This window comes from Falco biarmicus, chromosome 7 (assembly GCF_023638135.1).
Source record: "Falco biarmicus isolate bFalBia1 chromosome 7, bFalBia1.pri, whole genome shotgun sequence".
Lineage (NCBI taxonomy): Eukaryota > Metazoa > Chordata > Aves > Falconiformes > Falconidae > Falco > Falco biarmicus.
The window spans coordinates 15,884,007-16,028,185 of NC_079294.1; positions in this window are offsets into that span (position 1 = coordinate 15,884,007).

Below are 144,179 nucleotides of genomic sequence, written 5' to 3' on the forward strand. Positions count from 1 at the left end.
AAATATCATAACTCTGACAGATGAGGTGGACTTTGGCAGTCTTTAGAGAAGGAGATATCAACTGCACTATAGAACCTCTGTTTAAAAGCATGGATGAATGTACTGGTTTTGCTGAGAGGTCTTGTCAGCCTGGGATGTTGTGTTCTGGAAGTATGTATGAGTCCTGGTAGGGCTAATGGGATTTGAAAAATGGTGTTTATTAAGCCCTGATTGATCTCCAGCTATATCTTTACTTATGAAAGCCTGCTAACATTCTTTGAATATATTCAGCTCACTTTGGTGCTTGTCAGTGCAGTGCAGGGGACTGAGTGTTTATATTGCTGTACAAAAGAAAATAACTTCAAATTATAATAGAGTTTGTCACTAACAATAAACAGGCTGATGAAAATTCTGAGCTACGAGACACCTCCAAGAAGACAGCTTGGTGAAAGGAGTCAAAGACAAAGTGATCCTGTTTAAACTTCTGGCTCTGGGACCAGCCACCAGAGAACAAAGTGCTCCAGCCAAATCCTGACAGACAACTGGTTTCCTGAAAACCAGGGGGATTTTTTTTCTCCGGGGCAGATCAATAGCTTTTAGCCTTTTATGGCATAGGAACCAGTTCTGAACTGGGTGAAAAGGAGGTTTTGGTTTATTCTACCATTTGAAAATTCAAATGTAGCCGAGGAAAGAGGTGACACCAATAGATTAAAAGCAAAATGAGCCTTTCAGTCTCCACTGTGTATTATTGCCACTGTCACGCTTAAGGAAAGGGAACTTCTCCCATCCCTTCTTTCCCCAAACATATCACCTGTTCCAAGAAAGGATAGCAGTGAAATACCAAGACTTTGATGAAACTGCATATATATTGCTGTGAAAAGTGAATAAAACCTGATTCTGGGGTAAGGTGTAATGAACTGCATTGAAAAGAATTCTTCTATGGCTTTGAGGTTCATTGCCAACTGAAGACATGAACCTAAGATAAATCAAACAAAGAAAATGATGATAATACTCTGCAAGACCAAGATATTATTATGCTTTAGGAATAAAATGAAGAAGTTCTAAGATGGGTCAAAAAAATTGTTTTTCCATGGCAAAAGGAAGAAAATTGGAGAAACCACAATAGCGCTGTACAAATCATAATAGGAAGGATAATACCTCCTTAGGTTATTTTCTCTGCTTTAGCACAAAAGATCAGAGAACGTATGAATGGATGTTGAAGAAAAATGGGTTTGGAAGAGACATACAAGGGCTTTCTTGCACTCAGTGTAATCAATGTTACTAATGGCCCTCCTGGCAGGTTGTTTTGAAGCAGTATTAGTCAAGAAGGTGATACTGTCCTATCTGTCAGAAGTATATTAACAAGACGCAGGCATATTTTCTCATCTTCTGGTATTATGGGGTCCAGTTGAATATAAGAAATATTTTGGAGGCTGGATTCTTGGTTATACTTCCTCTTTATTCATTCTGATTGTGCACTACCAGAAATGAGTTAGAACTTCTTATCTGCCAAAGGGTATTCGACCTGCATCTAAACTAGCTAGGGAGAGAAATTACCCTTTAGTATTTGTGAAAATTACAAGTTTTAGAGTTATTTGTAAGTTTCCTATTTCAGTGTGTGTGCGTGTACAGTGTTCTGATTTTTTTTTAATAAAGGGACATTAAAGAAATTGTTAGTGTCTAAAATATTATAATGTGTAATAACTGATAATGCAGTATAGACTAATATGTTGACAACCTAATATGATGTTTGTTTGCTTTTTGTTTACGTTTTTTGTCATCACATAACCTTCTGTAGTCACTTGATTTCAATAGCTGCAAAATCTGTGGTCTTCATTTGCAGAAGCTTGAATATTTTCTTTGGCCTTAGCCTCTATGGAAATCTGTCTGAATCTAAGTTCAAGCTTGCTGAAAAAGAAAATACATGGGTTGAAGTAAATATCAGTTAAATAACTGTTTCAATCATGTTTTATCTTTCTGCAATATGTTGAGTGTCATATGTGTGACAGGACTCTGAGACTGAGGTGATAGTTGTAAGTCCTTTGCATTTAATCTGTAGAACTTTTTTTTTTTTCATTTATACATAGACTTTGTACAAGTTCTTAGGAAGCAAAAATGTATACAACTTAATGACAATGTTTCTTCTTTAATGTAATGCTCCCTAGTAACATGAAGTTCCACTAAGTTACAAAGGAAAACGAGTATGTTAACAGGAAGGGTGGAGGACAAATTTTCTGTTTCAAGGCATTTTAATAGCTATTTCTAACGATAAGAGTAAGAAAGGTGCAGATGAAGGGCAGTAATACTTAAAGTATGGAGAATGTGGCGAGTAATTAGTCAACTTTCTAAGTTAGGTAATGCACTGGAACATCAAGGTCTTCTACAGTGTAGTCTTTTTTTTTTTTTTCTGTTCCTTTTATTGCTGATCTTCACTCGTTTTTTTTTGCAAATCTATACAAGAAACTCAGCTGCACCTTGAGTATCTAGATATGAGCTTGTTGAGTTAGTCTCGTTCCTTCCAGATAACGAATTTACTCTTGGAGTTGGCTCCTCATTTCAACTTTACATTGATTTCTTTTTTTCAGGTTTATACGTCTGTCTTCATCCAGTTAACAAAAGTGTAGCAGGGGCTAGTCATTTTGTGGCACATTTGATCAACTTTTGAATGAAAAAGAGTGCACTTAGATGTATAGCTAATAAGTGATCCAATAATTTCACTTCTGAAGGCAGATATTCAATTTGCATGTTTATCAAGATTGTGTATATATGTGTGTTCAGATTCCTGCAGATATTGAAGTGATGCTGTGTATAAATGGCTAATCTGTATTATCCCTATGTTAGGGTATATGAACATGGTGCATGCAGGCTTGTGGGTGTACATGCAAAATGGTCTCCTTTTCAAAACCATGCTCACTTTATAACAGGAAAAATACCCTTTACCTAATATACTTTTTGTTCTCTCTCACTGTAATAAACTCATTCTTTCTGTGTTGCTTATCTCACTTTATCTAACTAGATGTTTAAATATGTAGGTTGTAGCTTTGGTGTTGCAGGTTTTTATTCCTTGCTTTTGTAAAGTATGAGCTTGCTTTTCTTTTCTCTGCTAAGGTCGGGCACTGGATTACACCGTGATACAGACCATGTTTCTACTTTTCTGTTGCTCTCTGAGCAATTTCTCATCTGGCAAACCTTCAAAAACTTGCCACATCAGGCACTGATACCAACCAGACCAAGAATGTAAGTGTGTCAGTACAGCCAAAGAGTACAAAATGTCAGCACATTAATGTATCAAGTATGGTTGAGGGGATTTGTACCCATTCAAATGGGGAAAAAAATTATTTGCTATGATTCTCAGCTGTCTCCAGGGCACTCATCTGTTATAAAACTTATTTCAGTACAAAAATGAATTGCGAGAAGTCTTCATGCTGCACTGATATTGTACCCAGCCTGTTTGCAAAACACTCTAGCAGTAGACATTTTTATAGGACTCAGCTAACATAACAGCACCTCATATGCAAAAGTTAACCAGACGCATAATATTCTGTTAAGAAAAAGAAATAATTCTGACCTGCAAAAGTGAGTTTAATCTCCAATTTTTATTTCATTAAATAAAGAAACTCATTCCAATTTGCTGTTGAGTTGCTGGTCAGAAACTATGATGATGGCCTCAAAGCGCTGTGGAGAATTTCACAATTTGTCATGGAGTGATAACTTTACCCAAAAGTGAAAGAAAAAAATTCCTCATTTATTCTATTTACTATTAAACTTCTCCAAGACGAAATCTAAAGATAGGTGTAGATTGTTTCAATTGGTTATGTGGCTCTTTAATACGATTCAGATAGCAGTAATACCTAATTACTGTACTGGATCCATAAACTGGATTTGATGGCAAAGAAGGAATTACTTGGGTGCTCCGGTGATCTGTGACATGATGCTCTTTTGCCTTCTCTGATTAGGGTAATAGGCTACTGTTATTACATGGTAGTAATTAGATATTACTAAGATATAAAAATATATAAATATATAGATATTACATGTTAACATCCATATTAGCCAAATACCCATAATATGCTTACAGTACATGTAACTTTTTCTATATCCCCCCCAAACTAAAACTCAAGTAGTATATAAAGATGCATCATTAATATCTCTTGCTCTAAGAGGATGAGATTTGAATGAGTATGGTTTAGACAGGACAGACCAGTAAGTGCTATCCAATAAAGAAAAGGAAGTGAAAATACTGCACAAAAATTAACAAACTTAAAAACGGGAGTATGCAGAAGTTTATCACATAGCTGATTCTTGTATTGTAAGAATGCATAATTTGACATTATTTTGATTTATTATCTAGTTGACAATTCTACTGTGTCCTTCCTTATTAAATTCTGGTCTACTTGGAACAATAGTTTCCTCTTTGACCTATAATGACATTTCAATGGCTGAATACTAATTATTGAAATAAAAGCCTCATAATGACAACCTAACACCTTCCAACACAAAATCTTTTCTTCTTCAGAGAATGCTTCCCACCTTTGGTGGCTTCATTGTATTATTGTTTGGATTTACTCCCCACCCCCCACCCTTTAAATGCCTGGATGTGAAAATGACATGCACTGCCACAAGTTCTCTAACTGTATCATATGATAGGACTATTAGTAGATAGAAGTTGCAAACTCAGTTACATTTTTACAGTCAAATAGGTGAACGTTCAAGTCAAAGTTTTTCAAAAGTACGAAGAAAAGGGGGGGGGGGAGGGGAAGAGTACTCTTTGTACCCCATTCTTTAATTGCACATATTTGTGTGTAATGTAAAATAAAAACCAAACAAGTCTATTCAATCTGAACTGAGTTACATTTACTAAGAAAACTGGTGAAGGGTCTAGAGAACTGGTCATGAGGAGCAGCTGAGGGAACTGACATTGCTTAGTTTGGAGAAGAGGAGGCTGGGGGAGATCATATTGCTCTCTACAACTACCTGAGAGGGGGTTTGTAGGCCAGTGGGGTAGGTCTTTTCTCCCAGGTAACAAACAACAGGAGAGGTTGTGCCAGGGGAGGTTCAGATTGGCTATTAGGAAAAATCTCTTCACAGAAAGGGTGGTCAAGCACTAAAACAGGCTGTGCGGAGAGGTGGTGGGATCACCATCTCTGGGGGTGTTTAGAAAAACACATAGGTGCAGTGCTTAGGGACCTGGTTTAGTGATAAATGGACCTGGCAGTCCTGGGTTAATGGTTGGACTTGATGATCATAACGTTCTTTTCTAACCTAATTGATTCTTTTCAGAGCTCCAGCTAATAATAATTCAATGTCAAGAGAAAGGTTTTACTTTGGTCCCTTTCAGGACATTATGTAAAAATATGGAGAAGCTAGAGGAGAAAAAACATAGGATCTCAACATTTTCCTTTAGAAATATGTTAAATATTTCATAATATAAACCAATATAATCTGCATTTTGAAATTGATAGTCATTACTAATTTGTACTATTATGTTTCTTACTCACTGAAACAATGCAGCACTCTCCTTCCTTTCAGGTCTGGAGATCATATTCCACATATTTGAGGAGTTGTTACCATACCTATAAAATCAGAGCATAAGCAAGTAACTTTCTCAAATTTGTTCAAATTAAAATCTTCAACTTCTAATATATAAACCTCTCTTTGCCTTAAAAAGAAATAAACTAAAAATATATATTTCTGTACAACTTTAATAACAGAAAAATGAGAAAATATGATTCCATATACACCTTAAAAATTCGACTATAGGTTTAGAAAAATAGATTTTAGAAGTATTTATTGTTTCTTTGGATATTTGTTACAATTGGCGAGATTGCAAAACTGTGATGTCTGTATACGTATGCTTGAATATTTTTGTTGGTCCCTCTGGATTTGAGCAAATTATGAGAAAGCTTAATAGCAATAAGTTTTTAATCATTAACCAAATATTAACTCAAAACTTATCCTCTCATAAAAGCAGCACAGGAAGATTAGTATTTTGATTAATTTCAGGTATTCCCCGATTTGGAAGTTGACTGGATTCTGTAAAGCTGGTGACTGACCTGTAAAGCTAACCAAGAAAGGAAGAGTTCCTGAGTGTCTATGTCTCTGTATACCAAAATAGTAACATTAGTGTGCCTGTGCAGAGATCGTCAAAAAAGGCAAAGGGAAATAATCCACCCTTACATGCATTATACAATCTTTTTTAAAAAATTATGCAGGAAGTTACATGTTCCCCAAATTCAAGTACTATTCAGAGAATAGCAATATAGGATTCTTGTCTTAGTTTCCCAAACTTTTTGTTCTGTTTATGCTAGTGGAGTCAACGCTAAGGGTGAAACTTACTTGCAGCCTTCCACTTTCTAAAGGGGGTGGCTACTGAGAAAATAGCACCAGATCCTTCTCTCTTATTCAGATATGCACAGGGGAAAGAGAAGCATGGCAGTAAGAGAAATTCTTGTTGCACCTACATAAAATTATTCATAAAAAGAGTGGTTAGGGACCGGTATAGGTTGCCCAGAGGTGTTGCAGTAGTCTCATGTTCAAAGCTTTTCAAGACTCTGTTGAAGAAGCCCCTTAGCAACCTGACCAAACTTTGAAGTTAGTCCTTTTTTGAGAAGGAGATTAGATAAAAAGATTACCAAAGGTCCCTTCTGGTCCCTTCCAAACCAGATTTCTTCATGATCGTCTACAGGACATGAAAAACACTTCAATCCTTCGCAATCATCAACTAAGGCTCTGGACCACTAAAAAGCCCCTAGTTCTTGATATAAGCTAACTACTATAACAGTAAAGTAGATTTACACAGTGATGAAGTGGAGGTAAAATGTCCCTTTGGGTAAGACTATCTGTAGTACCCCTGGATCCAAAGACAAATTATATTGTTCACCTCTTAGAAAAAGATCTATCTTTTCTGGAGCAGTAACTTTTTGCATTTCTCAGCAACTGAGAACTCTCATATCAAAACATTTTCTTACAGCTTTTTTATTGATTAAGGATGACTAGAACATCATGATCCTTTAATATTCTTCGAGGTGTTTTTATTTGCTTTTTACCAGCATTACCAGCTAAATATAGTTTTATTGTGTCCACCTACAGCTGTAAAAAACCTACTAAACCACAGTAAACCGAAAAACTATTGCTTATTCTGGGGCTGGGGATTAGAATTAGATATCTAGCTGCTCCTGTCGGAACACATCTGTCTGAGGAAACACTGGGTGAAAACAGGGATTTTCTTTGATGGAAGCTGCAGGGGGTGAACGTGTCATCATATGAATGGGGATGAAATGATATATGGTTAGACAGGTACAAATAATGCTGCTGATCTGGTTGAAAAAAATATTCTTGGTATCACCTACATTTTTTAAAACATCTGCAAGGATCTGGAGGTTTGATGTTCAGTTTATCCAAGTTTGTGGTCTAAATAAATAAAGCTTTGTCCATTTTTGAGATACATGTTTACTATAGTTTTCAATTAGTCTGATAGTTTTTCTTGGTTGCATTCAAATTCAAACAGTTTTCATGGTAGCTAACATATTTTTCCTGTTCTGAACTTCATTAAAATATTTCCTTTTGGACATGTCTAAGCAATTTATTACCTTCCAACGCTCCAACCCACTCACATACCCTTTAATTCTATATGCAGCTGGACATTCTATGAGCTCCACAGGGCACAGTATCTCTCACCTGCCCAGGAGCATCATACACTAATCACAACTGTCATCTACATGTACACTTCTAATATTAAATAGAATCAAATTAATGCATTATGGTGTTCCAAAAACTTAAAATTAAACCAAGAACACAGGACACCTCAGGAGCATCCCTTATATTTCTGTGTAGGATGAAAAATAAAGGTATGCACAGAGTTGCATACTAACTATACAATAGAAAGTGTATAAATACTGGAGGAAATGGTCCTCAAGTTTTCCCTTCAGATTCAGGGATCACAATTGCTGTTACAGAGTGGTATTTTTCAGCTCAATGAATATGTTATTCTTTGAGGTTAATCTTTAATCTTCATATGGAAGTTGGGTTTCACAAGGCTCTAAGGGATTAGAGATCACTGGATCCAAGTATTTTTAAGCTTGTTCTACTGACGCTGTTTAAAACACTTGTAAGTCTGTGTTTCCAAGTAAAGCAGAGAGATACTTGAAGAGTATCTCTTCATACTTGATACTTGAAACTGAAGAGGTACCTGCCTTAGTAAAAACTGTAAACTCTGGGAACAGGTGGCTTAAGGAAATAAAAACTGAATATTGAGAGGAATGACCCTGCCCACCCAAATCTTCGTTACATAACTTTACAGACAATTTTGAATTCATCCTATCCCGTTAATAGTCTAAGCTATGCTACATGTATTGTCCTTTCCAGGATCTCCTGAATGACTGTGAAGGGTCAGAACTGTTTCCACTTCTCATCAAATCAGCGATAAATACCCATGAGGTGTAGTACCTCTTGAATCAGTATAATGTAGGTATTTAATTATTTTACATGTCATCTTCCATCCTCCAGAAAGACTGGACAAAGTAACTTAATTTCTGTTTTTGAACGTCACTTCTGCAATATAAATAAAGAAAAAATGATCTTGGGAGTTCTTTTTAAAAAAATCATTCTTACTGGAGTTCCCCCTTCTGTGTTTGTGTTTCTGCTGGTCTTGGAATAAATAAAAGGGGTTAGTTATTGAGCTTTTTCTGTACGTGCTTTAATATAATAAAGCATAATCACACTTAATTATGTGTCACTGAATAAAGCTCTTAACTGGAGTAACTCCAAATATAAGGCTTCCTATATTTGGATTGTTTAGTCCATTTTGAAGTCCACTGAGTTCAAAAGATATTGAATCCATTTGTGTCAGATAGTCAGACAAAAGTCAACCTTTAAGTGTCATACTTTGTGATACTGTTGCATCTCTTAAAACTCACCTAAGATTTTCACAAAACAGCTGTAAAAAAAAAAAAAAAAAAAAAAAAAGAAAAAGAAAAAAAAAAAAAAGAGGTTTTGCAATCTGAAGAAAAAGTTGATCCAGAATTTCAAACTTTTATTGTTGCAACTAAAACTTAGGACTATGGGGACCAGATTTGAATGCCAAGATTCAATAGCTTCATTGGCTTAAATACTTGTTCATATGTTAACATTGCTTTAAGACCATGAGCGTACTATATGCTTTTTAGACCACAGTGACATTCACATACCATTAGTATAGTTTTCTTTTTTACTACTTATTTACATCTATACACTTTTGTCGTAAATATGCACAAATAGAACCATCTCATCATAGAAAATAATATTCAAAATATAAGTTACTATTTTACCCTTTCTGAATTACTTATTCTAAACAGCAATTACGTTATACTCACTTATAGCAGATAAGTCCATACAATTCTAAAATTTGTTAGTACAGAAGGTAAAATTTTCTTACATAAAAGGTGCAAGTATACTGGTTTATATTGTTTAGTAAAAAAAATATTGTATGCATAACCCCCTCAAGAACTGTTTGTTAGAAGCAAAGCTCCAAGGTTTGATCAGTCATAATCCTAAAGTAGTAAGAGAATGAGAAGGTGGCTTTGCAGAACTAGAAATACATATTTTAAATGTTTTAAATACATCTACAAGTCAGGAAGGGTACTCTGAGCAGTAACAGATGTAATAAATGTATTGGGGGTAGGAGGAAGGATGATTCGAGTGACTACAGACCAATTACCTGATCAATAACACACACAATTCTGAATACATTTTAAGGGGTAATAACTAGACTTGCACAGTAAGTCAGCCAATATAGCATAGGTTTACCAACAATTGAGGTTAACCTGATATTTATATTTGCCACTCACTTTCTACACAAATTAAATATGGTATAACCCCTTCGAGTTTCCATAAAACTTCCATTTTCATTGTTACATGGATGTTTAATGAAGAATCAAAACTGGAAGGATGCTAGCTAAAAAAGAAACCCTTTTATGTTCTGTAACAGTAAATAACAGCATGAACGCTGGCCTGGAAGAAGGGTGATAATAAAGTTCTTTAAGTTGGTTTTGGATGGCTTTTATTACAAACAAAACTGTAATTTGTTAAAATGTCAACATACTTCATGAAAAAATTCATCCTTTGCTTGGCCAATAAAAACAAGTAACATACACGCTGTCTACAAATTAATGATTTGTTCTCCCTAGGTAGTGGAAAGTAGTAGTAGAACAAGCAGGTCTAAGTTGGTTTGAAATTAGAAGCTGCATTTGCAGAACAGCCAGATTTATAAGTATACCTTCATTATATTAACATTCCTGAAATCCATAGAAAGATCTGCATGATGTTTACCATCACAAGAGGGAGCGGTGAACTCTTCCAGCTACAAAGAATCAATTATTCAAGGTGCATCTAAGGAAGCAACATTCCATCATTAGAAGATAATGTTATTATCTTATTACTTATACTTATTACTTATAAATATATATAAGATATAAATGTAAGTAGAAACATATTCCTGTCATCAGTAATCAGTCACAGTTTTTGCCACACATTTGCATTTCAAGGGATAAGCAGGCTGTATGAATGACTACAGGATGATTGTTGGCTTCAGTCTGTGTTGTGTGTGACGTGTATACTTTTAAATAGAAATTTTTATTTTAATACCTGAGATTTTCTTAAAATTCTGACTATTATCTTTAAAAGAATAAGACTTTTATTCGTTCGCTAGTTGTTTTCGTCTACAGAGATTTGGTTTTGGGACACTGTGACATTGAAATAACACAACATTATTACAATAGTTTTGTTACAGAGTTCAGTGGATCCAGGTCAAAACCTGATGCTGGCAGGTGTGGCCATCACTTCTGCTAGGTATGGAAGTCTGTAGTGACCTTCAGCAACTGCCCAGGTGTTGGTAGTGTGGATCTTTACTAAGCTTTCCATTTCAGGTTTTTAACTTCAGAAAGGATGTCCTCAAGTTAAAATAGAATTGACAAGACTTGGGTGAATGTCTAGAAAGAATTTAGGCAGTTTTGCTCCCTGATTCATCTTACGAATGTCACTCAAAATGAGAACCTATCATACACTAAATACAGTAGCCATACGAATTGTTATGTAAAGATTCCCACAAGTACAGGATATCATTATGCCAGCTTATTCTCTGTCCATGACCCATTTCAATTCATTTCATCATGCCAACATCTAAATCACATCCCAGCTTTCTGGAAAACCCATAATTACAGTTGAGACTGGCAGTTACCACTCTTGGAACAGGCAGCTTGCAGCATTTTTCTTGGCGATAGACATCACAAACAGATGACAAAGGACAATCTCCTGACATCAGTGCAAAGTAGTTTGCTACAGGGTTAGCTAGTGGAACATGCTTTGTTGCGCTTTATTAATTTCCTAGTATCCTTCAACAGCTACCGCAGCTGAAGAGAGCTGGTAGATCCTGCTCTTCCCTCAAGTCACCTACCATTTGGGCCAATGCTTGTTTTATTTGTGGAACTGTGTCTCCTGATAACAAGTTTTCTGTGTGCTTGAGATCCACACTGGGGTTTCTTTAGTAGACGTGTTTATTGAAGCCTTTACTGGTGGCTAATGAGCAGAGCTTTCTCAAAGAGGATTTTTCAAGGTGGCATACCCACTCTAAGTTTTTCCTAAGACCAGGATGTCAGATCCTCAGGAGTGTAATGCACCCTGGGCCCCCACAACTTTCTTCTGCATTTCACAATTCTGAGTAAAAGAAATTCTTCCTCATCAGAACGATTCTGCCTCTGTTCCCCTTTTGTAACTAGGAAGGGACTTTGGCAAAAAGCCTGGATCTGTGGGTAAGGTGTGCTCATGTACTAGGACTGTATTTTACCTAAGGTATAAGAAAATGAAGTGTACAGAAATCTATTCATAATAGCTCAAATAGTCTTCTAGCTCATTTTTTATGTTACAGAGTTTCTTAGTGATTGCATTTTTCCAGTTCCATCAACAGTCCTAAAATCAGTGTGATCCAAAGTCTCTGCCACTGTTTTCTGCAGTTAGGATACAGCTATGTAGCAAGTTGCTAGAAAGGGCCTGGACATGCTCCTGCTACAGGCAAAAAAGGCAGGGTCTGCCCTGGGATGCAGCCAGAGGATATCTGCAGCTGAGTCTGAAGTGTTTGGTTTTGCCTATTTGAGGCTTTCCAATTAGAACTTAAGAAGTCAGATAAGAACTGTGATGTGGCTGCTCTCCAAGGAGAGGTAGGACACTTACCCTGGCATCTGTTCACCTTAAAATACAGTTCTGTTCCATGGGCACACCTCACCCACTGAAGCTTACTGACCCTGGCCTTTGCAGCCCTCTGGTCCCCGAGGACTTGTTCCTACGTGTATATTATTTCACGTCCATGAAAACATCAGTGTGATGTTTGTCAGTTGATATTGTAATAGTCCTGCTACTCTGGAAAGAACTAAGCAGATTATTTTGTTTGTTCCTGGGCTTCAAATGGAGAGAGTACTTGGAATAAATGTAACATCTAGCCATGAGCAACATTTTTTATTTATTTTTTTTTTTAATTAGGTAGAGAGTCCAGAAGCCTTATTTTACACTACAGCTTGATAGGACTAGTCTATGCTTCCTCTGCACTACTTTTTCCCAGGTAATCCTTGATATTAAGGAGGAAAGTGAATGGACAGAGAGCAGCTGTTCATTCAAGGTGTTGATAAAAGGGAGTGTCATGGTTATAATGACTGAGTAAGGCTTTGTGGCAAAACAGGGGAAAAAGATACTTGGTCTGATTGGAGGTGTTAGTTTCAAGCCCCCTCTGGAATGCCAAGGGAAAAACGAGATTGTCTTTAAAGCTGAGGCACTAGCTGGCTAAAGTATTGCCATCTGCATGTCAAGAGGCTTAGTTGGGCAGAACTGCATTCTGGCTAAAATGCAGTTAGTTAATTTATGTTCTTTAGCTGGTTAAGTCAGGAGACATGAATCTTAGAGTTAGAGCTTTACAGCACTATTGAACACAGATTAAAATCCCAAGTGTATTTATCTCACACAACTGTAATTTCTGAAGTTGGAGGTTGCTATTTTTCCAGATAGCATCTTTCATCTCTTAAAATACTAAAAAATATTGGGAGATCAAAGATGATGTCATCTGCCTACGGGATACAAATATCATCAACTAATTTCAAAGGCCACTTGCTGTTTAAAAAATACAAACCTAAGAAGGGGGTCATAGTCACCCTGATCCATGTTTGAACTGATGACCAACAGCTAAAGCTGTACCTCTTTCCTACCCTCAAAGTTACATATGACGCTTGAAGGCTGTTGGTTAGAAAGTGTCATATGGAGGTGAAAGAGGGGAGTGCTGTAGGGGTTTCTCTTGGATTTCTTCTTGAAAGAAGAATAGGAGACAGAGATTTTTCAGTGAATAGTATAAAACAAATTAAATTCTTTAAGCCCTTCTTTTGTCATGATACTGATTCTCAACAATTTCCTTTTTTTCCTGATAGCATCTTTAAAACAGAAAATATTTTTCTTCCTTTGAAATCAGAGTATTGTATTTCCCGCCTCTACCCACATGCACATACACACCACCCTCCCTTTTATCCATTAGTCTTCAGGGTTTTGTTGTCTATGAAATTTTAAACTCAATAAATGTGGATTTCACTATAGAAGGTAAGAATTGAGTATTAGTTGGTTTTGGCATCCCTTTATTTAAAATTATTTTACTATCTGAATTTCTCTTTCCTCTTAAATAATGGATATTCTTATCTTCCAGGCATGATTTTTTTACCAGAAAGGTACCATTCCCATTTCTTATTCATGACAATATTCTACTTCTGTGAAAACTGATAGGAAGAAGTAGTGTAATGCTGAAGAACAGGCCACAATCTTTGAATTGTGTTGGAGAAAGAGAGGACAGTTAATACTGACAGATTTCGGTTAAGGTGAGATTTGGATTTCAGTTTTGAAATGTTTGAAGAGCAAGAAATATAAATTTTTACAATCAACATTATTGACATCAGACAAAAATGTATTGTTTTATATATCACCAAACTTACTATTCTTCCTTTGTTATCATGTAAATGTGCCTTTGTATAATCTTGCCATAGAAAGCTGAACTGGATTCTCCTGAGCTGCTTACCAAAAAGTTCCCAGGAGGAACCATTTGTAGTCCTGAAATACATATAGATTTTTCTACATTACAATACAGCAACTGAGATCTTTTTTTTTTTTTTTTTTTTTTTTTTGGGGGGGGGGGGTATACCTGCATAACCTGTTTGCATTACAGCAGAAGGCATTTGTGTTGTTCCACTCTAGGTGACTTCCATATAAAACAAAAGTCCTCACCGCTCCTTATCTCAATGCTGTTAATAGCAATCTGCCTTTCAAAAATTGTCACAAATGCAGCAACTGTCTCACCCATGTATTTTCTAAATCATAAAAAGGCAAAGTTGTTCTCAGAGATATATAAGTGTAAAAAAAAATCAGATTAATATATTTTCCTTCCTTTCTACTACCTAGGAGATTTCATTATAGAAAGGACTTTTCCTATAAAAAATATAATTTGCTTGGTAGTTCTGGTATGACCCAAATAACCCCATTCATTTCACAGAAACAGTTTTAGAGGCAATGTTGCATTATTCATTAATGTTGTGGATAACAACTTCAACCTCAGGACTGTTGAGCCAGCACTTTCATGAGCAGTAAATTCCCTGAGGGGGGAAACGAGAAAAAGTGTCCCTACCCTGAGGTTTGAAAAATAGTCTTCACTACAGGAAGAGTTTGAGAAGGAGTTGTGTCTAATGAGAGGAAATTCTCTGAGACAGTAATCATCTCTTGGAACATTTTTGGAAACCTGAGGCTCTCTAGAAGACAGTTATAAAGAATTTTTTGTTAATCCTCCCATCCCATGACATGTATATGCTCAGTCCTTTGGACCCCCTGAAAAGGGGAATTCATGCTGTGGAGGTAGTATTTATTTTATTTATGTCTTTTTCTACGTGGTGTGCCAATTGGAGGGCAAGAAATGGTGTCTTCCCTACAGAGGATATTGTATACATCAGGGGTCCTCAGACTTTTTACACAGGGGGCCGGCATGTGGATGAAGTGGCAGGCAGTCATCTGCGGCTGCCTGGTTTCCCCTCCAACCGCCGGCAAGGGGGGGGGGGGGGGGGGGGAGGGGTGCGGTGGGTGGGGTCTTTAAATACCAGAGGCCAGATTGAGGACCCTGGGGGGCCATATCTGGCCCATGGGCTGTAGTTTGAGGACCCCTGGTATACATGAACCAGAACACGTCATCTGAAATGAGTATATTTAGGGAGAGGCAGTGAGGACTCTATCTGTCTTTCCCACACCAACAGATGGGATTAAATGATTCTAAAATCCCCCATTAAACTGACGTCTTCACTCCATACTGATTCCAGTGGTGGTGTTCCTTTGGTTTGTGTGGGGCAGCAGCTGGATTTAAGCAAACGTTGACCTGGCCCAGTCATTAGTCCATAAGAATACATCCTTAAGTGTTCCATCCTCTCAGTCTTGCAAAAGTTCTGCTCTTGAAAGGTAGCAATACCGTATTCTTCCATGTTAGTTTTTTTGACTGCACATGGGTGATTTGGCCATAATATCCTCAGAAGTTACTTGCATTGATATTCTTGTTAAAAACTCATGGTTATTTTGTGAAAAACATAACATCATCCAATAGCTCCTGTGAAATTCTCACTTAATACAAAATAAAAAAAAAAAAAAAAAGTCAGTCACTTCAAGGCTAGAGATTTATATTTCTTTTCTCCCATGTCACTATGATCTACAAATAATAAGAGTTTGATTCTGATGTCCTTTCAACAATATAAATGAAAACTTCTCCCTTGTAATCAAAGGGAAAAATCAGGATAGGAAATAGAATCAGTAGTTACGTATTTGTTTTTTTGAACAGCAGTGAAACAGAAACACACAGACAGATTGACACAAATGTGTGCCTGCCTTTACTTTTTCGCAAGCATGAATTATTCAAGGAGTATCACAGCATGTATTAGAAATAATTAAAATGTAAGCAGCATTGGAACTATGTCTAGCATGCTTCATTAGTTCTAAATATTTGCAAATAGAAAATATAAGACCTTTCTGATCCTGTTTCACAAGTGTTCCACACCATCTCTAAACTTCCATCCATACAGATTAGGACAGACCTTTAAGGACAGCATCAAGCATCATGTTCAACATCCTGCTCAAGCAGGACCAATGTTAAACATATTAACTGGTGTAATACTGAAAGGCTGGATGTTATGAAACACTAAATTATACATCACTGGGAAAAAGAACAGGTCAAATGGGCCCTTCTGCTGCTGTGTGACATTTAGAACCATCTGCAGGTCCAAAACCCAGCAACATAAGAAGTGCTGTGGGGGCAAATGCTGGACAAATGCGGGTGGTGTTGCTGCCAGTAAGCGAACATCTTCAGCAAAGACAGTAAGTTTCTGTTATTTCCATTCTTCAGTTTAAGAATGGGGGGTCAGAGGGATGATCAGACTGACATTTTGAAAAACTAACAGGATGATTTAATTTACTGGACTGTGGCAGTATATCAAATGCCTACGGATCGGTGTGCCAACTTATATAGCTCAGGTGAATTTTTCCTTAAAACACAGGTCATAACAGCTGTGGCACATCACAGAACATACAAGTTTGTGTTAGTTCACCATATAATTCTTAGTGAAACTGTCTAGGATGAGGAAGACAGGCAGTAAAGTAGTAGTAGCTCTTTAATAGTTGAAAAATAAAACAACTTGGGATAAAAGCAGAGTTTAGTTGAGTAATGAAGTGAAAAGATTTCTGTGAAGAACACACAAATGATCCAGGAACTTGAAAATAGGGTTGACATTACGTGGTTACATTTGGAATTTAAAAACCCCAAACAACAACAACTACTACTTGCTCTTTCTATATAGCTATTTACACATGGGAAATACAGTAATAATTATGGCTTTTTATCTTTCTAACAAAAAATTATTTAGTGTTTGGAAGTTTAGGTCATGAAGCTTGACTTCGATTTTTTGGAAACATAAGGGATTAGAAATTTAAGAATCATAGCTTTAGAAGAACTTAGATTAAATTCATCAACATTCAATATAAACAAGAGATGAAGAATGGCCTTTGTAAACAATACTTTCTACATACCTGTAAAGTAAACAGGAAAAAAATCTTATTAGTAAATCAAATCCATATGAAACGTAAACAGGTATTCAACAATTTAAATGAGATCTATTCCTCTGCTCCTTCTGGAGCATAAATTCTGAAGTCCTTCAGGTCTGTGCAGTGGGAACTTCCTCAGGAATACTAATTCAGTAGAAGAGGAACACTGCCTCTTCTTTTGCTGATATTCAAAATGCCTAAATCTGCTATGTTTTACTCAAGGTAACAAGGTAATCCACAAAAATGGGAAATCTCTTAAAGGAACTTTTTTTTTATTACTTTGTTATTTCATGCTGACTTAGACGATATACTTGCAAAGTTTTCCTGAGGTTTACCTCTAGAACAAAGCAGTCCAGAACTTCAGAGAGGTACAGCCTTACCCCATTCACAGAATAAACATTGTTTCCAGAATAAAAGAATATTCAGTTTCCTCTAATCCACAAATTTTGTGTCCGTGTCGTGTCCCACCACCACCCCACTCCCCACCCCCCAGTTTTTAATTGAATGTTATGCAGATTAAGTCAGAGTTTAGGACTCACACTTGATGTGTAGTTTTATAGTTCTCTCATTCCTTTGCATTCAGATCTGCTTCATATTGCTTCAGTACCAGAAAGTGAGAGCTGACAACCCAGGGGAGGAAGATTTTAATTTTGTTTCTATGCTTTTAGTCCTCACCACTTCTCAGGTTTTTAGAGGGAAGGTGTAAGGGAAAGATTTGCCCTCAATGTAAAACATGCAAAGTTTTTTTCTGCAGATGCATGTCAGCAGATTGATGACATGGCTCGGTACGGAAGGGAAATCTATTGTGCAAGTAGAAGCTGAACTGCATTTAGAATCTAGATCTGGCCAGTGTGCCCCACCAAGTTGGCACAAAAGCAATAAAAACTGTGGGTTGTTGGTTGTGGGGTTTTTTTGTTTGTTTGTTTTTGTGGTTAAGTTTGGGGTTTGGGGGGTTGTTTGGGGTTATTTTCTCTTTTGGAGGGAATGTGACTTAGTATGAAAACAAAGAAAATAGTGTCAGGAAAAAAGCTCCTGCACAGCATTGTTTACTGAGGGTGGGAAATTGGGTGTCAGTTAAAGGCGTGCAGATCATAGTCAGCTAATGCTGGCACTGTGGTAGCTAACTAAAGCAAATCCATTTGCCTTGGATCAATTTAGATCTATTTGACCCATCTATTGGGTTCAACTCAGTAGCCACCTCTCAGCTTCTCCATTTTACTGTCTTTTTCTAAAGTGCTCAACAACTTTTTGACTCTTGTTTGTTCCTGTTTTCCTCTTTCCTGCAGTGTTATGGAGGTGAATGTCTCATTTCACGCTGACTGCTCCTCTTTTCTACTTCTCAGTGATCATCTGGAGAGAATGACTACATATTGAGAAGTAACTATTATTTCTTGCTCTTTTAGGATCTGTCACAGAACATGAACACTGCCAAATAGAAAAAGTCAACCCAGTCCCTGTCCTCTCCATTTCAGTGCAACTTTAGGAGGGAGGCTGGAATCCTACCTGTGAGAGAATCCTACCTTCCTTCCACATTCAAAACTTGAGAAGGATTTTGGAGCAGCTTCCGCTTTCATTGGAACAATTTAATATTATGTATTTGGGCTTATTTTTAAAATGAAATGTTGGTCATCCATTGTATTTCAGAGATCGTTTTGATTTCACAATTTATCTTGGAATGCTAACATCAGTGAAGTGTAAAGCTGTTTCTGTTGGAAGGTGCTTCCTCCCTCTTACTTTAATCCTAAATTTTCATTTCAAATTGTCATTCCAACACTTTCTAAAACAATCATCCCCCAGATAACCCATACAAGCATTCTTCGCACTCAGACTACCAAAGAACATTTTGTAGGTGTTTACCCCTCTTTGTGATTCAACCACTTTATTTAGCCTTTGTGATTTTTTTTTAGTTTTCATCTTTCCTCAGTGTTTTACAAATACAAACTCTTTGTAGGCATTAATCATTAATAAGATAACTTACCCAATGGTACCTTAAAATAATAGATATTTCTAACAGGTACATTTTTCTGTTCTTCAGGTAATGCTGTCTTAGAGCTAGATTCAGTAGTATCTGCCTGAACTGAATTTACTGTTACTTCCACTTAGTACTATTATGATTTGGATAAACAGGAAGACAAAACACAAAGTCTGTAATAAAGTGATGTATTTGCTGATACTCATTGAATATTTAAAACACAAGGATGCAACTTAAATGTTTCATTTCGTGTGTATGTGGGTGGTGGGATTCTTGTGCTTATTATAACAATCTAGGAAATAATTACTGAGTATTAAGTTGGCCAGGGCTGAATTATTACCAAAAAGAAGCAAAATACAAACAATACAAAGGATAGAAGAGTGACAAACAGGATCTATCTTATCTCTTTCCAGAAGTAATAAATACTTTCAAGATCAAATGAGGTCTGCTTTATGAAGCTAAATTAATACACAGCAGACAACCAACCAGTCTAATATGTTTACAAAAATACAGCCATCTAAAAGGTAAGACCTTACTGCAATAAGGTTTAATAATAGACTTTTAAAGGAAGAATAACTTTTACACAATGGTGTTTAAAATCTGGTGGTCCTGCAAACAGCTACGGATTGGAAGCAGCCTATTTCTGCAGGACTATGATATTCTTATGTATCTTACCCTTCATTGGAAAGTGGAGTGGGATTTAACCTATAAAAAGAAAATAAACTACTGTAACACCAGGTGTGGAATCTGCTTATAGAGTATGTACATTGACTGTTGTTGTGGGTTAATCCCAGCCGGCAGCTCAGACCCACGCAGCAGCTTGTTCTCTCTCCTGCAGTCAGATGAAGGAGAGAATCAGAAGTGTAAAGGTGAAAAAAATCATGGGTTGAGATAAAGACAGTTTAATAGGGATGGCAAAAGCTGCGCATGGAAACAAAGCAAAATATAGAATTTATTCACTACTTCTTGTTGTCAGGCAGGTCTTTAGTCATCTCCAAGGAAGCAGGGCTCCATCACACATAATGGTTACTTGGGAAGACAAGCTCTGTAACTCCTAATACCTCTCCTTCCTCCTCCTCCTCTCAGTTTTAGCACTGCTGAGCACAGCACCGAGCGGTACAGGATAGCTGTTTGGTCAGCTGGGGCTGTCCTGGCTCTATCCCCTCTGCACTTCGTGTGCGCTCCCGGCCCGCTTGCTGGCAGGGCAGTGTGAGAAACAAAGACCTTGATGCTATGCTGTGCAAGCACTGCTTGGCAACAGCTATAGCATCCCTATAGGATCAGCGCTGTTTCTATCACAAACCCAAAACACTGCACCATATAAGTCGCTATGAAGAAGATTGACTCCATCCTGGCCAAAACCAGTACAATTTTACATGAAAAAACCCTCAATATTCTGCACTGTTATAGTGATAACTTTAAAAACAGATCCTAAAACATGATCGCAATGTGTGATCTGTTTGTTATGTGACTACCATTTCATCTCAGATGAATGAGCACACCTGTTAACTGGCCAGACAACATGGTAGGAAGTCTAGGTTCCTAAATGTAAAACCGGTAAAGCAAAACCAGAGACAAGTATATATCCCTTTTCCTATGGCACCTACAGTATAATGGGAATCATAGCTAATGATCTGAATCCAAAGGCCAGCCTTGTTTTATGGAATGCTAACTCCTTGTTAAGCAAAGCTGTTTGGGCAAAAGAGCATACTATTGATTTCAAAATTGATTTTGGGTTTTTTTGGGTGCATGTAAAGGTTGGCTCACATATCACAAGGTTTTGTTGAATTTTTTTTATGTTGTGTTTTGTTTTGCTGCAGTACAGCCAGTGTTTTCTATGATAGAGTTAAGTTTTAACAGTTTTGCGTCTGTTCCTCCAAATCAGTTATTTTCATATCTATTGGTTTGGACTAAGTCTGTCTGTTTATTTTTAGCTATTTGTATATTTGCTATTATTAAGAAAAAGCTCAAATAAATGAAAGATAAAAGAAAACTTATGAAGTACAGTAGCACAAAACATGATACATTTTCTAGTTCATTTAACAATTTATATTTCAGTCCTTATATAGTTATTATAATCATCATTAATCACCAACTTCGAGATCAAATTGAAACACAGAAGAATGAAAAGGTCAAAGCAATGGAGAATGCTACAATCTTTCAGAGACAATATGTGGTATTAACATTCTACTGCCTTATGTGACAAAACCAGAAAATGGCAAAAGATTAATATGTTCTTGTGATGAGAATTGTTATGGGAAACACACCAGACAAATTAACCCGTTCTTTTTTTGGTCATAGAAGTAACAATATTGTATGTTTTAGCTCCAGAACCTCAGCTTGACTAGTAGAGAGACCATATGAAATAAAGTTAAGAAACCCAGCTGACTTTAAAAAACACTTTAAAGATGTATTTTTAAAAGTATTCATAGTTTAGAGCATTAAAGTTAGATTGGTCCCAACTGTACAACATTCATACTGTCTTCATTTTTTTATGGAATTGCTGTTAAAGTCAGAAAGAACGAGGTGCTGTAAATTCCTTGTACCTTGAGGTTTCTCAAAAATCTAGTTCCACGCTCAACTCAGTAATAACATTGCTTTTAGGTCCCTAAATTATCATCCAGAAATTCAATCTAGACCACAGTATCCTCAGTAAAAATGTGCTTCACCAAAGCACAATCTCACTAAGCCAAATTTACATGAACAATAAAAGAGAAAAATGCTGAATAAATAAAAATCGATCACTAGTTTATTAATCCATACCCTGACAGAAGGTAAAGGAGTACTGAGTAAAACGGGTACATGGCAAAATTTAGCACCTGGTAGTTAGTTACCCAAAATGCTATGCTATACGTTATTATCAAAAAAAGAGGGGGAAAAAAACACCCACCTGTCCTCTAAAAATATCCACTAATGTCAGAAAGTAAGGAGGAGAAAGTAAGTGAAGAGACTGGGTTTGTGTTTTTCTCTTCCAAGAAAAAAGAATTGAGACCTAGATCCTGAATGCCGGAAGTTCTGCTAGAAACTGGAACTTAAAGGAACCATCCAGTATCAGTATGGAACAGACACGGAGATGCCTGTCAGTACCTGTGTTGATACTGAACTGCCTGCAAAACGGTCAGGTATCATGACATCCTAGGTGAAAACACAAGGAGTTGTAGCAGGGGAGGTAGTTTGTATATTTGTTTGCATTTTTCAGTTTGGACATAATGACATATATGCCTATTTACTGTTCTTGGCCTGAAGTTTGTATATACTTGAAATTGATTAAAATGCCTTTAGAAAACACAGTATCATTAAACACATTTTTTTTATGAGACCAGGACTAGCACTTAACTATCCTAGTTTAAATGTCCAGACAACTAGAACAGATTATGCTTATCTGATACACGGGAAGGACAAATATCTTGTTACTAGAGCTCCAAAGCTAGTAGGATTTGGTAATCAGTATTAATTGTCCATCACAACTGAGATTTGGGACAAAAAATGTGAAAGTTAACAAACACATGCGTCTTTTATCTTATTGAATGTGTGAAAACATAACTTTTGTAGTGTTGTCATATATATAAAATATACCTTCAAAAACAGCTCTGCTCATCCTGTTCCACTTCATATGGTAGTACAAGTATTCATACTGTGAGAAATGCATCTCACAATGTGTTCTATAAACTCGGAGATGCATTGGAATTCATACTTACAAAACCACACTGAAGAACTGAATTGGTTATGGTAATATTTAGCTCAAATGCACCCATTTTATTCAAAAAAAAAGCACAAACATAACAAGTTTTGGATACATTTAAAGTTTATTCTAGGATAAGAGACATCCTTTATATGTGACTTTTTGTATCTAAGGCAAGAAAGTGCAATTTCAGTATAAAATGTATAAATAGTTTTGAAGTTCAGCAATAACAAAGGTTTAGATTAAATAACCAATACTGGGTATATTATTTTATTGTATTAATTTCTGTAAAGTGGAATCTATGAAACAAATAGTAAAATTCTGTATGTGAGACACTTTATGAGCAATACCTGTCAGCTGACCTGGAGGGTTTAGACTTGTTATCTGTAAGTCTTGTCAGTATGTGAAAGAGCAATGGGAAGGCTAAAAGCTTTATGACAGTTGTGTATATAGGCATATGAGGAAAATTCTTACATCTGAGGTACAAGCCACAACAGTTCCAAAAGATATCACAAATGTAACACACCAGCTGTATTCTGGCTTTACAGGTTATCTATGGCCTGTAGATATATTTACAGTTCATCCTTGATCTCTGGCTAACAACTTGTTTACTTTGGCTACACAGCAGGGAAAGGAATTGGCCCTCCAAGCTGAAGTAACTTCGGTTATAGTGCCACAACTAATTTTTACCGAGCACAAAAGAAATGCATAATTATACTATTCTTCCCATTTAATCTGCTTTAGTATGCAAAACCCAAACACAACCAAAAAAAAAACCCCTTCACTTCCCACACTTGTAATGAAGTCCAGCAGCGTGCGTTACAGCAGAAAAAACAAGCACATTACTTCAGGCAGTGATCTGCTTTGGCTTTTTCAATCATATTTTAGATCACTTTTACTGGAGTGTGTTAATTGGTGTTCCTGTAGTCCTTTTAACAGGATTTGATTGTTCAAATATGGAAAAGCTGTCTTCACATTGTCAGGCAGTGTGAAAGGATTGCCTTAACCTTGTAGTCTGCTAAGAAATGGAATTGGAGATAAATAAAGTGGAGCTTGAACCAGATTACTTCTGCTCTTAATAGCAAGGGCCAATTAGCTGTATCACCCACCTGCAGACAGTTCTGTTCTTTTGCCCAGTCAGTAAATGACTTTTTCCAGGACACTGACAACTGTTAGGAATAGCCACCTCCAATTTTAGGCTTGCTAAGAACTTTTTAATTTGACTCCTTTTTGGATTGTTTTAACAGAAATAAAGGATTTTTGCATCAAATTCTGTGAGGGTTTCCTGCATTTCATATACCAACCCTCTTTATTTTTTTGTCTCCCTGGTAATAAAAACACTGTGCTGTTTTTCTTCTTTATAAAACCTGGATACCAAATGTATTCATTTGCATGAGAAGGACTGTTTCAACAGCAATAAGTCTTAGTGTCCTTGGAGAGAAGGGCCTTATTCAGCATTCAGCAGAGGAACTTGAACTGCCTGAATCTGTCTCATTATATAGGCCATATGCAGTAAGCCACGGTGCCTAACAGCTGCTGGTGTTAGGATTAAGGGGAAAATATTTAATTTGATGCAAAAGCACGTGTGTCATGATTTCTGCTGTAGATTCTACCTGCTCCCTAGGGTGCATGCTAGATATATGGCACAGCGCTGAAATCATTTAATTGTGTCAACAAAATATGTTGATGTTTGTTTAAAATAAAAATTAGTTTTGCAATAAAATCGATTAGTTGATGGTTACTTCACTGTCACTGTGGCAGATACAAAGACAAAATTGTTTTGTTTAATCTCGGGGGAGGGTGGAGAATTCTGGTGAGACCAGAGCAAATATACAGAACATAAACTTGAATTAGTCTTTCTATTTAGTAAATCAATAAAACAACAGGGAAATGTGAAGAATAATCTGGATCATCTATCAAAATGGGTTTGCGTTCCAGTTCTCACTGCCACGTAAAAAATGCTTTTAGCATTCTAGTGCCCAGAAGCATCCAAGACAAAAGGGCAGAAACAGTTTTCAGTTTGCAGATGTACTGCCAATGATAAAAAACAAGGGAAGATGAGAACTGAGCAAGCTGCTTCCTAGAAACTCTAAACTAGACCATCCTAAAATTCCCAAGTGACAGCTCGTGTATATGAAGATAAATCTTTGCTATCTGCAGTAATGAAGAGTGTATTATATGCAGAGTGCTAATAAAATGACATGAGGAAGAAGGTATATCTTAGATTTGGAAAAGGTGGCAATTAAAATCAGGTAAGAAAACATAATGATGTCAATAACGGTAGGTATCCAGAAAGCCTGCTTCTCTCGATCAGGAATTGGATCACGATTGCAGGCATAGTATTTATGAGAAAATCTGATCATAATACTGAATGAGTGGATTTGTAATATTTTCAAATTCATAAGTGATGAGTTGCAATTAGTTAGATAAAGTGGATTCTGAAAAAGTAATTAATCTACTGAAACAACTCAAATTAGTATCACTTTTTACTCCTTTGGGAGTAAAGTGTGCACTAGTTCCACTTCACGCAACACACTAACAGTAAAAAGAAACTGTAACAAGGGTGGGAAAAAAAGCTTATAAGAGCAAGAGGAACAGCAAGTGCAACACTGATAAGAAAATGCTGCTCAGGAGCATAAATTGCTTCTATTGCTTCCTTGAAGAGGCAAGCCTCTACGTGACTCTAGATTCCTCCTTGCTACAGATTAGGTAATGTACACTTTACACACAATCCCTTTTTTGGTCTTGAGGATGTGCGCTATTTTTCATGGCAATGCCCTGATAAAGAGTCACAGATGATGGTATTGCATGTGACAATGAAGAGTGAACGTGTGACAATGCAGCTGTTAGGGGGTAAAGGTACACTCAAGAAATGAATGACCCATTGGCTTTATGTGGGGAAGTCATCAGGTGCTCCATTTCTGCTTTTAATTCAGCAAGGCTGACAAGGACCAAGAATAACTGCCAGATTAAGATGTTCAGTAGCCTGCATATACTGAATTACTGTTTTAATTCCAATTCCTCGGGCTGATTACCCATATCATGTCTTTTACCCTTCCTACTAGATTACCACTATCCTGCCAAACTGCTGTATTTAAAGTATGTAACTGATGCATTTTAAGGAAAACTGCAAAGATAACATGCAAAAACACTTTGGTCCAGAGCATATGAAAATGTCATGAAGAGACGTGCTTTCTTATCGTGGTGATCAGGAACATATTGTATGTAATTTCCCCCCACTTCTGCTTCCCCCCTTCTCTCCCATCTATGAAATCAAATCAGGCACTTCCTGTGCAAACTGCCAAGAGATCTCAAAGTAGAAAATGGGCTCAGAACTGTGTTATTATACTGTATATGTGTTGCCAACAGACACACAGGAAAACTTTTCAACTGCTCCTTTTCCAGTGCTTTGTTTAAGCTTCAATTTTGCTTAAAGTTGATTCAAAAAATGCAGTTGCTACAGTAATTATAATAAAAAAGGGGAGGGAATAAAGTAAATATAAATGTTAAATGGGAGAGGGAAAGACAGAAAGCTTCTTGCTACTGAAGCAGAGATTATAAATTAGTGCTGCTGTGCTGCAGAACAAAACAGTTTGGTGGACGATCATTTTTGCCAGAAATGAAAACCTAGCAGAGCAATATTTTGAAACATGTCATTACCCTCAGGGTGGAGTCTGGCAAAAGAGTGAGGTTGTTTTGCATGTTACCTTTGAAACTGTGTGGTTTTAAATCTTAGCTTGTGCTTTATTGAGATGCAATTTCAAACACACATAAAGGCATACTGTTAAAATAACCATAAATGTTTATTTTATTTACTGTTTGATCACCTCCCCTGTAACCACTGACTTCTTTCTAACTATTATAACTGTAGTTCCTTGCATTCAAAGTGGTTCCCCAAGGACAACAAAGAGAGCCAATAAATTCAAAGGCAATAGTGTGAAATGAAATATAAGTTTGGCCTTTTATGTGCAGCAACCAGCTATACAAAATTTATGCTTTAAGCTGTCAATTAAATAAGCAGCCAGAACTTTTTCTTAGTGACTAAATAACATCCTAATACTGTCCAATATTAGGTGACACAGCTTTAATAGGCCACAGTGGTGCAATAAGGATGACTAACAACTGATTGTGGGTTATCTGATTACCGCGTAAGCAATGTAGTCTAAGCCCTACATGTGAATGAAACAACCACAATGGCAATTTGTAAAACTCACACAAGAAAATTATTTTAGCATTATTTATTAACACTTCAGAAGAGAAAGTAGGATTAGGATAGTCTTCACATGTTACTTACTGTTTGCTTGTGCTTCTCTTGCCCTCCTCCATTTCCTTTGTTCCTACAAAAAATGCATCAAATTTCTTGTGTAGAGTATTACACTAGCAGGTGATCTTTCTGAACATGTATTTTACCACTGCAGCCACGCATTCATCCCAGCCTATAGTCTTGTGATGGACATTGTCCTAACATGGACCAATTGATGGTTCTTGCCCAAAAGAGATTCATCTTGATAATATGAGGATTTTAGAAGAAGGTCTCATTTTTAATTTTAAATAAATGACCTGTTATTCAAAGATAGTTGAATTGGTATTGTCTATAAACATAAAGTGTTAGTGGAATGGCTGAAGTCTTCAAAGTTGCCAAATAATCATTTTATAACACCAGACCCCCGAGATGACAAACTTCATGATAAGCATATGTGAGAGTTTGGGATACAAATCATTTTAGAAAATTAAGATATTGATGTGTGTTAAAATGAATGAAAGCCTACAGTATTTAATTGCCTGAAACAGTAATGTAATATGAAAATCATAAGATATATTATACATGTCCTACCTTAATTATGGTTACTTATTCTGATTTTCATCAGCATTCTAGCAGGCTGAAGCAAAAAAAAATTCTGCAGCACATAACCCTTTATGAGCAAAGTTCTAACAAAGGAACTCAACACGATGCTTGTGGAAAGAGATGTACATAGTGCTCATGAGTAAGATAAAAAAGTCAGAGAGATCACACCAGCGTAGTTAAACTAGTAGGATTTCTGAACACAAATACATCAAGCAGTACAGGGACTGTGTATGCAGTAACACTGATAACAGAGATGCTAGTTTCTGTAAGAAAGAGGGGGAAAGACTGTATTAATGATTACTGCATGAACTGTTTTACTAGTAGAGCTTGCTTCCTTTATTACATGGAAATACTGATATCATTTTAAAGTACTCTTACTCCAACCTAAGAGTTTTCCAGTAAATTATTCAGATTTTAGTCATATCATTTAACGGTTAAGGAGCAGGATCAGCAAATGGCACAGCCACTGAGTAATTTTTTAAGGTGTCAGTAAAATTGCCCCTTAACATTTCAGTACTGAATCAGTGCTGTGCCTTAGAAAGTGAAACATTTACTGTCCTTGACAACATTATCCCCACTAAATAATTTATTTTTACCCATATCAGTCCATAAAATGTTTCTTAGAACTACTGGTACCTAATTTTAAAGGAGGCATTTTTTTCGTCAATTGAAATGTTAAAATTTCGCTTCTTATTATAGGTGGAAGCCCCTTATAATACATATAGCATACACCTGACTAAATCAGTTATTTATAAAAAAATGAGCATGGGAGACACACACACACACACACACCTCAAAATGCATATTGCAGGAAAAGCATCACTTTAGCTTCCAAATAGAACTGGGTCAAAATGATACAAAGCAGAAGCAGCAGACACTATATTTTGTCCAAAAATTTATTAGCCTTTGAGATTTTCTAAATGTTTGAGCTTTTTGGAGTCTCAACCTCTTCAGTGAATGACCACAGCAAATTACATTAGGCATTGCGCTAACGAGGTTCTGGTATCCCTATGTTCTGAAATGTATGATGAGCGTTTTTGCAAAACATTTGTTTCAAATGCTTTCATGTGCTTTAAGGAAAGTAAAATAAAAGTACAGCATTTCTGAAGTGTTCCTTTCTCCTCCCATCCCCTCATGGACATATTTCAAAGTATGATTTTTTGACATAGGTATAAATTACAGTTTGACTAAGAAGTACCGAGTCCTGCTTTGATTAGCATTTATGGAACTTGTTTCTGGATGTGACAGCCTTTCCTATTCAGGAAATCTTGACCTGGATAATCAAAAAGAGGTTGTATGCTACAGCACTGCAAAATGACTGGTGTAGCACTTCAGCACAGACCCTGTCCGTGTTTCAGAGTGAGCCACAGAGTAACTCTCAGACTTTCACCAGCTTGGGCCATCTTCCTTTTACTAAAATAGGCTTTTCCACCCTACCAAGGTGTACTCAGTATCTGCTTTTTTTCATCCACTCTCCAGGCTGAAAGCAACATTAGATGGTATTAAAAACAAATAGCTCTAAGCCCTGGGGGGAAGGGAACAGAACAGGGCTAAGGTGGTTCCTTAGTAACATTTCTCTGCATCAGTGACTATAATAAAGATTTCCTTTTGACTTTCTAGCTCCAAAAGTTACATATTACTGGCTGATGCAGAGCCTCAGCTAATGTTTAAAAAGAAGAGGCTGTTGAGTAATTTGCAACAACAAAAATATATTCCTAATGAACCTTGAAATGAGCCTTCTTACTGAAGCTGTTCCTATACCTGAAAAGAAGCTCCAGTAGTTCACACATCACTGCCTACTGTATATGGAACATAAACCACTAAAATCCCTGACTAATATATCTTAGAAGCCTAGAGTAAATGGATTTTCAAAATGAGATTGTAAAGTTGATCTTAATCATAATATCTAGGTGAAGTTATTATTGTGTTGTGGGCTTTTAAGATACCATTCCGCATATTGTATGTACGTCATTCTTTATCATGGAGAAAGCCATAAGCATCTTAGATTTAGCCCAATTCACTACCTTTAGCTACCTTCAATAACATGCTGTTATAAATTCATATAATTTATAAATCCATATAATTTCAAATAACTAATAGTTTTAAGCATAGTAATCAGGTTCTGGAACGTCTTTCTAGTAGTATTAGTGGGGCAAGACATTAGCTATGATGGAACTAGATAAGTTAAAGAAAGGGATCGGATGATGCAGTTGCTTATGATAGCAGAGGCCTGGACTTGATAACCAAAGAGATTGTTTCTAGTCCTATCTGCTGGAGAAAAAGAAAGATACTGATCACTCAGATTAGTGAAGCAACCTTATCTTAGCAAAAAGCTGAGCTAGATTCTATCTCAAAGTCATAGCAGGTATGGTACAGGGAGACTGATAGAAAAGAAGTACCTAAGCAATAGTATAGAGGATGCTTTCCCATCTTTAAACAGTACAATATTGCCCATGTGCCTGAATGTTTTTCTGACCCCCCCTTCCTCACCCAAAATGAAGCAAGAAACAGCCAACAAAATCAGACTGATTTTTCCTTAGTAAAATCGTAATTTGAGTTTGAAGAACCCAAAGAACAAAGAAACTTACGTCTGTCTACCACTGTGTCAAAAGACTGAAGTATTAGATTGATCTATCTCATGATTTTTTCCCATTGAGCTGCTATAACACTGGAAAGGACAGAACATCTGCTTGCACAGTGGGGTGGGAACACAGAGGAGCCACCCAGAACGGTGCTCAGCTGGCCTAGGCAAACCACTGCTGCTTCCTGGTGTACTACTACGTAATGGAATTGTTGGTGACCGGAATTGGTACATCTTCTGTGATAAACATAAGTTACTAAAAATAATACAATGCTTTGATGTGGGTGGCATGTTAATTACTTCTGATAAAAGCACCAACTGCCTTTGTGTCCCATGTCTGAAGAAAAGTTGGATATTTTATTCAAAAATCAGCAATAAAATCATATTTTAATTGCCATTGGAATCTCTGTAGCTTTTTTACAAAATATGGGCCAGAAATTAAGTTACCTCAAGAGTGCTAAGAGAGAGTGCTAACACAGAATGAGAGTGTGCAGTATATTGCCAAAACAAAGGGATTTGGTGTCTGCAATAAATGCTTCTCTATAGCCATCATTAATAATAGAAACAGATTTGGTTTCAGTTTTTCCTCTGGTACAGTCACAGCCAAACCTGGGCTGTATGGTGATTATAGAGCTAAGCTTCAAATGTGCCAGAGCTGGTTGCCCTCCAAGCTAGTGGTTCAAAGGCTTTTTGTAAGCTTTGAGGATTACTTTTTGCATGTTTACCCAGTGTATGTATTTATACCATGATATCTTTGGAGGTGATGGTTCTGGTTTGTCTTAGGACTGTGTCCGTTTTTCCTCTCAGCTACTTAAAGTGGTTCAAGCAGCCTTTCTAGAGTTTCTTTGCAAGATGCCAGGTTTAAAAAGCCCTGCTTGGTCAGACCAATCATCCATGTGGACCAGCATTCGGACTCCTCCACAAGCAAAACCTGAGCTTGATCACTTTCTGTCAGCCTTTACCCTGCCCTTCTGAAATCCCTGTATCTAGCTTGCTGTGTGAGGAACTGCAGAGGGTACGTCTCCATCTGGAACAGCATTCTGTTTTGAAGCAGAATGCCTGAATTTGCCTCGTCCCCTTTTGAACCTGTAGATACTGTCTGCTTCCGCAGCTTCCTGTTACACAAGTTTCAGAAGTTCACTTGTAATTGCCTGCTTTCCAAAAAAGTGTCTTCCTTTATCTCTTTTGCCTCCTACTATTTTCACTGAGTGACCCAAGGGTCTTGTTTCGTGTGATCTCATGAACACCCTCTTCATGCATTTTGTGAACCTCAATAATATCTTGTCTCAACCTTCTCCTCACCAAACTGAAGATTTCCAGCCTTTCAGCAAATTGCATCCAATCTTATTGATTTATTGACAAGACTTTCAGCAAATGCCATCTAGTTCTGGTGACTTATTGACATCTAATGTGGTTATTTATTCTAAAACTTGCTATATACTTGCATCAATTTTTTCTAGCCCTTCTGACTTACCTGACACAAATAACACTAACATTTTTCCAAACACCTTCAGCAGCAGAAACTAATACAAAACAGTTTATTTTGCTTCTTTACTTTATCTGTCACCTCTAAGTGCCCCTTTCACACTGTTCTCATCAGATAGTCCCCCTGATTCCCTAGCTGGCTTTCTGCTTTTGATATGAAAGGTTTTTAAAACCAGTTTGAGCATTCTTTGTTTACATTTCAAATTCTTTTTCAGCCCTTCTGATTTTCTTTCCTGTTCTCATTGAAACAAACCTTCCAATTTCTAGAAGTCACCCTTTCTCCAGACAGTTTCCTTAACTTTTTCAATGGGTTGTGATTGTTAGGGGTAGGGTGTTTGGACCATTTTTTTTTTCTTCTTGAATTGTAGCACAGATTTTACCTGGACTTTGATAGGAAAAATTTTAACAGCCTTCAATCTGTTAGTAAATGTCACACTTTTGGGGCTGTTCTTTTAATGTACGTACGTCATCATCCCACACACACCCCTCACCCCCCCACACACACACAGACACCCTTTCCCATCTTTCTATATTTCCCTTTCACAAATGTGGATATTCACATGCTAGATTTAGTTGCCTAATTATTGCAGTAACTTTTACTACACCCTTCCTGTCCCTGTTCCTCTCCCCAGAGGCAGGACACAAGCCACTTCCAACCTGCAGTTGTGTCACTCTGAGCCAGCTGCCCTTTTGCAAGTCTTTGGTTTCTCTCAGATTCTCCCTTCTCATTGTTCAAAATATTAATCTACAACACTGGTTGTTTTCTTCATCTGGCTCCATTATGATTAATTTTCAGGCCATGCTACCTGTGCAGATTCCTCCTTTAGAGAAATACTCCTGACATACCTATATCGCTTCATGCACACTTTTAGGCTTCGAATCTCTATCTACTCCTCGGGCCCTGAACAAAAAGCTGGGAGGATTTTAAAGAATGCTGTCATTGGGGTGTTAGTCTTTGCTCTCCTGCCTAGCAGCCAGCATTTACCTTCCAATAGCTAAGGCTCGAGAAAGCACTTCATTTTTCCATGCTTATTCACTCCTTGATCTCCCAGTTGAATCTACTAGTAGACATCAGTTGCCTGCATCAAACACATACAGTTTAGAGCAGTAAGTTTTACTATGTTGAACATTTCACGTAGGAACCATGAATCAAAGGAAAGGCAACCACTAATGAGCCACATAGTGAGTTCCAGCTAAGTCAGATCTTCAGTTCAAGTTGACATAGACCATTAGCTCTTATTTTGGTTGGAGTACAAGCTGTTGAGATAGAGAGATGACTTGCTATTTGACTTTATATGGCCCTTATTATGTAGGATATTAGACTGACTGATCATAAAGGTCACTTCTGACTTCAAGAGCTACAGTTCCAGGAATTATTGTAGGTGATAACAACATATAGCAATTGTCATTTCAGATCACAAAGATCAACAATGCTGAAAATAAGGGGTCTGATATTGCATTGCAAGTGAGTAATCCAACATAGCATAACATCTGGATGTAAATGAGTAACAATTAATTGAAAGCAACAATAAATCTGCCATGTTTTGTAAAGATCACATAGTAGCTTTTCATTTTCTTTACCTCAGTCTGTTCTTCTCCCACTCCATCTCCCTTTTACACAGTACATTAACCCATCTCGGACTGAAAGTAGACACACTGAGTAGAGGTTAGCACTGGTATGGAGGAAAGAAGTAACTTCTTAGCAAAGTCTTAAACTTCACAGGTGCTTAGGAAAAAATATTACCCTATGAAAACTGGGAAACAGGTCCATAGAAAGAGTTAATGAAGGTGAGATCAGCTGTGTCTATATACTCAATTAAAAGTAGGTCAATTTTGTCTACTCATTGGGCATAGATTGGCAAAAGAGAAGCAAGAAAATCACATGAAACTGTGCAGATGTACATCTCAGAAATGTTTGATACATTTGTAAATGTTTAATCAGTGTTGACAATTTTGACATTTACCATCTGATTGTGTTCAATAGTCTTCAAACTCCTGGAAATAGTAGGCAAATGGATTTTATATGACCTCTGCAGTTTTAGAACATAAGTGAACATATATTGAAGGGCTATGGACTCAGAGGAGAAAGAGATGAATCCTTTTATTTCTAGCTCACTCATCATGCATTGCCACTGTTTTCTGCTAGTTTTGAAAATAAAGCAGTGGAAAAAAAGAAATAATGTGTCTTCCTAACCTTAAATAAAGCCAATGCATACTATAAAAACACCAAAGCAGTCAGTGTTGGAGATATCATGTCCAGCCACACAGAGCAGTAGGTGGTTGATACTTCTCATTTCCTTGTATGTTACAGGTGTGATTTTATACTAAATCCACACACACCACATACCAATAAAGCTGCTTGCTGAAGGCAAATTCAGGATTTAAACAGCATTTACTGTCATAAGCTGTAAAGAAAAATGTCAATTTAAAAAACCCTTTTTAACTCAAAACTATGCTTTGACTTACCTGTCTGTTGCCTTTCTCCATACATGTAGATTCACTGATGGCTTCTTAATGCTTTGATGTTTTTTCTTATGCATCAGCAGCATAGTTTGTATTCCATAAAGCTCCAGGCTACTATGAGTTCATTCAGCTATTATTTAAAGACAGTGGAATGAATCCTGGACATAATCACATCTGATATCAACTGCATTGGCGTTTAGTTGTACGTCTGGGCTCTGTAGCTCCAGCACCTAATTTATATCATAAGGTGAAGAAGATCTCACCCTATAAAAATAAGACAAGAGCAAATTCTTGAGCACAAAGTAAGGAGCAGCTACATATAGCTGGTAGGCTGGGGCTTACTGAAACAAAATTGCTCCAATTTCTATTTGTGTGTTAATTATTCAGTATTTATAAGTGTTTACTGTGACAGATGGGGAAATGTGTCTGTGTCAAACTGGTTTTGGCACATTTTGCTTTGTGAATGTGTTTTTGTAATTGCCTTCAGAGATTATGTATTCTATTCTATTTGATACTGGAGACTGTTGATATATATATAACTGTGTCAGATGGTAGACTTAGTTTAGAATTTGGTGTCTTTGTCCCTTATTTTAAATAAAGTAAAAATTTATAGTCCTATAATCACCTTTCAAGAGTCATTCAGAACTTGTTCTCCAAAAAAAAGATGGCTAGCTTTTTTTTAAGAAATTATCTTTTGCATAACTCTCAACTTTCTTGACCAGTCAAGATTATGATCTCACTAATCTTTTTCCTGTCCACCAATATAACATCTTTACCTGTCATTTTTTAAGAACCCTATCAAATAAAAGATTAAATCCTGATTAGCTTTAGTAACAAGTATTCCTTCACTTTTATAATTTTTTTCTATTTTGCAAATATTACCTAGTCAAAATATGTCCTTGAGGACACAGGGGTTATGTTCAAATAATAAAATTTCCACTTCCTTCCCTGTTAAGCTGTCTTGGGCAACAATATGGGTTTATGCCCATGTTGTTCTCAACTGTTTCCATCAATGATCTTTAAATGTGTTTCTTGTAGCAGCACAACAGTAAATTTGTCTTCTTCATCACTTGTAAGACAGTGACAGGTCCATTCATCCCTTTAACATTTACAGAAATCATTATTGTTGGCTGCCACATACCAACATAGTTTGCCAGACTTTGTTTTGTTTTCAGGACATAATTCCACACCTGTCAGCATAAACCTGGTTGATTTTTTTTATTAACTGTGAACATCTCTGGATGACATTACAAAAATATTAATTTAAATGACCTTTATGGTAAAGTCCAGATTATTTCTAATGTTTCTTAAAATGACTGAAAAACATTTTTGGTTCTCTTGTCTTCCTTTTTTTTCCCACTCCAGACCCAAAGTTTTTCCATGAACTTTACAGATTTTATTATTTGAAGTCTGCATTTGTTTCTGCCTCACTTACCAAATTTAATCCTTTCAAGAAATCTTTCTTTCCTGAACATTGAACTCCATTTGGGGACTCTCAAATGCAGCAGAAGGCACTAAACCTTCTTCATCAGAGATAGGTAACTGAGATATAGCGGTTCAGCTGTATAGCTGAGACATAGCCATGCATCAGTACCTCACCATCCATTTCTCAGTTTTACACAGTACTTTCTTTCCCCTCTAATTTCGTTCTTAAACCTAGAACATGTAATTTCTTCCTTGTTATAATTCCTGACACTTTTATTTCTTTCAGGGTTTATTTTCCCATCTTCCCCACCCCTTAAATTTTGTTCTGATACGGAAATTTGCTGACAAGAAATATGCAAAATTAATATAAACTACAGAAACATTTTCAGAGTTGATAGTAATGAATAAACTACCAAAACAAATATTCTCATATTTCACAAACAGGTACATACGGTTCCAGCTTCTCGTACAAAAGTATATATAATCATTCTCTTTTAACTTATTAGATAAGTCATTAGGAAATACTCCACACAGTTGAATCAATTTCCAGTATGGGTCTCAATTACCTAATTTTCTCTTTCTAAGAGCTGACCATTCTATTTTATCTATCCATTGAGACTTTTCCACAGTAAATGGAGAGAGTCCAGTCCCTCCAGGGGACAATTCATCTCAATAAATATAAACATCTAGGGCAGACGGAACAATTCTTTCACTGAAGCGCTTCCTGTGTCCTTGAATCACTATAATAATCAGATTGAAATTTTTCCCAATTGTTGTGACATTTTGATCTAAAAGAATAATATCCAAATAGTGTTGACCAATGCCATAATGTCACTTTCTTATTTGTTTTTCTTTGTCTACTGCCTCTAGATCTTGGTATTTTACAAAACTACTTCTAAGGGCATGTTCCATATCACAACACTTCAGAGAGTTTCAGGTTTACAATTAAAAGAGCTATCCTATTATTTATAGGGTATGTCTCCTGAACTTTGAAAAACCTTTTTTTGAAAAATCACACACTCAATGAAATGTTTCTTTCAGTACCATAGCAGTGAGCTGAAGTCCATAGGTGAACCAATATTTCTGGGAGCAGAGAAAGAGTTCCATGTAAGCTATGTATATTTGTATAACCTTTTCTTTTCAAGTAGAGTCCTGAGAATGTTATAGTAAGACAATTAACATGAAAAATGAATGTTTTATACATTAAGAAGTGAGACCCTTTTTGAATATCAGCCTCATTAAATTCTTGTTATTTACAAATTAAGCAGTTTGAATTACCCTTGGATTTTTTTTCTGCTTTTCTGTTTCTTCTATTATTCTTATCAGCAACATTTTTGTCAGTTTAAGTGCCTAAATTTATATTGAGTATTTAATTATCTTTACAGCTGATAACAAAATGTGTTAAATAGGAAGTAGGTTGAGTTATTTCAATGATTTCCTGAATTGCAACAGGAAAAGAATTAAAGTTAAACAAAACTCTCTAAATGAAATTAGGGAAGTAGAATTCCAAAGAGAGAAATATATTGCTTTTCAATCCAGTCACAACAGAACTGAAGTCTGATCCAAAGCCACTGAGATCAATAGGAGCATTTTCACGGAGCTGGCCTTGGATCAAGCTCCTGATGCAGAAAGCAAGAAGTCAAAGCTCTTTTATCTGTACTCATTGGACATGCGAAAATAAAGGAGCACCATCCTGTACTCGAGTGAAGACAAAGAATCTTGATCTTGAATAAGTTGCTGTAAGTTCTACTCACATAGAATCTCACTAGGTCTCATAAAGAAGTTTGAAAAATTTATTTTCAAACTTTGTACTCCTAACAGTTTAGAAAGCAATCTTCTTAACATACTTTTAATCCATTTTCCACTAACAACAGAACTATTAGTCACTCAATTCAGACTCTCCTTTATACAAGTACATTTTAAATGTATATATTGCCTAGTACTAGAAGCCAAGAAAGCCACAAAGTTACCACAATAAAACAATGTTATACTCCACATATGGAAAAAATAATATGTCTGAAATATTAGAAAATAAGCATAATTTAAAAATTTAATTTGGTGAACAATTAATGCAATCCATGATTGCAATATGGTAACAAAGAAACCACAACGGCCTAAAGGCCAGGACCAATTTAGCACAGCAATGACACCAGTGACGTATTTTGATACTCAGTGTGGCATATGTGCATGTTACAGAATCCTTCACACTGCTTTTTTTACTATATTAACATTTCCACAAATCCACAAACAAGGTTAAATGTTGAGTCTGTTGGCAGTTGTAACAACAAATATTGTCTCTCCTCATTAGTGCTACATACTTTATGTCCTATCAATACAAACCCAAATTCTTCACTAAGCCCAGAGTCTTCAAAGGCTTAATTTTTGGTGACTAGTATATAATTTCTGATAAATTCAATTCTAAAATTTCTTCTGGAATTTTTAAAAACAATTATTGGTCCAGTGATAAGTCATTTAAACCTCACTGTATTGTGCCCCCGACACAAAAATCACAGGAAGAGAGCACTGGGTAGGAAAGAATTAATTGCTTGAGCTTTTAATGTCGTTTTATTTTCCAGACCTGTTTTATCTTCCAAGCCACAAAAGCTATGATGCACAGTCCTAAATAACATTTCCTCAAGTGATTCAGAGTGGTACCATACCATGTTCACAAATTTAACCTCAGCCTGGTGCGACTACATTCCCTAATTTCCCTCTTTGGTTTGTGAAAGTAGAGAAGTTACTTTGGTAGCATATTAAGACCTGCCTAGGCCAACGAGCCTGGGTCTATCTTTGTGCCAAAAATGCTCCAATGAAGTTTCTTCTTGATAAATATGAAATCTTGCATAGTCACTGCCACTCTTTCCTCTTCCTCTCTCAGTTTAGGAAAAAAAAAGTAGAGGGTGTGCTACAGATTGCAGGGACAATTTCTGAGGCGGTAAGCATATAGTGCTCTGTTAACAAAATTCATGTATTGGACTAGAAACTAATGGCACATTTTAAAGCTGATGGGCCAATTTTTAAGTCAAGTTAATTCATTTGGTTACTGAATAATGTAAGTGTGGGCATAAATTTTCTTCTTCCAGATACCTGAGTGGTGAAACTTCACTGAAATGCATGTGAAAAAAAATTATAAATTTTGCAGCACAGCAAATCAAAGAACATACAGTCAGATCAAAGACATTTTGCAATTCTAAAAATCATTGTGAAACACTTTCTAGCTGTATCCTCCAGAAATCACATCTCAAAGATACAGGTGGACTATCTCCAGAAGTGGAAATACTATTTGATAGAAAAATAAGTTTTTGTGGTTAAGAATTTGTTAAGAATATTTTAACAGCAATGGTCTTAAAAAGCTTTAGCCTTTCACTTTCTATTTTAGCTGTTTCCCAATTGATCACTAACCCTACCTGGAATATTGCACGTGCTAAAGGGCAAAGATTTTAAGAGGGTATTTGATAGCTGGAGAGTTCAGGAACAGAAGAAAATGACTTTATAGCTAGACAAACTTCTTCCAAAAGATGAATGAGGCGTTTCTTCATCAGAAAAGCTGAGAAAAAACTTAATTACAGTGTGTACAAGGGAGAATAAGCACAAATAGTTAGCAGGTCTTCACTTAAAGACATAAGCAGGAGATATAACTGGAAGCAGAATCTGAGTACAAATTAGAAGGAAGGAACTGGGTGGTGGGAGGAGGAGAACTTAACAGGATACTTATGAAGCTAGGTAGGAAGTGACAGATTCTCAGTCTCATAATAGATTTGGATAAAACTTGGAGGATTTTAGGAAGTACTGCCTGAACAAAATCCAATTAAGAGAGGTCTATTCTAGGTAAAATAGGTGAAATGAAGTTGCTTCTTATACGAGTGAGACTACAATCAAGTGTTTTCTTTCTTAGCTCTGTGACTTAATTAAATAACCCTTATTTTGATAATTTATTTGACAAACTACTACAATGACATTGAGAATTATGGCTTTGGAGAAGAATCGCACAGCAAAACAATAAAACTCCACTTTGCAACTGCTCAGCACTACAGAGACAATGGAAAAATTTGAATAGAATATAGGTAAGATACACTGTATTTTTATATATATATATATACACAGAAGTATTTTCTAAATCAATTGTGTGCCCAGAGCTTTGTCAGTTCTTTAAATACAGACATTATTAATGTAACATTCTGTACTGCTCAATAAACGCTGTCATAGGCTAGCATGTCCAGGCCTGCTTGGAGCGGGCTTAATCTGCAGATCACAAGCTACACAAGCTTTCATATCTCCTTTGGAAATTTTTTTCATTTATAAATCCTTCTTGGAGAAGTTCAGTTAGGTTTTGGAGTCAGACTTTTAGAGCAATTTAGTTAGATTTTGGAGGCAAAACGATTTACAAAAGGCTATAATTAAAATATTTGTGACACAGTTGATTTAAATTGTTCCCTATAACATTCAAGGGCTATCACTCCTGTCCATCACGTTAACGAAAGTGAATGTTACAAAGTGCAGAATAGTGACCTAGTTTAAAATGAAACCAATATTTATTTTATATATTTTCTAAACATACATTGTTTCAATAGCATGAAAATATACTGATTAAACCATTTAAATCATATCTGAACATGAGAAAATTACAACTAAATCATATATTGCTGTTCTGAAGTACCAAGATCAGCTGAAATCTGCAACACTTTTTTTATTAGAGAGGAGAACACGGCTGGAATAAATTCATTTGTGGTAATCCATCATTGTATACACAGATTAAAACACAGATGAGCAGCTGTATTTAAGACAAGGAAGTTTATGCTCTTTGATTAGACATTTTTTTTCTCTATAGGCCTAGTAGGAATAGTATGCTTTAGTCCTAGGTAAGGACAGAGCTTACACATTTGTAACCTCTAATAGAAACTGAAAAATATGCACTAGCACCTATCAGTTCTAACAAGGTCTTCTAAAGTATTAAACTGTGGATTCAGAAAAATATGTTGGCTAAAAAGGAAATGACTTACAAAATATAGCAATTTTCAGCTTAAAGTGCTATTGAAGTGATTCTTATTTATGCACCTATAGCTGAATCCTGAAAGGTGTGACAAAACCCAGTATCTTTCATTGCCTCACACAGTAAATTCTGGCACCATTCACAGAGTTGCAGAATCACTGATCAGTTGGAAGGGACCTCTAGAGATAATTTTGTGTACCCCCCATGCTGATAGCATCACCTAGAGCAGGTTGCCCAGGTCTAGGTCCTGTGTAGGCTTTGAGTATCTCCATGGATGGACACCCCACATCTCTCTGGACAGCCTGTTCTGGTGTTTTACCACTCAGGCCATAAAGAAAGGTTTTTCTTATATTTAGATGGAATATACTGTATTTCAGTTTGTGAAACTGAAATACAGCCCACTGCCCCTTGTCCTTTCCTTGGTCACCACAGAACTAGGCTTTTGCACACATTGGTAAGATTTCTCCCAAGCCTGAATAAACAATGCCTTCCTTATTCATGTGAACAGAAGGACAAAACTTTCTAAGGAGCCAGAAGTGCGGGAAGACGGAGCTGTATCTATAGCAAATGCAACAAAATATATCCAAAGGAAACTTTTTTTTAAGAGTCTGACTGTTTTTCCCATCCCATCACTCAAATTTGCATTATGTAGAAGCCAAGTGTTGGAGATGCCTCAGGATATGGCAACATTGATTTACTTGCCCCTTACCTCTGATGCCCAGGATGGCCATGAATACAACATTGGTTGTCATTGCCGCCTTGATTTGAACTTGCTGTTAAACATCAGAATTGTCAATATGTTCCTAAATATAAATCTGACCCAAGATTTGGAAGTGTTATTCAAATCTGTGTGAGGAAAGTGGAACTGCTGGTGCAGAGCGAAGGTCACCAAACACTACAGCATCCTGTATAAAGCAAGGTAAGAGTGAATATGCCTGTGTCAACAAAGCATTTTCTCCCTTCTTGGCTGCAGTGGAACTTGTGTGTTCCTGGATTCTCCCCAGGTTTTTCAAAGAAGCCCACAGCCTGGAGGATATAGAATCAACAGCATGCCCACTAACAATAGTGCCAAAAGAAAGGAGCCAATTTTTCAGAAACATTAGGATGCAAGAATGAGAAATTGAGAGGTTTGGCAGTGGTGATTATGCTTTCGATGTGGCATTCTCTTAAGTGATACCCAGGTTTAGCATGGCTTTTGACCTTTAGTCATAAAATTGAAATAAAATATTTTTCTCATGCCTTAGTATAAGCACAAAGAATGTTTTTCTAATACCACGTTGTTGTAAGTTCAAATATCAGATTGTCTCTATTCTATATTTTGTGTATGGTAGACATTTGTGTACAATGGTTTCAATAAAAAATATTTTAATCAGGTATTTATACCTGTAAATAAAGAGCAGAACTTTCATAAATGTGTAATTACATGTTACCATGGATTAGTGTCATGTTAAGTGGGTGGAATTATAGAGCTCTTCTATTTCTGCAAGCATAATAGAGTGAAGCCTTAGAGTTACTCTGTCTGGACATGATTAAACATAACATTTTTTTTTTACTTTTTACACTAAACTTCAAGCCTGTTTTTAACCTCAGTTCAATAGGGAAAGCAGAGAAAAGTCCCAAATTTGGGAAAAAAATTGCTAAGAGTGTTTAATAAGTCTGTTGAAAAAATGGCTGGACAACACAGAATAACAGACTCACAGAATGGTTGGGGCTGGAAGGGACCTCTGGAGATCATCTAGTCCAACCCCCTGCTAAAGCAGGTTCACCGAGAGCAGGTTGCAGAGTCACATTCAGGTGGGTTTTGAATGTCCCCAGAGCAGGAGACCCCACAGCCTCTCTGGCCAGCCTGTCCCAGGGCTCTGTCACCCTCAAAGTAAAGAAGTTTTTCCTCACATTCAGGTGGAAGTTCCTGTGTGGCAGTTTGTGCCCGTTGCCACTTGTCCTGTCACTGGGCACCACCGAAAAGAGCCTGGCCTCGTCCTCCTTGCACTTGCCCTCAAGGTATTTGTAGCCATTGATAAGATCCCCTTTCAGTCTTTTCTTCTCCAGGCTACACAGGCCCAGCTCTCTCAGCCTTCCCTCATCAGGGAGATGCTCCAGTCCCCTCAGCATCTTCACAGCCTCCACTGGACCCTCCCCAGCAGTTCCCTGTCCCTCTTGGGACCCTCCCAGCACTGGGCCCAGCACTCCAGATGTGGCCTCCCCAGGGCAGAGCAGAGGGGCAGGATCACCTCCCTCGACCTGCTGGCCACGCTGCCCCTAATGCCCCCCAGGGTCCCACTGGCCGCCTTGGCCACCAGGCCACACTGCTGGGTCATGGGCAACTTGCTGCCCACCAGAACTCCCAGGTCCTTCTCCGCAGAGCTGCCCCCCAGCAGGTCCCCCCCAGCCCGTACTGGTGCACGGGGCTGTCCCTCCCCAGGGGCAGGACCCTGCACTGGCCTTTGTTGAACTCCATCAGGTCCCTCTCTGCCCAGCCCTCCAGCCTGTCCTGGTCTCACTGAATGGCAGCGCAGCCTGCTGGGGTATCAGCCGCTCCTCCCAGTTTTGTACCATCAGCAAACTGGCTGAGGGAACCCTCTGCCCCTTCATCCATATCAATGATGAATAAGTTGAATGAGATTGGACCCAGCACTGGACCCCTGGGGAACATTGCCAGCTACAGGCCTCCTGCTAGACTCTGCGCCACTGATCACAAACCTCTGAGCTCTGCCATCCAGCATGTTCTCAATGCACCTCAGTGTCCACCCATGTAGCCCACAGTTCCTGAGCCCACCTATGAGGGTGTTACAGGAGACAGTGTCAAAAGCCTTGCTGAGGTCAAGGTAGACAACATCCACTGCACTCCCTTCATCCACCCAGCCAGCCATTCCATCACAGAAGGCTATTAGATTGGTCAGGCATGATTTCCCCTTGGGAGATCCATGTTGACTGTCCCTGATGACACATCTCATGGAGTTATAATCACCCATTCTCTCTCTCTCTGTGCTATTGTCTCATTATTCACTTGAAATTTGAGCTCGTCTTGTTGAAGGTATCCTCCTGAACTTGGATTAGATTTTGATGCAACCAGAGATGGGTTTATGTGTCTGAACCACACCAGCCTGTAGTTCTGGCTATATTTTTCTTTGGTCTTGTTTTAATCCAAAATATGATTTACAATTTTCCTCTAAACAAGAGAAATCTGAGAACTCAAATACTGTAGCTCTTATGTCATGTGCCTATAACTTCTAGTATCATTACAGAGGAGTAATGCCAATATACTAAGTATTTATAACTGTGTACAGTATTTAAACAGAACTTGATTAGATGGGATTAAGAATGCATGCTTCCAAATTGATATGGTCCAGTTGCAAGGACAGGGAGCACTTCCTGGCCTCTATCGTGTTTCTTGTTCCCTGCAGCTAACAGTTTGGCCTTCTGCCGCTGTGCTGTATCTTAATCCATGCTGGAACTTCACTTCTTGTTGTACATACGTAATTCACTTTCTTTAGCAACCTTCTGTAAGAAAGTCTTTACCAAAGACTTATTTTAAAAGCCAACTAATAAAATCCAATTTGCCTTTACAAGCTTCAATTTGTCCATATGCTCTAAACTTTTTCTTAAAATGCAGAAGCTTCAGGTATTTTTTTGTTATTTTCTCTATCATGCTCTATGTACTTACATCTGCAATACTCTTCAGTTATTGTTTTAAGCAATTCTGTTTTACTGCAAGGTTTACTGAACTGTTCTGCTGAGGATCTAGCATTTCCCTTAATCTAAATTATGTACTCACCACCTTCCAGTTTTCCTGTATAAATTAGGAATATACAGAAATATAGAACATTACAGCATTTTGCAACCTGTTAACCAATTTTATTGTTTCATTTATTAAGAAAGCTTCAATATATGCGGCTGGGTACTGGTACTATCTCCCTCTCTGTCTTTCTGAAATGTCCTTTTAAGCCCTTATCTTGGAATAAAGAGGCAATAAGTTCCTTGAGCATCTCTGGAATTACCATGAGTTCTCTTTTACTCAATGGTAAACCAACAGGTACTGGAATACATGGTGAACAGACTTGCTCCTAAAAGACCTAATTAATCATCAAATTAATTATCAATCATCTACAGGACATGTTTGTTTTAAAGTAAGATGACAATTTTGTAGATTGCATTTGAGAAAAATTACAGCAGTTGATTGAACAAGGGTGGGCACTGTCATGAAGAACAAAATGCTCTTGTATGTGGGCAGGAAATGAACTAGATTGAAAAAATGGTGTTATTATGCTTCTTAGTGATTCATATCCTTCTTTATAATAAGAAATAAATAAAGTAGAAGATAGCATAATATGATCAACAGGCAAATAAAAATAAAAACTTTAATAAATGCTCCTACCCTTTTTTGCTTCACCACAAGCTTGTGATGACTAAGTACATGTACTTTTTTTTATTTCTCCATAAACTTGTTATGATCTAAACCCCACCATTTCCATAAATATGAGCACATACTTGCAAACTGCCTTGCTAGTTTCCAAAAATCATCGTTTTGAGACAGCAGTTTTTCCACTTACAAATAACGGAGGCACAATTGTGTGTTGCTGTAATTTATTGTTTTCCAAGTGAGCCCAAGGATTTGGTATTTAGTCCAGGGGTCACACATACTCACAGACAGCTCAAAGCCCTTTCTTAGTTTGATATGTTGCAGGAGTCCTAAAGTCAATTACAATTTTATTTTCTGTCTGCCCACTAGCTTTTATAATTATTGTTTGTGGGTTTAGTGCATATTGTTTCAGTGGTTCTCTACTATGATATAAAGCATATAGTTAAGCAGCTTTATGGACTCTGATGTCCCAAATAAAAATATAGATGCAGTGCCCCATGCCAACTAAAAAGCAGTAAAGTGTTTTCTAAGTTCTAAAATCTAAAATTGCATACACAACTTAGAGAAAAAATTTTAAATATGCACCACTTGTCATGTATCCATATGACATTTTCTATTAAAGATGCCACTTCCGCTATTTTTTATTTTAACTGAGTGGTGATCTTCAGTTCAAGTACCCTGTCTCTGATTATAATGGATGGTATTACTTTAAGTGAAAATTTGCTCCTGTCATACAGAAATCTACTATTATTACATTGAATTGAAATAATTTATTAACATCAAATATATTAAATGAAGACACAGTGGGTATGGGAAACCTTTTTTTTATTAGAGTAATTTTTTTTTTTCTCTCGTTATTCAGAAGTGTCACTACTATGCTGGAAAACAGTTTGCTGCTCAAAGCTTCCATAAAAACCCAAAAAGAAACTATTTTATATCTATGTGAATGCTTCACTAAGGCTTCTTTCAAATTTGTTTTATTTTGGATTGCTATTGACTTCTTAGAAATGAAAATTAGATGTTCCAAATTGTTAACAAACTGAGCACTCCCTAGACACTAAAACTACCGACAAATCAGCAAAGATTTACAGTGCAATAGTTTAGTAAACAATTTTCTATGCATTATGTTAGACAAACCATACGGTACAAGTTCATTGGTTTCACATTAGGATTCTCCTAATGGAAGTAAATTCTGCATAAATCCAGCCTCCTGCTCAGTCTCATCCTCAGATGTTTTGGCAAGCTGCTCAGGTCCATCCCAAGCCACTTTTCCAGCTAAGCAAGCCCAGTTTCCTCAGCCTCTCCTCACAGGGTAAGTGTTTCAGAGCCCAATGACATTGGTGGTCCTCTGGAGCTTAGGAGTTTACCAGTGTTTTTTTCCTGTAAACAGTAGCCAAATTTTCTTGTAAACTGAGACCCAAACTGCACACAGTACCCAAGTGTGGGCTAAGGAATGCTATGGATAGGGGGATAATAACTTTTTCCAACTCACTAGCTCTGCTCCAGTGAATAGTCTCAGATGCTGATGACCTCTGTTGCCAGGAAACACTGTTGGCTTGTGTTCAGGTCACTTGCCTTCCTAAAGGCCCCAAGATCTTTGCCACAGAGCTGTGCCCCAACTAGTCAGTTCCTTGTCTCTGTTATTTCAAGGGGATCTTCTTTCCTAAGTACAGGACTCTGCATTTGCCCTCATTAAATTTCATAAGTTTGCTGTCAGCCCATTAGTCCACCCTGAGGTCCCTCTGAACAGCAGCCCTGCACTGGTCCCTGTCCCCCCACAAGCCTGGTGTCACTTGCAGACTTAATACATTAACTTCATGACACTCCAAATGTAGATGGGTTATAACAATAAAAAAAAGTTTCATTCCTCTTCTAAATAGTATGGAGTTTTCCTATGTGAGCAAAGCATGTATTGTGGATTATGGATGCATTAGCCTATCCTGAGGATGTTCCATAAGCTCTGCTCCCAGCATTTATGTTCTTTTGTTCATCTTGTAGCTTTTATAGTCCCATATCATTTGAGGAAGCAAGTACAATTTTGTTTTTTGACATTTCCACACAGAAGCGGAGCCTTTGGTTGTTAAACTAAGCTCTTCCAGAAAAATTTGCTACTGATTGAAAACAGCCAAGTAAAAAGAAAAGTTACTGACACCTTTATTTAAGAACTAAAGCATTCATCAGAATTCAACCACTCCAGGAGAATGGCTCATACAAGAATCTGCTCCAGAATGAACAGTCATGGGAGCCTATAAAGAACTTTGATTTTCTACTTGAAAATTCAGAAGACAAAATATAACAAATTTCAGATCAATATTTACAGTTAATTTCTATGCTATCCTTGCTGAATTGTGCAAGGAAAATGAATGTGACTAAGTATCATTTCTATTAATGTAAATTAGAAGTAACTCCACAGAAATCTAGTTATGACAATGTTGAAAAAGTGCTCCTGAGTCTAATTCCTCACAGTTATAAGTTTTCACAGCTGATGTGTTACGTTCAGAATTCAGTGTAAAGCAGAGCTAAGCAGTGTACCTAATAACATTTAGCAGTAATAACAAACAGATCTCTTATAAAATATTTATGGATTTTAATAATTACTATGTATCAAACTATAATGTTGATTTCAAAGTAGAGAAAGAAATGTAATAAACGATCTTGAAGTAAAATCATATCAAATGAGAAACTGTTAGCTCTTCATATCAAGTTACACAGCAGAGGAGGAAAAAAAATCTCATTACGCAGCCACTGTTAAACAAAACATATTTCTTGTCTCAGACTATATCTACATGAAAAATCATTATCCTCATAGTGCCCTGCAGAAATAAGAACTTGAAAAAAGTAAAATCGCTACCAATAAAAAATTTGTCCTTCAGCAGTCAATTTGAAAATTCCAGGAGGACTAAACTGAGTTTACATAATAACCTAATGAAACTTCCCTGTATTTTTAAACAAAAAAAACAGGGTTTTTTTCTGTAGGCAAGCTCTGGTATCATAGTCAATTTCTTAAACTTCATTTTTTAAGCAGGGGTGGGAGGAAGGAGAAACTGGTGACATTACGATATTTAAAAATATATATAAATTTCTACTGCTCTGTAAGAAGCAGGAAATAAAAATCTGTATTCACTGTATGCAATATTTTTCATTCGTTTCTCTTAAACTGGGCTCATTTTTTATCATGAATAAAAGAAAAACATAACAATTAGAGTAGAACATCTGCTCTCAGGAATTAGGAAAGATACCAGACAGAGGAATCTTGAATCCTTAAAAGAAAGACTTTTGACTGAGACACCAAATAAAATCAAATGGAAGTTTTCAAATCAGTCATCCTCATTCTTTCCCAGTTCCTAATAACCTCTTCAGCTTACAGGTTTGTAACACCACAACCAATCTTCCAGTGTCTTACATTTTCTCAGCAAGAAACAAAAATACTGTTTTCTGCCTTTTTTAAAAAACAAACTTGATAGCTGAAACCAATCTAATATCACAATAAACTTCCAGCTGGGGAGAGCACAACACCTGAGCTGGGATGTTTTCAAAGTATCCTTTCATTGTGTTTTTCTTTCCAAAATCCCAGGACCATAGTTTCATTTCAACTAACAGAGATGTATGTATGATATTGATTAAAAAATACTTCTCTGGTACATGTTCAGCTTCATCCTAAATCAGGACTTGCGGACATGTATAATGCCATATCTATCAACCAGCAGATAGTTTTGAGATTAAATACTGTGGATTTTTTTTTTTTTTTCCTTTTTCCTCACTGCTAATTGAAGTCCTTTTTTGTTGGGAAGTCTGTTTCTTAACTATAGCATCGGTGAAAAAGAAGGTTCCCTAGAATCTCACTAGTGACAAAAGTTTTTGTGATACAACCACATACTGCAAAGTTATGCAGACAGGCTGAATATCTTACAAGAGGTTGCAAAGGACAATTAAAAAGCATGACATTCCATGAGTTTAATGATTATTAACAATAAACCCTAGAGGCCTGCATATCACATCTGAGTTCCAGGTCAACAGCATGATATGGACCAATATCAATAACAATAAAGTTACATTAGTCAGATTTTTTTTGGCTACTCTAATAACATTCTTTTGTTCCTCTTCTATTTCATTCTAAATTTTGACCTTCCATATTAAAAAAAATTCAAATGTACAGTGCTAGACAATTCTCCAAAATAAGACATGAAAGTTTTGTTGTTATTGATACAAATGGTTTCATTCCAAATTTAATGGAACACCAAATTAATCAGAGATGAACAAAAGATGGGCAAGGTATGATGGCGTTGTTTTAATTTAAGTTGGGGTGATGGGAAAAATGTTTCTTTAATTATATGTGTACAATTTTTAATCTTTTACACATAGCTAGTTTGTTCCTTTTTCCACACAAGTCCTTGGGGAAAAAAAACAAAACACAACACAACTTGACAGGGAAGACCAGATTAGATACTGGGTTTTGTTACTCTTGTTGGGAAAAGTACTCAGAATTTTGAGTGTGAAAGGAAATGTCAGCTAATTTCACCTAAAATTACCTCTATTTTCTACAGGCTAATGAAAAAATAAATTTGTCTCCCTAAGGCTGGAATTTTTTGCAGTACTGTGGTCAATAAAATAAGTATATTATTCCCCAAACTCATTTGCCACAGATTACTGATTTGCAGCATCAAGCTTTTTTTGAGGTTGATAATGAACTATATTAGAAGAAAGGTATGAACTGAAAGTGCTCAGCAAAGTTCCTCCCATAATCTTTGCCACAGGAATTCTCTTGAGAAAAAAGAAAATCACCCAGAAAGTAAACACTGGATAATGTAAAATACTAAACAGCAGCATCATTTGGCAATTACATGACCAAACTTCTAATTCCTCCTCTGTTTGAGTCTGACAATGCATGCAGTTATGTTGTATTTTTCACAACAGAGGTAAACTAGTTGACTTGAACCCAGTCAGGATAGTTCCTATGTCAACCACTTTGCATTATGGGGATAGCATTGACCATTGCAACTAGGGAAATGAAGGGAAATTCTTTTTGTTTAGGTAACTCAACTAGCTCACAGCTCCTTTAATCAGATTTCAAGTTAAGGTTTGCATCCTTTACTGCAATGCAGTGTGGAGCTAGATACCACTGACACTGAAAATGTGCCAGCTTGAGTGCTGGAGCAATTTAGCTGCTGTACACTCCACAGCATTTAATTGACCCTTCTGAAAAGCAAAATGTCTCATCCGAAGCTTCACTACACTGCAGTTATACTGTTCCTAGCACTTAGAGCCAGTCATTCAGGATCAATTCAGAGATTTCTCCTCAATCTCTGCATTCAGCAGAGACACACAGTGCCCAGATTTACAGTAGTTCAAGGGCTTCCTGAAAATCTACTCTTTGATATTTTCCAATATATTCATTAATAGCAAGAATATGTAAGAATGAGAAATAATCTGCCTTATGTACCCCACATAAGCTTTTTTGGGGAAAAAGACAGAAAAAAGCCTTTAAAAACACAGACTGCACTGGTACAAACAAACAAGAGACCTCTACAGTTTAAAGCAATTTTTTAAACTGGCTTCTAGAATTTTATTGTTTTGATTTTTTTATTTCTACATCCTACTCAGTATTAATCAAGACCTTTTCCCCTTTCATGAAGTGCAGATACATAATTCATCTGCTATGTATATTACTCTTCAATATCAAACAGACTTACCTAAGCAAGTGAGAAAGTGGAGTGAAGCAATGGCACCTTATCTTCTCGTAATGGAATGGAGATTGCTTGGAGTATCCTCATTACTTTGCCTATCCTGTTTCCACATCAGGATGCAGCCACTTAAATCCTCAATAGATAAGATCCTGGATTCTGTTCATTTTATCAAAAATAGGTTTCAGTATTAGGTGAGAAATAATAGATGCCACATGGTTTAATTTCACTAGATAGAGCAATATTAAAAAAACATATAGTAAGCACACTGTCAACATAGGCATTTCCTGGTGGTGGTCCAGTTCAGCAGGCCTTGATTGTTACAACAGAAGACATTCAAATTAAAACTGAATTAAGTATTCAAAGCTTTTCATTTTAATATATTATGATACCTTGTAACTTCATAGTCCTTTCTCATTTTCTTCATTAATATTATCCTATTTACTATTTCAGTTTGTCAATTCATCTTCTCATAATAGTGATCTGAATTCCTGTGTAAAAATTAGTATACTTGAGTTATTGTGAGAGTTCATCCCACTCCTCAGATACATTAGTCTACATTGCCACTTGCCTTTTGTCATCTGCTACTGCATTTGACATAACATGCATGAGATCCACAGTGCAGTGTGCTTGTGCCTTCAAAGCCAAGAGCAGGTTCTCAGACTACACCAGTATGTCAAAGAGATTATCAGAAGCTTATTTAGGCAGGACTGGACAGGAGTAGAAGATGAAACATCTTAAACTTTTTCTCCTTCCATCTTGCTTTCTCTATTAATTTGCAATAATTGAAAAGAGCATGTTTTTTTAAAACTTATTTTAGAAATGATTAAAACTGCTAGAATGCTTTGCAATATTCAAAAGCTGATTGCCTCAGTTCTTCACTTTATGAAGAAGGTGCTGCTGACTCCCTCATATCACATATTAAGTTCAGATTAACTGAAAGTAGATCATGTTTTATGCTGAAATGGTGCATCAAGCCCTAGCAGCTAGCACACAGCTATGTGAATTCCTTTTTGTTTGCTTAGGACTTCAAGCTGAAGCAAGTGAACTTAATTCATACACAAAAATGAAAATCACTGTTTTCTGAGACACTGAATCATATCTATGGTATTGTACAATAGTAGAGAAAAAACCCAACAAGTTCTCTCAGCAGCAGGAATATTATTTTTACCAAGTAACAGAAGTTAGTCCTATTGTGTAGTAATTTCCTGGAAGATACTAAGTCCAATATTGCTAAGTGTAAAAAAACCTAATCTGAATAGAAAATTCATGTAAAAACTTGTCACAGCACTCTCAAAACTAGCCAGCTACAACAAGGTCTTTTTCCATCACATGCAAAGTTAACTTCAATAAGTAGTTAGCACACCTTGCCCCAGCACAGCCACCAATCCCCCACAAGGCCTTAAGGTCCATCTGTTTTTCATGTCATTTCTTCATACTCTTCTGGCCAGTCCCTCTGCTGTCTTTTCCTTGTCTCTCCTCATCCAGTACACTCACTCTCTCTTTCCCAATCTCCCTTCATTGGTTGCTCCTCTTCTATACCACTTAGAGCTATTTAACCACTTAGCAGGAACCAGCCACACCTGCACCTTATCTACATCAGCCAACCCAAGGCCCCTGAAGTCAGCCCACAGCTGTATATTGTCAATGATAATTAACCTGCCTTCATGCCTGTACAAAAGCTCATACTTCATTGACTTGTAAAGAAAGCTCTTTTCTGGGCCCATCTTTCATGGTATAATAAGGTTTCACCAAGAAGGACTGGACTGTAATATCATTTTGCTTTTCCTATCAAAATTCCTGGATAATCTGTTTAGGAAGGACTAGTTGAAGCTAATTGTAGCCCTGAAGGATTTGAGTGTTAGTAGTCAGCTCTAATATTGATATCAATGATTTAAAATGAGATTGAATGATTCACTCTACTTCTTTATCTGACCTAGATAAAAACACTCCGAAAACTCCTATAGAGACACCAGTCCCGCTTCCAGCAGACTGACTCAAGTAAATGGTAAGACATTATAAAGAGCATACTGTCTTTCCTTTCAGTTAGCTCAGGCTTTTTGAAGGATAAACTTGTTCTGCAAACAGAATGGAAATTTTGGTAAGTGGTGTCAATATCTTGTCAGATTCACAGATTGGTGAAAGTGATAATGTGTTGGTCATCTTCAGGTATTTAGCAAGCCATATCTTCTTATGAATATGTTTAGTAATAAACATATTTTAAAACTCAGAAAAAAACTGGATGAGTTTAAGACATTGTCATGGGATGGTTGTAGCTTCTTGTTGAAAAAAACATACAAGCAGAGATGCCAAACACCTAATGAAAGTAAATGCTGAAGCTGAAACGTTGCTCCAAAGAGTGTTCTACTGCTGGGATTTCATTTCTGTTGCATCAAATAACGCATGTAGATTTAATAGTTTTCTCTAATGGATCTTTGTTCGGTAGAAATGAATTGCTTATTGTAACAGCGTTAAAAAACCAGCATTCAGTTTTGTTAAGGAAACAATCTTCTTGTATTGTCCAATCAATTGGATTGTATCGTCCAACCAATCGGAGAATAAGCTCATAGGAAAGGATATGTCATTGCTGATCAAAGAAATACTGTTATCAATAAGTAAAATGCAGTTCCTGTTGAGTCAATACCTGATTTAAATTTAATTCTTATCTGCTTTTAATCTGAACAGCTCTCATCACACAAGGCTCACGCTGAAATTTCATTTCTGCATCAGTGCCTCATAGATGCTGTCTTGATACTTCACATGTGTAGTTGTCCAAGGCATATAAGACTCCAGACCACAAAAGAAGTCATGTTCAATCCACCAGTCATTAAAACTATGTTAAACTCAAACTATCAGCTATAAAGACTTCTGAATTTACAGTTTAGACCTTTTTTTCTTTTTATTCCATACCCATTTTAACCTATTTTTTAAAATAATTGCATGCAAACTCCTGTAGAAAGTTTATATGTAACCTAGGTATTAAAATATGAAATCAAACCAGTCTGGGCCAACCATGTTCTGCCAGTTGGTTGGTTGATTGTTGAATTTTACTTGATTTAAAAATTACATAAATAACGCAGGTAAAATGCGTTACTTCCATTTAAAAAAAAAAGACACATGGAACAAAAGGAAATTCACTTTTCAAAAGATTCAGTAAGTTGTTTACAATTTGTATTGGGGTTTTTTTGTTTGTTTGTTTACTTTTAATTGCCTAAACATGTTTTAATCTTGGCTTTGATAACACTTTAGTATGTGTACTCTTCTATCCTTCTACCAAGGAGTAGAGAGCTGTTGAGGTAGATTAAATGAGCACAGACCATAAAGAAACTTCTTTTTAGTATTGACAATTACTTACTGAAAAAGCAGGTCCTTTGTTCTGATACGGATAAGAAAGATCATTACTGAAAGGGAATGGGGAAGGAAAAGTCTCCTGCGTACTTTTGGTTGAAAGTTTGACAGCATGATGACTATGGTCATTTTCATGTTTCAAAGTATAAGTGGCTAGAGCCTGAGCCGAGACTAGAAATTATATTTTGATAGTGAAAGGGCAGGGGTGAATTAGAAATAGAAAAATTATGTCTATTTGCATCAGTTATTTAAATGAGAGCAGAAAATCACAAAATAAAAATCACTAAGCCCCAGCATAAGATTTGATTTTTCCCTTGGAATAAGGCTTTATCATTCCTGCTAAAGCTGAATGAACTCGTCAAAGACCTCAGTGAACTAACAGAAAAACCTTTTACATTCTCCTGGAATACGGTGGGTACTTCTTTTGGATTTTTTGGAAGACTAGGTAACCACACTTTCCCTAGCTGACCTGTAGATCCCTATAGCACTTTACACCTGCTGACAGAACAAGAAATCAGAGAATTCTAATATGCTTCTCTTACAGATATGAAAGGCCATGTGTCTGGATCAATGAGCCTTCTATGCAGTGTCAGACCTTGATAGAATGAAGACATGGGTAGGAGCAAAGGAACTCTACCTTCATCACCCTGCCACCAAGAGCACAGAGATGCTATTTTAAAGCTGGGAAACCAAGACACCGATTTGGCCTAAAGGACGGGGGAGAGGTTAGAGAGAAAAAGGCCTGGAGGACTCCTCATTTCTTTCTACATTTTATATCACTATTGTCATTATCCCTTTTCCCCACATTTCTTAACAAACCCCTTTCATCCTATGCTTCCTCAGTCTCTCCGTGCTGCAGCTGTAAGGATTCACACCACCACCCAACCTCTGCACATCATCTAGTCAGCTTGTACCCATCACATCTGTGCTTCAGGTATTTCCCACATTTCTCCCAAGACAGTAGCTCTGTTCACCAGCTCTTGAGGCCCTTTACAGACACCATGGGGAAAGACCTCATGGAAGAAAAGTAGATTTTCTTCACAGCATTTTTCAGTTCTTCAGAAAGCTTGTGAAAAGTAACTCATGAAGCTGCATAAAACTCAGGCTACAACTAAACATTAACACCTAAAGCATGCAGAATTATACAGGCAATAACAATAACTGACAGTAACAGCAGCATACAAATATTTTAGGTAATTAATGTGATTAACAAGAATTATACAAACTGCAAATAACAACTGAGTATTCCATTACAGTATCTGTGCACATACAGATTTCCCTTATATATTTCACACGTGAAAAGGAGAGTATTTTGTTTTAGTTCTTTCTCTTTCTGTTCTTTCTTCCTTTATTTTTTCCTTTCTTCTTTTCTTCCTATCTCTCTTTCTAGAGACTTCTGAAACTAGCAAGATTTTATGACTGCACCTGAGCTTTGCACAGTACAGTATCATAAATCAGTTTATGTGTGCTCTCCATCATAGATAGCAGGGGGTTTCGTTGCATTTACAACTTACTGCAGTGATTATTACGGTGAAAGAAAAAAAGGAAAGAAGAAAAATATTACATCCGTGACTAGAGCAGGTCTAACAACAGATATCTCATCATTTATTTAATGTGTTTTGCAATACCTTTCAAAATATAATCTGATATATATCTTTGCCATTTTTTACTGAGATCTCAATATTTGAGAACTGTTGGAGAACTAACAATTACTTCAGTTTCTGGAGAAGTTGTGGAACAAACTCAGCCCAGCAAATAATTCTAGCCAAATATATCGACACCTGGGAGTGAAAAAGGAAGCAAATATGATAGTGACAGACTTCACTGCAGGAAGTAACAGTAACAGTGATTCTGGCTCAAGCCAGAGGTGTTTTACTGTAATTGCTGCTAGATCATCTAACATACACTCTTTTTCTATAATACAGCCTTGGGTAAAGCCCGGCTACCAGCTGGTTGGCTTTAACACCTGAATGCCAAAAAGTGCAATTTCAGAAGTGACATTGCTGATCTATTTGCAGAACACATCACCTGCCACTCGCAACATTGCTTGGGAGGGGGATCTATTAGAAAAAGAAGCTTCAGAACAGACATAAGAAGCTTTTCTTTCTGCTCGCTGGCCTCTTTTCATCTTCTCTTCTTATGTTTCAGTAGGTATTTTTCCCACTTCTAGGCTTTACGCTGTGGCAGTGGTGCTGAATGCTGATGAGGCTCTGCTTAATGCAACTTCGGGCAATGCAGTACTCCTGATAGCAGCCTAAGCCCTCTATTGTCAGAGAGTATTCACCACAGCTTTGAAAGAACCTCCAATTAGCGAGCATCTAGACGTAAAAGATAATGGAAGAAAATAGTTAATAAGCACTTAAAAAGAGACCTGATGAGGGTAACAAGGCAAAAATACTAACAAAGAATGATCATTCATATATTTGAGGCATATGTACAGTCTGAAAACTGTCTCTAATGCTAATGTTTATTTTCCTTCAATTACAAAATCTGTTTCAATATCACTAACCTTACCTTTCTTCTCTCTAAACAATTGTGCCTCATCTATCCTGTGTTTACCTGGAACCTGTTACAGTAAGTCTGTATATTTTAGATGGAAGAATTCAAATTGAATTACCTACTTATCTGGCAGTCCCAAAGCAAATTGTGTGTTCCAATGCTATATAGCTCTAAAAACAATTATAGCATCATGCAGACCTTGACAAGCACAAGTGATATTTCAATTATGGATGGGCAGAGCCGGCTGAAGTAAAAATCAAACCTGCTTGAAAAGTCATTTATTAAATATATATCATATTGTCAGGATCACCATTTTGGAAGTTCTTTCTTTCTTAAACATTTATAAATATTGATTACTGCACACAGTACACTTCCAAAATACAGAATTGATTCTTTGCACTATAAATAATATGGAACCAAAATCCAAATGACCTCTGAAATCTTTCAAATTGAAACGATCCAAAGCAACCAAATATTTTCACATTGGAATACAAATACAGAGATAAATTTTAAAACTCAGGTTCAGGCATCTTCAGAATGAAATATATCTCTTCGTAAGTAAAGAAGTTTTTAGGGAGAACTGTTATCAATCCAATAAAGAAGTAAAGTTTGGCCTATATAAGACAAATTGAACACAGATCAGAAGGTCACATGCACAGTATTATGTACATAATTTTCTAAATTATACTCAGAAATAAATGAAAACTAAAAATGGGACTGTTCAACCAGTGTTTCCAAATAAACTTGAACTATAAACTTTTCTCTCTATTCAAATCCAGGCTTCCCCAAACCCAAAATGGGAAAAATCCTTCCTCGGTGGTATCTATAGGTATAGTTTGAAGAAGAATCAGAATTTCAGATTTTTCACCCCCAGTGGTCTCCGTGTAATTACAGCCCTACATGAAGACCCCCCAGATGATGCCATTATAGCAGGTGAATCTTCTTTTGATTGAATAGGTCAAAGCTACATACTTCTTGCAGAGACTGTAATCAAGTTTCATTCCCATCTGTTTTAGTATGAAGTAATGCAGACGAGGAATAATGCACTGTTCAGGGTTCTGGGCCTTAGCCACACTTGTCCTCTCTGACAATCAGAACGGTGCTTGGATTCGGAAAAATTGTTAAAACTAATCTAGGATTACAAAACTCATTTCAATAGGATTAAAGAAAGATTTAGAAATTAGATCTCAAGGGAAATTTATTTATTCAGCCCTGATTGTCTGAAGACTTGTACAGATGCTTGTTTTTACTTGTGCAAATAAACCAGCTGTAATCAACAAAATATTTTACAAAAACAATATTTTAAACATACACACCACAGTTGTCAGGACAAAAACTTCTGTAAAATAGTGCCAGACAATTCACTTGTTGCATAGTTATTACTGCAGGGGAAAAGACATTCTATTCAACTGAATAGATTATTTATGAAAAAAATGAGGTGATGGATAGCTGAGTACTCTGCCTGAATCTATTTCATAGAATAAATCTTACCTGACTTGTTAATGTGGTGACAGCTATGAATCTCATTATTTTAAGTTCTGTCTGCTGGACACAAGTTTTATCGCAATGACTGCCATGAGAAACATAGTACTAAAATCAGAAACCCCTACCTTGAGGCAAGCAGTCCTATCTGTTCTTGGTAGAGTTGCTGCCAATAGCTACTGTGGGTTTAGAGCACCTCTTTGTGGTATATTAGTGAGATGTTACTTATAAAAAGAAATCATAGGAAAATTTATTTCTCGCGTAATTGCAGATAGCAATCTAAAAAAGGGAAAGAAAGAAGAAAAATAGCTAGAAAAAATATTAGTATTAATTGTGTTATAAGTGATAGATGAGTAGTAATATGCAGAAAAAAGGGACAGCTCTTCCATCCTTCCTGCATTCTTCTTCTGTAGTTTCTTTTGGCACTCTGTAGAGTTATACTAGCGCACGAAAATTAATGTACAATATGTATTTAATATCTCTTTTAAGTATAAAATAATTGCAATAGCATTTTAGATATAATAATAATAATGATAAAGGATATTACCAGCTCAAGAGTATTTACTAAAAACTGTCTCAAAAGCTATGGCAAATTACATATGCTCTGACCAGGATGAAACTTTGTCTAAACATTATTGCATTAAAATTTTCCTAAATGCAACTCAATATGCAAGTATGGCAACTTAAAATCCACATTTGCTTAAGTTCATTTCTATCACCGACTCAGTGATACTTACTCTCAGAGAAAGGCAAAGGCAAGTAAGGATGGTGCTGGGAGGAGGGAGTACACACCTTGCTTACTCACAGGGATCATGAATTTCCCAGAGCTTCTCAGCTGACTTCAGGTCAGCTTCAAGGCAGCAGAATACTGGGATTTAGGGGGAAGATGTTAAGGTAGAGATGTCTGTTTGGAGAATACCTCAAGGAGCTGTATTTGCTTGCACTGTATAAAAGCAGCAGTTCTTTATGAAACAGTGACACATATATTCTGTCATGGAAATTAGCATGGGAATCAGATGGAGTTCAACTGAACTTTTATAATCGATATTTTAAGAGTGTGGTTGTCTAAAGGAGAAATTTCCTAACCTGAATCACTTTCAAATGTTTCCTTGCGAATTAATTATATATTATCTTAGAAAAATAAAATTCTATTTTAAAGTATTAGTGTTTATATGTGGAATCAAATCTAATTCAGGTAATAGGAAGAAAAAAAGGCTAGAGTTTAATCACAGTTTGTAAGCCATCACACCTATAGCCAAACTATAATCAGTATGAAATATCTCCCTAGTACTGCATTCAGACAATTGCCACTGGCTATTTCTCCGACAAGACAAAATTTGGAAGGAGAATCAACCTGTCCAGAGTTATGCACCCATCAATTATAGGTTTTACCATAAAACCAGTATCTAATATAAAAAACACTACAAAAATATTTTTGGACACAGGAACTGTGTCCTTGCCCTTGCCCTGGTAGTACCCGGGGGGACTTTCTTCTTCACATATGCTAGAGAATAAATCAGTCCTCAGAAGTAGGACTTTTATGTGTCATGAAACATTCCCAGTGGAAATTCATGTACATTTTAATATAAATGAGCGTTTATCATTTCTAAAGCTTAAAAACCCCATAATTGTTCCCTAACCAGCATTTATGTATAATGCCTTTGTTAGTCTGTCAAGCCAATCTTAAGAATTTTTTTCCTATTATTGCGGGGGACACTCTTGCAAGGATTATAACACATGACAAATATGGAAAGATAAGAGATTCTGGTATTTACTCTAAAGCTTAACTCAGCTTTCCTGCTCTTTGAAGCATAAGCCTCTTTTTGAATTGTATCCAAATAGCCAGACATCTTGTATGAAAAATGTCTTACTATGCAAAGGTCTGTGAGATGACCATGGAATTCAAAGGGGATTCTGTCCATTGGGAACATTTAAAAAGAAAAGGGGTCTTCAGCTTAGTGTGGTTGTTTGAAATTGGTCACTAAGCCTTTTGCTAATTTCACTGAAAGTAATTTCATTTAGAACAATACGGCAGTCATGATAGACCTTTTTAACCCGACTAGCAAACTGAAGCTGCTGAAAGACAGTCTGCTACAGTGAGATGAGACAGTGGGCTAGATCCTGAACTTTCTGTCATACAGACCAGATCATTGTCTTGTTTCCTTGCCAGTGTAGGTAAAGAAGACACAGAAAAGTTAAGCAATTATCTTCACACCATGCCAAGGACCACTGTTTTTTGTGCTGTATTAAATCCTCCAGCAGTGTAGGATATGAATGTTCAATGCAACCATTGCTAAAGATACCTCCCGAATACTGGATGCAGTCTTTACTGTAGATGTAGATGTATCTGAATGTTGCATAATAGCACTCAATAACAGATTTCAGATGTGTTAGAAAGAGGGGAAAGTAATCATAACAAATTGGTTCACTGATTTGTTTCGGTTCTTTTTCCATTCAGGAATTATATGTGATTTGACTGCAATTTTCTAGAATTTATCATTATCTGTGGAATAAGGTTTGTGAATTATTCTTGATCTGTAACTCATTCACGAGCAATTAGCTGGAAGAATTATACATTTAAATTCCTTGGTTAAAGATGTGTCTGCTCCCTATGTGGGTGAGAAAATTGCTAAAATTCAAATAGAGCCAAGAGATTCTCAAACGGACTCCAGACCAGTTGTATAGCAACACATACAGCAGAAGACTTACATTTGACTCTGAAGTGTCTGTGCATGTATACGTGTGGCTTGAGAGTCTGTAAGTTTTTTGCAGTACATACACAAATCTTGATGTTTCAATGTATTCTTGCTAGTAAAATGATTTCTAGGAAAAAAAAATGTAAAAAAGAATAGAAAGAACAGAAAGAAATGCAAGTGCATGCAAAAAAAAAATATTATCTGAGGAATAAAATAACTATTTCTTCTCAGTATTTTTCCAACCTCACTTAGTCCAAAACATTCAGTATCTGCTGCCTGGTAAGACTAAAGCAGATAAGCCTGAGGTTTGCACTGTCAACAGATGTCTTTTCAGAATGATTCAAAATGAAAAAAGAAACCCACAGCACGGAAAACCATATAAAATTGTCTATTCCATGTCTTCATCACTGAATTAACTGTTCTCTGGAGTACCCGAAATGATGACCAAGAATGGGGATATCATCTATCATATGCCAGGAAAAAAAATCTGTATTATTTTAGGAGTGGTATATGCAAACCTGACCTGTTCAGCATCACCTTGACATCTTTGAAAGCACATTAAGTCAAATGGGACTGCACAATGTGCTGACAATCCTTTCAGAAAAGGTGAGACATGACAGAAAGGAGAAACATGGGTACCTAGTGTCAGCAGAGACAAGGCATTGATGTCTTACGCATTAACTTAGAAGCAGGAGAAGTTCTCTGGCAGTCATCATTCAAGCTAGACTATGTACGCTCTTACAAGCAGTCATATAAAAGCTGAAGGACAAGTAAAAGCTCTAGCTTTCATAAAAGGCAGAAGTTTCAGTGAGCTCTGTAACCTTGGATGAGGAACCAGGAGACTGCCCGGGCCAAACAAATGCTCAAAATGAGAGCAAAACAAACGCTTTCAAAATTGTGGCCAAATTCCAAATGCCATCACAATGACTTTAGTATTGGGTCTAGAGAGAATGTGTCTCTAAGGAAGATAAGTTTTCAAGCTTTATTCACTCCATTTTGTATAGTGCCTTCAGCAGTCCATAGAACTGCAATTAATGTGAACAGATAGGCACAGAAACATTTAATTAAAAAAAAAAAAATACAGCCATATAGGATTCTAGCTCCAGGCAGATTCCAGCACCTTTACTCTCTCCCGTTGAGCAGTACCAGTCAATTTTTAAACCTACAGAAGCATCTTCATTTTCATGCTCCTTTTTCATTACTGTTTGTGCTACTGAGAATCACATTCCCATCTAAAATGCATGCTATGTAGCTAATTTATCATCATTGTGATGCTGTCTTTACCTTTTGATTGTCCTAACACAGATTATGAGCAAATTATTCATATGACCTTTTCATTATGTATGTTAAAACTCTTTGGTAATTACAAATTCATTGTCAAGACATTTATAACAATATTGTTCAACATTGAAAGCTAAAGATATTTATGGTTCAGCTGATGATTTTGAATGCTAACAGTTGGTAGGAGCAGAGTCATGGGGATTTGATTGCTACCCTGCTTTTAAAAAGTGATTTCTGCCAACACCTACTGGAAAACTAACTTTGCTAATATTTGGGCAGCAGTTAGGAGGTTTTGTTTGGATTGTTATTTCCTGGTAAGATAAATGCAGAAGGTAATCGGAATTTTTTCCATAATTTTTTATCTTCATAATTAATTAAATTTGTCTCAGCTATACATGGCTTGGCATTCAGATGGTTCTCAAAATTGTTAGTTCTGTTTATTCCCTGATAATTCTGGTTAGGTCTCAACCCAGAAAAGTTATCTTTTGTGAGTGAAGTATAAAAAGGGTCAAAGGGAAGAACAGTAACACAACAATAATGAATCTCAGGTGGCATCGGAATCTGTAACTCTCTGTAAACACCACCTCTCACACAAAGAGGGGTCTTGAATACATGTTATTTTGCAGCCTGTTTTTTCCAGATACTTGTTATGTATCCAACCAGTTGTACCAAGGCTGTTAATACAAACACGGCCTCAGAGGATGGAAAAGGGCAATGGAGTCTTTGCATGCTAACAGCTTTCCATAGGTACAGCTGTCATTAACTTTTGTGTTACTCTACAGAACTGCTGGCTATTCCCAGTGAGAGTCAGCACTCTCTTTGGCTCTCACCATTTTGATTCATGACGTTTCACAATTTAAGAAAGCTCATCTTTTTGGAGCTTTTATAACTTCTTAGAGATCTCCACAGCTGGATAAAATAATTGCCTTTATAGGGGAATGCTTAAAACAATTCCGACCCATTTCTGCAACACAAAAAGCAGATACACAATACATGATATATCCTGGGAAATGGCATAGATAAGAAAATTATGTCAAATATGCAATTATTTGTTGATACGTTCCCAAGACATGTGAAGAAGGAAGTTTCTCAAACACCACCACAGTACTTCTTAAAACTTCTAAGGAAATAATACCTTTATTTCTTTAATTTCTCCATGAATACTGCTAAAATTTAAATAATGTTTACAGCTCCGTAGGTACATTTTTTGTCCATTTGAAATCAATTTCAGTTTGGTAGACTTGAATATTTCATACCAGTAAGGCAATAGTCAAGTATAATCTGCTTATTTCAAGGAGTATGTTTTACAACCTCAAAATGGTATTTTCGAGTCCTACCTAATGGAATGACTGACAATGACATATTTTTGGCACTGTGTAATTACATTCTGAGAAAAATTTTGGCTTTTCCAATATAAGCTTTTTCTATATTGCCTGAGAACTTTAATTTTCCCTTTAGACAAGTCTCTATTTATGGTATGCATGTGCTGTCTGCTGCCTGTCTGTGGAGGGAAATCAATTTTTGAACGTTCTGAAACTACTTAGGGTGCCATATCCTGCTTTGTCTGCATATTTTAATTTCATTGAAAGAAGTAATTACAAGTGTGTTTCTAGATCTAAATATCTAAAAATAAAGGCATAGTTTTAATTCTGCGCTCAAGAAAAAAATTCAAAATAAATCAATATTGTTCTTCATTTTTGTAAGAAGAACAATAAAGAACATAAAAAGAACAGCTCATAAAGAACATTGCTAAAGTTTCAGTAGTAATTTTATTTAACAACAAATTGTCAAGAGGGATTGTACAGGTGTGTGTATGTTGAAAGATTGCTTTATCAAAACTATACTCTTAATTTTGGGGAAGAATAGAAGTCCTTTAAAATTATATTTCAAGTCAGAATGTATATGTAAATTCATAGCCATTTTCTTTTGAATGCTCCTCTTTTTAGTTTTTTAGTGGAAGGGAAAAGTAGTCATACACCTATGTTTGTATTTTGTCATCAAAATGAAAACTCTTTTCCTTATATTTATTGTAATTAAGTATAATGAGTTATATATTTATGTTGATATGCAGCATGCTTTGGGAGACCCTTACTATGCACCGTATAGTTATTTTGAATGGTCTTTCATGTGCATGTTTTTTTTTCCTGTGGTTGAGATCTTTGATTGTTTTGGGGAATCTAGTCATTTTGATTGAATAGTCTTTGATGACTTCAGTTAATTTTAGTTGTATTGGTGTATACACATTTATTAATGGGCTAATGGGAAAGTATGATCTATCTGTATAACTTAGCTGTCAGCTAAATTTCAAACACTTCTATGAGTGCACAAACATTTCTCCCTCATCTTTTCTCTCTACATGCCTTTGCTATACTCCCTCAAGGTCACGATACTCTCTATTTACATCCCTTGCTGTATTTATTGTTCAGATGGCCACTCCACTGCACTTGTTATGATCCTTTGAGGAGCAAGATAGCTGCAGCTGTAATCAGTGTATTTTTTTTTTTTGTCAGGTTACTGCCTGCAGCCTTGTTTATCGCTTTTTTTTTTTTTTCCTCTCCCCTCCGCTTCATCCCCCTCCCTTGTCCCCAACCCCCTCCTGTGCACGCCTGTAATCATTCCTGACAGGGGTTTGTCCTTATAAAAGGCAAGTTTCCATAAATGTAATTACAAGGTTAAAACTGAGGCAATAAGAGAGCTCTCATAGTAGTAAGGAGTAAGAATTACTATCCCTTCAACATCCATGAAAATCATAACCTGTAGCCCACTGCTTTCCCCTATAGGCACTAGATGGCAGCGTCTGTCAGTACTGCATTGTATCAGGCGCACACCGTGTTGGGAGTAAAACCACACTGAGACTTTCAGTGAAGATTTTAATTGAGAAGAAAAAAATCTTCGTTATGGATTAACACTTCCATTAAACCTAGTTTCAAAACTTTCATTGTCTTTACAGAGAAAGGATAACCCCCAACTCTGAATATCAAGCCCACTCCGCCACTGAGACAATCACATCTATAATGCTATGCCACCTTAAAACTAGATAGGTACTTTTTTTTTCTTCCATGACTGCTCATGAAAGGTTATTCCATACTGTCTCTTGTATGTCCCTAATGTCTCTTGTATGTGATGAACTTGTATCTGAAAAAATCACTTAAATGCTTTTTTATTGCTAATTGAATGAAAATTATAGTCACAATGAACAAATGTCATAATGAACAAAGTGCCTCAAGGACAGGGAACAGTAAGGTACAGAGACAAACATGGGCAATACATAGAAGTGGAATGATCTAGAGGTGAGTTATCTGTCTGGTCAGATTCTTTTCTGTACCATTTCAGTGTTCTTATTTAGAACAGACAACAAACAGTGTTGGAAGCTGCTCTCTTGTACCAAAGACACTTCCTTTGCTTCAAGGGATTATTCCTGCATGTGTTCATGTTCAGAAATGAAAATCGGTTCTCACAAGGGAAGACTGCAGGAGAAGGTAGCAGATGATTCTGTTATAACATGTAGAATCATGCAGGGACATGACACGTTTCATTTCATCCAAGAGAAAACACATCTCAGACATAAGAAACACAGAATAATTTAGCTTGGAAGGAGTGTCTGGAGGTCATCAAGTCCAGCTCTGTTCAAAGCAGGACTAACTTTGATATGAGATTAGTTTGCTCAGAGCCTCGTCAAGATAAGGTCTGAAAACCTTCAGAATAGTTATTCCACAGTCTCTGTGTGAAGAAGAAGATGGCAGATGAAGATAAGAAATAGAGAATGAGGGAAATGTATCTCAGACTGGCAAGCTGCAAGTCTTATTGACAGTGGGTACATGTGTGCATGTGTGCGCACACCTGAGTATGGAGCTAGGTGGGCATCGGGGAGGATCTACAGTCATCCAACATCATTGTCTCTCTGGAGAACTCTCTCCAAAAAAAGAAAACTCACAACAGGGTACCTCTCTTCCCTTGCAGAGTTAGAAAGGGCATGTCTTTTATCTCTTCCTGTAGAAGAAACCTGGTTTCACAGAAAACAAACTTCTGCTTCCTGAAAAACTTCAGAACAAAACTCAGCTTTTTTCCATATTTTTCTCCCTCCACTAGATCTTCCTATGAAAAAGATCAGTCCCAAGACCTTCACCCACTAGTAATGGTCTCCCTTTCTGTGCTACAAGGCTCTAAGGTGGCCACACTCCTCAACTTCTCTGTTGCTTTCTTCATCTGACCTATGAACAACTGTACTAAAAAGATCTCTAATATATTAGTCAAAGTGTTATTTCTTTTTCAGCCTCCAAATATTAGCTGGATGAGAACTTCTGGTCCTAGGTAGGTAATTAAGAAAACAGAATAAATGAAGGGGAACTACACTCATTTGAAAAAAAAGAACAAATACAAAAATTGCTTAATAATCAGCAAGGTGGAAAAAAAGATACTAAAAGATAAGTCTCTGCTATGTAAGTCTCTGTCCTTTCCCTGATATTGCAATGAGTAACAGCTCTCTGAAATGTTAAATGCAAGATAAACTACATTTTTAGTGGTTGAAAATGAATATTTTTTTAGTTTCCCAACAGGGACATTGCTTTCTTCTTGATAAGTTCCAAAACTTTCACCACCAATTTAAAAAAGAGCTCATATCTTAAAATAAATTATCTCAGCTTTGAAAAAGTGAGTACAATGATCCCACTGTACTTAGCAGAAACCCTGCCACTGAATTTAAGTAATCAGCTGATAAAACACATAAAAGACCTTGGCTGGTACAAATCAACACAACTAACAGATTTAACTACAGCCAAGCAAGCATATATTAAATACAATGCAAGGTAAAAGTTTCTGTCCTTTAACTGCTTAAACGCCATTGTAAATGGAGTGCAATTCATTAATACAGTGAAATGAAATGGAAATCTGGTATTTTTCAGGAATAATTTTATTAATGACAGTTTTTGACAGTTTGCTTTACTGCTATACCATGCAGAAACTATTTCAACCTCACAAGCACAGCTGATCTCCAGTTTTGATTCCAAAACATATTTGTTTCATTTAAAACATAGTTTAAATGTAGATGAGTGCTGAGATGTTATGGCAGGTATGAGAATGAAAGCAAAGAATTTGCCAGAGAAATATGGTGCAAGCTATTTGATTTTTCTTCTTTAAATTACTTAAAGAATTTAGAAGAGGAATCAGTACAGTGAAGCCAAGTGTCTCTGAAAGGAACAGAAAAAATATTGAGATAAATGTGATTGTTTTACTAAATAAGAATTGCATGTGTGTATATTTATTGAGAGAGAACAGGATCATTCTGAAGAACTGACAGACCTTAGCTGATAGAATTAGGATTCAGACAGAGGAATGTGAGTTTCAAATAGATATAAATCCGGGATAATTTAAAAACGTGATGAGTCTGAAAAGCAGCTTCCAGAATTTGTGTTTTAAAGGTACACTAGGGCAATGTATAGGTGAAAACACTCTAGGGAATATGGCAGGACTGTGACAACTGCTGAATGCTGCTACTGAGCTGAAATAATAGCAGGTAAAATGTTGAACAACATCAGAATGTAAAAAAAGTCATGAATTCCTGAAACTCTGCAAGAGTAACTCTAGCCTTACAAGGCTTTGCAAAGTAACAAAGAGAACAGAAGATTGTAAGAAGGGTGGAAAAGCTTGAAAAGTCTGGGTAAAATCCCACTCTGCTGGTCCTGAGCATGCTCCCTGTGAGCCAGGTCCTTTGGAAACCCAGGGCAGGGATGACCAGGGGAGTGCCGTATGGCTGGGAGTGCAATGGGCACTCTTTCTAAGCAACAGCCCCGACCAGAGCAACTTTGTGAGTGCTCACAATTCATACTGAAGGCAACACTGAGCAAATTACCATTGCTTTTCAGTGGCTAAATCCCTTCTCAGTCAAAATATCCTCTCAACCTATATGCACTTGAGACCTAGATTTTGAAGCAGATGTTCTGCTAGTATTTTTACCTACAGTATAAGTGAGAAATCTATAGACATTCTAGAGTGGCTGTTGGTGGCTGAAGTAAAATGTTAAGTCCTGTAATGTTAAATGTCTTAATCCTGTAGCAGAAAATTGTGTGAGATGGATGTTCTTGAAAGCTGGAAAGTAATTAGTTTCTCAAGTGAAATGTACACAAACTATTGTATATGAAAAAGCTTTCTCTTTTGTTTTCTTAAATTTAGGCTACGTCGGACCATGCTTTTAAACTGAAATAATCCAAAAATTCATAAAATCCCAACATCTAGAATTCATAGACCTATTATTCTGCATATTCTCACAAATCCTTGTTTTCATTTGGGTATGCTTATAAAATTAGCATCAGAAATGTGCAAATGTTAATTGGTAGGGAAACAAGTATTTCAAGAACTGTCATTTCAAGGAGACTGAAAACATCAGCTAATAATTTTACTTTCTCTGATGCCCAGTGACGTACATTGGATCAGCAGTATTGGACAGTAACAGCATGCTTTTGTATACATAGCAATCTAAGTCCTTTATGGTAACTTTTTGAGACACAGTCAATCTGCTGCCTGTATTTTCCCTCTCTCAAAGCATGCTATAATCTTTTGGTGTCTATCTAATTTACGAGGAGGAGACAGCCATTCTGTCAGCACCCTTGTAGTGAGATAAAGCAAATGAGTTCTGCTGTTTCTGACACACTTTTTGCTAAGATGGTTCTTTAACAGCATGCAACAGATAAAATACGGAGACAAGAGCAGGGTCAAACCAAAGGTTCTTCTTGTCCTGCATCTTTTTTCAGCACTGTTCAGTAACAGATGCTTTAGGAAAAAACATATAGGAAACCAGGAATATACAGATCTTCCTAGTATACCCTCCCAGACTCTTGCAAACAGTGCTGTAGATGTTTCTTGACCTGGAGGCTGAATTTGGACCATCCTGTTTAATAAATACTGACTGAGAAATGATTCCATTTCAAAATAAGGAAATAAATCTGTTTTCTAACTCAGCAATATTTTTGAGTTCATCCACTAGCAATCAGTGTGTTTTATATACATATATACATTATATATATAATTAAAGTATAAATAGTGTAAACTTTTACTAATATGTGATAAATCCATGTATTCTGTTCAGTAGGATGACCTCTACTTCTTGTAAAGCAAGAGATAGGTAATAACCTTTTACATCTTCTCTGTGCCATTCTTAAGACATACCCGTGTAATCCATTGGACTGCAGAAGGCCACGTCTTCATTACAGAAAAAAATTACGAACAGTCTGCATGTGTTACAAAAGATATTCAGTTATTTATTGCAAACAGTATAACCTACATTATACCATGTCTCACAGCAATAGGACAGGTTGCAATTCACATTCCCCTCTCTGACATTGGCTGGATTGTCATTCAAATCAATTTTCCCAGCTGGAAACCAGTCCATTGAGGAGTGATTATTGGTTCACAATTCAATTGCTCAGGATCCTGGCATAGAAAATACTACAATAATGTTTTCTTGGATGTCCTTCAGGATGCTTACCAAGGGGGGAAAATACAACATATTTGAAGACTGCTAGGTAAGGAAAGAATATTTTTCCCTAAAATTTTCCAATTCACCTTGTTTGCAAATGAAACTTTTTGCATTCTTCTTATTTTTACATCCTATTTGTTTTTATGTCTCAAAGATTTATTTATTTGAATAACTTAGTAGCTCTGCCAAAAAACAAAATGCCAAGGAATACAACAGATTTGTTTGGCTGCATTTACTGTTTGGGGAAAACAGAATTACAGGCAAGAGACCAGAAAGCAATGATTTTGGGTAAACTGCAGTGGCTGATAACAGCTTTGAGATACTGAATAATCATAATGCATAATCATATGGGTAGCTGTCAGAATACAATGAAAGTAAATATCATACCTTCAGATATACACAAATTATCTACCTGTGTGGAAGACTTTGGAGTAGTTCTGTAATATTGCTGTCATATAAGGTAACTCCAAACAATAACAGTGGGCAAGAGTGCTTGAAATTACTGGTTTAAAGTTGTAATTTTCAGTTATGCAACATTTTACCTATTTCTTCTATTTGTCTAGTAACCTCCAGAGGGAATCCCTGTTCCGTTCTTGGAAACAGTATCATGGCTCTTCAAAATCTTTTTTTTATTTTATTTTTTATTTTTTTTTAATATATGTAACTAATCTAAACCAAAAATAGTATAATATTGTCTTCAGGCCCATATAGATATTCAAGGGAGGCAGAGTTTCACTGTTAATACTACATGCAAAGTTTCTCTCAAAAATTTAAAGGAAGGAGAGACATCAAAAATCATTGATATAGCTGTAGACTTGGTTTGGATTAATTACTACACATTTAACTAAAGATGTAGTAACTTTGTGAAAGCTTAGAAAATGTGAGAGGGGTTAAAAATGTGCCTAGAGTTACAAATAAATTTGATTTTTAGAAGACATTCTAAAGTGAAAGAAGAACAGAAATGAAACAAGAAATTGGATCTTTTCTTAAGACTACACATTTGAAGTTTATGGATTTTTTTTGTTTTCACTTAGTTTCACTTGGTTCGATAGTAAAACAGCACCACCATTGCAAGCATGACTACAGTAATCAGTTTCCCTGGCTGGAATCACTTTCACCTCTCTGCATGACAAATGTTTGAAAACATTTCATTCTTTGTGGAGAAATTCAATGAAAATGATAAAAGTAGTTTTCATCTCAGGTGTCAATGAAAAGTATAGACCTTGGCTGATAAACATACAGCTGAAAAGGTTTTTTACTGGAAAATTCTGTAGTTCAGGGTCGTATCTCTCCAGATCTTGTCAGTAGGAACCTTCTGTGTCACACAGTACTGCGCAGCGTCTCCACTTTAGCAAGTCCTTGACAATAAGAAACAGAGAAAAATGTGATCCTAAGACCACTATGGGCCTACAGCAACACCTTTTAAATATGCTAGGGGCTGGACACTTCAGGCTTTCTAGAAACCCCAAAATCTTCCACAGAAAAAGAGCTAACTTCAAAATAGTCAACATTTCAGTCTTCTTCAGAAATATAACTTCAGATGAAAAATTGGAGGTATCTGTAACTTATATGCAAAATATCATGTGCAACCAAAAAAGCACAGAGGAGAGTAAAAGCACAGGATCACTGTACGGATCACAGTGGGTTCTTATCTGGGTTGATAAGAGCTTCATTTAACACCTGAATGTTCGGGTTTTTAATCTGGGTTTTGGTTTTATTTCTTTACACTCCATGTTTGTTTTCAGTCAGTTTTTTCTAAGTTTCAAAATACAGTTATTTACAGTTATACCGTGTCTCCTGCTATAATTATCTTAAAATCATCAAATCTATAATGGCATTAAAGAACAATAATTCTTCAAAATTTTGGTCTGGGACAGATACCAAATGTGAAGCTGATGTCCTCATGTGATTTACGTGAGACATTGACTCTTGCCAGCAAAGTGCAAGAGGCCAAACATGCACATCCGGACAATTTCACTCCAAAATTTGTCAATATTTGTCAGTGATATGATATTATATCAGGATTAATTTTCACACTGATTCAAATTTAAAGGTGAATGGGAAAAGTACACCAGTATGTTTTACAGAAAACTGACTATGGAGACTTGCAGAAAAAACTTGTGATGCTGAGTATACCTATGATAAAATGGCGGGTGGAGTTCGATTTATATGTGTTATGCATGGGGAAAAAAATGACCTATTTGTATACTTGCAAAGATGAGCGCTGAACAAATTCTTGTCAGTCGGATAAGAGACCTTAGAATTATTATGGCTCTACAAGAACATCAGTTCAGTTCTCAGTGACAAGTCAAAAAAGCCATCTGAATATTAAGAAGATGAGAACAAAGCAGAAAATGTAATTATAGACTGATTGTGTAAGTCAGTACTGTGCCTATCAAGAGCTACTAAACATAAAGACACAATATATGTCTCAGTAAAGCACTAAACTGCAGATCAAGAGATGGTTTCAGTAGCCCTATTCTCTCAGTTCTTTCCTACTTATTTTCTATGAGCCAGTTGTAGACTTCAAAGAACTTTTTCCCAGACCATGACTGTCCTTAAGTTCTAAATCACAGCCTTACAATCAGGTTTGCATGGATGGACTATTGTGTCCAATAACATCAATTAGGTTCTGTATAAATTCTGTCTTGTGAAATGGAGCAGCTGCCATCCAGCAAATGACTAGATGGGCAAAAGCAGTTGTCTTTCACAGCTGGAGTCATAACTCTCAAAGAACATATTGGCAATGGTATCATTCAAACAACCCAAACACACTAGTTTTCTTGAGGATTCAGGGAATTTAAAAAAACAAAACCACTATTATTTAAGCTTTCTTCAGTAAAATGTTCTTGTTATGTGGAGTAAAAGCAGAGTAAGCAATAATATTTCTAGTATGCTTAACTGGAATATGTTTATTCTCTCTCTGGTTATTCTCTCTCAGAGTAAGGGGGGGTTTATACTGTCACAATTCTTCCCTAATCATGAAATGCTTGTTTATGAAAATAAATTGTGGATTTCCTATATTTAGATGAAGAGTAGTACTTTTTACTTTTTAATAATTCAAATACATAAAAATATGTCAAATTACCTGCTCAGCTTTGCTTACAGGTTTTTGTGGGTTTAGGAGTTTTGTTTATTTTTTGTGGAATTTCTTAGGAGAAATCCAGCAATGCTTTAGCAGCTTTACACTTTGCCCACTACAGGCAGTTTGTGGGAGCCTTTCTGCAGTTGGGGGTGAATGACACAGAAAATGCCTGATATGTTCTTCTGGATGTGGTTTTCTCTTTCCAGGATGTAGTTATGGAAATGAAGTTTACAAGTGTAGGAATACATAAAGAGGTGAATAACAATTTTAAAAAGTATCTAATCAATAGCTGTGCTTCCTAAGTGCTGGTCTTGCCAAAATAAATTAAGAAACCAGGTCTATGCACATTTATAGACACCATTTAACTCTGCAATTTCATTTACCTCACTTAATACTGCTAAGTATTTGCCTAAGTATTTTTTCTAGTATTGGGTTGGAAAAATGAAAAAGAAAAAAAAGCTGAAAGTCAATAGGGAAAAGAGACTTATGACACTTTGGAAATCTTATTCTATATGCGACAGAATGTATAGGTTGTTGCTAATATGTAATGGGAATGCATGTTTATGAAGGGGAAGTGTATTCATGCATGTACATACATCAAATTACTCCATGTTTACTATAAGCAAATATATTTTTTGACACACAATATGTTTGCAAACTGAAAATAAAAACCGAAATCCTCATCTTGTTACTGCTCTATCACATAATCCTTATCAGTCCTCCTTTGTAGTCTTGACTGGGCTACATTTCCTTTTCTGCTCTGCTTATGAAATGTCTCAGGTTCAATGGGGTTTTGCATGGGTATGTCTCAGAGGAACTTTTCTAATTGTGCAATATATAGTTCCATTGAAGTAAGACTCTGCATCTGTAATGTTAGCAATATAATTGGAATAATGAGACATCATAAGTAAAGTATGGAAAATAGAGATTAGCAGTTGAATGCTAAGTGTGGTAAGAAACTGAACCAAGAGAAATCAGAATAGATGATGCTATAAAAGAAAGAGTCAATCACAGGGAAGTTATTTGTTTTGAAACAGATCTCAATACCTTTCTAAATTTGAATGAATTATGAGTTTTATTTTTGATAGTTTAGAAATGGGGACAAAAGGACAGAAATTTGCAGTGTGAACTGAAATACAAGGCTGTGTACTTGGGGATTAATAACAAAAAACCTTCCATAACCTTGAAACTTAGAAGAAGCATTATAAAGGAGAAAAGTCTGACTGCGCCAGCTGATCTCAGAACGGTGTGAGCTGTCAAGATGAAACCAGCATTACAAAGGCAAATATAATTTGCCAATCATGTCAGTCATATTATTTACAAAAGAACAGCAATGCACTTTATATGGATCCAGCAAAACTAAATTTAGCATAGAGTGCGTAAGTCTAATTGCTGATATATTGAATAGATTCACTGAACCTGAAAGAAACACAAAGAAAGGACCTCTGTAACGATCAACAAAATTATGACTTTAGCATGAAAAAAGAGGCTAAAAGAGATTTCAGCTCTCAAATTACTGAGCAGGGGTGTATTTCTTTAAATACACAAAAGAGAAAACATTCAGGTTAGGAGCTATTTAGGTTGATATATTTAACATAGGACCGTCCGTTGGACTGTGTTCTACATTGTGCTTTTTAATGAAATGTTCACTGCAGTTCAACCGAGTTTTGCAAGACTACGTGTCAGAGAAACATGACTAATTATGCAATGCAATCTATTAAAATTGGGCTCCTCCCGAAGTAATCTGTGATATTTCCAGTTAATATTCTTTAACTGTAAAATATGAAGTCCAGAACACTGTTTTTCAGTGTTTGAAATCCTTGCTACCTTATTATGTCAGATGTTTGTCAGACAGAGCACCACAAGCTGGATTTCCAAACACCTATCCAAAAAAGTGAACTTTTTAAAGGTCCTCTTAAATTGCTATGTCCTTGTTGGAATGAGCTGGCAATGGATTTTTTTGGCTTTGTTGATTTGGGCCAGACAAACTGCACTACATATTTAGGTGGACTCCTGTGAATCTTATATTAAATGCCATTACAATAAATGGTGCTACACAATGTATTTTAATGCAATAGTCTTTTTCATTAAAATAAATTTTATTTATTATAATTGACAGAAATGCCTTCAACTTCAGTTCCACCTAATCAGTAGATATTTTACTAAACAGAAAATAAACATCCTAATTATTTTAATAAAACATCATTCCCATTCGTTTTTAATTTTTCAAACCATCTTTTCTAAAACCAGTCTTCTTTTCAAAAAAGCTCCGAAAGGATAATTACCACTGGTGGTCCCACCAGCTCTAGGCAGTCTGCAGCGCAGCAGGATCTTTTTAAGGAAAGGACTGAAAAGAACACGACTGAAAAGCATTCCTGCTCATACACACAAGCAGAGATCAAGCATTAAATTAGCGTTAGTTGGTTATATATAACAATTGCTGACATACAGTCTTGTCAAACTATACTATGGGTTTTTTTTAATCTTTTTTTATAGATACTCCATTGACATCTGTGTAGTTTGGTATAATGTATACACCTTCAGTAACCTTCATCATATTAAAAGGTTGGAGAAACAAAGGCATTTTTCCACAAGAGGGGGCTAATACTCCTTACTAGGTCCTGAGTAGTAAGTTTTCTTCATCAGAAGTCTGAAGTTCAGGCATATGAAACTCCACGTTAAACTTTCTCATTTAACAATATTTTCTCGTTTAGCTGGTCCCTTTACAAGATACGACAGAAATAGGAAGTCAGAGAAGTGACCAGCTCCTCCTCAGGTGAAAGCAGTGGGACATGACAGCATTGTGACTGAGAGTGCTTATCCAATTCAGTATATTCTTAATATTTATTTTTTTTTTTAATGAGGACCTCTGGGCCTATCCTCATGTAATTGCCACATAATTTTAAAACACCCAGTACCAAAAATCTGCTAAGAAAACCTTACTTAACTCCTCTGAGCTTACACGGCTGTTGAGCACACGGCAAGGGGTGAAAACCCCAGCTGTTACCAAAAGCAGGTTTTATTCCCTCAAAAAATGAAGAAATTTCAAATCTTCTTTCAGAATTTCTGATCTTAATTAACCAAATAGCAAATAAATCAAAAATTCCCACAGAATTGTCTTTTTTTTTTTTTTTAATGTTTCATCAAGGTAAAAATGAATGTAAGCAATGTTTTATCAGTGTAAAAATTAAAGCACAACACTTCAACTCTTTCAGAGATGATCTGTATAAAAAGGGACTAGAGACACATGTTCCCCTGACTGTGATACAGAATTAGAAATTGTTAGACATGATAAATTCCTTCCATTATTATTTTAGTGTTTCTTTTATTACTACTCATGTTATTTTTTCACTGAAGTGTTATGTATTCTTTCTACTAAGTCAGTAATATACTGGTGTGAAAGCCCTTTGATCTCACTAAAACTGAAATTCATACCATTTTATACTTGAAGCTGTTGGCAGGGTCCTTATCATCAACCAATTTAAGGACACTAGGGTGTCTGAGTTAACGTGCATTCAGAAAAAAATGCTAAATAAGCACTTATTACCGAAGATTCTAGTTCTTGAAAAGTTAGCGAATACTCAAATCAATGTATGCTTCCCCCCCCCCCCCCCAATAGATAGACAGATGGACAGGTGGTCATCTGTAACTTAACAATCAGTCAACAGACTTTGCCTTATAGGTATTACCAAATAAAGGTAAATTATATAGAAAACTTTTTCTTAAATAAATGACACATAAAATATAAGTATACAACCCTTAGAGCTACAGCGTTCCATGGTGCAGAGAGATATTAGAATGCGAGTGGTAAAAGGAAATTTCTGATGACTGCTGGTTAGAAAAAAACTGAAGTGCTTTAGAAGGATGAGAATGAAAGCTCAGAGTTCAGGGGGCGCTGAAGAAGGCAAAGCAGAATAGAGTGACAAGTTACTGCAACACTGCAATTAGCAGAAGCTGAGGCCTTGGAAAATAATACAAAATTTTAGAACAGAATAAATACTTACAAAATATATCTGCAATCTTTCTAAGTACACCCGTGGTTTTAAGTTAAACAACTGCTGAAAAGTTCTGGCAAGGTACCAGCTAAATTGATGTACCTAGGTAAATATTTGCATTAAAAGTTACAACAGAGCTGCTCATTCTCCATGTTACCTTGCACAGGCTGTACTTGCATATGATTGTTTTTCCACTGAACAGTTACCATTACAAACTGTGCTAATAACATGCAAATTGGTAGTATTAATGAAATGGTGGTAAAACGCCAGGTTCATCCTCAAAATCCTATTGTGCTAGTTTTCATTGCATGGTTAAATATAGAATGGCATGCTAGACGGTCGTGACTCATTTCTTCCCATACTTGTATAAATACTGACTTTGGCCTTGAACTTCATAATCCGTTAAGAATTCTCCAACAGTTTTATTTTTAACATAAATCATCATTTTTACTTTTTTAATATTGAAAACTACTGAATATTAGAAGGAAATGGGTTTTGGCTGGTTTTACTGAATATTGTAATACAATGTCAAGACTTCCCTATTGTCAGCCATTCAGGTAATGGCTTTTATTTATAATATATACATTATATTTTATATGTATATATATATGAGATAGATATATATATTATATATATATATAAATACATGCCTGCATTATGGCTAAATTTTTCAGAATGCTTTTAATATGAAGCAGCCTCAGCCAGCAGGTCGAGGAAGGTGATTCTGCCTCTCTACTCAGCTCTGGTGAGACCCCACGTGGAGTGCTGTGCTCAGCTCTGGAGTTCTCAGCACAGGGAAGACATGGACCTGTTGGAGTAGATCTAGAGGAGGCCACAAAAATGATCACAGATGGAGCACCTCTCCTATGAGGAAAGGCTGAGAGAGTTGGGATCATTTGGTCTGGAGAAGAGAAGGCTCTGGAAAGACCTCATTGCAGCCTTTTAAATACTTAAAGGAGGGTTATAAGGAAGATGAGGACGGACTTTTTACTAGGACCTTTACCAATAGGACAAGGGGTAATGTTTTAAACTAAAAGAGGGTAGATTTAGACTAGATATAAGGAAGAAATTTTTTACAGTGAGGGTGGTGAAACACTGGAACAGGTTGCCCAGAGAGGTGGTAGACGCCGCATCCCTGGAAACATTCAGGGTCAGGTTGGACGGGGCTCTGATCAATCTGATCTAGTTGAAGATGTCCCTGCTCATTGAACGGGAGGGGGTTGGACTAGATGACCTTTAAATGTTCATTCCAACCCAGACTATTCTATGATTCTATGATCCCCAACTTCGACAGACTTCAGGTCTGATAATTACTTCTATAAGGGACACTGCAGGAACCAAGTCATTTGTAATATCTGTATATTAAAACTACATTCAATGGGCTCTTAACAACCTATGGTATCTGCATTTTCACATAGCTAAGGATACAGCAGCAAAGCTCACTGTGCTCAGAATCCTGCTTTCTGCACAATAGCTTTGTTTTCAGTTTCCACTGTCTAATCTACACTTTATCTCTGAAGTAACTCAAGACTATTGCGGTTTGGTCATGCCCCAAGCCTGTCAGTGTTTAAGAGGCATTTGGACAATGCCCTTAATAACACGCTTTAACTTTTGGTCAGCCTTGAAATTGTCAGGCAGATGGACTACATATCATTGTAGGTCCCTTCCAACTGAAATGATTCCTATTCTAGTCTAGTCTAGTCTAGTCTAGTCTAGTCTAGTCTATTCTGTTCTACTCTATTCTAGTCTATTCTAGTCTATTCTAGTCTACTCATATGCTCAAAGATTTTTACATGACTAACTTCCACTGACACCCTATGTGCCTTTGACAATCTAAGCTTGAATGTCTGGGAGTAATTATGTTAATTGTGCAGGAATTAGAATGTGTTCTTTGTGCAGTTAAGCCAAAAAATAAAAATCTAGCAAGAAATCATTGACTCTTCTGAAACTATATTAATCTGCTTACTCAAAAATAACCTCCAGCCTGGTCTAATCAGTGTTCAATAGTTTTCTGTTGCAAGGTTATAGAAAGCTGATTTATAAAACTAGTTCCACCATGTAATAAATTCACTTTCATGATGTGACCTTGTGTTTTAAGTCTGTTGCACATTTTTATGACCAGGTATAAACACTTGAATGTGGTGATTTCTAATGGAATGCTGAGAAACAGTTAGTTACGGTTTGTAAATGGCTCCCCATAATGTTCAGGTGAAGTTACCATAAAATTGAACGCCTCCTGATTATTTATCCAACATCATTTTATTATCCTGCAAATAGTGTTCTGTGAACATACTTTTAAAGCAGGTGTTGCACCTCACATACTTAACCTTGGCCTAGCTCTGCATAATTCAGTACAAGTTCTGTTATAAAAAACACTGCAGAATGGCAAAGTACAGACATTGAATACAGTTATCTACAGCAAAAAACTAGGAAGCTTGAAAAGGTACCACACCTACTGATCCACGCCTAATGTGTTGTTAAAAACTTTGGTTTATATAGTCATTGAGGCTTGGCAAAAAAATTAGTTTATCCAAGACTTGTTACTGCTTTGTACTGAATTTCTTGCTTCCATGTGCACATGAAATCACTGAACAAAGAAGAGTTGCTAAAAACTAACAAATATTGGTCAACAGCACATTTAAGCAAACACTTGCCCTTGGATAAGATGGTCTTAACTAAATACAAAGTGAGATAACACACCTCCCTCAAAAGACAATCTGTTTGCAAGGCACTAAAAATATGATTATTGTGCTGTCAGTCTAATGAAGCACTGGACAATACAGAGCTGACTGAACCTGCTCAGAACTGCTCCTTGAGTACAAAGCAAATACCAGCAAAATGCACAGTAATGGAAGAGGTGTGACTCCTCTGAAACAATTTCTGTGGAAGGGAAGAAAGGAAGAGCAGCTCCTGATGCTTTGATACAAGATTCTTTCATTATTGGCACCAAGGTCTGCATGGCCCAAACTACATTATTTTGATTTACCCTGAACATTCTTTGCTCCAAGGAATTTTGACTTATTTCTCACAACAACATCATAATGCACACAGCCATATTTATTACGAAGGAAGCTACCCCCGAAAAGACGACAAATAATCTAGGGCCCTGGTACCTTAAAAACTCATGCCTTATTTAAACATTGGATATTATAGTTAAACTCTTATGGTATGAGAATTATATGTACATCATTTCTATGCAGCATAAACTTGCATCAAAATATTAAATACTCTGATTACCTGGAAAAAAGGTGGAAGGAAAGCAGGAAGATGGCAAGGCAGGAAGGCAGGCAAGAAAGAACAAAAGAACAAAGGAAGGAAGGAAGGGAGGAAGGGAGGAAGGAAAGAGGGAGAGAGGGAAGGAAGGAGGGAAGGAAGGAATTTGAGGGGATTAGAGTTATATTTCTATTATGAAATTCCTGGGCAATCCATCTGTCACAGCTGAGGAGTGTTATTTTAACCTTGAAGAGGTTCTAGTCAATGCCAGATCAACAAAATTTTGTTGGCAGTGAGTCTCTCTTAAAGCAAAGACTACATGGATATGGTCCATATTATGATTTTTCTGCCAAGGAACTCAAATTACTGAGTTATAGTCTGAAATGAGTGAATAACTAGCCAAAGCTATTACTAGGAGCAGGGAGTAAAGAGCTGATGACAAAAAAAGAGCTGATCAGTCCTTGCTCACTTTCAGAGCCAGTAAGAAGTTTCTTAACCACAGTCCCATCTGAAACTGGTGGTAAAGCGCTCAGACTTGATTTATCTAAACACCCAGAAAAAAGAAAGTATCATTTATAGAACCAAAATTTATACAATATAGAGCAAGAAGGTAGAAACCAAGTTAAATAAGCAGAAACACATAGAAAAAGGACTCCAAATATTAGTAATATACTTTAGCAAAGGTGGAGAAGGAATAATAGGGAATTGAATATTTTCAGTTCTTTGTCTTGTATAGTTCTTCCCATTAGGTAAAATCTTCATTTATTTGCAAACTATTGGGAAATTTTCTTTTAATTTTTCCTCTTTTGTTTTGAAAAATGGAAATATCTGTTTGCCTCATGTACAACACATAAATACCACCACAGATGTCATTGAGAAGTGTGTAAAGAACAATACACTACAGAAACACAGTGATGTGGTACATACCTGATTTTTTCATTAGAGTATGTGAACACTTGAAATTAATAAAACATTGTAAAGAAGTAATAAAAACACCACAAAAGCAAGCAATTTTAGCAGTTTCCAGAGATGTTTTCATCTGCATCCATGAAAAAAAACTACTTGATTTTTTTATTGCTATTCATTTTAAACTAACATAAGAAGAAACATGTCCAGTGAATTATACTGCAGCAGCTCTTTGTACTAGCTGAAATACAGCAATGCACTGTTTAGCGGGACAGAAGGAAGTGCTGCTTCTTTCACACCCAGGAGACAAGTGCCTGAAGGAATCTGTCTGTGGAGGACAGAGACAGGCAGAAGATGAACAGAGTTATTCAGAAAGCTCATTTAAAGGCAATTGCCACTCCTTTTTAAATTATGTAAGGACATTCTTTGCCAACATCAGCTGTGAGGAAAGAAAAAGAAAAGCCAGGGTATTTTTATTCAGTACTGAACAAAGGAAACACTAGAGTAAGAAAAACACTTGTAAAGTTTTTTTTAATGGTTGTGTATCACTTAAGGAAGGCTAAACCCCTCAAGGCAGTTGTTGCCTATATGAATACAGAAATTTTCATTTTAAAAAGTGTCTCTAGCTTCTGCAGCTGCCAAAATAAGCTAGAATACATGACCTCAGTAAACCTGAAAGTTTCCCAGGCAGGGGGCTAATTAAAATTCCATCCACTTCTACAAACTGCTTGTTTGTATCTAATTATTTTATACCTTCTCATGATTTTTATGCAGCCTTAGTCATGACTCTTGAATGCTTAAGATGAGCAGTACCAGAGCAATTCTATTCCTAGTGCTACATAACTTCCCTGCACCACTGCCCAGCTCCTGCTGAGAGCCTTCCCCAGCTTCCAGAGTTACTTCTGGCAAAAAATGATGCCACCTACTTATGGCTGTAGTGAGGCATGAAGTACATCTATCCCCACTCTTGTTACTGTAATGCAAATTTGGGATAGGATGAACGATGACCTTATGCCCATTCCCTGATGCATGCTCTGACTGAAATGTTATACTAACACGTATAATGGGTCCACCAGAATGGAGTCACATGTGTCGCTCTTGCATTCCTAGAATACATTCTTTCAGTGTAACAGATTTGTCAGCTTTCTGGTTTGAAGCGCTTGCTATTAGTGTAAGCCTGGCCAACGGTGAGGGTTCGCACAGATTTTCTCCATGATAATTTTTTCTCATTTATTTTTATAGTAATCACTCTCTTTACAAGTTCTGACACAGGAACCTCTCAAGCTACTGCCTAAGAGTGCTGCTACACTCTCTCTATTGGCTAAAGAAGCTGTTAACACAAACTTTAATGTTTAACTTATCTGAAGCTAATTGGATTGCTTCTCTGTCTTCCATTTGCAATCAGTGATTGCTTGATGACTCTGTGCAGTTACAGCTCATTCATACAGTCCATCACTCATGTCATTGATTGCAGAAGAGTCAATTTCCAGAACACAAGATTTCTGTGTTGTTTTAATAGGAGTTGGATAGATGGAAAAGATATCTTTTGTGTCATAGTGCAATATTCTGAGCTGAAATTTCCCAGGGGAACTTTACATTGTGTGAAATTATGAACTCAATCGGATACTGCAATTTTCAGATCCTTCATTTGTTTTAAGAGGTTCTTTTTTTTTTCTTTCTTCAGCTGATGAGATGCATTGATTAAGGCTTATGATGAAAAGCAGATCTGCTAACAATCACAAATTTTCAAGAGATTGAAACAAATGTGGAATGTTGCTCATGGAAATCAGCTATTGTGAAATAGTCAAATCTTCAGAAAGTAAGTTAGACAAAAGTATTTCATTGACTTTGAAGGACAGCAGTCCTTTTCACAACAACGTGAAACAGTCCAAACGTGAATCTTAGTTGCAAGAGGAAATAATTCAACCATGTTTAGATATGCATTTCAGAGCAATGTAAACTCACTAACTAACCAACCAGTTAGTTAAATCGATTAACAGTTCCAATTTTTAAGTTTGGAAAAGACAACTTCAATAGTCCATGAGGTGTAATACCTCATTTTTGGAATTAGCCAGTCCCTGTTCCTGGTTACAAATCAAAACAAAAAGTATGTAGTAAAAAATGCACCAATAACCAGAAACATGAATGGAGTTTTTTGTACCCAAAGACCTACCTTTGCAAAAAATAGTTTATTTTAGCAGTCAAAATCTCTTATATTTCCTGAACTCTTACATACCTCAATAATTTTCTTTGTTGATGTCAAATGTTAAAATTATCTGATTTTTCAGGCAGATTAAAGCACAATTATAGTAATTAACTTGAATAAAATATAACAACTCATATTCATCATATTTTTTCCTTCAGTCTAAAGTTCCAAAACTATCCTTTTATTAGACCAAAATGAACTTTGTCAACACTGTTATTTCAAAGCATTTGGTAATGAACTCTTGATTTAGTGGTAAAACTTGGCAAAAGGCTTGCTTTACTCCGTTCTGCCTTACAATCTGGCAATTTTATCATGAATAAGTTTCTCACATTGAACAAGAAGACCATCCTATTTTCTTCTTTTTGTTTTTTTGTTTGTTTGTTTGTTTGTTTTAAATGCTAGACACAAGAACTCAGGGACAAAACTTCAGTTTTAGAAATAGATCTGATATACTTACACTTCTACATATATACACATCTACAGATGCTGCAGTAGATATTGGCTTTGGATCAAGTTGGGAATATGGCTCAGGAGTCCATTAAAATTTCATGTCCTGATCTTAGCCAAAACCACAGTTCAGAGGAATAGTAATCGCTTTTTTTTATTTTTTACTTTTTTTTTTTATTTTAAGAAAAGTACAGCAGCCTTCATTTATTTTCAAGGGTCTGATTTGAACAATATCCAAAGTGCAAGTAAGCACCAATTTTTATCTTATCTGTATCTACTCACCTACATATCCACTTATCTACATCAGAAGACTTAAAAGCTAATTCTGTCATGTTGTTGCTCTTCTATACAAGCTGGGTGGTATTTAAATCTGAAGAAGAGCAGAAAATATCTTTAGTATAGAGCTGATACGCAAGAAGTCTACCACACATTGCTCAGATCCTCTCAGATATAGGAAAAGCCAAATACATGGAGCTGGAAGATGAAGACAAAAGACATAGAAGAAGAACATATCACAGTGGTTGGTCTCTGTTCACTGTGATTCAAAGTAAACATGTCATATTAAAGCCAGATCAGGACCTGTTTTAATTTCTCTCTTAGGCTGTATAATATTCCCAGAGACTGAGGGGCCAATTTCATGAGCCTTAACAGAAACAAAAGAAAAAAAAAATCATTGAACATTAAAAGATTATTAGGTTCCATGGCTTTTTCCTTTCTAAACTGAATCCAGATAGAGGATACATAGCCAGCACATCATCTGCTATTGTTGGAGTTTCTGCTGCAGTTCTTAGTTCTTCCCCTTTTTAAAGCTGCATTATTACTGACAGCTCCTCTCTCTTTACCCAGGATGGGGCTTATAGCTAAGAAGCTAAAATGGGATGAAAGGGAATGGAATAAGCTCCTGTAAATGAATAGGCAGGAGACAAGTTTTTCATCCTCCTTGTTCCAAAAGGTTTTCAGTCTGAACTAAATACATGAGAGAAGGAAATTGAATACTGTAACTATACTGTCATGTTCCTCAAAGACACCGTTCTCTGGTAATTATCCTGTACGGATAAAGCCTTCCTGTCCCACCACAGAGCAGGATGCCATTTTAGAGCCTGGCCAACAATGGCGTATTATTGATTGCAATGAAAGCCTGTTGAGGTCTATTGGTTGAAGGGTCACTTGCAGTAGGTTATGAAGAAGAGAGACCATGAGGTGAGCACAGGAAGGTGAACAGGGGGTTCGTTTCAATTCTTACACCATGACCTTTGTGCAGTGTTGCAACAGTGCTTGCAGGAGGTCAAACGGCCTTGCATCTCACAGTAGATCTATTTGATGTGTCTCAAAGGCTCTCACTATTTTCATCAAGAGGTGCACCAAGATGCACGTAGATACAGGAACTCAGTAGCTAAAGAGGATCTCCTTTGGCTCTGGAATCCTTCATGTTTATCTTCCTTTGAACACTATCCCTTCACTACTTCTTTCTCTGTGTCCATAGGATGTGGTGACCCCTCGGTATACTTGACCTTTCAGAGCAAGAAATAGGGCAGGGGGATCACTCCTTAGAAGATTCAGCTCTCTGATTCTAGACCTGGCACTGTCGTTTCCATATGCCATTTTATTCACTACCACCTGCAGACTTTATTGGTTAAACATAACATAAAACATAACACTGTTTATAGTGATTAGATGTTTATGGTCATTAGACTATGAGCACCTGAGCTGTTTCCATCCATCCCCCTTTTCAGAATAAATATGGTTAGCTCTTACCCTTTCAAATAAGTAGCTATATTCAATACTATAATTTTATAACAGGTCCCCTTCTCTACCAACAAGACAAATACCCATGCCTTGCCTCCAAGGAAGTTCAATATAAAAACCTTCTTGATAGTCATTAAGAAAAAAAGAGTTCATCAACATGAAGATTACATATAGAATTTAGGAAAAACAGCTAAAGAATGTACATATTGATTACAGAAAAATAAAAGTGTGAGATTCAAACATTTCAACCCAATGTAGAAGCAAAATATTTCAAAAGGAAAGCCAGTCTAATGGAATGACTTATTATAAGAGTGTTCAGAATTGTATTATACATTATTATCTTTATTCTAAATTAAATATATAAGCTTAAGTTTTTTTAAGTAAATCATTTGAACTTGAAAACCATAGGCTGGTAATAATTTGCTTTCAAAACATTTTGGTGGGGTTATATTTTTGTTTTTAGAAAAAAAAAATTAACAAGAGCTTTATGAAACAGGGGAAAAACCTGTCAGGTAATCTCAGGTCTTTGGGTAACAGCAACTTGATTGGCAAGTATCTTTCAAAATGTACAATGATAGTTCTTACAAAAGTAGAATTTCCTGATGCAACACTGTCTATAAAAGCTATTGAAAATATGAATGAGGAGGAAGAAATGGTTTGATGCCGAATGCTTTGGGATTCATTTTCTTTTGAGATGTTAAAAAAAATTCCAAATATTTTTAAAACAAGGCTACCACCTTTACTTAAACAAACAGACAAAATGATAATATAAGTTTCAGCTGAAAAGCAAAATAAGTCCTTGGAAGCTGCAAAGACACAGTTCTAATTATCTATGTAATTTTGAATCAGAAATTCCTTTCTTGCGCGGTGCACTTGAGCATAAGTGATGATTGTGATTCTGCATGTGAGTAAACATAGGAAAGAGACATCCATGCTTCTGAAGGCTAATGATTTTTAAAATCTCCTTTCAAATTAGGAGGGTTTTTTGGTGTAATTAAATCTCACAAGGTATACACAAGAACTTCTAGTGCATTTTTCAAGTCCTGCAACCGAAATTACATTAATTCTAAAATTAATTTCTCCATCATTTAAAACATGTCAATATTCCATCTCAACTTCCTCTGACAGTACAGAAATAAATAATTCATAGAGGCTTTTTACTTAAGGGTCAATCCTTTGTGAAAAAAGCCCAAAATTAATAGACATACAGATTGTGCGCAACTAATGCCTTGAAACATTTTTGGCAACACAAATGATTTATTGGCTGAGAGTACCACCTTTCTCTTCAAAAATTCTGGTAAAAAATTCACAGCAGCTGTGGGGGATAAAGGCAGAGGCATTGCAGCAGAAAGCACATACACATAGGGGCACTAAGGTGATGAGGGGACTGGAGCAGCTGTCGTATAAGGAGAGGCTGAAAGAACTGAGATTTTTTTAACTTTGTGAGAAGACACCTCAGGGAAGGGAGAGGCACTTATCAATGTGTGTAAGTACCTGAAGGGACGGAGAAAAAAATGATGCAGCCAGATTCTTATCGGTGGTACACAGTGAAAGGACAAGAGGTAATGGGTACAAACTGAAACACAGGAAATTCCATTTAAAAATAAGAAAAAATACTGTAAGGGTTGCCAAACACTGGAACAGGTTACCCAGAGAGGCTGTGGACTCTCCATCCTTCTTCAATACTTGTTCAATACTCAGCTGGATACAATCCTGGGCGTAGCTGACACTAGTTGAGCTGACTGGGTTGGACTACAGGATCTCCAGGTGCTCCTTTCACTCTCAGCCATTCTGTGATTATACATGGAAACTACTGGGAATAAATATCTTGTCTTAGTTAACACACAGTTTGTCAAGAACTTATTTCTGCTCTCCAGACTTAAAGGTTGAAGAAATGTAGTCATATCTGTCCTGTATTGACCACTGAAACACGCCAGAAACTTCCTTGTATCAATCATAAAAAGGGGGCTTCGGAGCCTTGGCAAAGGTTATGCGCTTGGAGTCTTGCAGCTGAGAGAAATAAAATTTGCTTGTTCTTAATTGATGCTTATAACAGCTGTACAGAAAAACTTGGCTAGTAAACAAGTTACCAAGTCCCTGATTGAAATAAATGAGGCAGTTCACATTTCTAAATTGAACTGTTTAAGTGTCTTCAGAGCGTGCCAGTTGATGTTCATAATATCAAGTCTAATTTCACAATATAAGATGTAAAATCAAAGAAGTACAGTCCAGGAGTCAAGCACATAGCTGGCATTAAGTTGTACGTTGGTGTTACAGTCTGTTTCACTGTTCAGTTGACAGTAGCAGCCATCACTGGAAGCAGTCTGACACTTTTCTCTGATTGGCACCAGTCAATCAGGCTGTCTGCGGTGCTGCCAAAGCATTCGATATTCCCTCCACTAGAGTGCACAAGAGTTTCAAAAGTAGGAGTCAGGAGTCTAAGCACTGCACGTAGAAAATTTACTTCCTTATTTCTAGAAGGAAATCTAGTTTTAATTAAAGCCAGCAAGTAATGAAAAACGTGTCTGTGCCAGTGATTAATTACCCTCACTGGTTTACAGACACTAACAATTCTGAAAACAAATCATAAATTATTTAATATAATGGTGACTGCAGTGCTAAAATACATCATACCAGTTGGGGGGGGGGGGGGGGGGGGCAGTGATGGTGGTATCACTAGCAACTTATTTATTACTAAGACAACTTGAATTGCTGAGGAAAAATTATGCCAATATCTTGGATATAGGCACTCCAAAGTGTACCTACACAACAGCTGATTAGCAGAAGGAAGGTGCTATACGTAGAGTATACTTTGAAAACTACCTACTTTCTACCTTTTTGAGTATTAGTCTTTCATGTATACGGAGCCCCATTTACTCCAAAAAAAGTAGCCTCCATCCATGCCTGGGACTATTCTTATAGATTTATCATCTATAGGGCATGTGATCCTGATGACTGCCTTAGTGAAGCCCTTAAGCTGCAGTGCAGATGTACCCACTTTCTCCTATTAATTTAGGCACTTACTTGTCATCATATCCAGAATAAAGGGTTATATCCTATAGAACATAGCTAGTATGAAGACCGCAGACACTGAACCTGAACACAGCCATGATGGTGAATGTGTACATCCCTGCTCTTTCCAAGATCTCAGAGCTATGCCCCACAACAATAAAGTGCTCTTAAGTAGCAATTTATTCCTTGTTTTCACCCTATCATGTGAAAACAATGTGACTCCTAATCAAGCTACAGCTGTTGTCATACTCTTCTACTTAATGCACCTTCACTAGGAAGAATAAAACTCTGGCTGGTTCCCATTCTCATAGAGCAAGTTTTGGTTCCCAATGGACAGATCCTTCAAGACAAGTTTTTTTAGCAACAACTTCTTTCTTTTCTGCTAGTCCTTTATGACTGGGTTTTGGGTGGGGTTTTTTCTTTGTTTTCATCAGGGTCCATTACAACCACCACCTGATTTAGGAATTATGATGATAATAAATGAATTTAGGGTAAACACCCAGACAAATATTGCCATACTTTGAATGAAGTCCATAATAAACAGGGATATAAAATGATAATGGTTGATCCTGCAGTATTTGGAGAGGATTTTGGATCCTTTGTGCCATGTGGTACAACTCATATAGCTTCCAAGTATTCACCCTGTGTCAGTTACCTGCTGGTTTTGATGAATATGTTTTGCATTTGTTCTGTGCCTGAACACAATGACAACATTGGTATGTTAAGAAGCATGCAGTCCTTTTTACAGGTTGTATTTCAAGGGCATATTCTTACATACAACTAATGGTACAGCAAAACAATGAAATATTGCTCCTTAAGATGGCTTTTGGCTGAAATACTATTAGTAATGATATATTTCTATTTTCAGTATATTATTAAAATAATATGACCTCTCTTTTCTCATGTCATAATTATCCTCTTCAGAATGCCATTATTTAATAGTGCCTTTTTTATTACACGGTTTCTCTTCTCTTCTGAAAAACTCTGCTCAGTTATTCTTTTCATCCTATGTGCTGATTATTACAGTCCCAATATTCAGAAGCTGAAAAGCATATATTGAGGTGGAATTATCAAAGCTTTTGCATCAGAAGAACGGACTTTCCACTCTGCTTTAAGATCTTTGATGAAGTAAGCCACTATTTCTTTTGCATTAGGTGAATTTATTCATTTCCTAAGCAAACTTGTACCACCAAACCAATAGGTTGTTTTAAACCACAGAAAGCAAAGAAACTGAGTGAAGTTTTGTTTCCTGTATCAGTGAACACATATAATAGCCTCCAAGGGCATAATTAATATGATATGTTTCAATAACTACATAGGCACTGTTACTGTTCTTATGAGGAAGAACAAAAAGGAGAGATCCCAAAGTACACTAGTGGGCACTTAATAAAAATTATTTGCATTTGAAGCCTGTGAAAGGAAGCACATGGTGGGTGACCACAGGAATAGTTGCAGGTACAGCCATGAGCCTCTTAAAAAGCATAGCGGGACCTGGAAAATTATCTACTGATTTTCCCTTATTTGTGCAAAGCACTACTGGGCTCCTACTTGACCAGATGAGGTAACTCGACAAGGTGGATAAAATGTCCCATGGAGAAGAATGATTTTCATTTGATGCCTTCTTTCCCTAAAGAAAAAAAAAATAATTAAAAAACATTTAATGATTTTGAAGATTAGCATGAAGAATAAGATCAAAGGTTAATGCTTTGAGAAAGCTTTATGGAGTGATTTGGGAAATGAACAAGAAAAAGGACCTCATCATTATGGATATTGTCACCAGGATTAATTGGAAATTTACCACCTGGGTTCATACTTTGAATAGAAGTTGACACAACTGATAGCAATAAATCTGGAAAAGGGGAGGAAGAGATATTTCTATAATTTCCACACTGGTTTTAAGAAAATTAAAACACGCAGATCTAGTGAGGAGCAAATAGGTATAAAGACAACATAATAAGTAGGGTTGTTGAGAGAAGCAATAAGGTAGAAAACTGACCGAGTGGGTCAGGTTAGAATGTCAGGTGAGGCCCAGGGAAATAGCTGAAAGGTTTGTATGCTCATGCAAGGCTATTGGTAGCAGGATGAAAGTAGCAGATATACTGCTGAAAATGTGAAACCAGGCAGAATCAACAAATAATACAGAAAAATAGAAATCATGTTTAAAGTACAGTTTCTGTTGGATGTGTGATTTTGGAAAAAGAGCAATGAATGTACAGGTGTGAAGATAGCAGTATACATCAAGGGTCCAACCTCAGCAGTCCCTTAGGCTCAGCTCTGGATTTTACATTTCCATTATCCTCAGAAGTTCCCCCTGTATTTCTGCATCATCTTTGCCCCTGTGTAAGCTGAAAATAACTTTCTCCTCCTTATTAGGTGTGTACAACTACAATGTTTTATGCAGTGTAGGAGATGAATGCTCCATTATTAATTATATATTATCTGATTTTATCCCCTGTAAAAGAAAAAAAAAAAATCATTGAATCCACCATTACACTTGTAATTAAACTTAAGTGAGACTGAGTTTCCATTTGTGGGAAACATTCATATTCTGAAATAGCTTGCTTCCAAATTTGTGTCCAACATGATAACTTCTGAAAAAATATTTTGACCTGTTCTGTGACATCTGCCCTTCATCTTTTGAAATAAGTGGACACAAAAGAAACTGCAATATTTAAGTTCTTTTATGTTGTTATCACATGATCTATCATAAGGTATAATGTGACATGATATTTACTATAGGCATTTGCAACTAAGATGTCATAAAAAAACCAGGAAAATAGTAATGTAAAATAACAAAACACCTATTCAAAGAATATAATTTTCAAGTAGAGGTTTTCTTTTCTCTGGAGCAAAAGTTTCCTAGAGGGGTTTCTAGATATCCTTTGCAGTAGACTTATTACAAAGATTACATCTTTTTTAAAATAAGTTTTGCCAGAAATAATAATGGATCGATGAAAATTCTGCAGACTTTTCCACTTCTTAAATTACTTTAATGGTTGCTCCTAATGCTTGCTACTCAATAGACTGATAATCTCTGCATGGCCAGTATGCAGCTGAAAGCTGTTTGCACTAAAATGAGAAGACAGTGATAAACTGGTCAAATCCAATAAACACTGAATGCAAAAATACATAGAATCTCATTTCAGCAGAAAAGAGACTGAATACTAAGTATTAAGACTACTGAGAAAATATATGCTGACTATTAAGAATATGTATTTCCTCCAGTGGAAAGGAATGTGTGTATTTTACAAAATGACTCTTCAAAAACACAAAACTCCAGATCGGGCTTATTTAGAGATAACATTGATTTCAGAACCATTTTAGTGAAATACTTGATATTGAGAATTAAAAGCTTGGTTGAAAAGAAACACAATCTCTCTTCCAATACTCTTTTTCTTTTTTTTTTTTCACTTAGTAAACTGATATGAAGCAAAACAAAAAAAAAAAAAATCAAACCCAAAATATACAAAGAAACAAAATACCTTCATTTTAGCACTTTCATTATATGAATAGGACACATTTCTGGGGAAAATACATAAGTTTGTTAGCTGCAATATCTAGTCCAAACAATGGAAATATACTGTTACATTGTCATTTTTTTATAGCTTTTAAGTGTGTCAAGCTAGACTAACTAAAGCATGATGAGGTAACCTGGCATTCTACTCCCAAGTCAGGTAATGTCCTTTAGATCCCATCAGAGTAAAATCTCACAGACATCAACAATGATCAATACAGATTTTGGTAGAAACCATGCCTAGAAGCATTTCATCAATTTATTTCTGTCCTTTTAAATCTTCTTTGGTTTTTTTTTTCAGTCTTTCATCAGCATAATTTAATTCAACATGCTTTACATGAAAGAAATGCAAAAGTTTACGTTCATTTCTTTCTGTTACTTGTTTGAGATAATTGCCTTTACTATTTGTGACAAAGCAATCTATTAATTACATTCATAGCAAAAGAACACTTTTATATTACTACATCAGACTGAAATTCTCCTCCTCGACTTTTTGTAACAATCAGGAATTTTGAAGTATAGCATTATGATACAATAACAGCAGCCAAAATTTGGAAGAACTTTCTATACTCTACGTATGTTAAATTTTCCCCCTTAGAGCCCCAGTCCTCTGAAAAGTCCCAATTAAAATATCATGGGAAAAGAATGAGGTCAGATTTTCTCCTCAAGCTAAAAAATTATTTCTGAATCCTGAAATCCTCAAGTACTTGCATCACCTGTTTAATCTTACTAAAGAAACTGTTATTCCTCCTAAAGATGGAGTGAGATGTTCTCCTTCAGTGTTCTGTGAAAGAATTTGAATTCTAGACTGTAGTTCCTCAGGTTTTTACCTGTTTCATCAGAAAAGTTTGGGATTTTTTTTCTGTGGGGCATTTGTGCTTATAAACAAAGCATTAATTGAAATATTAATTCTATGAAGCTTGTACAAGCTGAAACACTGCTATTTTTCAATTAAATTTAAATCTAAGCCTTTTCTAACAGGACTCATCAAAGCTCTTTTGCTTTATTTAGAATGTCCAGGAAAGTCAATATTTAAAGTTAAATATTTTTTTCCAATCTATCTAGGTACTTAGATGCATTTTTAAAAAATTATTAAATACTTTTTTCCAAGATAGGTGCCAGAATATTTTTTTTCTCATGTTTATACCACAACCTGATTTTCCATACCACAGCCTTGTTTTATACTGTTCTCTTTGGTATTACATTCTTGGATCTCTATAATCAAATTATTTTTCTTATTCTTTTCCATAAGTGAAGTACCTGTAACTTTCTCAGGGTCTTTTGGAATTTCTTCAAGAGGAAGGAGGGTGCTGCCTGAATCTATTCTATGTTCTACAGAATTACTAGATTTTTAAACTTCCTAAATATCTGAGGTCTAACCATGTTGTCATTTTAAGTGAAATGTAGTGAGGAAAAGATTTGGACTATATCATGGTGTTACAGTTTTTGATCTACTAGGAAAGGGATGAAGTAGATTGTATATTTTTTATAGACAAGTTTCAAAGTCAAAACATGCAGTGCTTCTCCAAACACCAGTAACCTACCAAAGTGTCTGTCTTCACACACAAGATTTAGAGCACTAATATGTTATATAAAAGTTTATTGCATATCTTCATAACTGTAGAGAGCTTATTACTCAATTTGTGGCTAGCATATATTTAAATAATTCTACAAAGTCAACCACATAATAACTAATAACCAACTTTGTGGAATTCAGAGCAAGCCTAAGAACAGTCAGAGAAAAGGTACAAATTTGACCGATCATGTTTCTCTCTTCTTTTTGTCATGGAAGAAGACACTCATGTAACCATTCTACAATGAGCTTCCTGATTCACAGCTTTTTCCCTGTATAACTCCACATATATATAATATAATGTATAACAACAAGACACGCCACCATAGTGAGTCTGGAAACCACAGCTTTATTTAAGCATCATTGCTAAGGTTAACTCTCTTTTATTTAGATAAGTATAGATACTGGGAACCATACATAGGGGGAGGGCAGGTGGGACATTTGATTTTTAATTGTAAATCATTGCAGCAGAACAATAATAATACCAAAAGCAACTATTTGATACTTAATGTTCTCTGCAAGCATAAGTAATGGTTTATTAATATTAATTCAACAAAAACAATGCCCTAAAATTATCATTAATGGAAATCTGTGTCATAACCATGTCAACCATTATTAGTGCTCAAATTGCATTTCTAAATACAGTAATGAAAACTGTATTCAGATGTATTTACTCTCCTAGTCTACAGCTGAAATTTATTTAATTAGACTTTTGTTCCAGCTGCCAGCCAAAGCAGCATAGCCAGGGGTGTCCGAGTCTTTTTCAGACTATTGCTAAGGTTTAAAACAAGCTGAAGCCTGATGTATATTCTAAACTAATTCCTTGTGATAGATGTACACTGTAGAGTTAAAGAACCAAACAGTGTTCTATATATGTATACACGTTTCTTGAAGAAGGTTGAAATGTACACTAACTTAGCAGAGTGCGGTGTCATCTAAAGACACTGCAAATGCCACTGAATGAGCCAGTCTGTGTAACATACTTGGAATTATTAGTATATTATCAGTCAATACCCATGGCTTTTAATATTTGTAAAACTTTCTACTTTTATACTTAGATGTTTTATAGTCTGCTACAGTTTTCTATAATGTGCTTAATAGATCTCAGTCATTCAGTACTCTTTTATTCATAAACCTTCAATAAGACACATTTTGTCAGATGTTTTCCTATCACTTGAACAGCAAATGGTGTTGATAAACAAAAATCTTTCCAATGGAGTCAAGGGTGACAATAATAGATTAACCAGCAATGCTACCGGGCAAAATCATTTATGGAGCAGCATGCCGTAAGTGAAAAATAGATTTAATCTGCAGAAAAACAATGTAACCTCCAGTATTTTATTTAGAAATGTGCACACAGCATATGGGTAGGTGTCTTGTGCATTACTCACTACCTCCTGAAAGCACTCATTTGAGATAACATGTCACAGAATCCCTTCCTGCTTCTTCATTTTGCCAATCCTTTTACAGCAAATCTCATTTTCAATTGCCTAGGAAAGAAAGTCTTCCAAAGGTCCCAGAAGGTCATGAGATGTGATCAGAAATAATCCTTTATATAGCAACTTGGATGAATAAAACTTTTTTTAATTCTGTAAACGTGAATTTGACATAAAATATTATTTTCTACCTGACAAATGGTTATTTTCTTTGACAGAGGAGAATATTACAGCTTGGAGCTGTAGGAAAATAGTACTTACAGAAATTATTGAAAGTGTCTACCACATCATACAACAATTTCATACACAGTTTTTAATTTTCTGGAACATATTTTTCATTAAAAGTCAAAACACATGTAAACTTGCTTTTGATTTAAATACAGAGTATGTTTTACCCCATACAAACAATTTTTAGTCTATAGTTCCAGAACTTTACAGAAGAAGATAAAATGTTAGTATTACTAAGCAGAAGTGTAGAAAAAAAATGCAATTCTTTCACAAAGATAAAATGACAGGGATAAAAATAAGCTATTCGGTGAAAAGTTGTCTAGAACTTTGTCAAAGCGCTCCCAAAGACTCATTTTTAGGTAGTCAATCATTGTAGTATTTCAGTTCCATCCAATGGACTTCATCTGCTCTCAGCTTTCCTGCCTTTCACAAAGCCCAGCCTCCGCTGTGCTCTGACTTTCTTGGCCTATGATGCCAGAAGATCCTTTCTAACACTGTTGGCTGTGAGCTATCCGTGTCAAGCAGGTATAGGGCCTTTGGTTTGCACATCAGACTCACCTAGCCATTCTCAAGTCTGCACGTGTTTACTTAATTGAGTGCTAGTCTAGATAGCCAATATTTTAAAGTTCTACAAGTGGAGGCCAAAATCGTAATATGAAAGTATGGTTGGAGTGTTCTTTCTTACAAGTACACGATACAGATGTAGGTGAAGCCAACAATAATATATGTACAAATTCTTGAGTGTTTTCTAAGAGACTGTCAGTCTTTTATGACTGCAAAACACCTGATCATCAGCTCAACATAAGACCATGTCACACAAAGTACAGAGAGGATCTTTTCTACAGCCCTTGACCCTCAATCTCATCTAAGATATCAAAAGATTTTTCTTTTTCTTCTTCAAAACCCTTTCCTTTTTCATTCTTTCCTATGTCAAGATTCATTTGTCTGCCCTACCAGCCTTCTTTGTTCAAGAGTGTTGTGATATCACCTGATTTCCAATGCCTTCAGGAAATATGTTTCTAAGATTCTGCTCCACCTCTGGTCTGTTAGAGCACCAGTTATCTGGGTTCCAAAAATCTCATTGACTCACCTTTAAAGCAGATACCAGATTTCACCTTTTACAGTTTTCAAAACTTATTTAGGACAAAACTGAAATATAAAACACAAGGATGAAGACTGATAGTACATTTTACTACAGATTTCAACCAAAATCTTCATAATACTGTTGTTCATACGCAGTCAGTAACACAATTAAACTTCAAGGATTGTCAGAAGTTTCACTTTGATAAATTCATTAGTAACTGACATGAAGTCTTTAAGCCTGGTTATCGGAATTAGCATCAATGTAGTCATTTCTTCTTTAGAGTTCACAGAAGGCTCAAGTTCCAAAATAATTGTGTTACCTATTGCTTTCTTCATGCAACATAAAGACAAAAAAAAGCTTGATAGATTACAGATGTCCTTGCATTTCATTAGCATTCTGCTTTTTAAAAAAATAAATAAATAAATCTTTTTTTAGGGTATGTCACAGAGGATTTTTCAATTCAGTGAAGATGATGTGGCAATTTTCTGGTTAAAATGGCCAACAATGAGGAATGAGACTTTAGTCCTTTGTTACTGTCAAGTTGTGTCGTCAATGAGCAGTTGGCAGAAAGAAACTCTCCAGGTGGTATAAAGCTGTCATAGTAGCCAGTCCATAAAATAGCTCTGACCTAGCTGTTCACCCACACATGAGCATCAGCAGTATTGCCAGCTCTAAATGTCCAGAAATACCAAGTCAATTTTCAAGGAGTTTTTGGTCTTCTGTTTTTCAGTGTTTCTCATAGGATCCCATATTGTTCAGTTAAGCTTAACTTTTCTAAAGCCATGAGAACTGAGAAAATATTTTTTTTAAATAAAGGAAATTTGAGAGTCTGTTAAATGAATACAGGGGTGTTTTAAGACTCACAAGACAGGTAATAATAATATGAGTTAACAATACAAGGTCAGAAGTGAAGAGTTGTGTTGCAGTCAAATCCTATGACAGAATATTTCTGCTATAAGGTTGCAGAAGTGTGGGGGCATTTTTACAGAAAAGCTGGTTTAATAAATCCTGATTTCCTCTGTTTTCCTGGAACCATTTGTAACTCCTCAGGGTAAACAAAAGGAAAATTTTCTATTATTTTTTTCCTTACCAGTTTTTTTTTCCAAACAGAAAAGTTCCCTGATCTTTCCCCATGCAGATGTAAAAACTGGTGTGTCAGCACAATGAAATGGGTGATGCAAGTAACGCTTGGCAGGAGCTTAATCAGTTCTGCTTTGAATATGTAGCTGGTCTAAATCATTATAGGCCAGTTTAAAATTTTATGAGTCTATTACTTATGCAACAATTTAATGCTGTAATCTCTTTAATAGTCAGTGATGAACTTTGGTCTCACTATTTCTACCTCCATTTAGTAAGTAACTGTACGTTTAAACACTGCAGAACTGTATAGAACTATTAACTGCTAAATTGTATAGCAGCTTTACATAACACAGATTGCTTTACAGGGCATACATTAAACCAAGCTGAATAACACATTTCAAACCTCTTGTCTTTCTGCTCCACTTTTTCTCTTTTCTTGTTTATATTCTCTACAACTTCATACCATCTGTAATGTATGTTTTACCTGCCAGCAGTAAACTTTTTAAAAAACAAGAGAGGACAAACACTGGATTCTGGCTGCATAGAGAATTTTCAATGTTAACTAATGTTTTGGCTCAAGAACATTACGGTTCTTGTTTAGATCTCTAAAACTTAGCATCAGAAACCAGAGTGGGAGGTAACTTTCAGTCAAAAATTTTTGCTGTCAAATTTAAAGAAAAATTGATGCCAAAAAATCAAAACCTATTAAAAAGTTATCTTTACTGAAGAGCAGAGCTTTTTCACAGTTTCATTAATGTGAGTTTATAGATCTATTTAATGGGGACCAATAACAGTTGAAATAGTATTAAGAAAAGAAGTATTCCTTTCAATGGGAAATTAAAAAAAAAAATGGTAGGACACTTCTGGAATAATCAGTGGGAAAATAGAAATCCTCTAAACAGTTTCACTACCCACATTTAGTATATGCTGTCTGATGTTAAGAAAAGCCACCTGCAATAGTGAAATGAGCTCAGGCCACTATAAAAATAAAATAATGCATAATTTATGAAAGGTTGTTATTGACATTAGAACTAACCAGAAATCAAAACAAGTTACCAACAGACAATCAGCTTAATATACTTCTGACTTTATCTGAACTGACATGTTCCCTTAAGATGTTACTGTTTAATAAATCAGCAATTTCTAATGAAAACCTTTCCAATGTAACGTTTTCAGCCAGCTCTCACCAGCATTGTGTGGGTTTTGTTTATTTTTGTGACATCATAATTCTACATTATTTTAATTAGATTATAGATACTGTTAATGAAGAAAAAAAATGTAAGAAAAGAAAGATAAGAAACGTCTAGATCACAATCTGCTTTCTAGAATATGGAACAGAAATTGCAGTACAGTACTTCTAGCTGGGTAGGGCACACATCTAGACACATATTTACTAAAAATACAGAAGTTCATTTTGTGATGTTCAAGCTGAAGCTAGCAGTGATGCAATGGCTTCGAGTTTCATACTGCAAAAGCCTGGTCCAGTGGCTGTTCCCTGGGTGCCCTTGGTAGTTCCCTGGGAAGCGTGCTCACTGCCACATACCTGGTGGGGTTCCTTTGTGGTCTTAGCTGCCAGTTCAAGCAAAGACATAAGTAAAGCAGTGACTTCATATTTTTACCAGTTTAACTGTTAACTTCCTGATATAATTTGAACATAAGCAGGGGACATGAGCATGCATGGCCTTGTTTTTATTTTTAAATGGCCTTGTTTTTACTTAGAAGTGCAGTAAGAGGTCCTCATGCAAATATCCTTTATGAATAGAATTGGTTTCTTGCGTGGAAATGGTATAACAGCTTAAATGACCAAAAAGGAGGAGCCTCTCTTCGTGGAGAGGTTCTGTACAGCCTGTTGCAGGAAAGCCATCCAGGATCCATCTGATGCTACATGAACACAGGTTTCCCAGCAAGGTAAGATTTACTCGCTATCTGTATTTGCATTCTTATTAAAACAGTTGGTTTATTACACCATTTGTTGTTGAATGTTTCTTCTTGAGTTAAAGAGAGAACCCTGCATCGTCTCTTTCTCCCTTTCTCACCCCGCACCGCAGTACGGAGCACATGGATTAACTTTGTATCTTCCAAACTTTTAAATCTCTTCCTGTGCTTTGGATGTTGTGGTAACACATAAAAATATGAGGAAGGGCACATTTTCTTCATCCTTCAAGTGGCCAAAACTTGCAAGTAGGAGTAGTTATCAATTAATAATTATTTCTTTTTGCTAATACAGCCTCATGTATTGAACAGCCCAAGATTTTCCTCAGCTTGGCAAGTTAACAGAGTTGTGGAGGAATTTCTTATAATGGGGAAAATACTGCAATGTAAATCACTCTAGAAAACTGAAAGAAATATGATTCACCATAATTAGGGAGAAATTACATGTATTCTGTTTGGCGTCAGTCCAGTTTCTTCAACCAAAGGCAGTTGAACCACACAAAAAAAATATTTACTGTAGACTTGCTTAAAATATTTGAAACTATTTGCATTAATTCCTACACAAACAGCACCCCTGGAGTTAGACAGCAAATGATGTCTCTGGCAATAGATAACCAGTAATTACTTTTTTCCTGAAACCACATTAATGTTCTAAATAATGCAGCCACTTCTGTGTTAAAATTTCATGAGCTTGACTGTAATTATTCTGCAGTTTGTGGTAGTCTCGGCTCTATAGTATACTCTGTAAGGCCGCTCCAGATCTAAAAATAACATCAGCTGTGCCTGCTTTGTCCTTTTTTGACACTAGAAGAGTGTAAATATGGATGGAAAATCCACTTAGCATGTTATTAAAAGGTTGCCAGCTATGCACAATAACCACATTTGATTTAAAGATGTTCTCTACTTATTTTTTCCCTCAAATGTACTAAGTGAACAAGTGAACAAAAACCCCTAGACAGTCTGTTAATAAGAAAAGACAACCTTTAAGAATTACCTGGGGGCAGGGGAGGACAAGTATTGGCCTCAGCACAGTATTACAAGTTCACAGCAGAACCCCATGGGGAATAGGCATGTCATTACTTTATTGCCAGCTGGAGAAGGAACTGATTTCTAGTCCTTCATGTAACTGGTACAAGTGTGGAAGCCCAGGCTGTCCCTTCCTGTGGCATTTGTCACAGTTTCCTTGACTAGAAAAGTTACAGTAGGCTGTAAGAATCTCTGCTGGCTGAGTTAGCTTCTTACAAGAACAGCCCAAACCCTGGAGATTCCTTGGTATTTCACAGTACTTACGCAGGAAGACATGAAATACAGCCAGGTCTTATCACATAGCTTTCTCCTTGCATTTGTGGAGATACACCTTACACATTTGAGTAACTCATGTGTCTTGAGGCTTGAATCAATTAGTATTTCTATAGGAGTCGTCTGGGATCTCTTTTTTCCTTACTGTCTTACTACTTTTTAGAAGTAAGCACTTTTTTGATAAGATTTTTAATCTCTCTCCTAACTTTCCCCTTAAGTGATTTCTTGAAAGTTGGTAGACTCTAACTATGTTTATCTTTAAAATAATTGTTTCTTGTTTAATCCTCCAAGGTAATTTGGGAAAAAGAGCAAATAGAATTATTGTCTTACAGGGTATTCTGCAACAGGTGCTGGTCCACGACTGTACCCATAAACAACGCACTCAGATTCTGTAAGATATCATTTTAAATGCCATTTGTCAGAGCTACAATCATAAGAGAATAGCACAGATAATCTTACACCCCCTTAGCTGCTTGAAACCCATGTGCAGCTTGCAATGCAGACCCTGTCCATAGAAGAGATTCTCTTCTTCTGGTCATTTGTGCTATTGTTGGATTTTCTTACAAGGAAATGACTCAATCTATCATCTCTACAATCAAACAGAAGTGATGTTCACATGAGAACTCCTTGCTGCACTTTCAGATAAAGGCAAGGCCATGCAGGCAGTGTCACCAGCACCCGGTGCGAGCTGGCTGAGGTCCTGCTGCCGCCAGGGGATTTGTGCCGCACCACAGTCCTGACGGACGTGCTGGATGTGCAGCACAGCACAGGCCTGGACATTCCCAGGGTAACTTTTCTGTGGATCACTAACTTCTCAATATGCAATGGTCTTCCAGTCAGGACCAATACACAGGGCAAGATGGAGCATCTGCTGAAAAGCCAAAGCCAATGATAGAAGTAGGAATACAGAAGAATGTCTAAAATGCTGGAAAAGGAAGTTTCCTGAGCATCTATCCAGGGGAACAATGGATACTTAATTTTCAAAATATCACTTTTACAGATACTCTTTTGCAAAATAGGAACAATATCAAACTTCTTTTAACTTGCACAGCTTTTGAATTGCGGACTTTTCATTTTATTCCCAGACTGTTGAATCGAAACTGCCACACTACAGAAAATCAAGCTATTTCACATGGAACAATCTCCCTTTAATTTCCCTTAAGGCTGATATAACCATCAGGTTCAATTCAACAAAAGTTTAAGTATGTGTCTACCTTTAAATACAGGTCAAATAATCTACTAAACATTTCCACTGCTGGCTTTCTGCATTTATTTCACCTGATACACAGCTAAGTCAATTGACATGTCGTTCCAATCACTGAAACTTCAAATGCATTTTGCTAGTCATACAGGTAAGAACTTTGTTGACTGGGAGATCAGGTGTGGGAGATACTGTAAAGGAACAAGTGAAGGTAATGATTTCAAATCCAGGAAGGTCAGTGTTAAAAGACAGAAGAGTAGTCCATGCTAAGCAACTTTGGACCTGTAAATCCGTTCTAAGCACAAAGAGCTTCTCTATATATGCTCAAAATAAGTTAAATATTCCCTTATCTTTCAATGCATTGGCCAGAGCTTATCCTCTGTGCTATTACTAATGTAGCTGTACAGGTTTAAATGATCTGATATTACTATTGTTTTTGAAGATTTTGACAAAACATTACACCTTATTTTGCTGTATGCATAGAATAAGGGTGAAGAAACAGCTCAGACCAAGAGGAGTTTGACAGGACAGTGCCCGTCAGAAAGAACAAGCAATAAAAACTATTGGTCATCTTTCAAAATCTCAGTAATTCAGAAGTCAGAATATTTCTTCAGCTATTGAAGGACAACATCATAAAAGCAGATAATTTGCTGAACTGCAATATCTGCAATGCCTTACAGATTATTAAAGTCACAGGATGTAGGCATACCAACCATTGGTTATTTTGCCCTTGTGAGTAGAACACTGAAGAAGAAATTACTCTAGTTGTCTGAAGAATTAATCAACTCCATCAAAATTTCATTCAAAAATAAATTACATTCATAGCCTATTACAAAACTTTAATATGTGTCCAAAGTGTGTGGATGTACTTTAGATTATTTTTAAAAAGTCAGGTCATTTGTTAAAATGTTTGACTGGAAAAGCAAAAAAGCTAATACAATCTTTTTCAAACTAGCAAAAGGCTGGTTCAACTTCTCTTACTGTTCTATAGTGAGCACCTGGTGAGAAAAAATCAGCATTTTTAAGTAGCTTGTCTTACAGAAATTGTTGAGTTTACACTACAATTTAACACAGAAAGGTAGTTTTTTCAGGGTAGCACAACACGTTCTGTTTGCTCAGAGCTAAAAATAGTGCCACTCTGCAGAGAACACTGTATTACCTGGATTTTTAATCTCTTGTCCATAGCACAAAAATCACAATGCACCCACTGTACATATATAGAATATACTGCACAAGCAGAGCACTTAGGAGTTCATTGTGATAGCCTTCCTGATACTGAATATTTTTCATTATGAGTAGTCCTGTAGAAGGCAATTTATGAAGTCAGGAAATTAAAATCCAGCTCTGTATTAATTCCTTACACCAGTAATTTATAACAGCTAATTCCCTTAAGCAGTCATCTTTCTCAAGTTTAATGTACTACGAATTACAGGGGAAAAAGACAATCTCACAAGGATCTTGGTAATATTCTGAGGCTTCAGAAAAGTGAAGTACTTAAGTTGACATAATAACATGAAGATAACTGTTTTCCATGTTTTCTCAAATTTCAATTCAAATGAGAATTTAGAAACAATTGTTAGCTACATAATAAAAATCTCAGTGATTTGTGAAATCACTCAAAAAAATCTGCATTCAAGAAACAAATAATGCTGCTGTCCTCCCAATGTCATTATATCTCATGTTTTATAACACTTTCCTTTATAAGTGTTCCCAAATGACTTGAAACAGTCAAGTTTTATAAAACAAGCTCTGTTTTGAAAAAAAAAAAGGTGGCAGAAGTACCAATTGCACCTTTCTCCTCTTACATGAGATATGTGTTTGTTGCATTTTGTAGCCTTCATTAAAATTTGATGTCTGGAATGAACTGGAATTCAGTGTTTACACTGAGTGTTTTTGATCCACGCTGCAATCAGCCAGAATGTGTAGTGCAGTTACCTGTGTAACTACAGAACAAGCGAACATTAACAAAGGACTGTGCTGGTAATGAGAGCAAAAAGGAACAGAGTGAAGCTGCTGAAGCAAATTACATCCACTATCTTCCTAATCAAAAAAGCAGGCATGATTGTGATCTGCAGGATGCACTGGATTATAAGACGACACATGTCTGTGAGTATCATTATTTACATGAATAATTTTATTTATAATGAATAATTTAAAACAATTCACATGTGCTTGGATGCAGAAATAAGATTTTCCTGCACTGCCCATGAAGGTCCATGGAAGCTGCTCTGGTAGGAGTGTAGGGCAGTGCCCAGAGCCAGGTCCATAAGAGTGTTGGGGCATTCCCTATATGTGACTACAACAGCTCTGGAAGCAAGCTCTAGCAGCATTCCTGGAGGACAGAAGTGAACAAAGTCATCTTCTTTGGCTTGTGAAAGACTAGATGAGAAATATTGAAGAGAATTTGTGGTTTCTCTCCCTTAAACCTCCTGCCATAATTTCCCTGTGCATATACATACGATTTATCCCACTCTTACCAGACCCATTTTGACCGGTACTATTATATAAATAGTATATTTATATTATTATATAAATAGTGGTTTTGACTGACGTTATTATATAAAAGTTCTTCCTCATCTAAATTAGAATATAAAGGAGCATAGGAAAGCACAAAAGGTTTTCACGGCATTCTGTCATGGTAGATATAAGAATTTTTTAAATATTCATTAGAATGTTCCTATATTTGGAGGGAATAAAGATAAAAACCCTACAGCTGGAGATAAGATTTGTGTTCATATCTGAACAGTCTTATAAGTGCTGATGTTTTTTACGTTGCTAAATTGATTTTAAGTGTGACATACATTCACTACTTCCAAATAGGCACCATGTTAGAAGACAACTCAAGCTTGATATTTGTGATTCCATCTCTTGAAAAACAGACTGTGTGAGACTAAAATCTCCCTTGCTGCCCTTTGGCACTTTTTTGGTTTAAACTAGGAGTACTAGGAAAAATTCCATTTTGCTACACTGTTTTATGTGCTGTCACATTGTGAGAACAAAATCCATAGTCGCAAGCTAGCTGTGAATTGAAAGATAGGATTTTGAATTTACCTCTTTCTGTGTGTTTTACAAAAACTTATTAGGCCCCAGGATGGGTCTCTGAGGTAAGAACTATTACTAGGTCTGCCTTTTAGAGCTCTGATAAAACAATAGCAAGGAAAACTTTTCTTTCACTTCTTAGAAGGTCAGGGTTAAGCTTCACAAGGCAAAATTATCCTGCTGTTAAATTGCTAGAGCAAGACAAGCTGTTGGAAGCATGGATGTCAGTAATTAAGTGAGGTCAGCAAAAGAATTCCTGCTTGCAGATGAGCCTGCCTATATTCTTATGAACATAGCCATATGTCTTACATCATATAGCCATTGAGTTGTCTGTTAAGACAAGCCCTGACTGTACCACCCTTTCTAACACACAGCTTTCTACAGACCATCCTGTTACTGCCCTTATAGTTTGTTCCAAATCTAAGCTGCTTATTTCTGCCAGCTGAGTATCTTCCCACCTAGGGTCCTACGTTTCCTTCCACTTCTAAATAATTCAAACGCATTCTCCATTATTATTTTCATGTTCATACCTCTGCATTACGTTAAAGAATAACAACTACAAAGATATAAATTGCCTAACTATACTGTATTATTTTGGATTTCTCCTTGCAACTTTGTCTCATTGTTCTCTTTCACGATTTTTATCTTTGCTTAAATTGAAAGATTTGAGTATTCAATAGCTTTTAAAGGCATAAAGGGTACTTTTAATTACTTAATCTGATCTGAAAAATACAGGCTATCAAATTTTACCCCAGTGACTTCTCCACCTTGCTCAACAGCTCTTTTTAAGTTGAAGCTTCTATTTTAGGAAGAGGTAGACTGGTGATTGAGTTCAAATTATACACCTTTTACAGCAGCCTTGTCAATTGTGTTCTGTTAATAATTCTAATTTTCTTTCTAGTTCAGCTTTCAGGAATTTAACTTTCAGCCATTAGACCTGTAAATGTTTCCAACCAGTACAAAAAAGCTTTATAAGACTAGATACTTTCTACTTTCAAAGTAATTATAAACTAATTAAGTCACCTTGACCTTGCCTTTGAGCTAAATAAGCTGATTTTTTTTTTTTTTACTGTGTAATTAAAAATTGAGAGCTAGATCACAGACCAAACTTCTGGTTCTGCAATGTAAAGAGAAAAGTCTCTTACTGTATACAAATAATATAACCCTTTTTTTTTTTCCTAACATAACAGTTGAATACTTTGTGTTGCTTAAGACTGCACATCAGATAACTGGAACTGAATCCTGACTACAAACAAAAATACAAAGTGATCATTAAATCACTAATCCTTAAGAAACAGTTATTTTAGGCACACTACAGAGATTGAACAAAATGCCAATATCTATTAATGTTAAATGTCTTCTCATTCTTCTCAGTTCACAGACATACAATCTAATGTATATGGACTTGATAAACACATGAAATCATTACCTTTGGCAATGGTTGTCATCTGATCTTTCTGCCAATTACTAGCACTGCTACCAGATTCTTAAAAGACCTGTGTTATGTGTTTCTATTCTCACAATCTTAATTTGAGAAGTGTAGATTTTAAAAGTAGGAATTGAATGCTAAGACTATCTCAATGTTCATTTCAAGCATGTTAATTACAGTGCATTTTACAAAAATCTATATTCATAAAAATAACTGCAGGAATCCTTTTTTTCTCAGGCAGTGAACTTTCAATGAGTTAAGTAGATACTTTCTGCAGAAACCCAATATCTGGCATCATGGCTTGCTTCCTTGGCATCAAGGTGCTTTGAGTCATCTCTGTAGATCCAGTTTTGGGAAAACCTGTGGGATCCATTTCTTTAGCACCTGGCCTGGGGTCTCTGTAGACACCCTCAATTGCATTGGGACATTTTAAGCAAAAGCTGATTTTTGCATTTTTTTAACATCTTCATAAGTTGGGAACTCGACTTCAGTCACACAGGGCCCGAGCAGTCTTCAGGGGAAACTATGAAGGGGTAAATGAAAGTCTTGGAGTTTATACAGCAATGTACAATGAGATGAGTTGCGGCAGTGTAGGTGGCGTTTTCCTTGAAGCGATTGCTGCAGTTCTTTCACCTTTAACTCATTAGCACTCAATCCACTGAAATGAAAATTCAGTGCCAGTTTACCCCATGGTAATTCTACAGATCTGTCAGCATGTACTTATCTCAAAGCTACACCATGGTGCATAAAGGTGTTACAGAATTCCAGTATGTTTGGGGTTTGGGTCTTGTCCGTTGACGAACACATAAAGATAGTTTTGTTGTTTCACCATTAATTTCGGACACTAGTCCAAATGCAGATAAGCTATCTTCACACTTACACACCTGGATGAATCACAGCTGACAGGAGATGATGAATTGTCTGATAACTTCTTCAATAATACTTTAACCACAATTGTTAATTACAGCCATGTTTCTTGAAATTTAAAGGTTAGTCGATCTGACCTAAATTAAAAAGGAAACATTTTATATGAGAGGTTTCAGAGTGAAAGCAAATGGTTTACTACTATCCTTTACAATGGCAAAATAGCCTAAAAGCTGTAATGCCATTTATGAAACGTTGAATAATACACGGCAGCATGTGCATTATTAATAACTGCCTATCTATGAATAGAAACTCAGATAGCCTTCCCCAAAGGTATACTTCAAGGACTGTTTCTTAATGTTACATCTGAGGAACTAGTTTGTGAAGATTAACGTGACATTTATTATTCATTTAAGCACTGACTGTAGGGAAAGACTTATGCTTTTTAAATATAATTACCCTTGTGTAAAGGGTAGTATAGATCCTTCAAAATCTGAAAGACTGTCCTTGTGACCAAAGCCCTCAGATAGCAAGCTGCCCTGACAATTTCAGTTACATCAGCTGTAGAAGTTATGTTTAAGTTCTTGTACTCTGAGGAATTGCCTCAGGAGTTCAAAGGAACAATGTCTTCTGTGTAGCTCAACATATTCACAAAGTATTTGGAAATAGTGAAGTGATATTTTTTGCTGTTGATATTAAATTATTTGAGCTAATCAGTTGTAAGTTGACAGTGAAGCGTTGTACAGATAACACTTAAAAACTGACAATAAAATGACAGGTAAGATGATATGATGTCAAATACAAAGGCCTACTGCTTCCCAGTGGTGCAGACATTATATGTAGAGAGTCATTTGATCAAATGTAGAAACTTCCATGCAAACTTCCTAATTTAGTTTCCTGTTCCCCATCAAAGGTGTTACCCATGTTATCCTAAAGCAGCTCTGAAAACTCACATTTTTCTCTGTTTAAAACAAAAAGAAATTAGGGTAAAAGTGTGCACCCCAAGACTTCTTCAGAAAACACTGCCTGCATTAACAAAATTTTCTAGCATCCCCCTGGGCCAGAGATAATGGAGATTACTGATGTATATAGCTACACTGCAGTGCAAACACATTACACCATAAACACTTAAAACTCATACTGACTAAAACATGCTTTTTACTGAATATTTTAATCTTTAATTTTCATAAAAAGGATTGTATTTGCCTGAAGACTTTCTCCACTGCAATACTAAGTATTGCTAAGGAAGGTGCCAAACACTTTTCAGCATCTATTAAAGCATTAAAGAAGTTTACTTTGATCCAGAAATTGCTATAGATCAGTAAAGTGTTTCTTTAGGAAACAAAGGACTACAGATTCGCATCATCATTTTCTTTTCTTCTTTTATTTTTGTTTTTGTAAGAGCCCAGTGAGTGTTCTTTACCTATGTAATGCCCTTGCTAATGAAAACTGACTGTAGGTCTAACAGACCAATCATGATGAATGTTTTTCCAGATTCAGAGACTTCTCATAGGTCTTGAATTTCTGTAGCCACCCATATCAGGTTGTTGTCTGGCTGGTTTCTTCAAAATATGAGGAAAATCCAGGACAATGAAGAATATTGGGCCACTCAGTTGCCATTAACAGGACTCAGGACAAGTCTCCTCTCAGCTCTTAGGCAGCTGTCTGCCTATCAGCCAGGTACTGTTCTCAAAAGCTGGTAAAATCTCTGGCTACAAAGAAGGACATCTCTGCAGATATGGAAAAGAAATCAGTAATGACTGGATTGGCAGCACAAATCTCCAGTGCATGCAGTTCTGACCCATGTTATTTCTGTGGATTGATTGAATTTTTCTACTCTTCCAGGCAAGAAGATAGATATTTTCAATATTATAAAGCACTATATATATGTTAATTATTAGAGAGGTGAAACTGGTAACAGCAACTGGCTGGGAGGAAAAGAAAGTAAAAAGAACAAAAGGAAATGTAAGTATGAGTCAAAGATGAATGCTGAAAAGGACAAGGGAAAAAAATGCATCATGAAGTACAAAGAAGGGAAAATGAAAAGGAAAGAATGAAAGAATTGTGATGAACCATATATAGCACAGAAACAATGGGAGAGGAAAGAAATGCACAAGACTGTAAAAGAAGGTAAGAGATTAAAAAGATGGAATTTCTAAATGAGTGAACTTGTTGCATTTACTTATCAGGCATGACTGATACATGAAGTTTAGCAAAGACACTGTCTCAGCCCCTTAAAGCTAATACTGCTGCTAGTTTCTAGGTTATCTATATATTATAGACAACAATGTCCAAAATAGTTTGTGAGGATTTTGTAATTTTATATTGTTTTCTCTCAGCTCACTCTTTGTTCCTCTAAAGAAAAAATGTTCCCTGATCTTTCCCCTGCTCCATAAATCCCTGGTGCTCCATACGAATTTTTCATTTCCATTAAGTTTTCTGAAACAGGAAGAGATTTTTACACTTGTTGAGCAGGGACTAGCACATTCTGCTAGTGCTGGCCTGCAATATGAAAAGATGTTGGCAACATGGACTTGTTTGGACCCTTCTTGTTAGTCTCTCTGCCTGTTTAGCCTCTGTCTTCACTGATAAGAGTTTTCAGAGGTATCACTTCATTGATTATCAAAGTAAATTTCGAGTCCATTTAAGCAGGTCTGAAGGAGAACTTTTTGTTCAAGATGTAAAGACTAATTTGTTTTTACAGATCCCAACTAATAGCCTGGGAGTCCCTTACTTTGACAACCTGGGTCAGTTTTGATTTTGTATGTAACCAGGGAAAATTCCTAATTCCCCTTCCTTTATCAACGTATTGCTTACTGCCAATTTAAGAAGGTATATGACATTTACAAAAAGAGTGCACCAGGGGTCTTTAAAGGGCAACTATGGGAACACTCCAAGCAAATGAAAGGAAGTGGTTCTTCATACAATATGTAATTAAGTTGCCACAAGCAACTGGAGATGCTAAAAGTTTACAAAAGGCAACAAAGCCAAAGGCTGCATTCATGGAAGAAAAAAATAATTTTAATGACTACTAAATATAAAGGATCTGCTTCTGACTTTGAAATGTCTTAGCTGTAAAACGGAGAAATGCCGGAGAATTTTCTGGGGAGCTGTTACTCGCAATTACTGTGTTCTTACCCTTTCTCTATGCTTTTCAGGCTATGCACTAAGCAAGTAAGCAATGAAACCACTGTCATCATTCCTGACAACTAATTAATCCTAAAGATGACAGAAATAGCTGAACATTCTTAATAGTACTGGAGTTCAGCTGGTAATCAACAGCAAAACTGGAAGGTGATTATAAAATGTTTTGATCGCTAAGATGTACAAAATTGTATAGGAAATCAGTTTATAGGCTTTGACACAAGTTCTGTAATGCAGCTGGTTAAAATACTTCATATAAAGATTTTTCAATTTTTCCATTGTAAACTGTTCAGTTAACAATATCTAAATCTTCCAGGTGGAAATAACTGCTTTTGTGAACATACTAGTACATTTATCAAAATTATTCTGTTTAGCCAGTTTGAAATCCACTGCGACTATATTGTTCAACATTTATGTAATTTTTGCTCAGTGAATAAAAATGGTTGGACTTCATCATAGGTAGAATTAACATGAAGCAAAGAAGTTACAATAGAAATAATATTAATAACTCATGACCTTCACTCTGTGGCATTGTATCATCATCTGACCTGACATTATACTTACTAGTAGTCAACCCATACATGAAACTCAGTTGTCACATAATATCAAGTTATAAACTCATTCTGGCAGCATCTTTGGATTTTGTTTTACTATAACCAAATAGATGGTGTTTTTTTCTCCTGAAAAAAGCTTCTGTTTCTTTTTGGGGTGGGGCAGGGGGGAAAGTGTATCTGCACGCCTGTTGTGTGTGGCTATATGGAAAGGAACAATGCTGGGAATAAAAAAAGTGGATTCCCCAAACCAGGGAACCAGCTGCAGCTCTGAAAATCCCAGGAGCCAGCTGCTTTATTCTGTAGTCACGCCCAAGTGCCTATCCTTCCATAATTACCCCTTCAGTTCAAATGCAAGCTTAAATTAATAAGCATAGAATAAGGAGAACTTTATGCATTATTTGAATATCCAAGACAGAAATTTGAGCCCATATTTTTTGTGTTTACTTTTCAGCAGTGCAGAGCAGAACAAAATCATAGCTTCATAAGTTATCTGCTAAGAGGAATACTTCGTTGTAGCTCATGTTGAACTCTCATCTTGAAATTCTTGTCCCACTGAAAAGTAACATCACATCCACCTGAATAATGTTACACACCACATTTTATTCAATGTCACCTCTGAGAGCAAATAAGACACACAGCATTCTGCAAACTTGTTCATTGGAAGAATAAACTGGAAAAATGGAAAAAGAAATCCACCTGAAACTCAACAAACTGAGATTCCCATATTTAAACAGAAGAGGGAAGTAGAGGGCCAATGTCAGCACAACTTCAACCATCAGGCCTCAGCCGAATTACTTTCAGATTACACTGATTCAAAATATCTGGAAATTAATGTTGGGTTTTGTGCAGCAAAGGTGGTCCAAGCAAGACTGAAATGAACTTGAGTTAGCTAGGTGACAGGGGAGAACAGAACAAATGCTTTAAAAGACCACAGTGGTATCCCCTGCTTGTCCAGCAGGTACCTGAGAGAACAGTCCAGAATGATTGCTTGTTTAAAGCAACGCTGTGGTTGCCATCAACCAGCTGTAAGGCATTCAGCAAGTGTTAATGTAGCACTTAGGTTACATACTATCTAGGATATGATGGAGGTCCTAAGACAGCATCTGTAGGGGTTTTAAGAAAGACCAATATCTGAGAATTCATCACCTCATAACCAACGTAGAGGACAAATCACTTGGTGTCATCATCACATCATCATGTCAATACAGAGTGTGCCAGGTACTGCACAACTATGTAATCAACAGTGGTTCCTTCCAGATCGTGTTTTCAATCTTGAGTATAAGATGAGGCAAATGGGAACAGCAAGAGTGAGAATGACAATTGCCATGTCAGCATGATGGGCGTTACTTTAAGCTGCCTAATAGTTGTCAAGTTTTGAAAAGTGTCTATGAGCTATTTACAGGCTACCAATTTATGTGGTACTCTGAGTGCTGTACACTGGCTACAGAAATATCAATGAGAGCCTGTCTTTGAAAATGAGAACAGCAGATCGATGCTCATGGTAACACCGTTCCTAGGTTGATTCTTTCAGAGACGATAGTAGAAATCACAGGGAATGATGTACCTTTCCCTCTTGTTAGGGATCTCCAAGCCACAGAGCAGCGTTTCAAAGGGGAAAGCAGAGAGCAGTTCGTTAAAGTGTTTTAAGGTCTTTTTTTTTTTTTTTAGTTACTGCCAGAAGTCTTGCTTTGTTATTAAAGGTGATTAAATGGCAAAAATTATTTTTACAGATTTTTGTAGAGTCTTCTGTGTTTGTCTTTCTGTTTACTTGTCATCAGTGACTTTTCTGGAGTGTGGAAATAGAACTGACATTCCATTTTGTTCCTGTTTTTAAGACCAAATACTTACAGATAACTACTGACCCATTGCACGGGCAGTACAATTTTGGACCATTTTACCGAGCTTCTCAGCATGGAAAGATGTAGACTGTGGAAACTGAGTTGTCAGCCTAATTTGAGAAACAGCAACACCAGCAGAAAAATAACAAGAGACAGCCAGCCCTTTAGTCAAAGGAGCTAAACTCTAGCGGCCGCCAATGCAGACCCTGCTGTGAGGGAAGCATTCTTGTCTAGAGTTTTCTTGACTTTCTTTTCTGGAACTGATTTGTTATACAGTGATTTTTTTTTCCCTATTTCATTTACAAAGAAAATAAAGTCAATAAAACTGAACCAGGAGCCTAAAATTATATCACTAGGTTTCCTTATTTTTAAAAAAAACACCTTATTTAATCACTTCTCCATACTCACGCTGACTATCTGACTTAACATGCAGGTTTGGGAATTTCAGCCTTGAGTTTATTCCTGCTTCTTTTGAAATTATCCTTCTGATTTCTGGACCACAATAACTCCTAATGAAGTGCCACTGCCAGTATAAAATTGAGGGAGGGAATAATAAATTTCATTATCCTGAGAATGTAAAGACCAATCAATCTCCCATTCCTGAATATGGAAGTGCAAAACACTGCCCTTTCTCACTCACAGAAAGTGATCACTACTTATGTGATACTGAATCAAATAAATATCTTGCCTGTTGGTCCTTGTATACTTTTAATGTCTCTAATACTTCTGCATACATCTATCCATAAGCCTTTGAAGCAGAAAACAATTGAGCTGAAATAAAGGTTGATTGCATCTTATCTGTTCTTTCCAGGGATTCTTTGAGGTCCTTTATAGAGTCTTCACTTTAATTCTTTGAAAGGAACAGTAGTCACTCTAAAAGTAACATTTCATATGAAGACAACTGGACCTTCTCAATTCATAAAATACATGATAGCAGTACATCTCTTGCTATTACTGGTGAAAATAAAACTGCTTTTCTTTCCATACCTCTGTTTAATCTTTCTACAGCACCACAGAATTATTTTCCCATGAAGTACCATAAATTCATCATGATAGCTCAATACTCTTAGATCTTTTGGGCAAGGGGGTTGAGTGACCCAAACCCATGTAATCTCAGGGGAACCAGGTTCACAGGAGTCCAGGAGTGTCCCGTTGTTCTGCACAGCACATCATAGAGTCATAGAATCACAGAATGGTTTGGGTTGGAAGGGAACTTAAAGATCATCCAGTTCCAAGCCCCCTGCCATGGGCAGGGACACCTTCCACTAGACCAGGTTGTTCAGAGCCCCATCCAGCCTGGCCTTGAGCACTTCCAGGGATGAGGCATCCACAGCTGCTCTGGGCAACCTGTGCCAGTGCCTCACCAGCTTCATGGTGAAGATGTTGCTCACCAACATTTGTTTTGCTTTACTGTGAACACAGGCACCTGCCCTCATGGCAGGGGCACCTCCTGCTCTGGAGAGTGGAGGCCATCCACACTGGAACTCCCTTAATCTTTCCTTGTGAGCTCAGTGACCAGCAGTGAATACAACGCAATGGAAGTAGCAGGTAATAACATTTTATGTAACAAGTGTGATTCCTGTTTCTTAAAATGACTCTTCAATTCCTTACAGGGTTACTGCGCACACATGCACTTGCTCAGTACCCCTCAGAGGGGATTTTGCTGGGTCTTCCTAAACATGTGGAAAACAACATGTGGTGTTTTCATGCTCAGACTGAGCATGAAACAAGATCTGCAGGAGATTGTTAAAAGGTCCTTCACAAAATAATGGCTAGTGGTGTTTGCTTTGTTTTGTTTTCTAATTGATAGCAGCTATATATTATCTTGTTACTGTTTACTTTGATGATGAATAACCCGTACTGTTCTTGTTTTGTATATTCTTCTCTTAAACCCCTGTTGCATAATACACACAAATATGAATACATGCATCTGCCACAAAATTTTCTGTTGAGCTCACCATCAGCAAAAAAAAAGCTGTAGAGCCACCAGTGATGAACTGTGGTAATAATACTGCTGTCACAAGGAGTACAGGATCTGTACCCCTTAAAGAGCCTGAGTCTGTAAAGAGAAGAATATATTTTATCAAATCAACTATCAAAAATGGGAAACACCAGACATTTCTGGATGCATAAACCTCCTACAGGTCCCTGCAAAACTCCCTAAAGAGGGCTTGTCTTCCCCAAACTATGTTTGTTTTCCAAAATTATACATTACAGACTAATTACCTTTTCCACATCCCTTGTCTGACTTAACAGTCTTAACTTGCATCATCACAGGCACAGCAACATTGCTACCCTTATGACAAGTTAAGTAAGCAGACTGCTGTACTGTTCAGAATTCAGCCTATTTATAGCAGTATAAATACCTATTTATACCAGTTGTTAATTTGCTGTAGTATCTTACTTGCCTTTCTGTAAATGTGATCAGAAAGCTGTCTGGGGAAACTTTGATGGGGATTCCCAATGCATCAAGGTAAGACACCGTGGTGAGAGAGCTTTCCTGTTCTAGTCAAATGGTGGGAGGAAACTGTGGGAGGACATTGGATGATTATCAACAATTAAGTAAGAAAACCTGTGTCTTCACTGTAAAGATGATCTGTTAATGTGAGCAAACAAGAACACTAAGGTCAAACATACACTTCCAGGCTTGTCAGCTAGGCTGAATGAGCAGCCAGACAGAGCGCCCTTTTCTCTGAACTGAGGACTGAAGCAACACTTCATCTAACAGCAGCAGAAACAGACTGAACAAAACACAGAATCCCATAGCAGATTAATCCTTCTTTAAGTAAAATGCTATCGTATTAATGAGTCTGAAATTCTATTTGCTCGTCTCTGTAGGAAACTTCACATGAAATAGGTGACACTGATGGGACTGATAATTGATGTGCTGACTAAAGAGTGGGTCATGAGAAAGCCAAAGTCAAGGGCAGAACATTTGGGAAATGTTCTTTTTTTACATATACTTGTATTACTCTCCATCTGCACATGTTCCTCTTGCGCTGTTTTTTCCAAGAACACAAGATAGCCATTGGGATTAAGAAACTATTCTCAAACTGAGTAGTGGTTTTGCTGCTGATATGCTAATAATTACTTCCTTGAAGCTGTTCAGTGAATCGTAATTTCTGCTGTGTGTCACTGCAAGAGTATGTGCCTTTAATGCTATTTTATTATTTGCTACTACTTTATTTCTTTACGCTTCAGGAGACTTCAAACAACATCAAGCTGTATCTTAACTAGGTACCACCTGGGAAAGTGATACTGGGCTTTCATGTAATGATGAGACTTAATCACCCTGAACTGACACTATCTCCCTATATTTGCAAGTATTTAATTGCTTTTGAAAGAATTAATTTCTCTAACTGATCAGCAAAACAATACACAATTAAGTAATTTCTCAACTTTCATTCTAATAATGAAGGAGTAGCAGTTTTGGACAAGCTTTCTACCCCTACACCTAATGTATATCTTTTCATATGCAAAATCTAGACCAGTGTTCAAGCTACTGTTCTGATCCATGAGCAAGACTTTTCCGCTTCAGAATGGTAGGGAATTTGCCTGCCAAATCCTCTGTTTATCAGGAAGAATCTGAATCAGGAAAGTGTGATTTCCCAGCTATTGAGGCCCAAGAGATTCAAAATTTTATCTAAATATTAAATAGTAATTACAATTTTTTATTTTCACTGAAGTCAAAGAATATGTTTTGCAACCTATTTGAAAGGGGGAAAGTTCAGGCTCAAGAAAAGATGAATTTGTAAAAAAATTAATCTTAAGCATTATTATAAAATTGTATTTTCTTATGTAATTTAAATTCATTTATTTGATTATGTATTCCCATTAAGTATGAAAGAACATCTCTGCAGGTTAGTGAGGATTTTAATCCTTACATTCCTAGAGTTTTTTTAAGACAATGCAAGAGTCCATTTTGGTCAACTTTTGGGTTCTGACAAACTTTCTTAGTTGTGAACTCGTACAATTGATTTGAGTTTCAATTGTTTTGTAATAAGAAAACCTGAAATAAAGCAATGAGAAAACTTATCAGAATCCCAGCTAATAATCCAGACTATAATTTATGTCACATGCCATGTGAAGGGGTGTATCAGAAAATGTCAGCAACGTGCCATATATTTTTCTGTTCCAATTAACAGAAAATACCTTACCATTCTGCAATCACTACAGTGAAATTTATTACAATTCAAAGGCACACATGATTCTCCACACCACTTAAATTTTCTTGCACCAGTGTTATATAGGGTAAAATATGTCTCCCTCCTCCTAAATATAAAAGTATGTGCAAACACTTTTAAGATCAGAGGTGTAAATTCACAGTTCTGGAGATCATTCATTCAATGTCATTACTATTTTTAAATATGACCAAAAGAATGTATATCCTTAAATAATTCAGAAACAAAGCCCACAATTTTTGCAGACCTTGGGCAGGCACTGCAGCGTGCCTATAAACTGCAATCTTACCACATCTGACATGAAAAACACTTCTGGGTTTTTTTGGGTTTTGGGTTTTTTGGTAACATGGCAGCACATTGTCAAGCATAACAGGAACATGTGGACAGTCAGACCTTATGAAAGCACTAATGCTACAAATGTTGTTAAACATCTGTTTCAATTTAAACCTTTACACATGTGGATTCACTGGATGTTTCTTCTCCACAGTTAATGTTCGTACCAGGCAGCAATCTTACTGTTTCTGAGAAGGCACTTTGTACTCATGTGAGCAAAACACTAAGGGAGGATAAAGAAAACAGAAGTAGGTAATATTTATCAGCTGTCTGAATGTTTTTTTCAAGCTAGTAGGCATATCATGTTCGTTCAAACACTTATGCAGTATTTGTACTACCTTAACTTGAACATGCTTCAAGAAAAAACTTGCTTCTTTTCAATTTTCAAAAGTCTAACTCACTGAAATATAAGCCAAGGTTGACTCAAAACCTGGTCAATCTTTGTTTCCAGAATGGCCATATCCTGAAAATTTGATTTTCTGTATTTCTATACTCTGGAAAGTATATTCTGCAAATTATATTTGGTTCTAAGGCTAAGAGAACTACTTGTACCTGTTCCATGTAAATTTGCAGTAGAAAGATTTGTAGCTTCATATATTTTTGTTATTTAAAAGGTCTGTGTAACACTCCTCCTTAAAATCAGCATTGCATCCTGCAAGTGCTTAAATATCCAATTCAGTTTCGTAGGTGTACCATTATTCCTCAGTAAAATCAGAGTAGTAAAAGCTTTGAACTCCTTAAACTTCTTGATAATTGCTAGACCTAATTTCAAATAATTAACAGGATCGCTTTGCTAAAGTTTTACACAAGAGTTGAAAAAAAAAAAGCCATTCTGTTAGATAAAAAATAATGACAAGTAAACTTCAGGGTGAGGGACAGTGAGGAAAATATGAGGGACTGGTGATTTTTCAGGTGTCTGGAGTTATAATTTGGTGTAAATAAGTGGAGAAAAATTTCTGTGAGTCAGCTGTATATAAGAGCCACAAGGTTTTTGCTTTGCTGTGAGTCTTTCTCAGCTCCAAGGTAAGTAGAGGCATTTTTTTCTTTTATTCTGAAGTGTTTTGTAGTGAAAAACTTATCCTTGGCGTCTGTGGACAATTACATGTATGATAGGAGCTTGGATGGTTAAACAGTTAAACTTTTAAATGTCACCTTAGATACATTCTGAGCATTGGCTTATTATTTACTTCTTAGAAACCCCAGAGAGAAGCCACCGCCCTATTTTGCTGGCAATGTATGTAAACCTGCCACAATGACAGTCCTCACTTTGGAAATCTACTGTCCTCAGCGTGACCTGATTGCTTGTCAAGTTCTCAGTCATACATGTTTAAGGACCAGATCGCTATCTGATTAAATCAACTTAGTGCTTTGGAAATAAATATGTTATTTTCATTTATATCAGAAGAAAGGATTTCTGAGGACAAAGGGAACTAGAGAAGGGTGGGAGAAAAGAGTCTAATTTAAGGAATTGCAAATGTGGTTACAGTTGCAGATTTCTTTGCAATGTTTCTCAAGGATTTGAAAGGCATCTGTGAATATTACATTTTGGAAAAATGAGAGAGGCAATCAACTGGAAACACAAAGCATAACTTCACACTATTCTTAGTCAGAAAAATATAGACTTGATCTCTTTCTGAAGATCTTGTATTGAGAAGCTGCAGCATTAGCAAAAGTCCCATGCTCAGCAGTAGCAATTGTAAGTAGCAATTTGGACAACAGATTTTCTTTCCATTCCTTGGACATTTCAAGTAGAGTTTTATCTAAAAGCCGCTTTTGGACATTGCCCAGGAGCACAATTATACAGGCTTCCTAATTTCCATTTGAAAAATAGTATCAATAACTTCAGTATGCATCTCGTATTTTAAACACATTCAGCATTCCCCAAATATTAACAGTGATTAGTGGAACTAACGATCACAAATGGATTTCCTTCACTTGATTGCAGAAGCTGTTAATATTAGAGGTTGAGAACATTAGTCTCTTACTTCAACAAGCATTTAAAATTGTGGAACATAATGACTTTTCTGTGCATTGCTTTATATTGCTAAATATTAAAAAATATTTTTATTGGATAATAACATGTCTCTGCTACCAAGAAAAGTCACCCAGAGTGGAGATGTTTTTTTTATCTGACAGAATAGATTTTCCACAGTAAGACTTTCTTCAAAAGTAATCACCAAAGGAGTGGTATTTCTCATACCAGACTATTTCCAGCATATTACTGAACCAGACCTGCAGGAAATGAAGCATAAGTCTCTTCTAGGTAAATAAGCAGGACTAACTGGTACAGATTAAATTGTTTCTTTTAGAGACCTACCCTGTGGACAAGAATAATTTAAGTTACATTTTAAATTACTCTAACTTCCTTGAGCTGTTTCCTAATCAGTTACTGAAACTACAGTTAGAACTCACATCAAGGAACCACCCAGTTTGGCATTAGCCTTTACATCTACTTTTAACAGACAAGAATGCAGCAATATTTTAAAATTTAAAGTGCTGCAGCTGGGCCCCAGAGAAGGATACCTGTATACTTACACAGTTCATGCAGAATTCTGTGAGTTTCTCATTTTCATAAGGTCTAAGAACCAATAGCATTAATTAAATCAAGATGATCTAAGCAGCAGGATAAATATTTTAGAGGACCTAAAGAAGTCTTTGGACTTTGGTGAAACCTTTATCATCTTAATGCTTTCTATTACTTGGAGCTGCTACAGCTGTGTCACCAGATTCTCATGTAGCAATTTCCCTCATGTGTGCTAGCTTGTGATTACACTTCAGCTGTAATTATGTGTGTAAAATGTGATCAGCAGCTTCCAGGCCTTGTGTCCTGTCACTAATTCCCCCCTGTATCCAGTTTGTGTGAAGCAGTAGCTGTAAAGGTGAAGGGCTGAACGGAACTGTCCCCAGAGCCCATAATTAATAGCTGAAGGACCCCACTGCAATGTGTGCATAAGGTATCCCAGTGCCTGGAATTGCTGTTGCAAATCTCTAAGCGCTGCATCTGGTTTTAAGCGCTGCATCTGGTTTTCCTTTGATCTTTTTACTCACCAGCTAATTTATTGGTTCATTGTTAGGTAATTGCTCTGGACAATTAAACAGTCAGATATCTCACCCTAAGTAGGAGACTTGGATAAGGAGAATTGATCACTCAGTATAATTTCCATCATGCTGAAGAAAAGTTTTCCTTGATGTATTGATTTTTCTAGGTATCTCCCTTGCCTTGTTTAAATAATGTAAATAAACAGGAATTTTGTTCAAGAACAAGATAGCTCTTTAATTTCAGTATCACCTGTCACTAATACCTTTTATGTGAAAATTAAATTGTGTAAGTTTTTAATAACAGCAACTAGTTCATATAAGTGTTTTTGGAAATAAATGTCAAAATGCCTTTTATCCCACTACGTAGTTGAGCACAGACAGGCAGGGTGACTTGGCCAGTGTCATGCAACAGATATACCTAGTGCTACCTTATGTAATGTGCTTTCCTGTGCCAAGTAAAAAAGAAAGAGAAATCCAACTACTTCTATTTCTAGATAAATGAATTTTCTCTATAAATTTAAATACCATTTCTCTTCTTCACTTCTCATTCTAAAACAAAACTCAGTTCTTCCGTTACTGGTCATAGATATCTGTATATAATAAATTGCTTTTTTAAAAGGCAGGACCTTTTAACTGATAACTGATTCCAAGTACAACCTTATTTTGTTTACATGAACAAACCAGACTTTCAACCTATGTGATCAAGCAGTAAATAAACAATCATTTTCCTCTGATATCTCAAATCAGCTTCAATGTTCAATATCCACCGAAAAATTCTTTCTTAAGAATTGTCTGTGCTCAGAAACCAAAGCAGAATATAAGCCTTCTTTCACTCAGCTTCCTCTTCAAGCAGTTTCTGCACAGCCCTGAACATATTTCTCTAAAGTAAAACGTTTTTTTGTGTATGCAGGAGAAATGCATTAAAAGTATGTGCAGTAATATTGCATGTGGATTCTCACCATATATCAATCAGCATTAGCTCAATGCATAAACCTAGCTCTCCATTGTCTCTACAACAGAAATTCTCTAAGGAAGGATACAGTGAGGAAAAATTTATTATATCAATATTTGGATCTTTATTTCTAGTTGTAACTGCAGTTTATTAATCAACATGTTTAGTATGCCAATAAATACTCCAGGGAAAATTGTAATGAAGCTGTGCAACAACCTGGAGTTTTATTTCTAATGCTCTGATACATTTGTTCAAAAGTTTTTTAAGGAATTGTGATGAGCCAGATGGTCTGCACAAGCAGAATTGTTAGAAAAGTTGAAAACTGTATGTTTAATTGGGTTTACTGTGGTGGGTCTTGGCTAAGGGTCAGACTTCCACTTAGCTGCTCGTTCGCTGTCCCTACTGAGTAGGACCAGGGGAGAAAAATAGTGTAAGAAAGATTGTGATTTAAGATAAAGACAGGGACATCACTTATCAATGACCGACTTGGGGGAAAATAATTTATTTATTAATTTATTGTCCACTAAAACAGATCTAGGTAGCAAGAAACAAACACAAATATTAAAACAACACCTTTCCTCACACTTTCCCATGTTCAACTTTACTCTTTCACTCTTGAATATGAGCTGTGGAAAATTTAAAGCAGCTCAGTTCAATGAAAGAATCCTCCTTCTGTTATGCTAATAACTCATCTTGTGTTTCTTACATATCTTCCAGTGATTTGTTCCCTATTACATGACCTTCATCTTAGGAATACTTTTATTTTTCCCCATTCCAGGATGGTATATTTCCACACTTGATCAAACTTTAAGGAGTTTCAGAAATTAAAGTGAACTTTGAAATTCAAGTGTATAACTGTAACTTGCAGTAAATGGACACTGTTTGCAGCACTGTAAATAGAGTTACTGAGAGAGCAGAACTGTTAAGCTACAGACCAGATGATATCTGAAATTCCATGTTCATTGTGCTGGTTACCAGCACTTTTATAGTGTTTTTCCAGATACAATGATAGAAACATATTAGTAAAATTATAGCTTTGTGATTTACCTTGACACCTACATTATCTAGCAGGCTTTGGGGTTTTTAAAACTCTCTAGGACTTAGCATCTATGTTAACTTGGAACCTCAGGTTTGATGGCTTAAAAACTAGGATTATTGTTCTCGTTACTTCAGTGAAAAACTTCAGAGCTCAACCCCATAAAAGTTAAATAAAAAAAGAAAGATAAAACCCCATGAGAAAACAAAACTAATTTGTAAGCCGAGTAAATTTAGAAAGCTTTGAGATTGGCAATACTAGATTCAAGCTTCCACAGTACAGCTGTTGTTCTGCCTTTTTTTTTCTTGCTTTTTTTGAGGGACAAGTTATGACTTTGCCTGAATTAAGACGTGTTACACAGAAAAGAGCACTTCTGAAACTTAAATAGCCATCCACAGCTTCAGGTGAAATAATGGTGCTGACAGCAGTAATTGAGAAGGGTGAATGCTTGAAAAGATGAGCAAGAGATGTATCTCTGGAACGGTTATTCTCTGAGGAGGTTCAGCAGGTAACATCAGGTAGAAAAGTAAGATATATTTTTTTTCAAAGAAGAGAACAAAAGCCCTAGAAGTAGGAAGAAATTGGTTGCTATTGGAAAATAGGGCAAATTATAGGTCATGTATTTTCTCTGAATTCAACTGTATATTAAAATATATGCTGTACATTTAGTTACAGTATATCAGGAATATTTAATCAATTTGATAACTTTTATAACTTGTAAGTCTTTTGACCAAAATATCCCTGAAAATAAGCACGAAGTCAAAGCACTAATTTTAGATCAAACTTATTAGTCAGCTAGGTTGTTGATCTGGCACTTTCAGTAAGCATAAACTGGCACAGATACTGGAGAAAGCATTCCTGGTCACCACTAAAGACATGCTCCTGCCTTTGTTCCTCCCATCCCTTATAGCAGCACAAATGATTGTCTGTGTTTATATGGTGAACTGGGTCAGAGAGCTGAGCAGATGAAAATGGAAGGCAGGTATCATTTTCTGTCAGAGCAGATCCTGCATCTGATTCACTGCTTTGACACATGAACAATTTTCTGACACAACTGAGCCTTGCGAGCGGGCAGCACACAGGTGAGGAGCGAGCAGGGCTTCTGTAGGGGGAAGCGGGGACCCGTAGCTGCCGAAACGGATGCTGAGGAATTCCCATCTGAGAAGCGCCAGATTCAGACTGTGATATGAGCTTATTCTGCTGGTTCACATATTTTCGAGAATAATTGTCAGGTTAGTTTTTTATCAGGAGTATTTATTTGTAGCAGGATTCTCTCAGCAAGTAAAACAGACAGGCATCCAGTAAGGATCAGAAAGGATAAGCTACAATAAACCTATTTCTGTCTCACTGTTAGATTTTTTTTCTGCTATATTACATGTTTCTCTCTTGCACTTTAGCCTGAATTGTACCATTTTTCACCTATTTAGTGAAACTTTAGTATTTAAGATCTTCTTTTAACCTCCTCAGCTATATGCAGGTTACCCAGCCCTGGTCAGCTGACAAACCCAGGCATCCTGTTGGTCATGACATTTATTTACCTTGTATATCCATTCAGCATCCAGTGTTGTGAGTAATGAGCTACAGTGAAACTTCTTCCACAGAAATGTATGAAATGAAAACTGATGTTTGTTCTCTAGTAACATCTCCTAGAATGTAGACCAGGAAACCATCTATGTCAATTTTTTGGCTTGACTTATTTGTGGCAGTTGAAGAAGGCAGAAACGCGTATCAGAAGGCCAATTTGCACTCTGTGTAGCTGCCAAATGCAGGTCGCTGTTTCTGTCTAGGGAGAAATAGCTTGTGTTTTCCTTTTCCTCTGTTCTTTCATTATAATGGTTTCTGTAGGAGATTCTTCTGTCAGTGCCAGCTCCAACAGCAAAATACAATTCCTACAGCCCAATGCACAATCTATAAAAGTATTTAACTGAAACTTTCATTTTTTTTTTCCTCTGCTACTTTAGTGTGGCATAGAATTTCCTTTAGGAAGGGAAATATTTTCTCTTCAGACAACAATTTCATACTGTTGATAGTCTCCTTTATTGACTAAAACTTTGTATGAAGAAATGAAACCAAGTGTATCTTGATTCTTATGTGCCAGGAACTGATCACAATAAAACATAACCTATTACAAATATCTGCTTAGATTTTCTGTGGCATTGAAGAGGCAGAAAGATACTGTTGAGCTTCACCATAGCTGGATCTTGTCTTTTCTACATGAAAACAGAACTGGTAACTGGATACTTCATTCCACACTAAAACTGGTTTGGGATCCTTGCTGCTGTGTGGGCTGGAAAACGAGGTACAGAGGAGAACTTCACAGGCCAGAAAATGGCATATGAACATTTGGTACACATCACAGTTCTCCAAATATCATCACATTTATTTTTGGAAAAGTGGGAAAAATACGCAATGGAGCATGTCAGGTCTCCTCTGCAGTCTTTTGCCCTCTGCCACACATAATTATAAGACAGTTTGATTCTGTGGGGCCTCTGTGGTCCCAGGTTAGGGACCTGATCATACAGAGAAAAGCAGTAAGTGAAGTGTTATCTTAGGCCTCCTGTACTGGGATGTGGGTCAGCCGAGGCTAAGCACATTACAGTTCATTCTGCTACATGAAGAATGCTGCCATTTGCTGTGGGGCTTCCTGGAGCTGAAGTGCTGCTTTAAGTCTGGTTTTCCTACTTATAGAATAGCTGTGGCTCTTCAGGAGATTTTAAAAGGGGATTTCAAATAAAAACTTAGTTTCAGTTTCCTGTTCTTAAGAAGTCACACAGGACATACTATTCTGCTGTTTAAAGAAGCTGTGCTTTTAGAGTGTGTTTTGACAGAAATGAAACTATTTTCAAAATACTTCAAAATATTAAACAGTGCTTCCATACTGTTGGAGCCTCTTTTCAACATCTTTCAGGCTTAGGCTAAAAATCAAAATATCTTCTAACTGAACTAAGTACAAGGCCTCCCCATATAAAATAATGACCATGCACATATTAAGAGGAAAATAACCTAGCATAGTCCTTTATAATGAGCAGCGTGCTCCTCCCTGTACAGCTTGTTCTCTGGTAATGTATGAAGCTGAGAGAAAGAATGGTATCTGCTCTCTGGCAGTAGAGCACAATGTTTTAACGCTCGTCTTTCAAGTCTATAATGCCTGAGACTGAGTCTGCATAGTATGAAGGTCTGCAAGTACATAGTGTTTTTTGTGTCCTTTGCTGTTCTCCGTTAACATCTATACAAGGACAGCTGTAGCCTGGCTCCCCAGGACTCCTGGAGATTAAATATCTGCTGGTCTTACAGGCAGCCATATCATCTGCAGCATAGATTTTACTGGTTTGAAGCTTAAATAGAGAATAAAAGTGCTGGGATATACTGTGGTAAAGCAGAGCCGGAGTAATTTTCAACATAGGATACAGACAATTTGGTGTTTGCAATTAAAAAAAACAAACACACACACACCCCCAAAAAAACCCAAAAAACAAACAACAGGTACAAGTATCTAGAGCTTGCCAAAAAAAAAAATATTCCAGTCTATCACAGGAGTTGTCTTTCATATTGTGAAAAATTAAAACCTTGATAATTTCTCATTGATCGCATTTTATTAGAAAGAAATAATTATAACTTCATAAAAGTGTCTGATTCATACATATTTTAGTTCTTCCAGGGCTTATAAATGCTTATACTTACTATGAGCAGTGGGTAGCTGCTGGAATAGGCAGTGACTCTCTGGTACCAGAACAACTGACCTGATCATCCAGATGTTTCCTTGCCAGCCAGGGAAGCACCCCTTCACCCTGTTCTGACTGCTGTCATTTGGCCATTTCTCACATTGAATCACAGAATAATTTAGGTTGAAAAGCACTTCCGTTAGCATCTATCCCAACCCCCTGCTCAGAGCAGGTCTAACTTTACCAAGTTTCCCCAAGCCAAGTGCAGTCAAGCCCTGAACACCTTGAAGGCTTGGGAGTCCACAGCCTCTGGGACCCACCTGCTCCTCTTGGTAGAAAGGTTTCTTCATATCTGATTGGAGTTCTCCTTGTTCCACTCTGTGCATGTCACCTCTTATCCCATTGCTATGTACCTCCAAGAAGAGCCTGACTATATCTTCTCTCCATACTCCCATCAGGGATTTGTAGGCAGCAGTACGGTCTCCCTGGAGGCTTTCTCTTCTCCAGGCTGAACTAACACAGTTCTTCCCATTCCTCCTAGTGGATTGTATCCTGCAGCCACCCAGCCAGCCCCTTGAGAGCCAGTCTTTACCGCACGTCTTGCCAGCAGTGCCTGTCCTGCATCTGACTTGATCAGATGAAAAGGTGGTTGAATGCATAGGAAGGAGAGCAAGCTGAGTATATGGCCCTTTGCTAATTCACCCTGCTTTCACAAAAAAAAAAAAAAACAAACCCCAAACAAACAAAAAAAAAAACAAAACCCACAATTGTTTTGAAATTTTATATCAAAACTGGCATTTATTTTTGGTTGAGAACAATGAAAACTTGTTCCCTTAGCAGTTAGGCAAAACTAAATGAAATTACAGCATTCCCTGAAGTAACTAAAACTAAAATTTTTCTGATTAAAGAAAAAAAAAGTAGGGCCAGAATGGAACAATTGTGCATATTTTAAGCTTTGCTGAATTCTAAGCATTTGTCCAAGGATTTTGCTAAATACAGATAAATTTGGGTTGAATTTACATTGATAGATGAGCTGCAACTAGAGAAAATAAGGCTTGACTTTTTTTAATAATAATAAAAAAAACCTGTATAGGAAAGCTATTTTAAAATTAAGAATTTTGAATGAGATTTATATTACACTTGAAGCAGGGCACTTCTGTATATACAGGAAAGGAAGATTAGTTATGAAACTATTTTTAATATTGTGCAGACTGCATTTAAATTTATAATGTCTCTTGGAATGGAAGTATAAATATTTATGAATTAATATTATTAATTTCTGTAGCAAATTGGATTTTTATTTAAATCTTTATGAAGTAAAGCTATTTCCTTGGACAATAGAATCTAAATGATTAAATAAATAATAATAATTTATAATAAATATCTAATATGATAGTTCACAGATAGTTGTTTCTTCTGCTTTTTGTCTTTTGCTATCCCCTGTCCTAATAAGATGTGAGCTGAAAAAAGTAATTTGTAGTATGACGAAGCTGTTCAACTGATGAACTAAACCTTTTAAATTATACGGAATATTCAAATAATTTCTTGTCTGAATAAACCAAGTTTGATCCCCCAAGGAGGCTGGCTTTAGAACATGATTTAGTGTATTAGTCTATTGTTGCCTTCCACAAGTGTTAATTGCCATGGGACCAAAAAAGGGAGTAGCACTTCTACTGAAACTAATGGCAAATAAGTTCTTAAAATGTCCTTTTTAGGAATTATTTTTTCTGTGTAATAGGCTATATGCTATGGAAGAAATCTTCAGAGAAGTAACAGCAGGTATCAGCAATTTACAACTGATTAATTACTAGATTACTAGTTAATGATTATTAGAAGTTGGCTAATATATTAATCCTTGTTCATGGAAGATAATACTGAAATTTGTATAACTGAAAGATGTTTATATCCACTGTTACAGGAATTTCATACAATACTAGCAGATAACATGCAATAGGAGTCTTGCCAGTTCACATACCTGTGATGCATACATTATGTATTATTGACAAAGTTAAACATATAAAGCAGCAGTTTTAGACACTAGCCAAAGCTTCCAAATTTTCTGTTTCAGGTCTCTCCTCTCCTGTAAACAAAATAGGCTTAAAAATCAAACTTTACAGCCAATATTTTTGTAGGGTTTTTTTAATAAATAAAAAAAAAGCATGCAAGGTTGTCAATATACACATATACAGAAGTGTTCCCCAGAAGAAAGAGGAATAAAAAAATAGATAATGAAAAAATCTTCCAGTACTGGAAAAGAATATGTTGAGAATTAAATTTTTTCTATTTTACCTGGGGTTTTTTGTTTGTTTGGTGTTTTTTGCCCATTTTCCTAAGGCGGAAAAACCTTGTTCTCTGTATGAATAATTTTTATTAGGAATGTTTATATTTAGCAACTTGAAGTAGAAAATCTTCCATTTTACACCCAAATCTAGTAATTTAGATGGCAGACCATGAAAAAGAATGACATTCCTTTTTTTTTTCTTTTTTTTTTTTTCTTTTTTAAGAAAACACCCAATATGAGAGGAGACACAGGCTCTGAAAGAGAGCATGGGGGTTCAGAAGGTGGCACTGTTCCCCCTGTTGAATTTAAATGTTGGTGTGGTGTACAGGGACAGAGCACAGCTGTCACTTAATGATGTTGTATAAATTCCTTCCACATCCATTAATACGTATGACAAAGAAATGGAAAAATAAAACGTGTGTTAATGCTTTGGTTATTACTTACTGATATAAGTCAAGTAATACCCTATTACAATTCCAGTTATGTCTCTTACTTTTTTCTCTGGACTCATAGTATGTAAAATCACTTCTGTTCACATTATGGAAATATAGGCTATAGAATTTCATTATTAATATCTTTTTATTATTATTATTGTGGTCTTTGTCGTGGTCAGACATTTGTGATATGGTCCATTACATTCATTCTGCCCACAAATACAGACCAAACACAGTAAAGAGACTATCTCCTAATTACCTCTTATCTCACCTCTGTAATCTATTTTGCTATTGTTTTCTCTAATGAGTAAAAGAATATTTACAGTTTTCAGTAGTTTTCAGAAAGGAAAAATAATCCACTTGCTAGCTGTAATGCATTAAATGAAAAACTTTAAAATAACAGATGTCAGTGCAGATTGGATTTATTTTTCCAATATGCTTTTAAATGAATGAAAGTGAAACTGTTAGTACTTGTTGTAGCTCACAAAGTTGGTTATATTTACATGATTTTAATGTCTGTTTTTTAATGTTAGAACTGCAGTCATGTATGTGGGAGGTAACTGATGTTTGGCAGTTTCCCAAAAGAGCCTAGCTGCTATGAGCTTGTCATTTAGGATGACAGCCATCTTTTCTTTACGATTTATTTTGTGATTTCATAAATCAGATCTTTTTCTCACAGTTGAATACTGAATGTAGTATTGCTACTTACGGTAGAGCTCAATAGTCAGATAAATGTTCCAACAATGCTAATGGACACATGAAGAAGGGTATTTTTCCTGGAAGACATTCTGGTCTCCTAAAGCAGTCTTGTGTTGTTGAAGCTGTACATTTTCTTCTTCACACAGATAAAGAAATACATGCTGGTTCATTACCTGTAGGCATCTTGAAAATCTGATAAAATGAGATCCACTAATAAACCAGCCTGCAGAGGTTATGGTCAGGAAAGTAACACTGTAAAGAGTGATGTCCTATCGCTCTGATTCTACATCCTTGAATGCTGTGGAGTCACATATATTTACTTTAATGCCAAAGACTTTTTTTTTTTCTGCTCCTGTGTTACAGTATCAATACAGTAAATGGAAGAATGAGCTGGACTGCAGCTTTTCTTCTACATCATCCAAATTGTCAGCTTAGCTCTGCCTGCAGAGTCCTCATTAGAAAGGGGAGTGGAAGGAATGAACAGCTTGCTTTTTTCAGATTCCAGATGGAGTTTGTAAATCTGACAGGTGGGGAAGAGAAATAAGTGGGAAAGAAAATTTTTCCTACTTGTGAAATGACAAAAATCTGTCTTAAGAAAATGAATATTGGACAAACCAGGGTTGTATATTATATCTTTTCTGAGTATAACAGCATTTGAGGGGTTAATAATGCAAAAATAGTTGTAACTAACACCCAGATAATCTGTAATTGGAAATACATTAGATGAATGCCAGCTGAGAACCTTGACCATGAATAGATTACTTTGCATAAAGACTTGTGCTATTAGGTGTTTCATTTGAACCTCATTCTCCTGTATCCTCTGTGTATGGAAGGCTTCTCCGCTATAGAGATATGAATCCTACAGATACAGCTTGCTGGCTTGTTTTTAAAATTCAATCATCTAACTGTCTTCAGGTATCAAATAACTGTACAAGGGCCATACTGAACACACATTTTACTTTGCTTCACATAAATTTTTAAGACTTCACATAACTTTTAGTATGCTGGAGTGGGTTTTTTTTCTGTTTGCAAGCATGAGGCTGTGACTTTCCAGATACGGGTATTAAACTGCACTGCACAGATGTCTAACTAGGTAGCTCTCTAGCTTCAGGTCAATACTTATCTGCTTGCTTGCTTCACACCTGACTGTACCACAAACCTGAAATGCACCAGACTTAAATACAGCAGTTAGTTTATATAGATCATGCTTTCTATTTTGCACATTTGCAGATACTGGAGACGATGGAAAGGAAGACAGGCTGAAAGCTAAGAAGCTAAGCTTTATACTACAAGGCACTGAGTTTCTTATTTCCTAAATGTATTTGAAAAGCAAAAGGTAAGGCAAGAGCACAGGAAAAATAATTGATTGTGTGATAAAGAAATATATAAGACTGAAAACTGAATTTCCTTTAACAGTTTGTGAATGCATATGGGGATATATCTGATTGCTCTCTGCAGTCCAAGCTAAGCAGCTATGCAGCACTATTGGCAGCAGCAGGTAAAGATGAGGTGTATGGAAGCATATGGGATTTTTTTTGGAGCAGGTTTGTGGAGCAGTTGCAGAGCTCTGAACTAAAATTTTGCTGCCTGGCTGGCTATCACTGCAGGAAGATGAACTAGGCTACATGCATGGTTCCTTTTAGTCCTGTTTGGGAACAATTGAAATGAAATCCCTGACCATGCTGAGGTATTTCCATTTATTTGAATATACCTGGATTTAATTTTAATTTACTTTAATTTTCTAGGCAGTCTGTTGTGTTCCCATCTCTGAATTTGCCTATATATTTATATACACATATATGCACACTGTATCTATAAATATAATATACACTGTATATAGATATATATATACTATATGCACAGATATATTTACTATATGCACAAATATATATACTTGCAGATTACAGTGTGTCATGATACAGCCTTTAGCTGGCTTGTAAGCTTCTCCAGAGCATTAAATAGGTAAAAAAAAAATAGCTGTATGTCACTGTGTTGAGCTCTTCAGTACTTTATGACATTTGAAGATTCACAGTACAAGTAACTCTGAACAAGTAAATAAAAAGAAATTATTTCATATCACTTATGATCCAGACCCTGACCTTCATAAGAAGTGGCATACAAAAAATATTTTAATTTGATCAGAAGGAAATGAAATAAGATTGTCTTGAAACTAAACACACTAATCCTGCACAAGAATATATGCTTTTACAAAATTGTTTCAAAATATTAAGAAAGAAAACACACTGTAAGCCTGTTGCTTTTGTATTACACCATTAAAATGGAATTAGAAAAAATAAAAAAAATCTATTTTCCTTTTCAATTTTTTCATCATTTTTCCAGTTTTGTATACCATTCATGTGGAAAAAAACTTATTAGATTTATCTTTTCTTATTGTGTGTTTCACTTTTTACGCAGGAGCTGAAAATTCAAATATAAGAAATGTTACATAGGGTCAGTGCTAAAGTCTGTCTAATCCTTGCAGTGGCTGATAGTGCATGCATAGGAGTACGAGAATCAGGGTATTTATACAATCCTTCCCCTTCTGGATTGTGGCAGATCAGTTAAGCTGGAGGTTTAAAAGAAAAAAATTATGTTTAATAGCTATCAGTGGAACCATCTTCCAAAAATTAACATCTATTATTTTTCAATATATGAAAAAGATTTGTGTTTGTTTGGTTGGTTTTTTTTTACTTACTGTGCTTTACCCTTAAGCCTTTATATTAGAGACTGAATCAAGATGACTGTATTTTTCCCTAAAAGAAGGGTCCCAGAAGCTGTGAATCTATCAAATGATGTCAAAGCACCAGAAAAACTGATACATAAAAAGCTATTTCTATAGTCCGAAATGGGCTCTTGGCAAGGCTTCAAAATCCAGATATAAATTTCTTCGGACCTCAGAAGGCCTGCTGCAGGTTCACAGAAGAGCAGGTGCTTTCAAGGAATACCAGATCCATGATTTTGCTCTCAGTGGAGTGTGAACTGCTAAAGGCTGTACACCTGCAGCCTGTATTCAGGAAGAACTCTGGCTCCTTAGTATTCACAGAGGAATATCAAACTCCTAGATATCCTTTGGGGGGAAAAAAAAAATATAAAGGCACTGTCTATGCTGCGGGAAAGTGTTACACTGATGTTTTCAGAAATTGTGGAAGGATATTTGTGACTGCTATTCTGTGTTGTACACCATAAATTCTTCAGGTTTTTGTTACAAGATGTTACTTTTACTTCAGTTGGATTTATAAAGAAAAATACCTTTTAAGCTAGTGTTTCACAACTCAGTATCTGCAAAGTGTGCAAAAGGAAAAGGATTGCTTACCGGCTGACTTAAAGAATTCTAATTTCTCTCCACATTTTGCATCTTTATGACTCAATTTAAGCTCTTTAGGTAACAGCTATGCTATTTATTCTCACAGAGGCTCTAGGTAGAGATGTATTAGCAACATGCTTCTGAATTTTTCAGATTAATATACGACTAAAATGCAAAGTGCCCTTACTGATTGTAGAAATTGCAGCCTATATAGCCAAGATAAAGCATTTTTCATAAACTAGAAACAAGTGCCACTGCATTAGCATCCAGAGTTTGTATTAGAGGTAGGTAGTAAGAACTGCCAGAATTTAATTATTATTTTTTTTGCAACCAAAAAAACGTGTATTCTAAAAATATATTTAAAATATTACTTGGGCAGCCTGTAAGAGTGCTCAGTTTCGAATTAGTCATCAAGTACTGAGGGATAATTATAGCACCGTAGCAGAGTGTCTGTGAGGAATTGTGGTTCTCCTTGCTGAAGCGGAGACAATCGCTGTGAACAGGCTCTCCATCCCTGCCGTTCTGCAAACACCCAGCTTGGGAGAGTGGTGAAGAGACTGCTTTGCAGAATCATGTCCATGCGTTGTTAGTCTGGAACATTAAGAGGAAATAAATTTTAGTCAAATTAGTGGTAACTTTGCTGTCTTCCTCAACAGCCATGTATTACTCTACCACACTATCAGAGGTCCCAATGTGCTTATCAGCCTGTTTCCCTGGTGTCAGTAGCACCCATCCAACAGCAATACCTGCTTTCTGCAGAAGTACCCCCAAAGCCTCATTACCTCCTCGTGACCCTCCCCGCTCTTTCCATTTTGGTCCCAGCTACCCTTACACGCACCAAAATAGCCACACAGGAGCAGGATGAAAAACCACCCTCTCCTGTCTGAGGCAAAACCTGTGTTTCAGGTATCCAGCAACTGATTGATATGCACTGCTCTTTTTTACTTGGCCTATGAATGCCTGCATCATGCACCTATATGGGAATATCTGGCATATAAAAATTTCTAAGGCAATCCCCACAGATGCCTTGATCACCACCATACTTCCCAGCTTTCACCAAAACCTGAACTGTACAGAGCAGCAATCTGCTGTATGCAGAGACTGCAGATAGAAAATGCCATCCAAGGACTCCAATGTTTGATGAAGAAGTTGTATATGCTGGTGCCAGAACACGCTCTAGAGAACTTGGTTTTGTTTCTCTGTCCCCTTGTCAATCCCACATGCCTTTTCACGTTTTTCTCCAAATGTCTCTTTTCTCTGTCCCGCTTCCAGAATGGCCAAGACACATCTCCAAATTTGCCAGCAAATTCCCCAGGGGAAAAATTCACCTATATTTTTCTCCAAAAGTAGCATGATGTGGTGGGGACATGTTGAGGAGCCCTACTTCAGAAATCTCTCTCATGGCTTCTCCATGCTGCTGGCCCGCAGTGGAACTCCTGCCACATGGAGAGCGATTTAATATGCAGAAGCAACTCTGGGTAGCATGGAAGACTGGAAAAATATATAACAATTGAAAAATTCCCAGGTAGTAAGTCATACCTGTGATGCCTCAGTCTGCCTAAGGAAAAGAAGCGTGCAAAGCACCTCTGTGGCAGGTATGGACACCGAAGATGTCCATGCTAGTTTCCAAGATGGCAAGAGTCAGCAAGGAGCTTGTGCAGAGCTCACTGTTCTCTTTTGCTAGGAAAGACACAACAGATTAGCAGATGGTCTTGGACCAAGAAAAGAAAATACAGACCTTTCCTCTTTCCCTTTGCTTACATTTCTTAGCCTTTTCTTCTTCTCTAGAGGAATAGCTAGCCAGAAACCTCATTCTGCAGTGTGGAGTTCGGCTACCTAGAAGACAAGCATCTGATCTTTCTCACTGGGAATAAAACTACAGCCCCACAGTCCCCCATCATCATCTAAGGCAATGCAAGAAATGCCTTTGAAGTATGACCGCATAGAGAAATTACTTTTGTGCCTGACACAATAGCCGGTGAATACATTTAAAAAACCAGTTCTGATTTAAAAGGCTCTTCATTTATCTGAGTATGGAATTTTAGCTTTTCATTCCATGATTTTAAATTCATGTAAAATATTTTATTGACACACTAGTCTACCACTGAATATTGAGAGTCTGATTTCCTGTCCCATCCTTCATTTGTTTGGGAAAGTTATGTTCTTTATTGTAAACACAGTGTGATTTTAAAGCAACTGCATTTTATTTGCAGTTTATACATTTCTGAAACAAAGCGAAACACACTAGTTCTGTTGCATGCACATTAACAAAATCATAATTTTAACATTTGAGAAGGGGTTTTCATATATAATTTAAAGTCAACAAGTATTTTCTCAGCCCAGTGAGCAAAACTGGGTTCTAATGGAATTAATTCTTCCTCACAGGAGATCAAATGCTGTCAATGTGGCTTCTTAATAAGCAGAAGCATAATTTTGAACATGATTTTGATATGCTTGTTAAAATAAAAATCACATTATATAATAATATTTATGCAATCTACACAATTTTTCTTCCTAGCTGACTTGTCATAACACAAAATGTCAATTCCCAACTGTTAAAAACATGACTGCTTTGTTTATATTTTAAATATTTCCCCCCCTGCAATGACATTACTAAACACATAATTTTGGGAGTAATTTTCAGTGTTGTTCAATATCATGTGTTCCTTGTGTGGAATTTTTACCTAAAAGTAAGTACCTACCTTGATATCACAGTCTTCACCTTACTGATTTTTTAAAATATTTTGTGCACACTACAAAGTGGCAGTACATTTTTTAGGAAATATACCTATTGTCCTCTGTCACTACATCTTGCCCGCAAAATCCTGTAAATAAAAATTACATAAAAATCAATAGTGCGGTGGGTTGTGGTTTTTTTTCTTATTTCTTCTACTGATTATTCAAAAGCACTGGCATCTGCATCAATACCATTATATAAAAGACTTCAATAACTTTAACTTAGGGAACATACTTGTTCTAATATTTAACAGCTCATATACCAGTTCAATATAAGCTCTTTGGAAACTGAAAGCAAACTGAACAACAATTTTCTTCATTGATCAGTTGTAGGTTTTGCAAAATCTAATTACAGTCCCAGAGCTGTTGTGACAGACAGCTTGCTTTTTTTTAACCAATCCTTATGTATTGAAAATCTCCTTTCTTATCACTGAAATCTGAATAAGCATTAAATAAAAAATTGTGCTTGTTTATATGGTCATATGAAAATTCTGTGATTTCTCTTAACTAACATCACGAAAATTGAAAACCCTATATATATTGAGTGATTTTAATGTTGCTTTGCTTCAGGCTGTCAGGATAAGGAGCTGCTCAAGAAACTTGGAAGACATAGCAAACACCAGAACATGTGTGTTAGGCCAACTATTGTCCGAGTAAGTTGTTAGTTTCTGAGCGATTCCCCTTTTCTTGGTGCTGATGGGTGAAGAATTGAGAATTAAGAAGAACAGATACGGGTGCTTAACCAAGATTTTACTGAGGCAAAAGTATGTAAGGGATGAGCTCTTCTGTATCCACCGCTCATGGGGATGATGGGCAGGAGCCTTCAAACTAGTGAGCACCACCTCCTGAACTATTTTGTCAAATGACAGACAACAGCAGGCCTACTGGCTGCCAGAAATGCCAGTTGCCTACTCCAGCAGCTAACAGGGGAACTCAGCGCAGACCTGAGTGTGTGGGCACCGACTCTGCCATCTGGAAGCTGTCCCTTCGCTGGTGGCCACCCTACAGTGTCTTCCTTGGGGTCCCGGTGCAAGCCGGTGTAGGCGCGAGGGTGTTTGTGAGACAGACTTCTGCAGTCAGATGGACCAGCCAGCTCTACTCCCTGCCTGCCACCCTGGGGGCTGGGAGAGCAGGAACCCTTCGGTGGCTGCACAGCTCCATTTCTAATGTCTGTCTGCCATCAGGTTGCAGACCAGAAAGGCTATGAAGAATCACTCTGGAAATGACTGGGCTGAAAGGTAATGGTGTCCTGGTAGTGATGAGGATCCTTATTGGGAGCTTTTTTGCAGGGCTGAGCTCAGAAACGGGAGAGCCTAGGAACCAGCTGCCAACAGCCTACTCGATGTGCCATGCAGATAAGCAGAGGAAAAACACCTGGCGATCTGGAATAGCAGGTCCATCTCCACAGAACACACAGATGTAAATGCCATCGTATGTGCTCTCTCTTCATACCTGGTCCTACTCAAATCTGCACTACTTAGTGATCTGAGGGCATACGGATCCCCTTTGAATGAAGAGTGATGCAAGGCCTTAGGTACAAACAGGACATTTTTTCTCCTGAAAGCTTTTCCCTAATTTAACTTAGCTTTTTGTTATGTTAAACACTCATTCTAGCTATAATTCCCTGACTCAGAGTTCTCATTGTTAACACCTGAGAACAACATCACAGATCACTGAGTATTTTGAAATCAATCGTGTTCTGAAAAATATACAGAAATCTATGAAGTTTTCAGTTAACTTCATTTAAACTGCCTTAACCTCCTAAAGGACACAGTGTGGTTATCTGTATATCATACTATGTATTCTTGCAGTGTACTCTCTGTCATCTTGGGCAGAAGGCTTTACCATCGTAAGTACTTGCATTGGCACTGTTGCACAGAAGAGTACTAAAGATGGTCCAGATATAAGATGCCAGCTGAAAAAAAAAAAAAAAAAAAAAAAGTATTTTGGATTTGGTCTACAGGCTGTAAGCAGTAGGGGAGTGTTTGGGTTTTTTATTAAATCCTGTATGTGTATGAAAAACTTCAGCTGAACAAAAAATTGGTTTTCCAGTCTAAGATTTTTTTTTTCTGGTACACAACAAAAACATTTACTTTATTGAAAGGAAAATGAATTGAAAATTTTAGAAAGGTTAACAGATGAAAAGAGAAGTAACCTCATTGAAATTAAGCAGCTACAAGAACACAGCGCAGTCAAAGTGCACATTTCAGAGCAAGGGCAGCACACCCTGCAGAATCTTTATCATTAACATTGATCATGCAATGGAAAAATACAAGTCAGCTGCAGTAATATTCTCACTCACGGAACACTAACTTTTAAACCCAGCATTTGTATATCAACAAGAGCGTATCATTTCATGATTTTCAATTCCTCGGCTGTCTTTTTAATATTTGGAATTTTTGGCCTGACTACTTTCTTCTGCTTCCCCTTATAGGAAATCTAGTCTTCAGAGACAGAATTGGCATAACGTAGATATTTTCTTTCTTTTTTCCCTAACTTAAGGAGAAAAAACCCAAACAAATCATGTTTACCTTTAGACACAAAAGAAGCAAATACAATAAATATCCAAAACTTTTTTCACTCAGACAAGGTGGTGTCAACAAAAGCTGATTTTAGTACTGCTTATCTGAACACTAAAGTGCTTATAAAGGAGGGAATTTATCCTGTTTGCCAGAGAGATGCAGGTTAAAAATAGCATGGTAGTGAAACAAAAGACTTGATGACAATGTGCCAGATGACAACTAAATGGTCTAGCAAAGGAATAGAAATTAATTCTATGTACAATATCTTCTAACATGCTCTCTTTTTGTACAGAAATTTTTATTTTCTCAGTTACCCTGTACTATAGCATAAGCCTCAAAAATAGAATAGTTAGCAGAATGCAGTGCCAACCAAGTTAGAGATATGCTACTAGATCTGGGGTTTGTATTTGGGCAGGTGGGAGTCATTTTGTTGGAAACAAATTCTGGATTTTACTCATAAGCTATATTCATCATTATTTCTCTTAGATTAGCAACAGAAGGCAACTCTAATATTTTGTGTATTGTTAGTTTAAATACGTCACAGAAGAAGACTCTTTTACTTACAGTACTGAATGTACTTTGGGAACAAATTTTATTCAAGAGGTTGGTTGGTTTTCATATTTCATTTTCTTTTTCATAGACAATGTTTTTTCTTCCCTTAGTTTGCAAAGTAAAATGTAGCTAAGAGAAACCAATCCATTTTTTAATTTTAGATCATTATCAGAAGTGTTAAGAATAAAGCCTAATGAAAACAACGCTTAAATTGCAGAGGGTCTGCCTAATTTATCCTTAGGAATGTTTATAAGGAACATTAATAATGGCATGAAAGGAAGTTAGTTTGACTACTGTTGCTATTATACAGAGAATGAAAGCTTTTCAGAATGAACCACACTTTAAAATTAATTCCTTAGTATTCAGAAAAGCAAACTTCAAGTACCTGGGAAGTTTATAATCCCTCTTGGGAAGTTAACACTACTGGGCATATATAGGTGTGCAGTGAAATTAATTTTCTAACATGAAGGAAAAGTCACTCATTCTTTTTTAAATCCTGACCAATATAAATTTTTAATACACCATTCCATTACATATGCTCAAATGCTTCCAATGCTTTATTGTAAATACATTAACTTACACACACCCCCCCAATTTATTATGTCTTTGTATATTGACTACAGCTATTGAATCAGCATTTTTCATATTTAAAGAAACCTGATGGTGCTATCAACTGTATAATTTGGTAAGTGATTTCAGGTCAAAACCCACAGTATTGATTAAACTCCAGTTTTGAAAGAAATAAACAAACTGAACATCTATTGCTTTATCTTTCTGTGCGTGTGTGTGTGCATAGCTGTTTATTTTGACAAACCTGGTTTGACTAGCTCCCCCAGGGAATGGTGCCATTAATCACCTAATCATGAATGCAAAATTGTCCATTGGGCATTTAAATCATTGTCAGAATACACAGTCATTTCACCCAACTGTTTTTTTAAATTATTGAAGAGGCTGGCTACTATGCCATGCATGGATTGAAAACTGATTTTCTTAAATACAAAATGAAATTGAAAAGTTATGAAGCATGCATGCTTGTTGTTGTCCTTTGCTGTATGTAGTGAAACCTTTTTTAAAGTTTGAGATGTCCACAGTGCTGGAGCTGACTGGACTCCAAGGCTTTTCACTCTGAAGTAAGGATTGGGAGACCTATTGCTCCTGGCAGTGCTGGTGGGCAATGGATAGCACGTGCCATGAGTAAATACACAGTTTAGGATTATTTAAGCCTCACTGCACAAGGCTGTTTCGCCTCTATCGCAGAAAGTCTCAGGGCACTTGCACTGAGTCGTTGAGGACTGTGACTGTTTCAGTAAGGTGATAACGTTGAACAGTATCTCCAAGAAACACACATATGCATATGCATATGTAGGCTATAAATACATGTAAACATTACAAAAAATAAATGTTCATTAAATAACTTATTGATTTATTTCTTAAGACCACTGATTTGGTTCTTTTTGCCTCTGAAGACAACATTTAATCTATTGTCATTTATGTAGGCAACGTATCTTAAAGCTTTCAGGTCGTAACTGGACTTCTACCTAATAATCCTTACTATTCTAAAAAAGTAGGTTCTCCCACATACATACATTCCTCTCCAAGCAACCTGTTCATATAAGTTGTGTCTAATATAATTTCATTACAACCTCTAGCATTGGCAACCAGAGAGCCTTATCAGTGTAAATGCCCTAACAGAGCCTGTGGCTGATTTTACTAGAAGCAGACTCAAATCCAGCCCTGAATTTAACACTATTTCAGATATTAAGTCTATGATACAAAGAAATTTGAAATTATTTTCAATTTGATGTGTCCTCAGAAAAGGCAGACAGATGGTCAGTGGCAGAAAAATAAAAAAGAAAAAAATTGACAGATCTATTTTAATGTTATTATAAATTAATATTAGGAAAAAATATTAAAACAATTTAAGGAGCAATGCTTCACATTTCTAGGACAAGTTTTTGTATCTGCCTTCTTGTATTTTTCTCAAGACTGCTTGCAGAAACAGAGGTAAACAATCATTAGAACAATAAATGTGAGTTCCAGAGAATAAAGTTTGGCAAGATCTTGAAGCTTCTCTAAGATTTATGTTCTTCCAATTTCTGACCAATGTTGAATCAACTGCTCTGCAGATACAGATTTTTTATGGTTTTATTTGATGATTCTTATAAAATAAAAATATATAAGCAGCAACGTTGGTGAGTGAAATTTTTTTATAATTCAATTTGTACTTCAAAAGCATGCCTTATCATTGCGTACTGCTTATATGAGTTCTTATAAGCAGAGGTTTTTACAATAAAACACCTTTTTGCAATTTTTCTTACTCCTTATTCCCACTTTGAAGAGTCAGCTATACACAAATTAGTTAGAAAAGAAAGTACAGTAGTGGTTCCTTGAAGATTTTTATTTGGGAGGTTACAAGAAACATAAGAAACATTCTCCGTCTTGCCAGACATCTGACCACCCCGAGGACAGAGGAGAGCTTTGTAGAGCTTGCCACAGACGTGGTACACCTCCCCATCTACCCCCCTTTGCCATGTCAGGATAAAAACTTCTCAGGCAGGTTTTGAATGTCTGTGCTGGCTTCAGACAAAGCGTCCTCCCAGTTCTTCAGGATGACAACTGAATCTAACTCAGCTGTGGAATCACAAGAAAATTTAATTAGGTTGGGACCTTTGGAGGTCATTTTGTCCAAACTCAAAGCGTGGCTAACTTCAAAGACAGATCTGTCCTTCCCAGGGATGGCTATTCTGCTGCCCCTCTGAGCAACCTCTCCCTGTGTATCATCATTCTCATCACCAAGAATTTCTTTCCAGTTTTATTTACATACAATACTGTAGTTGAGACAAAATTATTATAGTTACATCAGTAAAACCTGTTAAGAAAAGAAGCCCCTCTAAAAAAAAGCACAAAGTTACAGACCATTCTCCTGTTCCAAACCCACCGTCTGTTGTGCAATCATGGTCACACTTTTAGAATTACTTCTAATTTTACATTTTTTTATCATGTATATTTTTCTGGGCATTTTAAATGGTTCTTCAAGTCTGAAACAACAAAAAGTTTTGAGATTACTTTTGAAGATGCAGCTTTTGCTATCTCTGGGCTTCACTTCTTCACTTGAAAAGTCAGAATATACTTCATAGAGTATTATATGTTAATTATGAAAAATTGGAATATTTCTATTTATTGGTTTAGAATATTGCATTTAAACTGTCATTACCTGTAGATTTCTACTAAAAGCACTCTTTTCATCTTCAAAAGTGCCCGTCACTACTCCAGAACACACATTATCCACAGCTGTTATCCAGAGCTCCACTTAAATCAGTAAAACTTACTCTCTCAGCTTTAGGAAGTACAAGGTACTGTCCTATTTTGGAGTTGTAATCAGACATGAAATAATTCAGTTACAATGGGTTATCAAATATGGATTCTATTGAATGGCCAATTTTCTGTAAGGATTTCTGTTCACAGCCTTGACTCTCACAGGATTACTCTTTTCTTCAAATTGAATGTAAGACACTGGCTAACTTCTTTTTTAGAAAATTAGAATTTAGAGAGTGTGTATATGTATGTACATATGTGTGCACTTGTAATTAGTCATGAATCCAGACAACTGGTGAACCTACTAGGAGGGGGTTGGGCCAGGTGTTCTCCAAAGTTTCCTTCCAACCCTAATCATTCTGTGATTCTGTGTGATTCTGTGATTCTGTGAATTGCACACATAAGTGACAGCATTCAGCTATTTTTCACAGCCAACTGAAAGGCAAGGTTGTTTGACCTTAATTTTGTCATTTTCATATGCAAAAATAGAAGTCAGATTGAGAACCTTTTGAAAACTTTGCATCTTCATAAACAATTGTGAAGCCAACATCATAATATTGATAAAATTCCTAGTTTTCAAAAAATCTGTTTTCAATGCTTGCTCCAGCACATAGTGCATCTTCAGTTATCTATCTATATAGTCTTTAAACACACTCCTCATTATTATCAAGCTGTTTCAAATATAATATTTAATTTGAGGAAAATACATTTCATGTACATTTTATAATTTCAAATATAAACCCACATAATAGTTTACACCCTAAACAAAATTGGGGTCTATAATCACTGCAACAATGAAAAATAAATTGAATGGTTTTCTAGGAGAACAAAACTTTTCCCCAAACAATCAGATTTTTCTTGTTTTTTTCATTCACAGCTGCAAGCTGAATAGGAAAAGAAACTTATTTCTAAGAAAGGAACATATTTGTATTATCTAATCTGGGACATGATTTAGGAAAGAATACTACAGAACCGATAAAAGATTACATGAGGGCTTTGTAAAGGCATCACAGTAAATTATCTAGTACTGTCTGCTTTTCCTCCACTTTACCATGAAGGGCGAATTGCTATAAACTTTCTAAGTACTCTTGACTCCAAATCAAAAAAGTTCTCAGTTGTAAAGAATTTTAAATTAACTGTTATGAAAGCATGTTTCTAATCTTTATGAAAGCATGTTTCTAACCCTTCTAAAGCCCTTGAATTTCATAATCAGCCCCATGATCTTTAACACTAGTCTCCACATGGCTATGATACTAACCATTTAGTGATGATAAATAGCAAGGCACGCCGTGGAAATGATATATAATTTTATGTTCCGTTCCCCATACCACATTACAATTCACACCAGAATTTCTGTGGTCAAGTCATACACTTTGTTAGGCCAGGCAGCATGTGATGTCACTCCCCTGGTAATCATAAACATTATGCATAGATTTTATCTGCTGTTTAAGAGAAACCTGTAATTAGTGACTAAGCCACCCAGATCTAATAAAATGCTAGGGTCTTCCAAGCCCTATAAGCACCCCACTAATCAAGCTCCCACTGCTGCCTAACTCACTGCATGTCTTTTCTTAAAAGTGCATCTTTTCAAAAAATGTAGGAAAATGTCACAAACATTTCCAAGACCTCTGAGACTCACTTGTGCTCGCCACTGCCTTGCTGCGTGTCTGAAAGCTTTTTGAGATACCACTGGTCATGGAAGACAATTCTTCACTTTACGGGGCTATTTTTAAACTGGTCCGTACATGTTCTGTGACAAGGTCCAGCAGCTTCTTTTTAGGAAGATGGACAGTTCTAATACATCCCGGTAATTTGGGATTTGCATTTTCCACACATAGACAAAAATACACATACATAGCTTGATGTTATCTTAATTATATTTGAATTAAGGGATATTTCTTTTGGACAGTGATTATACTTAATTAAGCATTTTAATTTTCAATTGGAGATGAGACTTAGAGGAGACCTGAGTTTGCAGTTAGGGATATTATTTTTAATGTAAACAGGAAATGAATAAAGATCATATCAGTGAAGGAACAGTGAACAGAAAAATGATGATGAAATATTCAATGTTTTGTGGTACTTCATTATGTCTGTCTTAAAGAAAAATAAAACAATTGTGTAGAACAGCATCTTCCACATACTGGCCTTTTACTGATATTTTGAAGTATTGAAACTTCATGCTGTTGTTCTATGGTTCTGTCAGATGAGAGTCCCTCAATGAAATACTTGCTTTGATTTACATGTCCTATAGATCATGCGTGTGGAATATCCCTTACCCAGGCTGTTTATTTCTATAAAGAGTTGTTTGTTCAGTCTCATTTGCTTCCCAGCCTCAATCTTTTGGTTGTTCTTTCAGCCTCATGAAAGGAATACTTTCAAGAAGGTATTCAGGAGGTTCATTGCTCTGCAGGAAAATCAGAGTCCAAAAGTTTGGAGAGAAGGAACGCCTCCTTTGTGTCCTGCCTATACTTTCTACTGCTGAAAAAGTGTAGAACTCCCGAACGCTCCCTCCTTGGGTAACAAAGGGGTGGGAGCAATTTGTTAAATGATCTTATTATCACCAAGAAGCCTGTATGTATTAATACAGACTTACCAGTTTTGCAGTGCGTAGACACATACTACTTTTCTTGCAAACATTAGTAAATCATGTTAATTCTGTGGACCAGATTGTACCAAATTGCTATTTGTTAAGCAGCACTTGCTAATACTGAGTACTTCCAGAAGAAAATATGACTCGGCAAGGGCAACGGGAAGTATACCTTTATGTTAAAAAATTATTTGTACCTTTTAAAAAAATATGAATGCAATTCTGTCCATTTACTTTCTTACATATGGATGCATTCTTTCATCATTAGAAAAAGCAATACTGCTTATTTCATTCTGAAGCAAAAAAACCCACAGGCTTATGGTCCTTCAGATGACACATTGCAGATATGCCATTGT